Source organism: Pinus tabuliformis, chromosome 5_2, assembly GCF_031772625.1.
Source record: "Pinus tabuliformis cultivar Carrire ecotype Pingquan chromosome 5_2, CPIR1, whole genome shotgun sequence".
Lineage (NCBI taxonomy): Eukaryota > Viridiplantae > Streptophyta > Pinopsida > Pinales > Pinaceae > Pinus > Pinus tabuliformis.
The window spans coordinates 763,334,719-763,478,897 of record NC_142306.1 but is presented as its reverse complement, the minus strand read 5'-3'; the positions used below and the strand labels follow the sequence as shown (position 1 = coordinate 763,478,897).

Sequence of the window (144,179 nt, the reverse complement as noted above, 5' to 3'; positions counted from 1 at the left end):
CTCCACCACAATCTGGTATAGGTTAGGATCCGCCTCACGCTTGGAGAATCCAAGTCCGGTGAAATAACTTTCTATCCGTGTGTACCAAGCACGAGGAGCTTGTTTCAACCCATACAGTGCTCTCTTGATCCTGCACACATGCGACTCGCTGTTGAAGATCTCGAAACCTTCGGGCTGCTCTATGTACACCTCCTCCTCAATGACTCCATTGAGGAACATAGTCTTCACATGCATTTGATGGATGTGCCACCCCATCTGCGCTGAGAGAGCAAGAATCATCCGTATGGAAGAATACCTTGCGACAGGTGCAAAGGTCTCCTCATAATCGATCCCCTCTATCTGTGAGAAGCCTCGGGCAACAAATCTGTTATAGACATTTTTGTGCCTTACAGCCTCGAGCATGAAATGTCCATAATCTAAGGGATCCAAAGTCCCTAAACATGTTGTTCCTACCCCTAGAGGAACAAGGCCAACTAACCACAACAATTCACAGAAGTTCTCCACCTGAAAACACTAAAAAACAAGCCAATTCTGGATCATGTCAACTGCTCCACTGAGCATCTGCGCTGAATGTCAACTGCTCCACTGTCTACCTGCGTTGAATGTCAACTCCAACAAAGGCTACCTGCGTTGAGCGAGTTTGGACAAGTGGCAGAGTCATTCCTCAAGGTGTCAATGCCCAGGAAGCTTCCAAAATGACACTTGGATCAGGGAATTCGAGTGGTGATGAGTAAGAGGTTCCAAATCTCCAAGTGGAAGCAAGAACCTCCAAGTGGACTCAAGAACTAAGAGAGGGAGAGGACAGTAGTCAGATCTCAAGTTGACTCATCCTCTCTCCAAACATCTATATATGGATCTCTCCTCCATGGGATCTGGAGGCTGGAATTTTGTGATTGCAAAGAATTGTTGTTGGTTTGTGGTTGGAAACATTGGGTGCTTAATGTTTTGAAGGGAGCTGAAGAAGGAATTCCATTCTACTGGGAAGGAGATGCTGGATTGGAGCTGTTAGGATATTCCGACACATAGGATATAGTTAAGTTCAACTTGGTCTAGTGTAGAGTTAGGTATAGAGTTAGGTAAAGTGTGTTTCTTTACCGTTGTACATTTTGTAACTTACAATCCGACGGTCACGATATGTAGTGATCCGACGGTTCATTCTCTCCTCGGTATTACCAACACTTGATCCGTGGCTTGACACCCGATTGGTCCATGAGTTCTATTTAAAGCGCATGGAGGGTCATTGTTCGGGTAATCCGTGCATGAGAGAAGCTTATGTAAATTTTCATTCTTTGATTAATAAATTGCCTGTAGTACCCACGTTGGGACAGGTCGTGGACTGTTTCCCTCTTTGAGGGTTTTAACCACGTCAAAAATACTGGTGTATTGATCTGTGATCTGGTTGTGAGCGGTGTCCTTTTGGTATTCTTTCTCAGGAACTTACCCTGTAAATTCCTACATGGTATCAGAGCTATTTGAGGGCCGCGTCCGTTGGTGATCCAAATCTGAAGCCGGTAGAACTGCATGCGGCTGTCGTTTCCTAGATCTGCTGTTTCTGACTGCTTTCGGGCTGAGAGGACTGCTCTGTTGCGTTCGGAGCATCTGTTCCAGTGAGGAACCCCTTTCGTTTCACGCGAAAAGGTTTCCAGTAGCCCTAGCTGCATCATTTTTCAGATCGGAAGGTATACAGTGTTTTTTTGCAGTTTACTGTTATTTTCTCTCTGCTTATTTCGGTTTCGGTTTATTTAGCCTTTTTTTTAACCGGATCTATACCTTTCATTTCTGCGTATGCTCTTTGCCCTGCGACTCTGTGCGATCTGGGCAAATCAGAAACAGAAAGGAAGGATTTTTCTCATGTGTATGCTCTTTTCCCTGCACCTTAGTGTGATCTCGGAAAATCAGAAACATTGAGACAAATATTTAGTTTTTCGGCTAAAGCTAACTTTGAGATTTTTTTTAAAAATTTCTAGTTTTTTGGTTAAAGCTAACTTCGAGCCGCAAGGTTCGTTTTTCTTTTCATATTCGTGTTGGGTTTTGTGTTTTGTGTTTTGTAGGGAAAAAGAGCTTTCTCAAGGCAAGCACGCAAACCAAGGCCCCCCCCCCCCCCCTCTCTCTCTCTCTCTCTCTCTCTCTCAAATTTTTTGTATAGATCAATTGGTTCAAAGCTATTTTAAGAGAGTAGAGGTCTTGGGTTCAAGTCTCCATTTTGTGGGGGTGGATTTTTTTTTCATTCACGCACATTCGCGCACTTTGCCGGCAACGTCAACAATTTTTTTTCAAAAAGCCATAACTTCTTCATCCGGAAGCCTTTTTCAGAGCCGTTTTTTTTAAAACCGCCTATTTTTTTGAGATCTATCCATTGGAATACTTACTTTCAGCATCTTTAGCTTCATTTTTTTTTTAAATGGAAAGTCCATGCCAAGTCATTCTTGACAGCACTAACTACTTCCAATGGGTAGCCTACATGGAAGATTTACTTAGAAGTAAAGGTCTCTTCAGAATAGCCACAGACCAAGAGAAGAAACCAAAAGATGAAGACAAGGCTGCAAAATGGGAAAATAGACAAGATCAAGCACGTGGTTTGATAGGGATGTCTATTTCTCCTGATCTTAGATTCCACATTGCAAAACTTGAGACTCCTCATGAAGCAATAGAAAAACTCGCTAAAGTTTTTGGGATTAAAAATGAAATTAGAGCCCATCAACTTGAAAATGAGTTGCTTACTTTGGATCCTAATAATTTTTCTTGCATTGAAGATTTCTTGTCCAAATTCAAGACCCTTAGATATCTCTTGGAAGGTGTTAAAGTTAAGAAAGAAGATGGTAACCTTATTTATTCCATCCTTACTAAGTTGGGACCAGCCTACTCTGTATTTGTTTCCACTTTCCATTCTACAAGGGAAGCTTTCATTTGTCAAGGAAAAGACTACAAGGCCCCTTCCTTTGACTCCTTTTGTGATTCCTTAATAAGAGAACAAGAAAAACTCTTACACCTTGGTCTTCTTAATCTTGGAAACTCTTCCACGAAAGCATTAGCCGCCCAGCAGCAACCAAATTCAAAGAATCCTAAGAATTCATATCCTCAAAAGAATGGTCCTAAACCAACTCAGCCTCAAAATGAAAGATCATTTCGGCAAAATGATAAGACCAATAAAAACAAATGGAAGAAGACTGATAGACATTGTAACTTTTGTAATCGAGATGGCCACTTAGAATCTAAATGCTTTAAGAAGATGGAAGCCTTGGAAGCCGCAATCAAGAAACATAACATCCATGTGGAGCCTACTTCAACTTCAACTTCCGGAATGGCACTTTCTGCATGTCGTTGTCAATCATCTCAGTCTGGTTATGCATTAAATGTATCTTCTTCTTCTTCTCATTCTCATGAGTGGCTCATTGATTCTGGAGCCTCTTATCACATGGCCAAAAACCAAGCCATGTTTTCTTCTTTAAATGATTGTAACACCAAAAATATATATGTTGGTGATGATAGATCTCTTAATGTTGTAGGGACTGGAACTGTTCATCTAGACAATGGTCAGTTTAATGATGTATTATGTGTTCCAACCTTATCCTGCAACCTTCTATCTGTCTATCAGATAACTCATTCAGGTGAAGGTAAAATTGTTGAATTTTCACCTCATGATGTTGTAATCAAGGATCTAAAAGATCCTAAACAGATTCTAGCTACTGGTCTTGCTGATGATTCCACAAGGTTGTATAAGTTTCACAACTTTGGGTCATCAAATCTTCCCTCAATATTTGTTGCTCATAATGATGAAGTGAGCAAACTTTGGCATGAGCGATTTGGTCACTTAAACTATCGCTCCCTTCAGCATCTATGTAAAGAAAATATGGTGACAGGTCTTCCTATTGTATCTTGCAGAGATGGTGTTTGTTCCGGATGTGTACTCGGAAAACATCATCGGGACAGTTTTGACAAACGTGCCTCTTGGCACGCCTCAGCCCCTTTACAGCTTGTGCACAGTGATTTATGTGGTCCTCTTCCTGTTGCTTCATTCTCTGGCTGCAAGTACTTCTTAACTTTCATTGATGATTTCTCCAGACGCACTTGGGTATACTTCTTAAAACTCAAGAGAGAAGTATTTAACACATTTTTGGCCTTCAGAGCCTTTGTTGAAAAACAATCTGGACATCAAATTCTTAAGCTAAGAACTGATAATGGTGGAGAATATGTTAAAAACACATTCATCAACTTTTGCACCGAAAATGGAATTCAAATGCAACATACTGTTCCATACACTCCACAACAAAATGGTGTAGCTGAAAGGAAAAATCGCACCTTAAAGGAAATGGCTAATTGTATGCTGCAATCTAAAGGACTCAGTCTTAGTTTTTGGGCCGAAGCAATTAATTGTGCAAATTATATAATCAATCGCACTCCTACTAAGGTTCTAGAGAATCTCACTCCAGAAGAAGCTTGGAGTTCCATTAAACCAGATGTAAGTCACTTTCGTGTGTTTGGAAGTGAAGCATGGGCCCATATTCCAGATGAAAAGCATAAAGCTTTAGAACCTAAGAGTGAGAAATGTACTTTTGTTGGATATTCTGAAGATGTAAAAGCTTATAGACTTATTCCATTTAAGTCCAAAAATGTTATCATTAGAAGAGATGTAAAATTTGATGAAAATAAATCGGCCTGCGAGCCTAGTCCGGCGGATGTGCCACCTCTTCCTATCTCTTCTACTTTTGAAAACATTTCTTCTTCAGATGATGAAAGCGAGGATGATAATCCTCCCCCACCTTCTCAGGATCCTCAACTTCCAAGATGGGTCCGTGCTACTCGGGATGCAGCAGGTGATCTTGCCGGTGATCCTACAGATCAGCGACGTACACGTTCTCAGTTTGAAAGAGCCTCTTCTTTACTGGCTCAAGCTCCAGTAAATCATGATCCTGACACTTTTGCAGAAGCTTCAGGCCATCCACATTGGGAAGCAGCTATGAATGAAGAATATCATTCATTGATGACAAATGATACATGGGATCTTGTTCCTCTACCAAAGGGACGCAAACTTGTTAGATGTAAATGGGTTTACAGAACCAAGTATGGACCAGATGGGAAAGTTGATAAACATAAAGCTCATCTCGTTGCTAAGGGCTTTTCACAGGTTGAAGGAATTGACTACACTGAAACCTTCTCCCCTGTTGCCAAAATGAACTCTATCCGCCTTGTTCTTTCCCTTGCTGCCTCTTTAAAATGGGAAGTCCATCAGATGGATGTTAAATCTGCCTTCTTGCATGGGGACTTGCAGGAAGAAATCTATATGGAACAACCCATTGGCTTCATACAAACAGACTCCAGCCTTGTTTGTCGACTTAAGAAATCCCTTTATGGCCTCAAGCAAGCTCCTCGGGCTTGGTATGCCAAAATGGGTAGCTTTCTTTTAGAATCTGGCTTTTCTAGGTGTCATTCTGACAATACTGTCTACACCAAGAAAGTGGGCAACTCTCTTATCATCCTTGTTCTTTATGTTGATGATCATATTCTTACTGGTAGTGATCCCAACCTTATAAACCATGTGAAGTCCAGCCTTAAAAAGAAATTTGAAATGACAGACTTAGGACACTTACACTATTTTCTCGGTCTTCAAGTCTTGCAATCCAAGGAGGGTATTTTCCTTTCCCAGTCCAAGTATGCTTGTGATATTCTTTGTCATTTTCACATGGAAGACTGTAAGCCAGCCCCTTCTCCCTTTCAGTTTGGAGTCAAACTTTCAGTCTCTTGTACTTCTCCTGAAGTTGATGCTACCTTATACCGTCAACTTGTAGGAAAACTCTTATATTTAACCCATACTCGTCCTGATCTTTCCTTTGCTGTTGGCCTTGTTGCTCGTTTTATGCAAAACCCCCGTGAAAGTCATTGGAAAGCAGCTAAAAGAATACTTCGTTATGTTCGAGGTACAGTACAGTTTGGGATTCATTACAGTGCCAAAGCAGCTCCTCTGTTAGTTGGTTTCACTGATTCTGATTGGGCTGGTGACCCTGATGATCGGAAGTCTACTGCCGGTTATGTCTTCACTCTTGGTTCAGGACCTATTACATGGGCTTGTAAGAAACAGGTTGCCATTTCTCTTTCGTCAGCAGAAGCAGAGTATCGTGGTGCCGTGGAAGCTAGTAAGGAAGCCTTGTGGCTTCGTCAGATCCTATCAGAGTTTGGCTTTGAGCAGCAGCATCCAACCACACTTTGGTGTGATAATCAAAGTGCCATTCAGCTATGCAAAGATCCAGTCCAGCATCAGCACAACAAACACATTGAACTACACATGCACTTCATCAGAAAGCTCATTCATGACCATGTTCTTGAAGTGCAATATTGTCCAACAGATGATCAGGTTGCAGACATCTTCACAAAGGCTCTCACAGAGGCGAAGTTCACTAAACTTCGATATATGCTTGGAGTTCAGGAAGTTGTCACTAAGGGGGGATAGGCTCTAGTGCCTCCTTCCTTCTCCTATTGTGTCATATTTGTAAATCCTTCAATCCTATCCCAAGTTGTTCTTAAGGGGGGATGTTAGGATATTCCGACACATAGGATATAGTTAAGTTCAACTTGGTCTAGTGTAGAGTTAGGTATAGAGTTAGGTAAAGTGTGTTTCTTTACCGTTGTACATTTTGTAACTTACAATCCGACGGTCACGATATGTAGTGATCCGACGGTTCATTCTCTCCTCGGTATTACCGACACTTGATCCGTGGCTTGACACCTGATTGGTCCATGAGTTCTATTTAAAGCGCATGGAGGGTCATTGTTCGGGTAATCCGTGCATGAGAGAAGCTTATGTAAATTTTCATTCTTTGATTAATAAATTGCCTGTAGTACCCACGTTGGGACAGGCCGTGGACTGTTTCCCTCTTTGAGGGTTTTAACCACGTCAAAAATACTGGTGTATTGATCTGTGATCTGGTTGTGAGCGGTGTCCTTTTGGTATTCTTTCTGAGGAACTTACCCTGTAAATTCCTACAGGAGCCCTATGGGTTGTATCTCTTCCTGAACCCTGTTACTTATCAATAAAGCTATCTTGATTCTTTCCTATATGCTGGTGTATTTTGTATGATTGCATTAGTGTATTTGATTTACTTCTAATCCTGAATCATTTATGAATATGTATATTTGCCTTTGCATTGTGTTCTTCTCTTGTCGCAAGTAGTTGTTCTCTTGTCACAGGTAGCTGTTCTCTTGTGACCTCGTGGGATTCAAGTAGCTGTTCTCTTGAGCTAGCGAGGAGACGAGTAGCTGTGGACACACAAAGAGAAGAGGATCTAGATCGAGGGACAACCGGAAGACAATGGTAAGTCTGCCGATCTCCCCTCTTTCACATTTCATAAAGGAAGAAATCATAATAGTTGTATTCGTTTGTTGCTAAGGCGCTGTCACACCTTAGGTGGATAGGATCGTCCTGCATAGGCATTTTTCCCCACAACAAATTGGCGACTCCGCTGGGGAAGAACTTGTTTATTCATTTCATTTTTGTTTCCGTCATTTGTTTACTTCATAGACTTGACAGCAACTATTGAACTGCATCTTTCCCGGATGCAAAGTAGAAAGTTGCTGCTTTGATCCAGTTGTTGGACTTGTCTATGATCTAAACTAGATCCACAAATGATTTGATGATCCTTGTGATAGTCTTTAGTACCCTCTCAAAGCATCCCTCTGTTTATACCTTGCTTGTGTTTCTGATTTGGCCTGAAACAGTTGATTTTTGAGAATTTTATGACCCAGAACCCAAGGGAAACGAGAGTTTCTCTTTCAGCGCAACTGCTGTGAAGGCAGTCTGCATTTCAACGCAGGTCCCGAAGGGGCTACCTGCGCTGAATGTCAAGTCCTCAGTGTTGAGGTTGCGCTGAACCAGTTTGGCCTTGTGCAGCTGGGGTTCTTTGTCCTTTGTTGCCCTGTTTTGATCTCTGTTTTTTGCAGCCTTTAACCAGCATAGGTACCAGTCTGATGAGCCTTTTCTTTGCTTAGATTCCGCCTCTTTTTTGTACAAAAAGATTGTGAATGTTTTTATGTGTTTGTGGCGTCATTTACAGTCTTCCTTTGCATGAGTAAAGTAGTCATCCTATAGCCTTTGATTCAGATTTGATTATAATCTTAGAAGAGAGTTCGTGGGCTGTTTTCAGATTGATTATAGATTTACTTTTGCTTATTGGTCTGAATTTGTCTCTTTCAAAGTGTCAAAACAAGTCTTTATTTCGAAAATCGCAAAGTGATTGTAATCTCTTCTACCCTTGTTGATTTCGAAGAAAGTGAACTTGTTTGTATTGATCATTGTAAAAGCAAATTCAAAGTTGTGCAAAAAGCTTTCTTTGTAGGCATTTATACTAAGAAAGTGGAAAACAAACACCTGCATTGTGCATTTTGCATTTGATAGTTTGCATGTTGGATTTAGGGAAAGTGCATTAGAGTGTGCTGATTTCTCTTTGAGAAAAGATAGTGTTATTCTTTTCCCTTAGTAGCTAGGATTTTCAAAGTTGAAAGATAATAAAGCTTGCTTATCATCTTAGACTGCATTTAGGAATTTGTATCATACATCTCGTGGTGAACCTTGAAAGGCAAACTTTAAAAATATCAACCTAAAATAAACTGAATGAACCTAACAACGCTTTGTAACATAACGCACAACATAGAGGTCTAGGCTAGAGACGTGTTCCAGCGTCGTTAAGCCTAGTGACTGTCGATCTCGAAGAAGGTGGGTGATTCTTCCTGAGAGACGGTAGCGCCAGTACGGATTTGTGCTCCCACGTACCGTCGCGTATATATTGGGAGACCCCTATAGGCATATATCTTTTATCCTTAGGAAGCCATGTCGGCCGCCCTACTGATCGCAATGCAGTGAACACAGCATTCACGAAGATCGACCACCCGTACCGTAAAAAGTATTCTGTGGTTTTGCGAAAAGTTTGGCACACCCTCTGCCTAGATCTCCAGAGCAGTTTCTTTTGGCCTTTTTCAGACTCTATAACAGAAAAAATCCATCCGAGCATTTGTCACTTCGGGCTCGTTAAAACATCGAAGGAGACTAGAGTCATCTTTAGCTTTTTCTCGACTCTTTAAAACTGAAAAAGCAAGTTGTGTCTAAAGCGTCGTTAACAATTTATTTTAAACGGAACAATCACCCTTTAATCCTGCGTTGATCTTTAGGTTGAAAAGATGGAGCACACCAACCAAGGAGTTCACTTGGGTGGAAATCCTAGTCCCTTCTCCTCTTGGGGAGATGTTGGTGCGCCCCACATGGCCACATTGTCGCTTCCAGGACTGACAATTGGCCTACCAGTTTGGCTCTTTTCAACCAATGTCGTTCAGAATACCACCATTCCTGAACAGTCGAGTCAACAGTTAGATCAGACAAGAGTTGCCTCCTAGCCTTCAACTTCATCTTCCTCCCCTCCTTCCTCTTCGCTTGACGGAACTAGTCGAATTAAAAACCAGGTTCCTAAGGAGAAGAAGGAGAAGAAGAAGAAAGAGAAGAAGAAGAAGGAGCCTAAGGCGACTGGGGGCAAACAAGTGTCATCTAACAAAAATCCACACACCGCAATCGTAAGGCCTAAATCGCCATGCGTCATATGCCAGGGAGACCACTTCCATAGAGATTGTCCCTGTATTCCCCGGATACTAAGGGGCTGGTCCCCCCGTTTGCACAATTCGGTAGCATCGACCTCTGATAGCCATGTTGACTGCTCACCGTCAACTAGTGGGAGTGAAGCTCCAGGACAGAGCGAGATAGCTAAATTTCCCTGCAGACTGTGTGAAGGCGATCACGCCATCCACCGTTGTCCCTTCTTAGACGAGGCAAAAAGAGTTCTGGAAGATCGCCCGATTTTACGAGCGCATCTCCCTCCTGGATATCAAAGACTCCTGCCAAGTCCCTCACTAGTTGAGAACCCGGCTGACCCGCCCAGGTGGTCAGCCGAAGCACCTGTCATTGAAGATGAACCGTCTGGATCCATGCCTGATGAAAGTCAAAAGGTTGATACGGCAGTTGACCCGGTTTTTCCTTCAGAGGCTCCATCTTCGAATGACACCATCACAGAGGAGAATCAAGACAACACCGTCCAGATTCTCTTCATCAGCACTGACTCTGATGATCAAGGGGGCAATGCCACCATTCCTTTATCGCAGAAAGGAAGTTCATCAGAGCGCTATCCGGCCGTATATTCGGTCCCACCACCAAGCAACTTGGTTGTGTCCTTTGATTGGAACCAACTAGGCAGACCCCAATTGCCAGCCAGTATACCATTCAGAATTATTTGTCAAATATACAGAATGGTAATGGCTGGCACTATCATTGATGAGGGGGCATCTGTGAGTATCCTTTCCTCTATTGCTTGGAGAGTGCTTGGTTCGCCAGCACTCTTACCTGAGATGAGAAATCTATCAGGTTTTGATAAAGGAACCAGTCGACCTTTAGGGATCCTCCCCAATGTGCCTGTAACATTGAAAGGGAAGACCGTTCAAATGAACGTGATGGTCGTCCAAGGACCCTTGGATTATAACCTACTCCTTGGACGAGACTATATATATTGCATGGGAGCTGTAGTCTCCTCACTCTTTAGAGTAATGTGTTTTCCGCATGAAGGAAGAATGGTCAAGCTCGTAGACCAACTTTCGTTTCCCGGATCACACATTGCAAATAGTCATGTACCATCCCTAAATGGTCTATACACGCAAGAAGTGTCTCAACCCATGGTCCGTCCTCCTGATGAGCGCGAGTAATCCGGGAGGATATGACCGGAACCCAGGGGGCATGCGTCCTGGCCTGCTTCGGCAGGAAAACTTTGGGTATAGAGTAGGTTTCCGCGAGAGAATATGACTAGTCCGTACCCCGTCCGTGGATGGAAGAGGGGTTGTTCTAGAATAAGATTCTTTTGTCAAAGTTACGTGTTTGACAACAGTCATTCACCCTTGTCTATTTCGGTAGACATTGCCGAGGAAGTGTTTTGTTTGAAAGATTAACGAGACAATCTTTGGGTAACCTGAAAGAGGTAAGCCTCTCTCGATTAAAACAAATGTTTTGGCGGAGGGTAAGTAGAGGTAACCTTGAAACTCTGTTTTATACCTGGGGGCATGCAAACCTTTTGGAGTGCAAGCAAGGGGCGACTATTTATTTTTTAAATTTTTAGGTCCTCCCTTTAAACCTGTAGGTCTAACCCTTTAAACTCGTAGGATTAGCCGTTTCCGAACTTGCATAAAGAAAGGAGAGGGAGCATAGCTTTGGTAAGGCGCAAGCTCTATAAAAAATGGGATCTTTCATGAGACACTCTTATCTTATGACTGGGTAATCGAGCAGTTTTAGCATAAAGTTCATGCTCGTTAAAAAATAAACGCAAGATCCGATCAGTTTTAACGCGGTCTTCATGCTCGTTAAAAAATAAATATAAGCAGTGAGCAGAGTTTCCTCCAGTGTTTAAGCTCATTTTTAACTAAAAAATGAACCTATCCCGGTAAATAACCACTGTGATCGTAAATTTATCAGCCGTTAAAGCCTTGGTCGTGTTTGCACCTGCCACCTCCACTTTTCATTTGGCCAATCGTTCACCTCCATATGATTGTTTACCCATTTTGAGGAACAGTCGCGAAGAGTGATTTCACCTAGCCATCCTTGTGACACTGCCGTGATTGGAAAATTCCAACCTGTACCTGGAATCTGCTGCTAACCCTGTTCATCACTCGTTCCTCAGAAGACGAGTCTTCTTTAAGCTCTTTTCAATTGACTCGTAAAATATGAAAAGATTGCCGAGTTTTGGCCTTCCAGCTCGTTAAAGGACAGGAAGAGATATCCCTCCTCTAGATTTTAATCTTTTTGGACCTGAGGGATTATTGCACAAAAAGATCGAGCGCTTGTTTTATTCGGCTCGTTAAAATTATCGAAAACTCATCCCTTCTGTATTGTTTTATACTTTTTCGGACTTAAGGGAGTAGATGACGAAAAAGGAATTTTGGAGTTAACTTTATGTACCTTTTCAGACTCTCTAAAAATGAAAAGAACCGAGTTATCCTTGTCGTTAGATTCGTTAAAATTATTAAATAGCGACAAACTTGTCTTTAGACGAGAACGAGTTTCACTATCGCTAAGCTCGTTAAAACATAGCGATGGGCTTGCCCGAAGGGCAGGTTATAGAACAAGCATATGTTATCCTCCTCAAGCTTGACAAAAATAAAGAGGTACTGGTCAGCAATGACTGGGGAAAAAATGGGAAAAATCAAGAAAACTTTGATGGTAGCAGGTCGCTCTTGAACATGACACTTTTCCTCCGTACCACATTCGGGTTGGGTTGTTTCATTCACCGGTCACATCACCATGGTCTCGCCATACCATCCATATTTGGGGTAATGCTACCAATCCATCGCATCAGTGTCACCATATGTTCAAGAGAAGTCGTTCAGAAAGAGTCAACCGGGTCCCATCCACTGCCATACATTATCCTTCATCCATTCATGACCGCCACCATGAATCATATGTCACAGATCGTTTTCACCTCCATTAAAATCATTAGCTCCGTTCCGTGTCACTGATGTGGGATTCATTAAGGCCCTCCTGTGACGGATCCCTTCTTGTCGACATCAGCTCATTATCCAAGAAGTTGATCTAGGAACAACCCCTTCAGTACTTTGAAGCTTGCATGCCTCAATGGCAAGTTTCTCACTTCCGGCGACAGGTATACATCAATGACCTTCAACCAGAAGATTTTGCGTGGTGTTCGACGCCAAGTCCTTTATTCACGCCACGTGAATTGTACTGCAGTACCTTGAGGGTCATTATCATTATCGGTGATTCCTCTCGCGCTTGTTAACGGTTTACATCATCGACCGGTAATCAAGCGATGTCTTTCCATGTTCGACTTCAGCGCAATTCTCACATGGATCGACTTGTACTTAGAGTGAAGATCGAACGAGTTTGAAGACCCCGGATCTAGTTTCATCCATCCGGGTTGCGATATATATTCAGGAAAGATAAAGACATTTGACATGTACATCATTGCAGCAGATGATCATCCTACTCAAAGGATGATAATTTAGCCAAAATTATCAGTCTACCATCAGACGATCGTCTGTTCTATGTACAAAAATGAATTTATAAAGCTGAGCATGGGAATGCCCGCCTCAGCTAGATCATGAAAGCAGTATGAATCATAATGTATTGTATTGTATTTTATTATAGGTCTCCTCCCAGCAGATGGATGAACTTTGGACCCTCCTGGATAAAGCATTTCACCCGATAAACGGCCTCATACTTTAGGGGGCAACTGTTATAGACATTTTTGTGCCTTACAGCCTCGAGCATGAAATGTCCATAATCTAAGGGATCCAAAGTCCCTAAACATGTTGTTCCTACCCCTAGAGGAACAAGGCCAACTAACCACAGCAATTCACAGAAGTTCTCCACCTAAAAACACTCAAAAACAAGCCAATTCTGGATCATGTCAACTGCTCCACTGAGCATCTGCGCTGAATGTCAACTGCTCCACTGTCTACCTACGTTGAATGTCAACTCCAACAAAGGCTACCTGCGCTGAGCGAGTTTGGACAAGTGGCAGAGTCATTCCTCAAGGTGTCAATGCCCAGGAAGCTTCCAAAATGACACTTGGATCAGGGAATTCGACTGGTGATGAGTAAGAGGTTCCAAATCTCCAAGTGGAAGCAAGAACCTCCAAGTGGACTCAAGAACTAAGAGAGGGAGAGGACACTAGTCAGATCTCAAGCTGACTCATCCTCTCTCCAAACATCTATATATGGATCTCTCCTCCATGGGATCTGGAGGCTGGAATTTTGTGATTGCAAAGAATTGCTGTTGGTTTGTGGCTGGAAACATTGGGTGCTTAATGCTTTGAAGGGAGCTGAAGAAGGAATTCCATTCTGCTGGGAAGGAGATGCTGGATTGGAGCCCTATGGGTTGTATCTCTTCCTGAACCCTGTTACTTATCAATAAAGCTATCTTGATTCTTTCCTATATGCTGGTGTATTTTGTATGATTGCATTAGTGTATTTGATTTACTTCTAATCCTGAATCATTTATGAATATGTATATTTGCCTTTGCATTGTGTTCTTCTCTTGTCGCAAGTAGCTGTTCTCTTGTCACAGGTAGCTGTTCTCTTGTGACCTCGTGGGATTCAAGTAGCTGTTCTCTTGAGCAAGCGAGGAGACGAGTAGCTGTGGACACACAAAGAGAAGAGGATCTAGATCGAGGGACAACCGGAAGACAACGGTAAGTCTGCCGATCTCCCCTCTTTCACATTTCATAAAGGAAGAAATCATAATAGCTGTATTCGTTTGTTGCTAAGGCGCTCTCACACCTTAGGTGGATAGGATCGTCCTGCATAGGCATTTTTCCCCACAAAAAATTCTTGCCTTGTACTTCTCCACACTCTCGTCAGCTGCCTGCTTCACTTTGTAGATCCATCTCAAACCCAGCACTGATTTCCCCTCTGGTCTTGGGACAATCTCCCATGCACTGGTTTTGACAATCGAATCATACTCTTCCACCATGGCATCTACCCATGCGGGATCCTCCATAGCTTCCTCAAAAGAGGATGGATCAGTCACGACACATTTGCTCACAAGAGCCATGTATCCAGTGTACTGATGAGGTGACTGTCTCTGTCTGCGCTGCACTGTAGGTGGTCCTACAACCTTCTCTGCATCTTGAGCTAGTTACTCAGCTTCTGTAGTGCGCTTTCACCCTCTGATGGTTGGCACTGCATGAGTGGTCTCTTCCACTCCATGAACTTCATCTTGTGGCTGATCCATGTCCTGAAGCTCATCCTTAGGAACTAATAGCTCCTCATCTGCATGCAAGTGTGGCTCCCTCTCAAGCGAACACTTCATGGCTTTCTCCTCCTGAAATTTGATATGTCGTCGCACAACAGTCTTGCGACTGTTTGGAAAATACACATGATAGTTGTGGGGTGTATCAGTGTACCCCACAAATATCCCAACCTCTGCGGTCGGTTCAGCTTCTTCCTTGCATCCTTCGTCACATGCATGTAAACAGGACAACAAAAAATCCTCAAATGGGAAATATCAGGCCTCTTACCAGAATAAGCCTCCTCGGGTGTACTCATGCCAAGTATCTTGTGAGGACAACGATTCTGCACATATACTGCAGTATTGCATGCCTCTGCCCACAAGTGAAGGGGTAAGCCCTGATCATGCAACATCGCCCATGCAGCACCCACGATTGTTCTGTTCTTTCGCTCAGCAACCCCGTTATGTTGTGGGTTATGGGGAGCTATGAGCTCTCTTCGAATCCCTTCTGCGCTGTAGAAGTCCTTGAACTCGCCAGAGATGAATTCACCACCATTGTCGCTCCTAAGAGCCTTCACCTTCTTCCCCGATTCCTTCTCGACCAGTGCTCTGAATTCACAGAACTTTGAGTATGTCTCGCTCTTCTTCTGCATGAAGAAGATCCAACACTTTCGAGAGAAATCATCAACAAAGATCACATAGTACTTGTGCTTTGTTGTCAAAGCTACTGAGAAAGGTCCACACACGTCTGTGTGAATTCTTTCAAGGATCATCGTGATGCGACTATCCTTCTCGTGAAAGGTGGCTTTCACAAATTTTCCCAAAGTACACCCCTTGCACTGATCTAACTGTGCAAGAGTGTCTTTAGGAAGCCCAGTAGAAATCTGTTGCAGTATCTTCAAGGCTCCATGGTGAAGGTGGCCCAATCTCCGGTGCCACAGCTCGCCATCATCCTGGCTCACCAATCCTTTTGCCTTGCATGCCATTGTTGCAGAGCCATCTACATGCAATTGATAAATGTTCTTGATTCGAACCCCTATCTTCTGGGTTTCTCCAGTTGTCTTACTGCGCAGGAAAGCCTTTCCCTCGCTGAAGACAACATCATATCCCTTGTCTTCTAACATCGCCACAGAGATAAGATTCTTCTTCAATCCTGGAACATGCATCACTTCCTTCAATACGAAGGGTTTACCAGACTCCCTCTCAAAGGAAATGGTACCGATACTGGTCGCATTGTATCTACCATCATCGCCTATCTCAATGTGCACTCCAAGATCTTTCTCATCCAGATCAAAAAACAAATCTTGATCTCCTGTCATGTGAAAAGGTGCACCACTGTCCAAGAACCATACCGATCCCATCACCCTTGATACCAAGCATGCGATCAACAAAAAATCCAGCTCAAACTGCGAGGCTAAGGCCTCTCCCGCTGCAGATCCAGCAGCTTGCTTATTTTTCTTCTTCTGCGGACAATTTGTGGCATAATGTCTGTGTTGGTGACAGTGAAAGCACTTCACCTTGGACATGTCTTGCTTCTTGCCTTTTGCACTGAAATGAGAATCTTTCTTGTTCTTCCCCTTCTTTGCTTTGGCAGCCAAAGCGCAATTTTCTTCATCAGGTTCCTTTGATGAAGATCCATCCCTGGTATTCCGCCTGATCTCCTCTTGCACAAGATCTAACCAAAGTCTCTCCCATCCAGGCAATTTCTTCTGACCATTGATAGAGTCCTGATAGGAATGCCAACTCTTCAGAAGACCAAGGAGAGCCAAGCTCACTAAGTCCTCATCATCGACAGTCACCCCCACACTTCCCAGCTCATCCCGGCATTGGGTGAACTTCGTGAGATACTTGGGCATAATTTCTCCATTCTCACACTTAATGTTTTTGAGTTTATCCTTGAGCGCCAACTTCCTCTGGTCGCTCTTGCTTTGGAATAAATCTGTCAACGCTTTCCACATCAAGTATGGAGAAGCCTTTCCATGCAGGTTGGATACAATGTGATCCTTCACGCCCTCCAACAGAATCCTTCGACACTTTGTTGTCTTGTTTTGCCAAGCCTCAACATGAGCAGCATCAGTAGGCATTGGGACCTCAGCCTCTATGAACTCCTTCAACCCATTGTCATCTAACACCGCCTCCATCCTGTCTTTCCATGCAATATAATTCGATCTACCTTCAAGGGCATACTCCAATCGCAATCCATTGAAAGACATTTCAACTTCGACACCAAGAAAACACTGCTGCAAATTCGAATTCCACTAGCTCAAAACTCAACCGCTTCTGATCTAAAATTCGTGAGAACAAAGTATTTCTCATACCGAGATTGACTGTACGGGCTTTTACCGGATATCTCACCTTCCAAAAGAAGGATGAATCCAAAGGCTACCTGGCCCGATTACAGACTCTGCCTGAAGAAACAAAATGTAATCACTTTCTGAATAATAGATCTGATGATCAACTTCACTCCAATACCATGTAGAAACTTTTTCTACAAATCAGCTAGCTCTAATACCATGTAGAAATTTTGAATAATATACACTTATTCACAGAGATTATCCTGATTATACACTATTTGCGTAATGCATGCATAATACATAACCTCCTCTAGGTTGATCATCAATTTGCGGAATTAAAAACAATTGCATGCGCAAATTGGAACATCAAGCACACATATCAACACAGTATGTACTGGGGAAGAATACAGCTGAAAACCCCAACTATCTATATATTATAATGATAGAGAACATGTAACAATACATAGTACAATACTCCTCACAAGTACTTAGTACTATCTCCACTTGCTACACACAAACTAGCTCAGATCTGAATCAAGTCATAGGTTCAAATCTCCTCCACTATTTTCCTACCTCTACTGTGCAATCAAAGATGAGAATAGATCTAATCCAAGCTCGTTTTCTCTTGGCTTGTACTGCACAATCCTCATTGGCAATCTCAATCAATTGTGCAAATCTCATGCACAGTTATAGTCACAACTGATAGTAGACTCCACCTCTAACACTTGTCTCCACTGAACTGTCCATGCACTGAGTTAACTGATGTATTCTTTAGTTGATTTATGAGTTAATAATTAGTGAATTAATTAATAATTAATTCACATCACTCATCACTAGTGTATTTGGCAGCTATACTAAATACAACTAGTTCAACTAAGTCAAACTGAACACAACTCCAACAACTCCTCAATCAACTCCACCAAACTCAATCACTTGAGTTCTAACTGAATTCCATCATGCAATAGCTCAACTAACCCATAGGAAAAGCGTATTTCCTTCTGGCAGTTGCATGTGCCACATCCGTAGCTCGAACTGAAGTGCTGCAAGAGGATAAGATAATGTTTATAGTCCAAATATTATTAAGAGCTAATAATATTCGATTGTTCTATTTTTAGACTGGCAGTCTAAAAATAGACTCCGCCCATATGTCTAAAAATAGAGGTCCATCTATTTTCACCAACATGACCAATCATCCATAAACAGCATCCTGCAACTCATAGACCATGATCCATATGTCTAAAAATAGACATAGTCTAAAAATAGACTTTGCGCCAAAAATAGCCTACGGGCCCACTTAGTGAAGGCGACTCCTTTCCACTAAGCTCCATCATCTTGTTGCATTTTCAACATGGAAATCATCTTATAATTCAAATGCTAGAGCTGCACAACATTATAATATTGTTGAGGATTTAGCTCAAGCACCTTTGGTGATGTCTGCTTTGGAGGTTCTCCAAACCTGTCCAACATAGCAGAAATCATCATTGTCTTCTATAGGCACTATCGATCCTGTTGATTCGAGTTTAATTAGCTTTGATCTTAAAAACCACATTCCTTTTCTTCCTCATCAAATTGCTTTTTTGATACAGGTTCTCATTAAAGGAAAGACAGTTCATTGGACTGTTATTGATGAAGGTGCTTCCACCTGCATCATGTATGTTTCGTGTTGGAAGGCCATTGGCTCTCCTTCTCTTAACCAATCCTCAAACACTTTGGAGGCCTTTTATGGCAGAGGCTCCCGCTCATACGGTATTCTCACAAACTTTTCGATCACATTGGAAGGAAAGACCATTGATCTAGAAGTGGAAGTTGTAGATGCGAATCTCAGCTACAAATTTCTTCTCGGGCGAAGCTGGACCCACGTTATGTTTTGTGTGGTTTATTCTTTGTTCTGGGTGCTTCTTTTTCCTCACGAAGGAAAATTTTCACCATCGACCAACTATATTTTTTCTCTTTCGTTCATCGAACGACAATGTCCCTTATATGGGGAATACTAAGATTCCTTATGAGAGTGTGGGGGCAGGTCTTTTAAAAGACTTTGTTTTAATGGGCAATTTTACTCTCCCACCTCTAAATGTTACCTTGATCAATATGATCATGGTTTTCATGGATCCTTGGATTATTCCTACTCCATACCAAATTGATTCATTTGGTGATTCTATGCCTTTAAGTCCATTAGAGCAAAATTATCAGGAAATTGTCTTGGCTTCGATGGCCGCTTCAGAAAGTCATTCTATTTTCAGTATGAACCTGGATACTTATGTGCCATCTCCTTGGCATGGTTCTTGGGATCCTCTGAATGCTTTGAACGAGAAATTCCCTACCGGTGAGAATATCGTTGAGGTTATGTATCTAGACGACAATCCTTGGAACGATTTTCATCATCGTTCTTCATTTCTTCCCAGACTCGGTAAGATGCCTTCGTGTCTTGAAGTGTTTGTTTCTCATTTCCCAACACATCCACTTCAATCACGTATCTTGGTGCACAAATTCTTGTCTGAGGGTCATATAGGAAATATTATTGCAACCTTGCCTTTTGAAATTTCAGTCCAAACTAAAATCGTCAAAATATTTCAACTAGGGGCACCTTTTCCTCGTCATGAGATTAAGTTTTTCTTGCCTCCTCTCGTGATATTTTTTCACCGAGTCTATACCGTTTTCCCATTATCACAATGGAGTTTTCATCTTATGAATCGTAACCCTCACTCGCCTAGGGGGCATGAGGGCATATCCTTTTATGAGTTCTACTCTATTCTTTGGCCGAGTCAATACTTACATGTCATGTCAATGGTGAAACTTTGGTTTTATGTTTTGTTGATTGATTACCCGAGTTTGGAAATGGACTCCATCTGAACTTTTTATGTGAGGTCATTCATGTAATTTCTTTTTGTACATTAGTTTGTGAATTCATTAGTGTGCGTTTATTTATTTATTTTTGGTGTGTTTATTTGCTTTGCAGACATGTGTTTTTCTTCTTAGCTTGTGTTCCACTCAGTTTGCAGATGTCGTTAAGTCATTAGGTTGGTTTTGTTGATGGTGGTTGTCGTAGCACACGACATTTTTCATCCGCATATTGGGCACTCTTTGCCCTTGATGGCGAGTTGGTTGACTTACAAGGTATATGCCTCGTTCGGAAAACTAACAATATTGTTGAATACAGTGCAGCCATTTAACTATTGTCAGAAGTAGTTGCTCTTCGCATTAGAGATTTAGTTGTCAAGTTAGATTCTCAGCTTGTTGTGTTACAGTTAAGCAATCATTATTCAATGAGAAATCCATTAATATTGCGTATGTATATACGTGTTTGATTACTGGAAAGAAATTTTGATTTTCTCACATATCAACACATTCCACGCAATTTGAATTCATTAACACATGCATTAGCCAATTATTTCTTGATTGACCTTTCCATCATCTATAAAACTGATCATATTCTGGACACATAAGTAGGAAATAAAACATATATATATATATATATATATATATATATATATATATATATATATATATATAGAGAGAGAGAGAGAGAGAGAGAGAGAGAGAGAGAGAGAGAGAGAGAAAGAGAGAGAGAGAGATATATCGAGTCTGTCGAGGTTTTTACATCAAAATCTCAAAAAATAAAGTGTTCTAGGACACTTGGCTTTCAAAGCCTACAAAATGTGTAAAAGAGCTAGAAAGGCTATCATCTTGCATGGTGCTCATGGTAGCATGAGACTGTCCTAATCACTCAGCCTAACAGTCAACACAGTCTTGTAGATACTCCCACTATGTGTCTCTGCCAACATAGTGGCACCTCGTCTATAGTAGCATACTCTGGAACTCCTCGAGTAATCACTTCTAGGTTTTGCTCCATCTAAGTTAATGGGTGCACACCTTCCTCATAGTCAGCACCCACTATCTGATGAGAAGCCCGTCGTGCTATTGGTGACATGCCAGGCATTCTTTTTAGTCCCACATCTGCACATTCATAAGTCGAATCTTAGTTTACACTTTTACTGGTTGAACCTTCGCAAGAACGGCCTTGTTGAACTCGATGAACTCCCATGTCAGAAGAGATGAAATACGAGGGAGTAGGAGATCCTTTCAAAATATTTCTCGAAGAATCCCTTGAGTGACAAAGGAATGTGATGATAGAAAACTTTGCCCATATCCTTCGGTGGATGACACAAGCGATGCATCTTCATCTGATGGCCACTCTGAAGGCACCGCTCCCTTTAAGATACACATCAACTTTGAAATCCCCATATTTGAAGGCCATATTTGAGGTACCAAAGGATGGATGATGATGAGATAACACTTCATCATAACCATCAGACTCAGTCCAAACCTTCACTTTAATTTTCAGTAAGTCGGGTGGGAAAGATGGTGGTAGATCAATGGGTGACTTTTCAACTTCTCCCACCTAAACCTGCGGAACTAAATTTGTTTGATGAGAGAATGACAGAGGACCACTTGGAACAAAAACCTCATACATTGTAGATTTAGAAGTTTTAACACCGAGGTATGTTGGGAGAGGTTCAAAAATTATAATATGTGCGGATTTTCTAAAATGTGAACAAGATATTGAAATATTCCTGTCAAGAACTTCCAATCAGCTTCATCTTTTAGAAATTGAAAACACAAATGCATGAAATGATTTTGAAAATGATGCAGTGATTCATCAAATAATTTTCTCAATTTTAAAATTTTATTGTACAAACAATTACAATCATGCATACCAAAAGCGTGACATAGTTCGGTGACAAGATGTTCGAAAAAGTGTATGGAGGCTTCGGTCAATTTATGACACCATTGCCTTATGCACCTTTCGAATGTGAGGATGAAAAACCCACAAGAAACATCCTCACAATGGATGTTGTGTTCTATGTAGAAATCATGAAAATGAGTAGCATGCTCAGGTAAGGTTGTCTCACCCTTGCCATTGAATTTGAGAGTTGACAAGTCATCTACAATTCTTGTCAACACTTGTAGACTTACGTTTCTGGAAAAAATGTTGGGGTTATGATTGTGGAAGAAGTCATTGAATGAGAGCAAAAATTCAAAACAGACTTCAAGGGCCCAACTTGTCATCTGGCCCTCCTTCTAGCACCAGAAATGTTTACGGTGTTGGACCCACCAACATTCATGGGAACTCCTCAATATGAAATCCCAACTAGACCTCACACCATTTGGGGTAGGAGTCGCAACAATGGGTGGTAATGTTATGCCTTGACTACAAAAATTCACAGAGTGAAGTATGATAACTTTGGGTAAGAGCAAGTGTGTGACCCTACAGAGGGTCAAGTGTGATGCATGAAGGTTCCAACACATGAAGGGAAAAGGAAGTGCACCCCTTGGAAGCTTGTAACAGTATGCATCATGAAAGTAACATATGATCATAATGACATCACAAGCTAAGATGTGGAATAGTCCACAAGTTAAAGTGATGAATTAATACAACAACATGCATTCAACAAGATTCATACAAATGCAAATGAAATAGTTCATAAGAATAAGCATAAGTTAAATAACATACATTGCAAATACAACAAGAATAGTCCTACTATATTCACAACATATGCATGAAAGCGTGTTGGCTCTGATTTTATTATTATAAGTGAAAGTTCCATTCATACATACACCATTGACGACCACTAGCCCCAATAGTGGAACATTAAAGTCAAGAACACCTGCTCCTCCAAAGAAGTATACTCATTCTATGCTACATAGAGGCCAAGGCTCTTCACAATACTCCCAAGCTCCTTCTAAGCCTAAGCCTATCCAAAATCCTTGCTCCCAATATCCCTTTACATGAGTTATGAGGTTCTATTTATAACAAGAGGGGGTGACTCTTCAACTCCCCTTTGTGAACTTTGGATTACCCTCATGACTCTTCAACTTCTTTACAAAAATGACTCTTTAAATTACATAATGACTCTTCATATTCCAATATTGACACTTGGAATTTCACTTACAACATAATTACAAATAATTTTACATTTTACAGCTGTACCCATATAAGAAAAAATAGGGTAGAAACAACTTGAAAACCTAACAAGACATAACACTATGATGCTTGAGTTTGGGAGAAGTCTAGCTCAAAAACCTCCACTTGCTGCTTCTCTATCCCATATTGATGCCAGGCTTGGTAATGTGTGATGATGTACCCAAACTGCGTGATGGTTTCTTGCTAGAATTAGACTCTGGCCTCCATGGCATCTGAGTACAATGTCTTGGAACTAGTTTCAAGTTCATTTTAAAGCACGAGCAACATTGTTATGACTTGGATAGGAACATCGATGTACTTCTACATGTTCTATTTGTTCAGGTCTAAATCCTCCTTGGTGGAAATCTCTCTGAGCTTCTCTGAGTACTCTTCGATCTCTTGCCAAAATTGGTTCCTAAATTTGATTTTGGTGAGTGAGCTGACTGAAGGGATCTGGTGTGTTCTCACCAAGACATCTAAACTATTGAATAATCGTACATATGAGGCCTGAATGTTTCCAATGAATGAAGTGAGTTGTTTGTTGTTCTGAATCAACTTCCAAACTTTTGTTTTCTTTACCTCTACCTGTCACTTCATTTTCTTTACTAAGTCAAGCAGTGCCCCTTTGTATCTCATTGTCCACTCGTGCACATAGGCAATGGAAGCTTGTATGTTGTTTATAGTTTTAACAAACTATTTTCTTTGTTGTTGTAAGCCATGCAAATCAACAACATCTTTATGTATGATGATAAACCCCTCATAGAGCTTCTGCATGGTTTCTCTGAGTGTTGATAATTCAACAAGTATTGTTCCTCTAATCTCCTCTAAGTAAACCTATGCAGAAACTGCATGTTGTGCTATTGCATGGAGTTGTTTTGCCTCTTTCCTAGTAGTCTACAAGTTTTGTGCCAATTCCTCATTCTCAGCCGTCAAATACTGAATGTTTGATCTTGTTTCTCCTACATAGGCCAAGTTGGCTTCGGTAATGGCATTTGGATGCTTCCTGATGTCTGAAACTATCACCCTTTCTCTAATGAATGCAGGTGATGTGTGATCATATGGAAAGTGATTTCTCCATGCTTGGACAGTCCTCCTTTGGAAATCATCGAATGACAAATTGTACACATCCATTACCAAAACATCATCAAAGGGAACAACTCCCCCTTCCTCGCTCAGGGTTGGCTTTGCTAATAGAGGTGATGGAGACTGAGGGATGGCCTATGGTGCACTCAGCATCAAATCAAAATCTTCATTTTGTGACTCATATTCCATCTCCATGTTTGTCACTTCAATCAAGTGCTCAATTTGTTAAGAAAGCTCCCGATCTCGCATCTGTTCACCTTCCTCCTCAACTGCTGGTTGGTTATGTTCTTGCTCTTCGACCTGTATCAATGTTGTTTCCTCTGTCTTTGTGCCTTTCCTTTTTCTTCGTCCTTCTTTCACTTCTCTTGTTGTTCTCTCCTCCTTAACCCCTGTTCTTCGTTCAACTTTTGTTCTGCCTCTTGCAACTTTAGTTATGCTTCTTACAACCTATGTTTTTCTCTCTTCCTCCACTATTCTCTCTATACCCTCTTCTTCCTCTTTTCTTCTACTACCAAAGCTGATTTCATCTTGCATCTTTGTTCTCCCTCTAGTCTGTCAACAATGTTCTTGTTTCCCTTTTCCTCCACGGGATTACTACCTTCTGCTATTGTTGCTTCCAAAGTTGCTTTTGTATGTGGAGTAGCCTGTGAAGTCTCTACTAAACTGAATGGCACATGAAGTCTAGAGGCATTGTAGCAATACCTCCATGGATCATTTTTGGGCAAATGGAATGCCCCACCGATCCATGGAAAGTAAGCTCTCGCATAATGGTGTTTACAAATACCATAGGGATCATACGTATTAAAGTCTTGAGTATCAAATTCAAACCTCACTATCTCCTTTCCCTCAACATCTGCAACTTTCAAGTTATTTATCTCATATAATCCAATTTACAAAGAAATAGTGGGCCATGGTGCTTTCTTCTTCCTATGCAATGTTGTTGAGAACCATGTGGCGAGATGGTATGATACTTCTTGCATGAAAATCTTGTCGGTGGCATACCTTGGTAAAACATGTGGAGGCTTATGTCCACCAAACACTCTAATAAAGGTACCACCTGGTGAGGCATACCAATTTTTGATGTCTAATATCACCTCCATTTCTTCTCATGACATGGAAGGTGGATTTTCTTCAAAGATAATCTTGTAAAGCGGGATGATGAAGTGGTCAGTTAGTTGTGCCATTACTCCTCAATAACTACAATCTGAAAGAAACTTGCAATAGATGTGCACAACAATTTATCATGGTATCCATGTCCAGTTCATGCTAGGGAACTGTTATTGTGCACAAATTGCATCAAGTAAATATGCAGACATGTAGAACTTTGCTTGCTCACCCTCGGGAGGATTCCAAGCATGTGCTACATGGTCCTTTAACTTTTGAGCTAACAGATATGACCAGTTGAATGACTTTCCCTCGTTCACAACCTTGTCCAATAAGATTTCCCAACCTTCAAGAAATGTTTATGTGTTTTGTTGACCATGGACGCTACAAGCAAAGATAACCAAGAGTTGGTAGGCCTCCTGAAGGGACTTTGTCTTGTATACATGGGTGGGTGTCTTTCGAAACTTTGATGGCTCTTTAACCTAGCCTTTGACAATGTCTCTTGTGTTCAAATAGATCTGGGTGGCATAGAAAAGTGAGTCTATGTGCTGATATTCCTCTGCTCGGAAGGTGGCAAGCTTTTTTCCGCTGTCACTACTTAATGTTATTTTCTTCTCATTAATGTGTGATACAATCCAACTGATGAAATCTACACACAGGAAGGTTGGATACCTATATGCAACCTTGTATAATCCTGACTTATGGATGCTAAGATACACATTTCAGTCCTCTAAGTCTTCCTCAAAGTATTTTGCAAAACCATCTTTAACCTACTTCCATGTCAGTGATGATCCCTTTTCTATAAACAAATAAGTATCTGCAATCACTAGAAAATCTGCTGACACTTTCTCAACTGATTCCCTAGTACTAATTTCAGTGGTTTCTTTTGAAGTATCTCTATTAGGTGCCATGGTAACAGTGACTATTGGAGAGGTTCTCAATAACGGTTGTACCTGTGGAACAAAAAACACACTCATGGAAATAAAATATTAGTCTTAAGAAAATCTACCTACAAGGCATGATCAAGCAGCACATCGTGCATTTGATGGGGAGGATTGTGCAATTCTCATTGGTAAGAGGAATTGGCTACTTGTGGGAACTGTACACTACGTAGTCCTAACAACCAAGATTGAAGCTTGTGGCTTGAAACTACAAAATCTGCAGTTCAGCCTGGGCAAAGGTACGAGAAAGGTTGCGCAATGTGAAATCTCAGTGACCAAGACGATACGCTGGATCCTAGAACTACAGAGTGTGTAGTTAGAGCCAGCTTGGAATGCACACTACGTAATTCTAGAGGCCAATCTTGTGACTTGAGCCTTAGGATTACCCAGTGCCTAGTTGGGCAAATTGAAAACCGACCAAGGAAAGCACAAACCTTCCCAAGGGAAGTGTGGAAAATGAGCAGATCTAAGAGATAGTGTGAGCTTGACTGCATATCTGACTAAGTATGAGAAAAACCATGTAAATAAAGTGCAACAATTAATCGAACAAAAGGAAAATGAAGTATGTGAGGGAGTCACCGCAACAAAAACCATTCGTGCAAAAATAGGAAAACCAATGTGACACTTGGGAAAATAAATATAAAACCTAAAACAACACTTCTACAATTTCAAACAAGTTGAAACGACAACAAATCTAAAGAGAAATAAGTGAAACATCACTCACAAAAGAGAAATGACAAAATGCGATGGAAAAAATGACAAAAGATGACAAAAGTGAAACTCACATGTAAAAGCGATGATGATTGCACCGAAGGTTCCTTGATATCCTTTGGAATGATAGAGATCCAAGATTGAATGTGCAAATGATCTCTCAAAGCCTCGATTAAATATATTTGGGTGAATTAGGGTTTATGACGTGCATGCCTAAAATCAAGGAAAAAACAACATTTGGTGAAAGTTTCTATATTAGCGAAAGTGCCTCCTTTAGGATACTAAAAATAGATCCCTATTTTTTAGGGATAATTTTTTTATTTTTAGCTGTTTTTATTTTTCTGGGGAAACTATCCATGCACACTGCTAGGAAATACTATGCAGTTCTGGGGAACTAGGACCCTTTCCGGCTTAGTGCACTGCGCAGTTTCTGAGCTTAGTGAGGGTTGCACAATTTCTGGGCTCAATGTTGGGGTGCCTTCCATGACTATGGATTTTCTAAGCTCAAGGCTAACTACTAGTTAGGACTCTACAATTCCTCTCATCAAGGTTGCTTGCCCTTAAGGATTGCATAGTTTTTGGGGGCAGGCCTAGAACTATTGTGAGACCAAGTTAGGAGAAGCTCTAGAAGCATCTTATTTTATTATTATTTTTTATTCTAGAAGCTCCTCCACTAAATTATCTTAATTGACTTTTAATTTAATTTTATTTCACTTAAGTAACTTTTGGCATTTTTCCTCCAATTAATTATTTTTCCCCTTTTTAATAAAATGACTATTTAAAGTTATTTTTAAGTTGGGAAAATGGTAAATTGCCCACCATAATCACTCTCGCCACTAGAAATCACTTCCTATTATCCCATCCTATGGATCTTCTTGTTTGGTTCCAACGAGCTATTACACTAAGGCGTTCTGTCAAATATTTCTCTCAGAATGTCACCTTGCATGTAACTAATTAAGTTATGCCCCATAATAACCATGTTTATGAAATTTTTCGGAATTCCATTGAACAAAATGAAAATTAGGTGTATGATTGAATATGTCAAGAGAATTCCCTCGAGTCCCATTAAAAATTCTCAAAACTCCCCTAAGACCCTTGATGACATAAAGCTACTCCCATGACTTGGCCATCCTGTGCCATGGAAATCCACCATGGTTGTACTATAGAGGAAAATAAAAATGGGGACATGAAAAATTCTCATGCCATGATATTTCTTTCCCTCAACCAATCTGTATCTTTCCACTGCTGAGGCATTTTTAAATTGATACAGGCATCCCAAATGAACCGTTGTACCATGCCATACATCCAAACTAACCAAACATGAATGGGTCCCTCAATACTTGGATCCCAAATAAACCACTGACTCGATATGCCATTCAAGGATCCACCTATATCCCAAAACCATCATAACCAATCATTATCATCCATACCAAAAGGCTCGGGTTGTGCTTTGTCTCTAGCTATAGATGTTGCTACAGTAGTAGGGTACCAACTCATCACCTCTCGCCAGTCCAATCTCTAGCATAAACCAAGGTCAATCCCACTATGATACTATTGTGCTGGAATGTTTATGAGTTGATGGACTACATCCCACTCCCAACTGAGACATGCAGTATCCCTCACACCTAAGGGGCCCTGCTACACTATGTCCTGGACTAAAAATATCACTCCATCAATAGGATACCAACTCATGATCTCCAACCAATCTATATGTGGAGAGAATTAAATACATGGACACCTATGTATGAAACAAGTCTATTATGATGTTTTTGGTCCATGCTCCAATCATGTTATTTTGTCTAGTCCATCAATAATATATGTCCAAGAAATCCTACCCCTTTCTCTATAATGTGAAAAAGTGGGCAGGTTGTGTTACAAGTCTTGTCTATGTACTCTTGGAGAGGGTTAGTGCCCAAAAATGTTGCATCTTTGTTGGCTACCACTACATCTATTTTCACCTCATCAATGGGTAGATCAAAAGATGGTTGCACCACCATCGCCCTTGTTTGACAGAGAACTCCATGCTTTCCCAGTGTACTAACCTCCTCCAAACATTAGGGGAATTTTAATGTATAAAATGGACCTCCTAAGGAAATTATAAAATAATAGTGGAAATAATAAAATAAGATTAGATTACATCATCAAATTTTAGAGGGAAAAAAGGAAAAACTATTTTTTCAACCATATTTTCAACTTATATCCTTATGGGTTTACTCAAATTTCGAGTGGCAACACTCTTTGGATGTAGAAATTGACTCCTCATCTAAGGAGTATCCATGTTTCATACTTTCGATGGACCTTGCTACATGAAAAATGAGAAATACATGAAAAATGTGATTGCAATCATGTTTTTCTCATTTTTCGTGTAGCAGGGTTCATCGAAAGTACGCAAAATGGGTACTCCTTGGATGAGGAATTAAATTTTGAATCCAACGAGTACTCCCACTTGAAATTTGAGTAATACCTTAAGGAGATCATTTGCAAATATGAGTTGAAAACGTAATTTTATTATTTTATTATTTTTTAATATTTTTACCTTTTTACTCAAAAAATGGTGAATCATCCCCCATGGTTGATATCATCATCTTGAATCTTATTGGTTCTTATAAAGTTTATTTTGGTTGTACATTTTTCTTAGGAGGCCCATTTTAGACCTCAAAAATCCCTTAATGATTATGTTGTCAGGTTGTAGCATCTCCTGAAGACAAGTGTCTGCAAATACTTCCACCTTGTTGGATGTATGTACATCTGTCTACTCCTCATCAATGGTTTTGCCCAAGGATGGTTGCTCGTCCTCCTCCATCATGGGATCAACATGATCCACTAGCGGACTCTCTAAAGATGGCCCATCACACACATTATGCTCCACTATGTGTTGCTCATGTTGAATGGAAACCGTATGTTTCTCATCATTTTCCTCTAGCAAACATACAAGCATCTCTAAGTTGTTGTCGACAATTCCCTATGATTGCTAATGCTCCTCAGAGGTATCCTCATAAAATACATGGACTCAACCATAGAAGAAGAATCCTAATCTTGAATGTTAGAAGGAATCTCCTCTTAATCTACCCCTATCATCGCCTCGGTGTCACTCAAATATGAGTGGTTAGGTCCCCAAGGTTCCTTGCAAATGAAGCAAAGACCCTTCCTCCTCAGCTCATTATTGTTGCATGGTTGGTCACCACCAATCCTCCATAACTCCTCCTCGGTCAATCGTATCCTAAACAGATCAATTTTTTTCTCAACCAACCTTTTAGCTACTTCATAAGTAGCAAGTGCCCCTCCAAATGGCCAAAAATCTAGACTGTACCTCCCTGCAAAGGGCACCACAACCTCCCATACATGAAGAAAAATGGACTAGATATGTGTTTTGACCGAGTCAGAATGATGTTTCCTAATTTTGAAGAAGCATTGGAACATTTGGAGAATCAAGTCATTGCACTCTAAGTCAAACATGAGGTCATAAGATCTAACCAAATTCTTGACTTTAAGACTCTCAAGATTCTTCCCAAAGGTAGGACCCTCACTTTAATCCAAATCTTGAAAGTCTTCTACTATCACTTTGAAGACTCTCCTGATTATGTCATCATTGTAAGGAGGCATAGTTGTGGTTAACATCATGATACTTCTAAGACAAGAGGAAACTGGAAGTTTGACCCCTACACAAGGGTCCTCCAAATACTTGAGTTTTACTAAGGCAAGCATGGCTAGTTTTAGAGCTCAAATCAATCTCTTCCCATCTAATTGATACACCTTGGAGATGAGTTAAGCGAGTTCTTCCAATTTGAGAAGGGCTTTTACTTAAAACCCCATGAATCTCAAATATGTCCCAAGTGCATATATTTTGTATCCCAACTCATACTCTTTTTGTGGGTTCTCTCTCTGTAGCAAAGTAAGTATCCCCTTGGAAATATATCTATTGATTGTTGACGCTAGTTTATGAAGGGAGTTTAGGAAGGTTTGATCCATGTTTTTTTTAAATGATGGCAAACACCTCAAGCTATTTGATGCATGAATTTAACTGATAGACTTGTCAACATAATTCAAAACTTGGCAATCTTATACAAGGTTGTCTCACTCCTTGAGATTATGACAATACTTTGAATTTTGAGGAATTAGTCATAAATATATGCTAGATGAACAAAAACAATATAAAGCAACTTTATAACAATATCTATAAACTCATTGTTCTAGCACAATCAAAAGCACTTTCCCTTATATTCGGTTGAACTAGATATTCACACCATAAACTAACATACAAGTGAAACACATAAATAGATCTATGAAAACCATATTGTTGTCTCAACAATACTTTAGTGCACAAATAAAATCTCATATTTAAGAAATACTAAGTGGTAGTGGAACCTGAAACTTGCCTTCATTAACAAATTTACCATTGGAAGAAGTATTTTATCAAATAGTTAGTTGAGAGTCGAATATTGAATCTTCAGAGAAGGTATAAATGAAATTACATGAACTTGGTTACAAAGTATAGTTGGTCCGTTCTCCAACGAACCACTACAAGTGTCTTGATTTTGGCTTCAATATAAAGACAACTACAAGTATAAGTCCATTCGTCCCTCCCAAATGACAAGTTATAGTCTCACTAGTGATTTCATCCTTCATGAATTGATCTGCTATGAATGTGAGATGATTATCATGTCTTCTCCCATAAAAGCTACCAATTTGATTCTTCTAGAATCTGGAGTAGTCAGCTATAGGACACAATTTATTCTTCAGAAATGAATACACTGTCCCTTGGCTAGTAGAATCTTGGCTTCACTAACATGACCTTCACAACCCACAATAATATTGCATTTAATTTATCTGCAACTTGTATCATGAGTTAAGGAGATGTCTAGAGTGTTAAAAGAACTTGCGGCCTCCATGGAAAATTTTAGGGACTAATATTTGCAAGTGGGCTAATTTTCCATCATTTTTCTAAAAAAAAGATTTGCTAATATCCATTTTTCCTAAAAATGATTCATCCAAATTTTATGGTATAAAACTATTTTACCTTAAAAATCGCCAAAATTTTATATAGAGACTATATAAAATTATTAGGCAATTAATTTTTTTTACAAAAATATAATTGAAAACATTTTACACATTTCATATTATTGACTAGTGAGATTCGCTAAAGTTTCTAAACTTTAAAATAAATGTCCATGCTTAAAAATTTCCCTCATAGCCTCCCCCTTTGAAAGGGAAATTTAATCCTTTGGATTTCAACTCTAATGGATCAAAGGTATCAAACCCCTACCCTCAATCACATTTATCCTTAATGAAAGAATTCCTAGGAAAATAAAGGCAATGGTATTGAACCCTGGTCAAATAACAAGCTTGATATGCCCATGTTATTCGAACTCCATAAAAACAATCGGTTCCCGAAGATAGTGTGAAGCTCAGTTTCTTGGAGATTGGCAATATAATGTCTTGTTGTTAGTTATCTTTAGGAAATACTACCCAAAAATATCGGTCCCGATGTATCAGTCATGTCCGTCAACCTTCCTCCTTAGAAATACAACCTAGTCGTAAAGAATTTGTGTTATTAACCTCTGGGTGTCACCGGCTAGGGAGTATGTACAAATATGCAGTTCAAGACATGATTTTATACATTGAATACACCCAACAACAAATGACGGTTCGGCCCACAAGAGAAGTATGGCGCTTTGGTACCAGAGATTCGAACCTCCTCACAATAGAAGTTATAAACTTGGCTTTTCGACCAACGATAAAATGACTCCAAGGCACCATGAACCCAGTGTTCTTCATTCAACATAAACCAGTCCCTTTGTTTGCAATAAAACTCAGACTTTCAACCACGGTGAACTTGGCTTATCAGAATGAGAAACACATCCCTTCGAATATACAGTAGTTCGATTTTCCTATGGTCAAACTCGCTTAGTGGCAGGAATGAGGGATTTGATTTCAAATCGTTGTAGACTTGTTCCTGGCACTGTCACAAGAAGAATTTAATCTGGAAGTTTATGGTCCAGTGGTATAGGAATTGATTTCTAGTCCCCATTGTTAAAAATTTATGCCCTCTTGCTTAGAAGGAAACTCGTGCAGCAGATTCACCTTGCCATCACAAATTCTTCAAATAATTTGTAGCTCGTACCTTGTATGGAGAAAATTCTACCTTCAATAAAATTGGGCGGTTTTCCCCTTTCGATTTTGTTAAAAAATTGCTCACCAACAACATAAATTTGGCCTTCGCAATTTGATTTTCAAAGCAGGCCCTAACATAAAAACAATTGATTCATCCCTTCACATAAAAAAAATAAGCATTGGTTTTATAAAAATAAATAATTCATGGCCCTTTAGAACCTTTGGAAAAATCATTCAACCATTTGAAATAGAAATGGTTGGATACTTAATAAATTTGCAACGATTTCACGTAGCTTGCATGAAAAATATCTTTAATAAATTCACCCTTAAGTGGTAGGAACATTAGCTCTTATACCACTATAATGTTCCAAATAAAATTTTTGCAAATAATTGCTTCAACAAATTATGCCGTTAATTTTATAAACACAATTCTCAATCAAACCATAAAAATTAATCGACAAAACAAGGAAATATTAACTAGAACTGAAGAATATAAAATATAGTCATGCAAAAGACTCATCCTTATTTTGTTGTATAAGGTATGTTGATACAAAAAATGGAAATGACCGAGGTGATGGCCTCCAAAGATATGCAATAACATTGCAACTGGCCTCTAAAGATAGACTAAACTACTACAACCCTGTGAATTCTAAATGAATTCATCAAGGGGAGAGATGGATTCTCGCCCACTCTCACTCAATCCCCTGAGGGTTTATGTCCTAGGGCTACTACAACAGCCGGGAACTCCCAATTCTTCAAACCTCTCCCCAAGAAGAAAATATTCAACTCAAGTATGTCCCAAATGATCTTCTCATTCTCTTTTTAAAGACCCTATAGATAGACGTCAGAGCCTTTAGAAGCATCTTATTATTATTATTCTAGGAGCTCCTGCATGAATTAATCTTAAGTGACTTTTTAATTTTATTTTATCTCACTTGTCACTTTTTCCCTTTTTCCTCCGATTAATTATTTTTTCCCTTTTTAATAAAATGACTAATTGAAGTTATTTTTAAGCTCAAAAAATGGTAAATTACTCACCATACTATCTCCAACTACTGGAAAACACTTCGCAGTATCTTATCCTATAGATTTTGTGGCTTTGATTCCAATAAGCTATTACACTAAGGTGTTCCATCAAATATTCCTATGAGAATACCATCTTGAGTGTAACTAATTAAGTTATGCTCCATAATAACCCTCTTTATGAAAATTGTCAGAATGAAACAAAACAAAAGGTAAATTAGGCAGATAATAAAATATACCAAATGAATTCCATCTGATCCCATAAAAACACCTCAAAACTCCCTAAAAACCCTTGATGATACAAATATACTCCTATAATCTAGTCATCCGATGCCTTAGAAATCCAACCTAATTATACTATAGAGGAAAAAGCCTTAGAAATCCAACCTAATTATACTTAGAAATCCAACCTAATTATACTATAGAGGAAAAAGCCTTAGAAATCCAACCTAATTATACTATAGAGGGAAATAAAAAGAAAGACATGAAATGCGGCCAAACACCAAGGCTGCAGAGCCCAATGATGGGGTGCATTTAATGTCATGTGCAGGGTGATCACTGCGTAGGGTATCGTCCTCGAGTACTATGGCGTTTTCTTGCGATGGCATGAGAACAAACGGGTCTGGGATCAGGGTCAACCTCTGCATCTGATGGCCAATGTCGCCTAGACTATTGCCAGTCGTTTTCTTCTGTAAGATTTAGAATTATTTGAGGCCCAAATTCTCATTCGAGAGACACATGTAGGCTCTAGTTTTTGATAGGATAAATAAGCAACATAAAAACAGTTGTCAGATAAAATTATTAGTGAAATCTGTGACAAATGAAAAAAACAATGACGGTGGGAAGAGGAACCGAAAAGAAATAATTTTTCTTTCAAACTTATAATCATATCTTCATGAGCATTCAACGCAAACCAAACTGAAATAATTTGCTCTTAGTCTTGTTTTTACAAAAGTTGGGCCCTAGAGATTTATTTATTATTTTTTTGTTTGTGTATTGAATTTCAACAACATTTATAAAGTAATCGTTATGTGCATGCAAGCAGTGATCAAATTTGAAGGGCAGGTCTTAATTTCGTTTAGAAGGGCACACATCTAGGTCGCACTTCTATAATGAAAAGCATAAAAAAAAACAGCAATTCAATTGACAATAGTAAATTATTTTCAAATTTCTTTTTATTTTTTCACAAACAAAAAGATACCACTACGTCAAACGCTGCATTAGTAAATGAATTACTCTTACACATGTGATTGGGAAATGTAACCACATAAGATCATATTGCCCAGGCCTTGAACTCAGCCACAATTGAACCAACTATAGGGACAAAATCATAGTTGGGAAACTATGAGTAAAAAAATAAACATATAGGCATAATTATATCTGAATGAAATTGAAATAAAAATAAAAATAAGAAGAAACAAAAACACTTATATTAAAAGTATATGGAAGGTCTCATTTATAAAATTAAAAATAAATTCTAGCTTATAGAGGAAGTATTAGTGTAATTCTAGCTTATAAACTTCAAATTTGACCAACTCACTATTCTATTGTCTATTAAAACTCTTTTGGAACGCTGAGACTTCCAATATTTGCACATCTCAAATTATTGGAACTACAGTCCCTATACTTGGCTGCAAAATTGATACTCCTCATTAGTCTCCCTTCTACATGCAGAAAAAGGAGACCTATCTATGTAGCAAGAAGAGGATCATTATACGCTAGGAAGAGGAGGCCTTAACCAGCCCTAGACACAGTCAAAGAGGAGTCTATATAAGATGCCCTAGCTACAGTCCTCAAGGTTTATGTAATCCGCAATTAAGGGTGACACTTACACGCTATCAAAGGAGCCCTAACGAAGCCTACTAATCTATTGTTTGATGATGCCCTAATCCGCAGTTATGATGAAGCCCTATTCGCAACGAAGGAGAGTTGATGAGTAGTGAACCCATACACTGTAATAAGGACCCTAAATATGCATTTTAGAAGGGCTTCTATTTGTTGTCATCTAGCCACAGCAAAGTAGCCATCATACAGAATGAAACTGGAATAAGATAAGGGACGGTTTGAGCCTCCCTCTTGCAACTGTGTGAGGATGGTTCCTTCTTGTAAGGACGCTGAGTTAAAAGAAGCAGTGGATCAACCTGTTGGGATATCATTGGAAGATCAAGAGTAAAGTTTATGCTGCTATAGGAAAACTATCTGTTAGGCTAGGCTATAGGCCATAACACCACACTCAAATATTTCTTATGGGTATTTGAGGGTTCAGATCATTAGCTTAATCTAACAAGGTGTTGTGTATAATGCTACTGAGATCTAAGGCTAATTTTGATGACTATATGATGTTGCCTAGAGGAAATAGACTAATTGCTAGATGCGGGGTAATAAAAACCACTAGTATTTCACATCTCATGTTTGTGCATGACTTGTTGTTTTCTAGAAAAATAAGTTAAGCAAACTACAAGCAATCTGTAACATACTTTCTAGATTTGGGGTGGCATCTAGAATTATTAAGAACAAAGATAAATCTGTTCTCTGATTACTAGTATCTTGCCTCCAAGTCACTAGCACATTTACTAACACTGATACAAGTAACTCATTCAGAAATTGGGAATATGAAAACATACCACGAATTGGGAATCCGCAAACAAATAAAATCCAGTATGTTAGGAAGCTTGTGGAATGCGCTCCTCTCCAAGCATAAATTGTGCTTAAACCTTGCTTGATAGGTGTTTGCTGAATCATGAATCAATGCTCCTCTCCAGCTTAAATCGTTGTCAAACCTTGCTTTGGGCAGCCTTCAAGCACAACCCAATAAAATTACAGACCTAATACATGACCCATATTGACATCTAATGGCTCTCAATTGAAACTACCAAATGAAATGGTATCAAAGGGTAATTGTGAAATAATAATTAATAAGAACTTGGATCATATGCACAATTAGAAAAAACAACTCAAAAAGAAACTGTTGTTTTTTAAATGAGAGAAACTTAGAAACTGCCAAATGTAATGGTATGAAAAGGTAATTTTGACATAATAAGTAATAAGAACTTGCATCATATGCACAATTAGAAAAAACAACCCAAAAAGAAATTGTTGTTTTTGAAATGAGAGTTTCTCAAATGGAATTTAAGTTTTAACATGAAAGGAAATTCACAAATTCAACATTCTTAAAATTTTAATTTCAGAAAAAATGAAATTTAAAAAAATGTTGAAAATTTAACAGCCCTTCTTAAAAAATTTTAAGATATTATTCCATTTTTTTTTTTAAATGACAAAAATCATATTTTAAATTTCTTTTGATGCGTAAAAATTTCTCCTTACTTCTCTGACGTGCCAGAGGCCCTTTGAAGGGCTCTGACGTGTTCAATTTTGAACGCTGCATGCAAGTATTAAATATGAAATGAGAAGAGAATATTTGCTTTGCGTATTATTTTTGAACACTCTTCAAACCTTGCAGGTGACTTATTTGATCAACTTGAAAGCAAAGAGAAGTAATATATATATATATATATATATCAATGTTTATTCTTTCCACATAATATGTTGGCTGGCATGTGATGAATAATGCAATTATTACTTAATACCTCTGAGGTTGCCCGGCAAAGTATAATTAATAATTTTTATTTAATATAAAAAAATGTTTAAAAATATCAAAGATTTAATTAAAGTTAGGTAATGGATAATTTTTTGGTCATCTTATTTTTTAAAACGAGGTTTCTACTTTGAATTATTATTAATTTTTTAAAATAATTTTAAGAATATTTTTAATAAAAAATAATGAAAAAATAATAAGAAATTTATTACCATGAGTAATATCATTTTTTATATAAAAGCTAGTAATATCAATTTTTATATTGCTATCCAACAAATCAATTAATATAATAATGTATATTTTCAAAACGATAAGACTATATTTCTTAAAAAAAAATATTAATATTAATAGAGAGTTTTCTACATATAGTACGTAGAGCATTACCTAAAAAAAGCTAGTAATATCAATTTTTATATTTCTCTCAAACAAATCAATTAACATAATAATGTATATTTTCAAAACAATAAGACTATATTTCTAAAACAAAGATATTAATAGAGAGTTCTCTACATAGAGCATTACCTCGAAAATGGTTCAAATTATATACATTCATTTTTATTTGAACTTTTAAAATCAAATAAAAAATTCAAAATAACTTAATAAATCAAGTGATATTTTTTAGCCATGCTTAACACTTTCAAATAAGAATTCTTTTTTTGCTAAAGCAAGAGACGTGCCTTCTCATCATTAAATCAAACAAAAGTCACAATATGTACATACTCCATCACTCTATATGGTCACAGGCAAAAAGGAAAATGCTCATCTAAATCCTATCCCTCTGTTTCCCAAAAATTATCCAACCAACCCTTTTTGATAACAACCACGTTAAATCATCGGGCATCTGAGGTTCTATGAGCCCTCCCCACGTGTAACCACATGTACAAACCCTTCCTATCTTTCAATTGATGCCGTTCGATCTTTTCTTTGATCTAACGGCCGAGATATCCCTCACACCATGAAGAGGTAAGAAGATTAACTCTCAGGCCCCACCAAACTGCTCGCTCGATCCGGAGCGTTGATTTGCCTAGCTCCATCGGATGGCTGAGCCGAATATCGCGTGCCCGAAGCCGTCGAACTTTAGAGAGCGATGAGTGTGGTTTTTGGACCGGGCCCTCCTCCACGTGTCATGCTCAGTATGGCATTGCTGCCAAATATCTGATACCACCTTTGTCATGAAAGCGGTGTGATTGCTCCAAAACCACTCCGGTAGCGGTTTCGACTTCTGCCACTGAAAAATTGGGTGATGCTGTTGCTTAAACTGCTGCCTTTGCTTGTTACCTATGACATTCCTTTGGTCTGAGAAACTCTCTCGCCCTTCACTGAGAATATTCCGGATTGTGGTCAGCTTGACTGCTAAGGCCAACCCAGGCTCACCTTCCATCATAAACCTCTCTGTCCAAAATTGTGAAACCCTCTGACTTCTGTCCATTACGAGTTGGATTCTTTCGTTTTGCTCCTATACACTTCTTTGTCCTCCTCTGCCTGGTTATGACATAGTTTTCTCAGGTTGCTCTGCGCCATTGCGTTCCACCCCATTAAAATTGTGCTATTGTTGCAGTTGACACCTTGGTTGGCTAGAATGTCTGCCAATTTATTGGCTTTTCTCCGCACATGAATGAATCTGAGAGTACGTAGTTCTTGTAGATGTACCTGAATTTTATGGAGAACCCGAGTTAACCTCCAGTGTTTTGTAACCTTTTCCGGCCCTGTTCCATTACTGATTCGCTTGGTTGCATTGATGACTAACTCTGAATCCGCTTCTATTATGACATTTTGGCAATTGTTCTGTATCAGAAATTCTAAGCATTGTTCCAACGCCATTAGTTCTGCCATGTTGTTGGTGGCTTTTCCTAAGTGTCCATGGAAGAGGGAGATTATGCTACCTGTATCATCCCTAAGAACTCCCCCAAAGCCAGCCTCCCCCGGGTTGCCTTTAGAAGCTCCATCGATGTTGTACTTTAAAAAACCTTCAGGGGGAGGATACCAGAACTCCTCCACCTTTTCTCTCATGCTTATTTTCCTGTCTAGACCTTGTGGAATAAGCCCCTGCATGCCTAACTGCTGGAGAATTCTTAACTCTTCTACTGAGGGAGGATTTTTGGGGAGATCCCTTACTGTGGTACCAACTATCTCCTTAAGTTGTTTTAAGATCAGCTCCACCAGGCGAAGAGAGGAATTATTTACCTCTTTGAATATTCTTTTGTTTCTTTCTTTCCACACATTCCATATAATGAAACTTGGCAAGAGATCCCAGGCATAATTGAGAACTTCATAATCCGAAAAATTATTCCTCCAGCTGTTTAGAGCGTTAGTAATACTTTCTTTGTCTCTATCAAACTGATTGAAGATGTTGGTAAAAAAATCCCATATCCTGGCGGTGAAAATGCAGCGGTTGAGAAGATGTTCCATAGTCTCCTCTTGTGCCTCACAGAGCTAGCATCTGGAGGGTCCCAGCATACCCCTTCTTTTAAGGTTGTCCCAAGTTAAAATTTTCCTGTGGTGAACTAACCACATGAAGAGTTTGATTTTCATCCAGCCTTTGTGCCTCCATAGCTTCTGCCAAGTTTTATTTGGAGCTTGAGGTTCCAGATCAAGGAGAATACCTTTAGCTTCCTTGATATTGAAGTTGCCCTCTTTGTTGTTACCCCATCTCAGTTGGTCTTGCCCTTTAGTTACTAAAATCATCCTCTGATCCAGCATCCTCTTAAGGGACTCTGCTTTACTGTCGAGGGTTCTATCCTCTCTACCGTCTATTTTTTTCCATGTTCTCCACTTTCTTGCATTATGTGAATTCTCCCAAAAGTCTTTCACCTTTACTAATCCTTGTTTGTCTGTCTCATGCTTGAGGCCCAAAAATTCTTCCTTCAGTAGATTAGGTTCTTGTTGCCATTTGTCCTCCTAGAAAAGTGCCAGATCTCCCTCTCTGATTTCCCAGAAACTATTTTTTTGAACCACTCCTCTGTTCTCCCAGGCCTTGTTCCATATGGGAGAGCATTTCACTATTCCTGTCATACGTATGATATCAGAAGCCAGCCAGACATTGGCATATTTTTCCTTCCAGATGCTTGCCCATTGAGCTTTAGGATCCTTAACCCACCTCCACCAAAGTTTGGCTCCTAGAGCCTTGTTGAGAATCTCTAGATTATCCAAACCTAGGCCTCCTTGGTTCTTGGGTTTACAGATCTTTTCCCATGAGACTAAAGCCCATTTTTTCCTTGTTTCCTCTTTGCCCCAAAGAAAATCTCGTTGAATATTCCTAAATTGCTGCAAGACTCCTATTGGAGCTGGGAGGGCTGATAGCATAAAGATTGGGATAGCTTGGAGTACTGCCTTAGTAAGAACTAGTCTACCAGCTAAATTTAAAGATCTGATTGTCCATTTCCTGACCTTGTCTTGCATTTTAGTTGTTAACGGATCCCATATGCTCTTGTGTCGGGGTTTAGCTGTAAGAGGTACTCCCAAATACTTAGAGGGAAGGGATTCTCTTTGAAAGCCTAAAATTCTGGAGACATTTCTCTGGATGGCAATATGAGTGTTAAAGAAAAAGATTTTTGATTTGGAAAGATTGACTTCCATACCTGTAGCCTTAGCGAAGTCATTCAAGATTTGTTTGTAAGCAAGTGCTTCCTTAACTATAGGAATTCCCTATAACATGGTATCATCTACAAACTATTGATGACTCAGAACTTGCCCATTCTCCAAAAGTTGGAGTCCTTGAATTCTTTCAATTACTCTTGCATGCTTGATGGACCGCCCCAGCCCTTCCATCATGAGGATGAAGAGAAAAGGAGAGAGCAGATCTCCCTGTCTAAGTCCCATAGAAGGGAGAAAATGTTCAGAAGGAGAGCCATTCACTAAAATTGAAAAGCTGGATGATGTTACCAGGGCCATGACCCATCTGGCCCAATTATGATCAAAACCAAACGCTGTGAGCACTTTTTTTATGTATATCCAATTCACTTTGTCATATGCTTTGGTTATGTCCAGTTGCATGATCATACTCGTTCTCTTGTTGCTTTTTAATGAGTTAACCACCTCGTGAGCTTGAATTATATTGTCCAGAATTTGTCTGCCTTCTACATACCCAGTTTTTTCCCCCGAGACTAGCGTGGGCAACAGGGGTTTGAGTCTGTTGGCCACAACCTTGGAAATTATCTTGTAGACTACGTTGCATAAGGCGATGGGCCTATATCTCTCTAGCGTTTGAGCATTATCCTGTTTTGGAATAAGGGCAATAAAGGAGGTATTGAGAGCTTTCAAAATGGTCTTGTTCCGCCTGAAATCTTCAACTATCTCTACAATATCCCTTTTAACAATATTCCAGCAGGGTTTGAAGAAATCCACATTGAATCCATCCAGACCTGGAGCCTTGCCATTTTGCATTTCCTTGGGGACCTCACTGACCTCCTTTTCAGTTACAGGGCTGTTGAGATTACAATTATCCTCTCTGGGTACCAGTTTAGGAATATGTTTAATTAAGTCCTCAATGAAAGTTTCTCTTCCTAAAAAGTTTTCCTTGGCAATGTCCCGAAAGTGCTTTACTAACACAGCATCTATGTCCTCATGGGATTGATGAATTTGGCCATCCTCGTCCTTGATCGAAGAGATTCTGTTGTGAGTTCTGTTTGCAATGGTAGATCTATGGAAAAATTTAGTATTACGTTCTCCTTCTTTTAGCCATAGAACCCTAGATTTTTGTTTCCAAAAAATTTCTTCTTGTTTACACAACATTTCCCATTCTTGGTGATATTTCTCTACTAGATCATTTTTGTCTTTATCAAAGCCATCCTTGATCAAAGGTTGCTTCAGCTCTAGGATTTTGTTTTCCACAATTTTCTTACTTGTGAAAATATTGCCAAATTCCTTCTTGTTCCAATCCTTTAGCTTCAGCTTGATGTGTTTTAATATTTTATGTAGCAGGAACATAGTTGATCCCTAAATCTACAGGTGTTCAGCCCACCATTTTTCAATGTTGCTAATGAATTCAGGGTGTGAAAGCCATGTATTTTCAAACCTGAATGGTTTGTTTCTTGGGGTGCCAATGCCCTTGATCTCCATTTCAATCAGCCAGTGATCTGAGCCTCCAAAAGGAAGAATACTTGCTATTATTTCCTTGTCTAGAAGCATGAGCTCCTCCGAGATCATGAATCTGTCTAGCTTGGAAGCTACCTGGGAATCCCCTCCTCTTTTTTTGTTCCATGTACATAGACCATTGTTTGTCTCAATGTCCACCAGCTTCATGTTTTCTGAAAAGATTTGGAAAGCTGAGGAATCTTTGTTTAGTGCTCTTGTACCCCCTTTTTTCTCCGAGAGAGATCTAATCATGTTGAAGTCTCCTCCTATAATCCACGGTAGCCCTGCATATCTATTCCGGAGGTCCACCAAGGAGTCAATAAACCTGATTTTTTCATCTAACCTTTGAGGGCCATAAACATTCGTTACTAGATAAGTGTTCCTATCTCCTACAAGCTGTATAACTATTGATAAATAATTCCTTGATGCCTCTACATCAATTATTCCTATTTTTTGGGGATTCTAGAGGGTGAGGATACCCCCTGCTGTATTTTCTGCTTTGACTTCTAGAAACTCATATCTGCTGAGCCACTTACTATGGATTTGCCTTAACTTTTGAATGGAGCATTTCGTTTCTTGGACAAAAATTATATTTTGAGCTGCCCGTTTCATTCTATTATTCAACATTCTCTATTTTCTCTTGCTACCTAGACCTCTGATGTTCCAATTTGTAAACTTCATAATTACAGATTGGTAAAGGAGTAACTGGTTAGATCTTTCATCTTACCTGAGTCTATCATGAGCTTGCCACATTCCATTAGTAACTCGTTCTACTTTTTTCTGCCTCTTTTTTTTCCTGGGTTTCTCGGTGCTAATCCTGGAGTTGTTTTTACTACTTTCACTCCTTGGTTGCCCTGCCTTTCAATGTTGTTTTCTTCTGCTAAGCCCTTTGCCTGAGTTTTCCATAGGAATAACTGCTTTATTCGATTGCATTCTTCTTGTGGTAGAGATTCTACCCCACCAGTTGTTCCCTTCCTCAAGAACCCTTCTAGATCTAGGTTTTCTCTGTCAAGAATCTCTTGTAGCTCATTGTCCTCGATTTCCATCTCACTCTGGGTCATTTCCTAATCCTTATCCGTCTCTGATTCACTCATCATGATCCCTTTCTGTTTTTCATTTACCTGTTCTTGATCATGTTCTTCTTCCTTCTCCTCACTATCATAACCATCCTTCGTTACTTGATCTTCAACTGCTATTTCTTCTTCCTCTTCAAGAACATGGAACTGATTCGGCCTCACCTTTTGACCTCCACTTAGGTGTTTCTTTGGCCCTTTTTTACCGCTTTTACCTTTATGAGCTACTTTGTGAAAGCTATATGTTTCTTTCATTGTGTTAAGTTTTCTTTTGTTCTCTGCTTTACTGAAAGGGCAGTCTCTTAGAAGGTGCTCGTGTTCATGACATTTACGACATCTAAATGGAATATGCTTGTAGTGAACTGTCTACACCCATTCCTCATCATAAACCTCCAATATGACCTTGTCCAAAAGTGCTCCAAATAGATCCATCTCTACACAAATCCTAGCAAAGGAGGTATATTTTCCCCTCCTTGTGGCTTCAAAAGTTTTGACATACCTTCCTAATTTATTGCCTATGGTTGTTAGTGATTCTATTTGCCAATAATCCAGAGGTAGAGAATAAAGTCTTACCCAAACTAGGACTGAGGTAAAGGTTTTCTGCTTTGGCACGAAGTTCATCATCCACATCCGCATATAGAGCCCTGTTGCTGCATAGAAGTAGGGCCCTCCTTCAAACACTCTGTCTGTGTCTTCAATATTTGCAAACACCACAATGAAGAATCCCTTGGATCCTAGATGAAGATCAATGCTTCCTTTAGGCTTCTAGTGGTATCTAATCCATGTTTGTAAAGCCTTTTCAGTGGGCCATAGTCCCATGAATTTGCATATGATTGCATAAGTCTGCATGTGCTCCCTGTGTGCCTGCAATGCTGGGTCATTTAAAACTACTCTGGGAGTGATTTCAGCTTTGGGCTTGCACGGTCCCTTTTGCTTCATGTCTTTTGTTCCCTATTTTTTGTCATTTTCCTCCTTGTCTTTTGTGCCATCATTCTCCTTCACTTTGTTACTTTCCGTTTCCTCTTCCATGTTTTCTCCTCCTTCCTTAGTGTTACCTTTGCCTGATTCTGGAGGTTTCTTGCCCTTGTTGGCTGCTGCCTCTTTGTAGGAGGGAGTGGAGCTCCCTCCTCTGCATCCGTCCATGGAGAAAATACTCTTCAGAAACCCTCAACCCTAGTTTTCCGCTCTTCCATTCTCCCGAACAGTTTCCCCAAATAAGCATTCATTTCCAAATAAAAGTAACATTTAAAATGAAGAAGTTGTAAAAAGATATGGATGAATAGATGATCATGACAAATATTCTATTATAATTATATTTTTTATTATTATAATATAATTATAATATATATAATTTTTTTAAAATATATAATTTTTTAATTAGAAAAAAAAAAAACAAAATATATTATTTTTTCAACAAAAATTATATGGTGGCAATGTCCAAAAAGCAAGGCAAGTGATATTTCCATCACATGGTTCATTTTATTTATATAGTTATGAATAATAAAAAAGAGTTGGCCTTTAACAATCTCTTGGGTTTATTAATCCCAATGGTTTATAATATCAATCTTTTAGGTTTTTAATATTAGTATTTTGATTTATAATATTAATCTCAAATGTTTAAAATAATAATATCTTGGGTTGTTAATATTGATCCCTTGGATTTATAATATTTATCCGTTGGGTTTATAATATTAATAATCCCTTGAGTTTAGCCCACGACATGTAGAATAAATGGTGATGGGGTATAATGTTAAGTCACTTCGTGATGTGAAGGTCACCAATTCAAAACTTCATGGGAAAAATATTAGTCATGTTAAGTTTGGTGTGGCTTAGGCTAGTGTGATCCTCAGGTGATTTTGGAGGCTTAAAACTCCTCGAGTCGTGGTTTCTCAAGCCAAAGGTTAAGCCTTTAGTCATCTTTGGAGGACACAGACAACTTGAAAAACAAAACATAATCTCTTGAGTTTATTAATCCCTTGCGTTATAATATTAATCCCTTGGGTTTATAATATTAATCCCAAGGGTTTATAATATAAATTTGTTAGGTTTTCAATATTAATCCCTTAGATTTATAATATTAATCCCTATGCTTTAATATATATATATATATATATAGAGAGAGAGAGAGAGAGAGAGAGAGAGAGAGAGAGAGAGAGAGAGAGAGAGTGTGTTTATAATATTAATCCTATAGTGGGTCATCATAGGTGAAAGCACAATGGAGGCTATGTTTTTCTTGTTCGTTGTCTCTTCTCCTACATCGCTGCATATCTCCTGGCTAATGATGCTCCCCAATCTCTACATCATTCGATCTCTTGGGACTGAGGGCTTCCCCGTAGTTGAAGATGAAGTTTCTTTGTTGTAAGTATTTACTAAGGAATATGCATTCTAAATACCTCCTCGGAGGTTATCTTCTTGTTACATAGTATTTTGTCACACCTCTTGCACTTCCCTATGACATACCCCAAAGTGTCCAAAACATGACCATCGTGCAGTGTACTCATTCAAATATGCAACTCATATCCTCCCTAAAACATTGATTGCAAAATTCCTTGAGCTTTCCCCTAAAGAAATAGCTCTAAAACCGAAATTTTGAGACTCATCGCTCTTATGAAGTTAAAATTTGGGATGGTCGCATGTTGTATCACGCTTGACCCGTGATGGCATCGCTCTATTCACTTCTGTACCCGCGATGATCCCCAAAAAGGAATTTTTCCCAAAGAGGATGAGAAGCTTCGTGATCTAGTAGCATCCAGAGCAGCGAGTTGGAAGTTTTTTGGCATAGATGAGGTCGAATTCTCCCAACTTGACCTCTTGGTCTTATCCCTATGAGCTACCTCCTTGAGATGAGGGTCTAATCCTATCTTTGGAGAGGTCCTAACTCCCTTTCCCTGCCTATATATTCATCCTCTCCCATTCCCAAATGGTTGGTCTATGCCTATTTGCACCCTTATGCTAAAATTGTGCCTATATGCTACTCATTTGGCTTGGAGAAGGAGTGCTTGGAGAGCTTATCTTGGAATTGGATATTCATTCAAGGAGAGCCTATTGGTTGTATGCTTCCCTTTATTTTCTATTAATATACAACTGTTGGTTCATTTTCCCTAAATGTGTATGCTCATGTATCATTTAGCTTAACATTACTTGATCAGTTAAGTAGGTCGTTTTTTAATATGCTATTTGTATTTGCATGCCTTGTTGTGTCTTGATCTCTTATGCAGATGCATAGATACTCAAAGTAGAAGGAACGAGCTCGTGACACAAGTGATTCAAGGTCTTCAACAAAGGAGATCGAGATAGCATCAGAACGAGGTAGGCCATCTTCTTCATCTCTCTTTTCAATTGCAACTTAGGAAAGTGTCTAGTAGATTGTCACTTCGGTTGCTAGACCCACTCATTGGGCTAGAGGGATCGTCTTTATCCACAGAGAGGATTTACCTAGACAAAAAATGGCAACTTCGTTGGGGAGCCTATGATCCTTTCCATCCAATCCTTCACCTTTTTTTTGTGATGAGTTTGACCAACCATCCAATCCCATACTTGTTTGCTTGTCTGTAACTATTTTCACTTTCTGGTAATTGCTTGAATGTTCTTTATTTGTGTTGCTCTTGAAGTTTTTGTTTTTTCTTTATCTTTCTCGACCATCATAGTTTTGTCCCTCATAGTCAAGATGACATTGCGGATATGTTGATTCCATTAGCAATGATCGCTACTTTTCTTTTAACAAGTGCGATGATAACTGAGGTTAAATAAAATTAGGGTTTGTCTTCTTGTTTTTAGTTTTTTCCTTCTGTCAATGGCTTACCAATGTGATTTTAGTGTCCTTGTCTTTCTTGACACGTTGGTCTGATTACAATTGCCTCTTACTTTGGTTTTAAGTGTGTTTGGAGCTTGATTTTCCTTCTAGGGTTTTAGATCTTCTAGGTCATCCTTCATTCACTCATTGGTCTTCTCTTCAGAGATCGATTACCTTTGTTAAAAGAGTCTTTTGTGTTTGGAAGTATTTTTCAAATCACTTTTGGTTCTTGGCTATTAAGTTGTTTTCATTGGTGTAGAATTGAGTAGATGATTTGAAAGTCACTTTAGTTCCATTTGGGAGGCAATAGATTACAAAATTTTTTGTTTTGATTAAACTGAAAGGAAGTATTTTCTTTGAATTTTGTGTTTCGAAAAGCAAAAACATAAGTGTTTATCTCTTAAGTAGTTTTCAAAGCATTTGTTGCATTAAAATCATTAATGTGTAAGAGATTTCCATCATTATTGAAGTTGTTCGCATTCTCTTTTTCTTTTTTCACTAGATTACATTGATTACATTAAAGTGAAAAAGAAATCATCATTATATCTTCAGGCAGTTCACTTTAGGGTTTTGTTTTGGCAATGCATTTGGTTATGATATGAAAGATTAGGTTTCATGTTTTGCATTTAGCATTGGAAAATTGTCATTGATGCATTGTTGTTTTTTTGATGCATGATTTGGGTGTTTCTCTTCCCTAAATAGGTGGCCTTCATTGAATGAAAGGATTTAAATTTCATCATTTAGCTACATTTTAGGAATAGGTGACATCGTTAAAGCCATGAAATTGAAACATAATTTCAATATCAACTTTAAAATATATCAATCAATCTAAGGAGCATTTGAAACATTAAAATTCATACTTAGTGGTCTAGGCTAGAGACGTGTTCTGACGTCTATAAAACTTAGCAGTTGTCGTTCGCTTTTGCATTAGACAGTGCTAGGATGGAATTTTGCTCCCCGTACCATCGATTATATAGAGGGAAACCCTTATAGGTTGCAAACCTTTATCCAATGTAGGAATATGAGTTTTTCGCCCTATAAATGTGATACACCGAACACAACATTTGGGCAGATTGCCTACACGTATGTCAAGTCCTTGGTAAACTTATTTGTTGAGGTGTATATTGCAGTTCATAGTTACTTGGTACTCCTTTTGCCTAGAGTTACATGAGTGGTCATTTCGATCTTTTCTGACTCCATAAATTTGAAAATATCATCGAGCACTTGTCCTTTCAAGCTCGCTAAACCAACGAAAGCTACTATAGTCACCTTTTAGTCATTTTCTCGACTCTTAAAAAATGAAAGGGCAAAGATTTTGTTTCTAAAAATAATTGCCCACGATATACATGTCAAACCCAAGCAGTTTCTTCTTGGACCAATATTCAGTAATTCCCTGTTTGTTAATAAGCCCTCAATGGATATCCTTTCCTTTTCTGCTCTTAAGAGGAAGTCATCATGGTTGAACCATTGAGTTCATCTCATAGTTCCCCTTCATTGTTTGATACTTAAGGGTCCTCCCAAGGAGTTCATCTGGAGCTTCCATAGTCACTTGAATATCAAGGTTTTGAACTTGGGATTATTCCAAGTATCCAACCCCTGTCTTATTGTCCACTTCCATCAGATTCCTAGTCACCTCAAGAATCTGATCTTGAGACCCCAAACAATCCTATACAGACCCATGAGAGTCCAAAAACCCCTGAGAGCCCTTTGTGATATCTACTCAACATCCTTACAGTCCTTACGATCATCCTGGTATTCCTTTGGAGTTATCTCCTCACACATCTCAGATTCCTCATCACCAGTTGTTTCCATCTATGGAGTTAGAAGGTGAAATCCCAACCTATTCTCTGGGTCATCCAAAAGTTTCCACTACTCATACTCTTCATGTCGATGATGAACAAGGGTATGAATTTCCTCTAGAAGGCTTTCCTTTTACAGGAATAGTCCCATCTCTCACACTTCCTGAAACTAGTGGACCCATGTTTTCACTTGGTTATACAACCTTAGCTTAGTTAGTTTCGAGTACTCCTAGTGCTTCGTATTTGTATCAAAAACCCATTTGGTCTTCAAATTCTATGCCTACATCTGGTCTGTTCATTCCAAACGTGACCTCTCAAACTTCTTTACAAACTGTTGTCATGTTAGTTTCCGTTCAACCTACGATTCCATCACAGCCTATATCATTGTTTCAACCAACCCTTCCAGTATAACTGACTGCTTCAGGTAAGGTTTCAGTTAGTTTTTCTACCCCTTCATTAAGCGGACATAATGTGTCACTGCATAGGGTGGAAAATACGAATATTCCTCTTGTGTCAGGTGAAACCAATGTGAGTGGATTACAAGATCACATGGTTGGAGTTAATCAACCTTATTCTGGTGGTATTCCTAACACTGTTGGTCCATCTGGGTCAGGTAACATCTAGTATCAACAGCCTTATCTGGCTCAGATTCCACTCCAACAGGCTTATGTCCCATATGGTTCGCAAGCCTTGGCCAATCCGTCTTACATTTCGCACACAGGAGCTTATGTCCAGCTTGGTCAATCCATTATTCCTAGTGGATACGGTCAGATTCAATTCAGAAATTACCAATACCCATAGGGTATATCCTAAGGAACTGTCCAACAACCCTTGCAGTTGCAAGGGCAACCCTTACAGCAGTATGGGCAACCCTTGTAGCAGCAAGGGAAACCATTGCATCGGTAAGGGCAACCATTGTAGCAGAAAGGAAAATTTTTGCAGCAGGAACGACAACTATTATAGTAGCAGGGGTAATCTTTGCGTAGTCTCAGCAAACTTTGCAGCAACAAACTCAGTTTGTTCAGCAACTTACTCAACCTTTGTCCTCGTAAGGCCAACCTTTGCAGCAGCAAGGTCAACCTCTACAGCAACAAGCTTCATATGCGTAACAAAAAGGTCAGCCCTTGCAAACACAAGGTCAACCCCTGCAAAAACAGGGCCAATCTCTTCAGGTTCAGGGTCAACAGGTTCAACAAACTTACAATATGTATGCCACATATAATTCTTATCAGCGGCCTATGGTAGGTCAATATCAAACCTACCCTAAATAAAATCCACCTTATGGTCAAGGTAATCCTCAGTGGGGGCAAAATCAAATCCCGTATTGACAAAATCCTTCACTATCGGGGAAAAATCCTTACCAACAAGGTTGGAACCCGCAGTTTGGGTCTTCTCAAAGGCCCTACATGTCATTTAATATGCAATTTCCTTTCTTAGCTACGTTGGAGCTGCCTGATGTCTCGCGGATCACAAATGATCCTATTTTTCATTCGCCTTATTGGCCTTTGGTTCCAACTAAATTTCCAAGTGATTGCCCTAAATTCGAAGGAAAGTTTAAAGAGAACTCAAAAGCCCATGTGATGACATATCACTTATGGTGCTCTTCAAATTCATATGTTGATGATTCTATTTGTCTTTGCTTCTTTCAGAGAACCTTAACAGGTGCTGTCGCAAAATGGTGTATCGAGTTGCCTCGAGCTACCTATGTTGAATTTAATTATCTAGCTATGGCCTTCCTCACCCACTTCCAATTTCCAGTTCGGTATGAAATTGGCACTCATTTTCTCACGTCCCTTAAGCAAGATATCGCGACCCACATTTCTGATCATATCCATGAATGGAGACGTCAGTGTCGCCTCATCAAATTCAAGATTTCTGATGAGTTATTGACTGAATGGTTCACAATATCATTAATTAACAAGATTTCTAAGGATATAGCTATGGGTGGATGTGTTACTGAAGAGCAAGATATTGCTTGTGCTTAGTATCTAGACTTAGTCTATTCGTAATCTGGCACGTTATATGAGATGTTTCCTGATGTTCCAAGACCATCTTCAGATTTGGCAGCCTCAAAGTCTCCTGATGTACCACCTGTTGATGGTGTAATTGTTTCTGTGTCTCAAACTTCCACGAAGGCTTCCTCGAAGCAGAAATATATTTCAAACACTGGTTCTAATAATTCTTCGCAAAAATCATCAAATCCTAGTAAACCTCCAAGGTACATGGTGTCCAGTCTACTGCAGTAGATAAGGCCTCAAAAGGTAAGAAAAAGGGGAAAGGTAAAGCCAAAACTGATACCTCGAAACAATATCTACCCAAATAATATGTTGATGATGCTTTTAAGAGAAAGTCATAATATCCTTGCCTCATCTAAGAGGAAGGTCATTACACCAAAGATTGTCCCTTACGTTATAAAGTTAACCTCTTGTTGAAAGGGACTCTGGCTATTTTGAAAGAATCTTTTCTGTCTCAGCAGACGCAGTTGGTAGACCAACCACAATCCTCTTGCTCCTCTGGTTCCCAATTTTTTTTGATGCAAATTTCATCACCTATTCCGATTCCTACTCAATCAAAGGACTCTCAAACCCCACATAAGTAGACAGTGGAGAAAGAAGTCACATATATACCTTCTACTTCCACTCCATCTAGTTTTGGTCTGCTCCATATTGAGCATCCTAACAGTGAGTCCATAATATGACCACCTCCCAAAGGTCTACTTCGGAAATCATCTTATAATTTGAATGCTAGAGCTGCACAACATTATAATATTGTTGAGGATTTAGCTCAAGAACCTTTAGTGATGTCTGCTTTTGAGGTCCTCTAAACTTGTCTAACGTAGCGGAAATCATTGTTGTCTTCTATAGGCACTATCAATCCTGTCAATTCGAGTTTAATTACCTTTGATCTTGAAAACCACGTTCCTCATCTTCCTCATCAGATTGCTTTTTTGATACAGGTTCTCATTAAAGGAAAGATGGTTCATTGAACTATTATTGATGAAGGTGCTTCCACCTGCATCATGTATGTTTTGTGTTGGAAGGCCATTGGCTCTCCTTCTCTTAACCAATCCTCGAACACTTTGGAGGCCTTTTATGGCAGAGGCTCCCATTCATACGGTATTCTCACAAACTTGTCGATCATATTGGAAGGAAAGACTGTTGATCTAGAAGTGGAGGTTGTAGATGAAAATCTCAACTACAACCTTCTTCTCGGGTGACGTTGGACCCACGTTATGTTTTGTGTGGTTTATTCTTTGTTCTGGGTGCTTCTTTTTCCTCACGAAGGAAAATTTTCACCATCGACCAACTATCTTTTTTCTCTTCCGGTTCATGGAACGACAATGTCCCTTATATGGGGAATACTGAGATTCCTTATGATAATGTGGGGGTAGGTCTTTTAAAAGACTTTGTTTTAATGGGCACTTTTACTCTCCCACCTCTAAATGTTACTTCGAATAATATGATCTTGGTTTCTATGGATCCTTCGATTATTCCTACTCCATATGAAATTGATTCATTTTCTGATTATATGCCTTTAAGTCCATTAGAGTAAAATTATCAAGAAATTGTCTTGGCTTCGATGGCCGCTTCAGAAAGTCATTATGTTTTCGGTATGAACCTAGACACTTATGTGCCATCTCCTTGGCTTGGTTCTTGGGATTCTCCAGATGCTTTGAACGATACATTCCCTACCGACGAGAGTATCATTGAGGTTATGTATCTAGACGAAAATCCTTGGAACGATCTTCATCATCATTCTTCATTTCTTCCCAGCCTCGGTAAGATGCCTTCATGTCTTGAAGTGTTTGTTTCTCATTTCCCAATGCATCCACTTCAACCACCTGTATTGATGCACAAAGTCCTGTCTGAGGTTCATATAGGAAACATTACTGCAACCCTGCCTTTTGACATTTCAGTCCAACCTAAAATCGTCAAAATATTTCAACTAGGGGCACCTTTTCCTCGTCATGAGATTAAGTTTTTCTTGCCTCCTCTTGTGATATTTTTTCACCGAGTATATACCGTTTTCCCGTTATCACATTGGAGTTTTCATCTTATGACTCGTAACCCTCACTCCCCCAGGGGGCATGAGGGCATATCCGTTTATGAGTTCTACTCTATTATTTGGCCGAGTCGATGCTTACATGTCATGTCAATGGTGAAACTTCGGTTTTATTCTCTGTTGATTGATTACCCGAGTCTGGAAATGGACTCCATATGAAATTTTTATGCGAGGTCATTCATGTAACTTCTTTTTGTACATTAGTTTATGAATTCATTAGTGTGCGTTTATTTATTTATTTTTGTTGTGTTTATTTGCTTTGCAGACATGTGTTTTTATTCTTAGCTTGTGTTCCACTCAGTTTGCAGTTGTCGTTAAGTCATTAGGTCAGTTTTGTTGATGGTAGTTATCGTAGCACATGACATTTGTCATCTGCATCTTGGGCACTCTTTGCCCCTGATGGCGAGTTGATTGACCTACAAGGTATATGCCTCAGTTGGACAACTAACAATATTGTTGAATACAGTGTATTCATTTAACTCTTGTTAGAAGCAGTTGCTCTTGGCATTAGAGATTTAGTTGTCAAGTTAGATTCTCAGCTCGTTGTGTTACAATTAAGCAATCATTACTCAATGAGAAATCCACTAATATTGTGTATGTATATATGTGTTCGATTACTGGAAAGAAATTTTGATTTTATCACATATCAACACATTCCACGCAATCTTAATTCATTAACAGAGGCATTAGCCAATTATGTTCTTGATTGAAATTTGCATCATCTATAAAACTGATCATATTTTGGACACATAATTAGGAAATAAAACATGTCTATATATATATATATATATATATATATATATATATATATATATTGAGCCTGTCGAAGTTTTTACATAAAAATCTCAAAATATAAAGTGTTTTGGGACACTTGGCTTTCAAAGCCTACAAAATGTGTAAAAGAGCTAGAAAGGCTATCAGCCCGCATGGTGCTCATGGTAGCATGAGACTGCCCTAATCACTCAGCCTAATAGTCAACGCAGTCTTGCAGATACTCCCACTATGTGTCTCTACCAGCATAGTGGCACCTCGTCATAGTAGCATACTCTGGAACTCCTCGAGTAATCACTACTAGGTTGCACTCCATCCCACTTAACGGGTGCACCCCTTCCTCATAGTCAACACCCACTATCTGATGAGAAGTCCATCATGCTATTAGTGACATGCCAAGTGGTCTTTTTAGTCCCACATCCACACATTCATAAGTTGAGTCTTAGTTTACACTTTTACAAGAAGAATAAAATTATAAGACTTGAAAAAATAAAAATAAAAACAAGTCTTTACCTGCATCAGTCCACTATTCTCCTGGTGGCAGAGGTAGGTATGGATCCCATCAGAAATCTGTGCTAGCATATGCATAGTCGTCCACCATGAGTAATTGGTGCTGCAGCCAACTAAAGAACTATGTAGGGTAGTGCATATGTTGACTCGTCCCTCCTCGAGGCATGATTTGACTCCACCTCACTAACCTCAGGTCTTGTGGGGTAGGATTTGGTACCTCTGCCCACTGATACTAGAATAGGGGCACCCGCTCTAGGAAGAAAATCACTAGTATCGAGCTGAACCCAAATTTTGTCAAGTTCCCTTGCTTCCCTTTGGTCAGTTGTCTTTTCATATTCCCCAGGAGGCCTCCACACAAGTTGAATATGGTGGGGGTCAGACATTCAACTCCATACTAGAATTGGAATTTTGAACTCTCATGTAGGGCTTGCATCCCAGATATGCGAGCTATGGCGAATAAGGTGGTTCGTAGAGGAAGGTTGTTGGTGATTGTGGCGATCTTCACCTTCCCACCTCTTGTCATCTTTGCACTTGGACAATGCCTCCTAATCAGAGCGCTAATACTCTCACCACATGGGAGAGACCCGAAGAGCTAGACTCTTTCTCCTCTTCAAGACAATCCCATGATAAAATCGATGTCTGATTCTTCTATTTCCAATTCCTGGCCTTTGATGATAAAGATCTCTCGATCCACATCCAAAATACTGATCAGATAGGGCAACAATTCCATCTTAGCCCTCAGTCATGTGGTCCTAAAGAACTTCAAAAAACCACAATCTCTCAAGGCATTGATGCATTCTGGATTTTGGGCTACTTGGTGATCTTCGGCCTCATGGCCTCTTTATTTCCATTCCAGAACCATGATCTCTTGCAAAACATCATTTAAAGTCAATTAGAACCTTTTTCATGGATTGAAATCAAGCAATTTTACTTTAAAAAGGGTTTTTTCTTCAAAAAAATCTGCCTCGGTGACATTGCACCTGTTTTTGTAAACAAAGTGATGTCATCATATGCGTATTTGATCTCAAGAGAAATTATCGTGGGTCTGATAACCAAACCCATGATGTTCTTCAACACTCAAAAAATTGCAAATCCTCCCTTTTAGCATACAAAATTCTATTCAAAATACATGAAAATGTAATGAGATGCGAGAGCAAGGACAGGCCTCTTACCTACTATAGATGGTTCGTGAAATGGCACCCTGAATCTCCCGCAATGGTCACTTGAAAATTGAGCAAATTAGGTCACAAATGCACTTTCGGAACTTACTATGGTGAAATGGTAAAAAATAATGTTACTTTTGGTTATTTATAAGTTTTGAAGTCATTTTTTGTCAATATTTTAATAATATTTTATTATTATTTCTCGATATCAGTGATGGGTGTGTTTCTTTGCATAGTTACAGGTTCTTTCGATGGACAATGATTATTTTGGACTGATTTTAACGAGTTTTTGTTTTATCTCTTTTTCGGACTCGATAAAATAAACGAAAAAGGAACCCCCTTCGAGTCATATTTAAATCCTTTTCTGACTCTTTAAAAATGAAAGGATCACCGAGTGCTTTTCATTTCAAACTCATTAAATTAAATGAATTGGTGTCATCTCAGTATACGCTTACCCCTTTTTCGGTCTAAGATTGACTATTTACGAAAAAGGTACATCTTAATCAACATGGTCAAGAGGTTCTCTCCGATATTGTTTTCTACCTTTTCGAGTTCGAGGGACAAATTACAAAAAGGGACATGATGGAGTTTTCTTTTTCGTCTCTTTTCCAAACTCTCTAAATATGAAAAAGATACCAAGTTATTCTTATGTCAGACTCATTAAAATTTTACGATGAAAGACTCGTCACGATGATGAGACTGAGTTTCTCCTTCCTAGGACTCATAAAACTTACTGGGATGGATTCATTCGAAGAATGAACTTACATGACAATCATATGCTATCCCCTTCAATATTGTGATAAAAATAATTGGGGTACTCGCTAGAAATAGTGGGGGAAAATGAAGATGAAACATTCTTTGTATAGGCAACATGTTACTCTTGAACATGACACTCATCTACTCTCGTGTCGGGTTTGGGATATCCTCATTCAGTCACTTGTCCTTCTAGGTTTGGGTGATCCATTATTGCCTCTCATTTGACTATTCCATTTTGTCATCATTACCTTTAGTCCTATGTTGAGTCAAATGCTGCCACACTTCAGAGTCATGTCGCCAATGTTCAAGAGAAGTCGTATCTACAGTTTTTTACCTATACATTGTCTGACCTATTTTTACAATCTTGGATCTTATTCATTTCATTCCAATTTATTCCTTGTTTCGTGTCGATTATGGGGGACTCATCATTGCCCTCCTTTGATGGGTTTCTTCATGTCGACTTTAGCTCATTATTCAGGAAGATGACCTAGAAACTCCCTTTCAGTACCTTAGAGCTTGCATGCCCTAAAAGGAAAGTTATTCGCATTCGACAACAGGTCTTCATCATTGGCCTTCGATTGGATGATTCCACGAGTGTTCGACTTCAGTTCATTATCACATTCACAGATTGTACTGTTGTACTAATGAGCACCAATATTGCAGCAAGAATGCCGCAAACCCTCGGCTACCATCTTTACTTTATCAACTAGGGGTTTGTACAAACTTAGAGGTGACATTGATGTATACACAAGTAAAAGTGATGGTTCTTCCTTTTCTCATTGTTTAGATGGCAAGAGACCACTAGGGTTTTCAAGCCAGAATTCTATGGATTTAGAAGAAGCTTGGTTCCTTGATGAAATAAATAGAAATCTAATCTAAGAGAGCATTGATCTACTGTAATAATGAAAAAGATTGAAATTCAATGCTAAGACACACCATTTCCTAATTAACTGCTAAGATCTATGCTTTGCAATAAGATTGAATTAGCATGAACAAAATGCTATTGTCCTAAGCATGGAATTTAAAACATCAAACATCACTTTTATGCATGTAAAGGACTATAATAAATATGTTTTATCTTTTTGTGCTTTTTATGAAAAATCAAGTGTGTAAGCTAATCTCTTTTGGTGATGTGGCAAGTGGTTTAGGAATGTTGGTGGATGGCTGGAAGGTTTAGGAGATGGTTATAAAGTTTGGGAGACCCTTGGGTGACCTTGGGTGGCTTCCTAGAGTTTTTCCCTCAATTCGGCCTCAAAATAGGCCACTATAGGAAAACATACAGGATGTACTAGAAACCTAAAGGATTCCCTGTATTTCTACAAGATACAGCCATGAGAAAAACGATGGATTTTAGAGGTGATGGAAGGCTTAGGGAAGGTGTTTGATGGGTGTAATGGAGTGAGAAAAGGCCTAGGATCACTCAGAACCCAAAACCAAGTTTAGGAGATGGTTGGCTTCGCCCAAAATGCTTGAGGAATTTTCTATGTAAAATGATGAAATTGGTGAAGGTTTTGATGAAAACAAGGAATGCCTATGGGTGGATGAAGCTGGAAGGTATTTTCATGCTATGAGATCTCTTTCTACTTCTTAAGCACCTGCTCTGCATCAAACATGTGTAATTTCCAAAAAGTCATGTAAACAAGAAGAATTCTCATGAGCTAGAAAAGAAGAATTTAATGAACTAACGGTCTACCTTATGCATGAGGACATTGCTAAACAAAATAGAATCATGGATGAGATATAGTTTAAGAATGAAGATAGAAGAGATGGCAATGAAATCCTACTTTGAAAAACTGATCAAATGCTAGTTTAAGTACAAAAAACTCTAAATCTTATGAAAGAAATGGAAATCTGTCTTTTTGGGGCTGCATAAGGGTCTTTTCCTCAAATCATGATCCCAGAAGGAAGAAGTAAGGCCAAGACACCTACTGACATATTTGTGGTGCCTCTTTTATCCCTTCTAACCTACTACTGAAGTAAGGCACAAATGGAAGCAAACTAATAAACAATTAATCAAATCTACATTACTTGCAATAAAATACTTCTAAAAACAGTTTAACCATGAACCTATGAAACTAAGCTAAGCATAAAGATAAAAGAAGAGGAGGCTTGGCTGCTAGGGTTAGGCCCTAACCCAAGAGATTTAGCCTCTAAGTTAACTTAGCACTGGATCAAGAAAAATCTCATTCTTATTACCAAGAACAAAAAATTACATCAAAGTCTTCCACAAGTCTGGAGCTCGAAAATTGATAGAGTTTTACAACAAAAATTCGAATCCTAATGAGGATCTAGACCTCTCTACTTATACAAATGAAGTCCCCAATGACTTCCTTAAGTTTAGGGAGGCTCAGATCCCAAACTCGTGATGAACTAACTCTTTGTCTATCATTTGCTCGACTGCCTTCTAATCTTCATGACTTGGTTGCTTTCACTATGAGCTGGTGGGATTAATGGAGGAATATTCAAATTGGGGAGGAGTAAATGAGGAGGATTTATCTCCTACAATCTCTCTCCCTTGTCCCATTCGAGTTTCAAACCTTAATCTTGCCAAAATTCCTTGATTTTCTCTTCCAAACCTGCATTAAATGCATATTAGTTCACTAGGCATAATATCTCACGTTAACTCATCTCATTAAACAAAAGATAATCAAAACTTGTAATAAGTTGTAAGAAGAGTTGGTTTTACTAAGCTAGGAGGTGAATTAAGGCCCATATAATTACCCAATGATGAGGCTCATCAACACCCCCCTACTGAAAGTGTTGTTCATCCTCTGAGCAGCTGAATCAATATCCATGTCTTTCATAGCTCTAGTGGCCTCCCTAACATCCCATGCCTCTGTTGTGGTTTCCTCTTCTTATGCATAGAAACTTGCCTTATTTTCTACCTCCTCCCACTGCCTCCTTTCTTCTTCTTCCTTCCTTCCTTCTAGCATGCCCAAGAGCAGTGGTGGACTGAGTCTCAAGCCAATCCAATTGACTTTGTGCCTTTGCATAGATTGCTTGTACATGGGTGTCCTGTTCTTTGAGGAGAGTGGTACTATTTTATCTTTAAACTGTATGGCAATGTGTTCCATCTCCTCAGGAATGTTTGCATGCTATCATCCCCTGACAACCTAAACATGTCCTCAAAATGTGTAACTTCTTGCTCTTGGGAAATAAGATACCTGGGTGCAAGCTGAGGATCATTTGTAATTAAATTATGTCTGCTGATGAGGGCCATTAGATTGGACTGCTCAACTTTGATCATAAGAGACTTCGTTTGTTCTCTTGCCAATATCTTCTTCATTTCTACAACCCTTGCTTCCTCATGGTTCATCCATGATGCCACAGCCATCAACTGTAACCTAGCTTGGCATTAGGGTCCCATACATTCATGTCTATTAAGGCCATGTTACGCAAATAAAACTCAAACATCTTGTCCCTATATTCCAATATACTTTTGTTATGAAACCAGCTCACAAAAAGATAGAAAAGATAGTTGAATGGATTAGAATTCAGCCTCTTCGGGGGGAAACCCCCTTTACATTATACAAATGAACAATTCTTGGATGATTCAAATGACAAAACCTCCTTTCTATATATAGGAGTCTAAGGGGTCACAATATAACCAAGCCGACCTAACAATAACAATATAAAGGCACAAAAATAACAATAGAGGGATTCTATGGGGCATAGTAATAACAATATGGGAATAGTAGGGGCACAACAATATTAATAAGGGATACAACTACAATATTAATGGGGGCATCACTAGTATTATAGGGACCTAACATGCCCCTCTCCTGCAAAAAAGTGTTGTCCTCAACGCTTGAGTAGTTTTAGTAGGGACCTAACACCCATTAACACCGACACTACATTGATCCATCACATTCACCCTATACAAATCCATATGGATGTAAGGGAGAGGAGCTTCACCTTCCAGTGTTTGACACACCAGCCATATCCTCAGCCTCCTCTCTGCCTTGGGATGGGAGCAAAGGAACCCCACTTTCAACACCACCTCCATTTTTCCTGTATCATATTCATTCCCCAGCTTGAGATCTGCCGCACCGAGTAGCTTTCCTTGTGCGTATAGCATCGAAACCCATTCCACCAAAACCAGTCGCTTGGCATCCATGGATGTGTCCACGGGCTTCCTCCTGCACACCACTTCTAATAGTAGAACGCCAAAGTTGAACATGTTCGACCTCAGTGTGGCCTTTCCCGTCCTTGTTAGGTCCGGCTATGTATCCCAGCATTCCCACCACATGATTCGTTCCATGATTCTCGTTGTGTTCATACAACTGGGCGAGGTCGACATACCCCAGCCGCGTGTTGAGCTCCGAATCCAGCAACACGTTGCTCGACTTGATGTCTTTGTGGATGACCCTTTTCTCCCATTCTTCGTGCAGATAAAGTAGACCTGCCACCACGCCCTTCAAGATCACGTATCGTCGAGTCCATGGCAGGATGGTCATCGGGTTCCTGAATATGAGTTTATCTAGGCTATCGTTGGGCATGTGGTCATAAACGAAGAACAACTGCTTCTTCATTCTACACCAACCCCGGAGAGGAACAAGGTTCCTGTGCTGTGTGTGCCCCAAGGTTGAGATTTCCACCACGAACCCCTTCATTCCCCGTGTGACCTCCTTCATTAGAGATTTCACCACAACTTCATGGTTGTTGCTCGAGAGAAGGCCCCTGTAAATCCTGCCGAAACCCTCCTCCCCTACAACGTTTTCATCCCAGAATCCATTCGTAGCGATGTTGAGCTCCCCGTAAGAGAATTTATGGGGCTAGAACTCATTCTCGCATTCTTCTACTATTTCTTTGTGCTTGGGTCTTCTGAAAAACACGACTGCAACCACCACAAACAAGAGAACCAGAGTGCCAACTGTAATGCCGACTGTCCATAGGTAGCTGGGATGCTTGGAATATATTTTAGTAAATGAAAGGAGACGTGAAATATCGAGTGCGGGCACCGTGCGTTCACTGTTGAAGCTCCACGCGAGAACGTAATGGTCTTCGATGAAAATTATGATAGCCGTTGAGAAGCCAACGAACATTTTCTCTTGCAGAACATTCTGCAGATATATTGTTTGTGATATGAGTGGCCTTTGCAGTCTCGGCAAGTTGGCCAACGTTATGGTAACATTGAGCTGGCTTTGCAGGTGGTCGTAATTGATCCAGGCCTGTATGTTGCGTCCGCTTTTCAGGTTGAATTCATGGAAATCCTTCCCTTTCCAATATCCAACGGGATCTGTCCTAAGTGACATAAGGTTGTTAATATCTATGCCAACGTGTTTGGTGTCTGGATCATCCCATTCCACATTCTGGACTGTATCGAATTCCACTGCGAACAAGTGATTGTATGGTTTCCCATTGCTAGTAATGTTAAGCAAACCGAGATACCCGGAAGCTAGACCGCTGATTATAGTTGTAGGGAGTGACCATGAAGGCCAGACTGTGCCCACCTTTGTCAGAGGGGGGATGCACCATGCTGAAAACGAAAGTAGTGCTAAAGGAGTAAAGTGTGTTGTTGCTTTTCATTTGCACAGGAGTTGAATCGAGAGGGAATGAGTGAAGCCGCATCCTCCAAGATTAAGTTGGTTCCATTAAACCCATAGAAGACAAAAGTATTAGAAAAAACTGGTATGACCAGGGAGAGGAAGGTTATAACAGTGAGGCAGTCCACATAGGGTCTTAAAAAAATAGGAGAGACACAATTCCTTCTCCATGATTCCATCTATTTTTTCCCTATGTTATAAACTCACTACTGTAGAAATATAGATGCTATGAATAAACAATCAACGCATAGTGATATCTATTATCAACCATGAAGCATCCTTAAGTAGATTGTTGAAATTGTAATTTCAACTGCCGTGCAACACTATTAAACAACGACCGTAAATTTTGAAAACTGTCGTCAGTTCCATTGCACTGCTTTTCACCGAGCAGTGGTTTTCCACCGGAGGGCAGCGATAACAATCCGCTGCAGACACGTGGACAGTGGTTTTGTCAGTTTTCCCTGGAGCATAAAGATCGGCAAGAAGGTCTGCGCGATATGGTTTCTCAGCCGTCCGATGAAATCAACGGTTGTGGCAGCAGGGCACATTTTTGTTGTTTTCAGAAAGACCTCCATATGACTGAACCGTATGCAAGGCTGACTGAATTAATTGACCGCCATGCTGAAATAATTAAAGAAATTAATTGAAATGTACTGGGGTTAGTAAATGTTGGTGAAGTTTTAATTCATGGGAGTAATTTCTTTTTCCAAAGTAATATGTAAAGTCGTTTTAGTTTTGTTGCAGTTGAATGTGTAATACGCATAGCAATGCGAACAAAAAAAGAAGAGGGCAATACACAGACCATGTAATATGTAACGTGCAGCAGAGCACGAATGTTTTAAGTTGAGAATGTGCAAGTGAAAATGCAGCAGCATGAGAGGAATGTTTTATGTTGTTCGTGGAGTAATGAAGTTGAAGCACGCAGTAGCACGCAGTAGCACGCATATGGAAAAAATTACACAGCAGTGAAATGTAATTTTCTCTTTGTAATGCACAGCAGTGCAAACAAGTTTTTTTTTGGTTGTTCATTTTTGAAATGTAAGGGAAAAGCTCGCCGCAGCGAATGTAAGAAGAAATTTCTTTTACAGTAGTGTGAATGCTATGTAGTGCAGTAGAGCGCGAATGTAAGTTTTTTTGTTGAGAGGATAAAACCTAATACGCGACAGCGCATGTAATGTTTTTTGTTGAACTTGTAGTGTCTGGAAAAACGCAGCGGCGTGAGTTTTTGTTGTTTTGTTGAGAAAACAAAAGGAAATACGCAGTAGCACATATGTGCTAAATGAATGTAATGTTTTGTTGAAAGACAGAGTCTGTAATGCACAGCAGTGCAGAGATATTACAGCCCGAGCGCCATTGTGAAGAGCAACGCGAGCAAAGTAAGAAATTTTATTTTACACAGCAGTGTGTCAATTTGTAAGCAGAGTCAAAGTTCTCTTGGAATGCACAACAGTGTAGAGATATTGTGGTGGTTAGTCGAGAAAACGAAATGAAATACGCAACAGTATAAATGTAAGAAATTTTACACACAGCAGTGTAAACATTTCAGGAAGACAGAGTAAATTTTTTTGTTTTGGAACTGAAGCATTCTTGGAGAATCCCTCTATGAGAGGAAGACCCATTTTGTAACTACAGATGTTTTTATTAATGAATACAAGTTTCTCTGTGTGTATGTGAATCTCTGTCTTCAGCAAACAAATTTTAGTTTGCTGGGTTAAGAAACAGAGCATTTTTCCTCTGTTCTTTTGTTTGGAATTACCAGAAATTCCCAACATGGTATCAGAGCTTGTCGAGGTTCTTTGAAGGTGTCAAAGAAGCTGAAGGAAGGATTTCTTGCTGTAGCAGCTTCTCCAGCAAAGTGAAGACTCAGTCAAGAAAAAATCCAAGGTATTTATCAAGTTAGTTTTTGTTGAGGACAACCAGTTATTTTAATACACAGTCAAGCATTTTGAAGCACAGTTAAGAGTGCAAGAATGGCGAGGTCAAGGAAGAAAGTCTCCAATCCTCCTAAGGATGTGTCTCCCTCTACTACTAAAATAGAAGTCAATCAATTTGATGAGGCTCCAAAGTTCAATGGGAACTTTAATATATGGGAAGTAAGAATGAGGACTTTCTTACAGTCTCAAGGGATTGAAATTTTGGAATCAGTGATTGATGATAGAAGGATGGATAGAGAATCCAAGGAGTACAATGCAAAAGCAGCAAAGACAATCTTGAATGGGCTACCTGATTCTGTAAAGAAGAATATAGGAAAAAATTCATCAGCAAAGGATATATGGGACAAACTTCATGACCTTCACTCAAAAGGAGCACTAACCATGACCATCAATCAAAAAGGAGATCCTGAACCCATCATAGAAGCTGAAAATGAGAATGATGACATCAAGGCTGAAGCAGACCTAGAAGATGAAAAGAATGAAAAGGACTTTGTAGAAGAACTCCTTGCTCAACTTATGACTGCCATGGAAGAGACTAACAATTTGAAAAAAGAAAATGAGGCACTTAAGAAGATAGCTCCAGTTGGTAACCAAGATCAAACAAGGAAGAAAGTTGACCTCATCAAGCTTCAAGTACAAGAAAGGGATGAAGAGCTTGCCAAACTTAAGAAGGAATTTCATCAAAGCAAAAGGAAGCATCATGAAGAAGTCATATCCATGACAAATCAATTGAATAAAGCAAAGAAGCAGGAAAATACCTTGTCAAGTCAACTTGAACAAAGGCACAAGAGCGTGAACAAACTTGAAGAAGAGATTGGTCAGTACAAGGTAGAGGTCTCCTCCCTTAAGTCTCAATTACAAGAAGCCAGGAAACAGGCACAAGAAGCTGAGAAGAAAATGGAGAGCAATCAAGCAAAGAATGAAGAAATCTTCAAAATGAAGTCAGATATCATCTCCCTTAAAATAGTAGCAGCTGAAGCTACTCGTAGCAAGGAAGAAACTGAGGAACAACTTGCAAAGAAGAATAATGAGTGTGAAATATTAGAAGAAGAGATTGTCCTCCTAAGAAAAAAGGTTGAAGGGATGAACAAAATCATTAAGAGCTCTCAAGCCTTGGATGACATGCTCAGCTATCACATATGTCCATCTGATAAATCAAGACTTGGGTATGCAGGTGAACCCTCAAACAAGAATAAAAATGCTTTAAGCAAAAGAGATGTGAAGAAGCCAGAAAGAAATTGTGATGCTCCTAGTTCCAGCAAAGGCAAGGAGAAAAATCAAGGTTACAATAGAAGAAATCCTATTCCAAGAAGAAATCTTGCTCCAAGTATAAAACTAGCTCCAAAAAGAAATGTAGATGATGTCAAAGAGGCAAGAGACAATGGTTATCATTAAAGGATCTCAAGGCAAAAAGGCTTTAGAAGTACATCAAGGAAACCTCCATCTCCCAGGTACCAAAGTTTATTTTTTGGTTATTCTTATTCTTATTCAAACTTTGGTCATATGGCAAAAGACTGTAAACCATCTCATAGAGATAGATGTTATAGTCTCCGACAACCTCCAAGAAACAATTTTACAGGAAGAAATCATGAAAGCTTATTCATGAACAGTGTAGAATGCTTCAAGTGTCATAACATTGGTCATATGGCACGTGATTGTAACTTAACATGGGCTCTTACACAAGCTAGAACCATGCAAAAGAATAAAGTTACACAAGTATGGAGAAGGAAGGAAATACAGTCTGGAAGTCCCTTGAGCTCCCCAGCCAATCTAAGATTTTTTAAGAAGACTCTGCCAAAAGGAAACGATGCATACAGTTAGGGGGAGCCTATAATTCTTGATCATTATCGCTGAGAGCAAATGACCCACTGGTTTTCCCAGAAAGCACAAGTGCAGATCATGCCCCAATGGATATAGCCAGCTGCAAAGATAGTACTTTGATTCTCCATAACAGTAATCGGGCACAGTTTTGTGGCTCAAGATTGATTGGAGTGCCTGAGCACAGTAGTGAAAGTGATGAAAGGAAAGCTGATACGAATAGGAAAAAAAAAGTTTTGAATTTTTGAGGAAATGTCTGGGTATGACTGATAACCCAGCAGTTGAAATTAAAGGGGAGTGTTGAAATTGTAATTTCAACTGTTGTGTAGCACTATTAAATAACGACCATAAATTTTGAAAACTGTCGTCTGTTCCATCACACCGCTTTTCACCGAGCGGTGGTTTTCCTCTGGAGGGCAGTGATAACAATCAGCTGCAGACACGTGGACAGTGGTTTTGTCAGAGCAGTTTTCCCCGGAGCATAAAGATCAGCAAGAAGGTCAGCGCGATATGGTTTCTCAGCCATCCAATGAAATCAACGGTTGTGGCAGCAGGGCACATTTTTGTTGTTTTCGGAAAGACCTCCGTATGACTGAACCATATGCAAGGCTGACTGAATTAATTGACCGCCATGCTGAAATAATTAAAGAAATTAATTGAAATGTACTGGGGTCAGTAAATGTTGGTAAAGTTTTAATTCACAGGAGTAATTTCTTTTTCCAAAGTAATATGTAATGTCGTTTTAGTTTTGTTGCAGTGGAATGTGTAATACGCACAACAGTGTGAACAAAAAAAAAGAGGGCAATAAGCAGACCATGTAATATGTAACGTGCAACAGAGCGCGAATGTTTTGAGTTGAGAATGTGCAAGTGAAAATGCAGCAGCGTTAGGGGAATGTTTTATGTTGTTCGTGGAGTAATGAAGTTGAAGCACGCAGCAGCGCGCATATGGAAAAAATTACACAGCAGTGAAATGTAATTTTCTCTTTGTAATGCACAGTAGTGTAGAGAAGCTTTTTTTTGGTTGTTCATTTTTGAAATGTAAGGGAAAAACTCGCCGCAGCGAATGTAAGAAGAAATTTCTTTTACAGTAGTGTGAATGCTATGTAGTGCAGCAGAGCGCGAATGTAAGTTCTTTTGTTGAGAGGGTAAAACCCAATACGCAACAGCGTATGTAATGTTTTTTGTTGAACTTGTAGTGTGTGGAAAAACGGAACAACATGAGTTTTTGTTGTTTTGTTGAGAAAACAAAAGGAAATACGCAACAACGCGTATGTGCTAAATGAATGTAATGTTTTGTTGAAAGACAGAGTCTATAATGCACAACAGTGCAGAGATATTACAGCCTGAGCGCCATTTTGAAGAGAAGCGCGAGCAAAGTAAGAAATTTTATTTTACACAGCAGTGTGTCAATTTGTAAGCAGAGACAGAGTTCTCTTGGTAATGCACAGCAGTGCAGAGATATTGTGGTGGTTCATTGAGAAAACGAAATGAAATACGCAGTAGTATAAATGTAAGAAATTTTACACACAACCGTGTAAAATTTTCAGGAAGACAGAGTAATTTTTATTGTTTTGGAACTGAAGCGTTCTTGGAGAATCCCTCTGTGAGAGGAAGACCCATTTTGTAACTGCAGTTGTTTTTATTAATGAATACAAGTTTCTCTTTGTGTATGTGAATCTCTGTCTTCAGCAAACAAATTTTTAGTTTCCTGGGTTAAGAAACAGAGCATTTTTCCTCTGTTCTTTTGTTTGGAATTACCAGAAATTCCCAACATAGATTGGGCGATTCCGAAATATTCTGGAAATCCGTAATCGACAAGTCAACAACGTACTTGAAAATCAACCACAGATTTTTCTCACGTTATCCACTGAACCGGGGACACGACCGGCCAGCTATTCACTCGAAGAAATCTCTACGAACTAAGATTCATAACCATCTTCAAAGGTTGAAGAGACTTGATAACGGTTCAATGGTGGTACCGACCAATGATCAAATTTGAAGGGCTATTCTTAATTTTATTTGGAAGGGCATATATTTATCTAATCCTTCAAAGATGAAAAGTTATACAAAAAATTATACTTTTATTAACAAGTGTATATTAAAGGTGAAACACCATGGATGGAAAGGTTCTGCCATCTGCGTGAGAATACGAACATCAAGGATGAAAATCACTTCCTCTTAGAGTTCCCCACATACAACCACATTAGATCTCAGTTTCAAAATCTTTATTACAATACTAACCTTCCTAGCCTTTTAAGTTGTCGAAATTGTAGTGAGCTCGGGAGGCTTCTTTCCAAGCTTTTTGAGCATAGGAATAAAATATTAAATCAAACTAAATAATTCATTTCTTTAGGTTCGGTAGACCAAAGTTTGGTCTCAGTGGACATTAGCCATCATCATCATCATCATAAAAAAAATGCCAAATGAAATGGTGTCCTAAATCTTTAAAATTTAAAAAGTGGCTACATTAAAATCTTAATAGAATTTAGTAAATAGGCAAACATTTTTCTCAAATTCTATTGGAAAAAGGTAACCATATGTTTCTTCTATTCATTAGATAATCTTCAAAAATATTTGAATTTACATCATTGAAAATATAAATCTATTTGCACAATGGAAAAAGTTTTTTTAGTTTCATTTGTTTCTAATTTATACCATCTGTTTTGTTTAGCGTCAAACAATTTAAAGCAAACCAAAAAAATATATATATACCTTCAACAACCAAGGGAATTGAACTTTTCTCTTAACATTGCTCAATCAAAGAACACTATCAATAGACTTTCATCTCCATTAAAAACTTCAAGCTTTATAGATTCAAAAAATTATGTAATTAAAAGGAAAGTTTTCCACATCTAATAGGGAAATATTGTAATATGTAATACACATCTACAGTGTTGTTGTTGTATGGCTTGGTTGGTCATTTTTGTCGTTGTTTAAGAATGGTTTTCAAATTTTGTCCTTACAATGAATTCAAGTTTTGTTGATATCTTTATCTAATAATGTGATTTCTTTTCGTGGATGTCTTTCTCTAATAATATGGTATATTTTCATAACAATGTCATTTAATTTTTCTATGATTTCAACATCAACTTAAAAACCCTTCATAACAACAGCTACATGGACACCGACACACAACTTATTTCCTAGATGTTGAATGGAGAAAATGAAGCGGGAGACACAATAGTAGTTGTATGGATAACTATTGGCATTCTATATCTTTTGGGAAGACGAACCAGAAAAAGAAAATTAAGTTATAGCTATGTAGGCACACCAATATTATGTTGTGTGGTTATTAAATAGCCCTCAAATTTCAATTTAACATTTCTCCTTGGTTCAAAAACCTACATAATTTTATGGGAAGCACACTTATTGTTTCTCAAATTTTTTTTATAGCATTAATTTCTATGTTTCAAAAACTAGAGAGTTAGTAAAGAAAAAAGCTTTTTAAGATAAGAGAAGAAAAACACGGTTTTAAATGAAGTTTGATTTTACAAATGCTAGGCTTAATAGTATGCTTGATTACTGTAAGTTTAAATGGAAGAAATGATAGGCTTTTGTAAGCATTATGGTTGTCAGTCACAGAATCATCTAAAAATAGAAAAGAGATGGTAGTAGTTATTTACAAGAATATAAAAAAATGTTTGAATCACTAAGTGTAGTTACCACCATCTAATGGGGTAACTTCAAAATTGAGCAATCTTGTTTGAATGGTTTTCAAAATTGAACAATCTTGTCTTAATGGTTGCTTGACATGAAAGAAAGAAAATGTTGCAAATTAAGAAAGAAAATGAAGATACAACAAAAAATGTGCTTATGATGTAAATCTTTAACTAATTTATTTCATTAATTACTATAAAATGAAAAATTATTCATTTATTACTATAAAATGAGAATATATTCATTTATTACTATAAAATAAGAACTCAAATTAATAAAGAGATTACTTTGTCTATACACCAATTTTCGCTAAAAAAAAACCCTAAATAAAGAACCCTATCGGCCTTATTATGCTATCTCAAGATTTCCATGTCGAACATCAGAGTTTCAAAGTAATGATGTCTTCATGGAAAATGTAAGGAACCCTATTTGCCTTATTATACTATGTCAAGATATCTATGTGGAACATCAAAGTATTGTCATGAATATGTCCTCATAAAGGTAGGATGGAAGTTGTTTTCATAGTGGTAGGATGGTCAGTACTCGAATATATTCAGCATGATCAGTTTTCGAATATATTCGACATTCTCGAAGATGTAGTAGATGGTAGTAGTTATTTACAAGATGAAAAAAAATGTGAATCAGTAAGTCTAATGAGGTAATCTCATAATTGAACAATCTTGTGTTAATGGTGAGTTGACAAGAAAGAATAAAATTTTACAAATTAAAGAAAATGGAGATACCACAGAAAATGTAGTATGTGGTTATGATGTAAAAATTCGATATTGTCACTTTAATCTATTTTTAAGCGCTCGAAAAGTATGAAAAATATCATTTCAAATGTTGAACTGCATACCTGTTGAAGGCCATTGGTTGGGACCGTGAAATCGCTTGCCTTTATCGATGCTTCAAAAGCTTCATAACTCCCCTTCCAATCCCTGAAAAATGAATATATGAAAAAATATGAAGTGAAATTCTTCAATGGATTGATTTTTCAGAGTTGAGCAGAGCAAGATGTAATTACAAGCCGAAGTAAATATAAGGAGACAGAAATCCACATCAAACCTTTGAGTTGAATGAAAAGATTATGATATTTTGTTTGATACGAAGTATAACCTTGACGGTTCTCATTCCACAACAATTTCATCTTTTCCTCCTCAAGAAGGGAAAAAATCCATCGAATTTGCTCAAAGACTTAGTCCAAAAAATCTTCATCAATGACATGATGGACGATTTAAAAAAAAAATAGAGTCTACACATGACTATATAAAGATTAATCAACCATTCCATACATAATAATTTTAGTTGGTTCTGCCTAAATCAATGAATTGAATGAAAGGCCAGGGAAATGAAAGTTTAAAATTAAACCTGAGAGTTAAAATACCTTGCGAACTTGTTCTACGCATGACTATATAAATATCAATCAATGATTCCATACATAATAATTTTAATCGGTTCTGCCTAAATCAATGAATTGAATGAAAGGCTAGGGAAATGAAAGTTGAAAATTATAACTGAGAGTTAAAATACCTTGCGAACTTGTGTTGCACCCGCTGTAAGGTTGGGATTAGAAAAATGAATGCACGTAAGATTCATAGGCTCAAAATAATCTACCTCAGTCATCGTTAATTCTGTCTTTTGTCATTTGTTTATTTTAAATCACCGATGCCTTCAAAATATGCATGTTCACGGATACCAATACATAGCTACTTCTCCTATGCTATCAATGAATGTAAAAAGAAACCTCTGTTATCAACGAATGTGAACATAAACCTCATATCATCACTGCTAACTCTATCAGTGTTGCCATTATGACTATGGCCTGGGAATGGATGAAGAACCTCCATTATTTCCCATTGCACTTTCTTGAGTGTTGTCAGAACCTCCTATAGACTTTAGAGTGTTACATTAGAGAACTGGAATTTTTTGAAATGTCCTACGGATAGGCAACCCTTCATTGGGCATTTTATAATATTATTTTTTTTTAAACTTGTAAAAATCAAAATTTAAATTTCTTTTGACTGGTAAATTTCGCTGAGCACATTTCTAATGTGCTAAAGAGCTTCAGAAGGGCTGTGATGTGTTCAAATTTGAACATTGGTCGCCCGTTGTATTTTGTGTATTTTGTTTAAATTTAATAAAAAGAAAAGGTTGGACAACCTCAATAGGATTATAGACTGAGCAACTGTAAGTGTAAAATTAAGTTTTTCTTAAATTAACAATTAGCATGGATTTGAAGGTGAAAAATTAAGCTATATGTTCTTATAAAGTAAAGATATTGAAATTTTTACATTTAAACTCTGTGGAGATTGGAATGATGTAGAAGCTCATAAGTTCAATGTTTACTAATTTCAAATTTCTTTAGGCTAATTTTAGTTTTTACTTGGGTTTGTTTGTGTTGTTTTCTTTTATAAGAATAAAAATATTTTGGAACAAATAAAATTGATAAATTATTAACATATGAATGCCTAAGAAGACAAAGAATATAAGTTAAATAAATAATATTATTAAATTATTAGTAATATGATAATATTATTATTAATGTTTATTACTTTCAAATTTATTTATGCTAATTTTAGTTTTTCCTTGGGTTTGTTTGTGTTGTTTTCTTTTATAAGAATAAAAGATTCTGGAACAGATAAAATTGATAAATTATTAACATATGAATGCCTAATAAGACGAAGAATATAAGTTAAATAAATAATATGATTAAATTATTAGTAATATGATAATATTATTATTAGTATTATTTATTTATGGTTTTATTAAGTATTAATTTTTTAATAATTTATTAATTATAATATTTTTTTATTTTTTTTAAATTTCAATAATTTTTTTCTATTTTATTTTCAAAAATAGGTAGATAATACATAACATTATTCATGACTAGATGGTCTCAACCTAGTTATTGAGAAGCTAGGTCTATTGGCCATTTGACAACATTATAGGCCGGTGAAAATTTGAAAAGTCTGAGAATATGCTGCATAGCTAGATAAACATAAACATCTTTAAGTCTTATATTTACTATATGTTTATAACGCAAAAACATAAGCTTCATACCAATCATATCTACATATCAAAATTAAATATCCAAATAGTACTAAGAGAACTCCTAATCATCAAAACACTTTATTGGCGTCGAGTCTTTGGCTCTTTGGCACTGGAACCCAACAATTCAGTTTGAGTAAGGCAAGGAATATGCTTCTCAATGCAGCTTAGACGAACATTTTGTTGTTGTATATGGCGTTGAATCAGCTGCAATTCACTATGGTTTTCCTATATTTTAGCTGCTGACCCCATGATTCTTGTAAGGGTATTCGCCAACGCTTTTACCAAGAGATTTTTCATCATCCAGTATAGAAAGAGGGTCTGCTGGAATTGGGTATATAAACCTCTCGGGTGGCCCGAATCTGGGATGAGATCTTCCCATTCATCAAATTCCAATTCCCTTGCCTCTTAATTCTCCTTTAGTTCACCCCCCCTCTCCGAAATTATCTGACGAGCTTGGGGGTGAGTATTCGTCTTGTAGGAGCAAGCAACTTCCAAGATTAAGTCCCCAGTATTTCTTCAACCTTGATTAATAGTGGGCCGAGACTGGGCTTAGCTAAGTCTATGATGACAACCCTGACCTTGCCTGCAGCCACAACCCCTCGTTATAGCCCCCCCCCCCCCCCCCCAACCCTAGTTCGAAGCCGACCAAGCCATCTAATGGCGTTGTAGTATGAAAAGATTAAATTGATATTTGTTCTTAGACACCAAGATTTCCACCTTCAAAGACCTCGTCTGGGTTGCAAACTAGCACATTGGAAAATGGCCCACGGATGGTGCCACTTAGCCCAGTCAATATCTGGGCCCACAAGTGCTAAAGAAACACATGCAATCAAACAAGTAACATTAGAACAATGAAACTAGGCTTTCCCTTCCCTCAAGACATGGGTTTGATCAAACACTTGCTTCCACCCAACAGGAACTATAAATCCCTAAATAGAAGAAAAGACGAAAGCCCGGGAATACCCTCTCAAAACCTCCTCATTTCAAACCAGGTAGAGGGTTCTTCTGAGAAAAAAAAGGAAGGATAGATACCACAGAAAAATGGATTAACAACATAATTAAAACCAGACTCCAAAATTGCATGCAAACCATAGATGATGGTTGACTAGAACAAACAACAAACTTCCTAATTAAGGGTCATAAAGTCCCATGCAGACCGAAAAAGGGGTCAGTATTTGTTCCCCATATATAACTAAAAGATTCTATTCTAAACCAAAAGAACGCACCAGGAATATCCATCAACTAATTAGAGAAACACCAACAAAGCGTAGGGGACAAGGCACTCATCGAAATTATATTCTTAACATGCTCGTTTCTACAACAACTAAGAAGGAGGATTCTGCCAACCATAGTTGAGTTTCAATCCTGAGAAATATTCTATGCTACCACCCAAATGATTATGTTATGTCTGATGCTTCCTTTAGAGCTGGTGTTAGAGCAAGCCAGTCTAGGTATCCCACCATAAAACCAACATTCTTACCTATGAAGCATTTCCAATGTCGAGACATACGATCATTAAACTAAATCACCACGTTGCGGATGGGAAGGTATGTGTGGAAGTGGTCATCTAACCACCCGCCAATCCCCTTCATTATTAACCCGACCATGGCAGGGATCACACCACAACCTCTCACCTAGCTCTCACCTTGATCGGGGTTTATTAATTATAATATTAATAATTAATAGTTTCATATGATATATTGTTCAACTTATATCCTAATTATGGCCTTATTTTAATAATCAAAATTACTTTCAATAATAAAAATCAAAATAATAAAATAAATTATATATTTTTAATAAATTCTAACTCTAATTCTCAACATCAACACCATTGCTTTTTAAAAAATATTTTCTCTCTTTTTCTTATCTTTATTCTTCTTCATCTTTATTCTTACTCTAAGTCCCTACTAATAAATAAACAATTCCCTCAAAGCCTCAAACATTTTAAAGATTTTTAACACAATTTCTCCCTAAACTTATTATTCAATTTGCCATGGAAATAAGAATGAAAATGAACGTCGGATGAATAAATACAATGCGACAACACTCATCTTTTATAGAATTAAAAAGATTACAAAATAACCTTCTCTGAATAGTTTTTTTTATTGTGCAAGTGCAACATTAATTTTTAATATAAGTTTAGGAATATAAATTTTGAAAAATTAATTGGAGATAAGGATTAAACTAGAGTAATTTTTGTGAGTAATTAGTCTAATGTAACTTCAAATGAAGTGGTGGAGCTATCCACAATTGTGGGGCTATTACACCTTAACGAAAAGTGAATTATGGACATTGTATCCTTTGTGCCATCTTAACTAATCGTTGCTCAACGCTTCTTTTGATGATTATTGTTTTTATGTTTGGTTTAATAGTTCTTTTCTTTAAATGGGATTTGCTTGACTTTTTCTTTGGGTTTGTTTGCATTTTAAAATAAAATAAATATATGTATTTATTTTAATTAAAAATATGATTAGGATTTTATTTGTATTTATCTTTATATTATTAAAAAAACGCTTAGAATTTTTTTGATCACCATGAATCTTTTTCAAAAATTCACAACACGAAAATTAAAAAAAATGCTTAAATGTCTTAGTAGTGGGTGGATGCAAGCTCCTTAGGGTGAATCATGACGCTTTAGTAGCCAGATAAACATGGGAAAATAATGGAAAAATAACAAGATGTTAAATTGGAGCTATGGTGAAAGGATGAAACATGGGAAAAGGAAAATGGGTTCGCTTTTAGAATATATAATTTTTATGTAAAGAAATTGTTTAATTATGTGTATTTTAAGTTTTCTTAACATTGATGTGCTATTTTCATATAAAATATAATGTATATGTTTAGTGAGTGTAAATATCATGGATTTAACAAGAATCAAGAGGGATCAAATCACTTAAGGTTCAAATGGTTTTTTTATAGGGTAAAACTTAAACAATTACATCTCTCTCAATATATATACATTTTTTAAATTGCATTATTGAATGAATAAATGGGTTCAATCCCTTGAAAATCCCTTGAATACATGGAATAAAATAGCTTAAACATGAAATTCCAACAAACATATTCTCCATTCAAAATTAATCCTTAATAAAATGTTCAAATTGTAAAATAATGATACTTGAAATGCTATAACGATAAGAATTTATTTTTTCAATTACGTTATATAATATATACACATTTTATTATTCTAAACCTTGTAAATTGTTGACATTGAAATAATCTAGTTATGAGACATTTTATTTATGGATGATGTTGTTCATATTTTTTTTTTGTTTTTTTCTATTAATATATTCTTAAATACATTTCAATGTTACATAATTTTATATATTGAAATATTTTATTTATGATGCATATTGATTTTTTTAATTATTATTAATATTTTTAAATGTCAAATATTAATTTTATATTAAGAATTGAAATAATTAGACATCTTCCTCTTACTACTCTTATAAGGAAGGAATTCATTGTTTTTACTTTCAATTAGTTTTTCTCTTTGCACATTGAAATACTTTATATATAAAAGTTGACATTAAATTAAATTAGTTAACATATATATTAAAATAAATTATTTAACATCTATATTAAAATAGTTTATTTATGTATCTAGTTGAAATATGAAAATATAAATAATATAAATTTTATTTGTTTTTTATTTTGATTATAGCCAACATTAATTCATAATTTAAAAGGGACCTGTGTCAAATCAACGTTGAACAAAGACAAAATTACACCTCACTCTCATATTGGTTTGTAGAATGAACCTCAAAATTACACATGACTCTCATATTGGTTTGTACAATGAGCCTCTCGGCTCAATGATGGAATCTTGCTATAAAATTTTGTAGAGTTGTGGAGAGCAATTATAATTTATGAAAGTCATTATATCTTTGAAATTATAAGGTCTTCCATTAATGCAATCTCAAAGGGTCTTAAAATTTTGATATATGGTAAGAGAAAAATGTATTAAAAATAGTAAGGGATGTTAATTTTTATTCTTTTAATTATATATTTAGAATTTATATAGTCAAATATATATGTATATATAGTTTCATGGATAACGGATTTCTCTAGCTTATAAAAAAATATTGTCAAAGATATGTGTGTGTGTGTGCGTGTGTGTGTGTGTATTCTCAAAAATTGTTTTTTTTCATGTATTTGCATCCCAAAACAACTAGTTTTTGATCCTGAACCTATATCAAAAGAAACTGAGTCACCTTGCATGTAGGATTCTGATCAAGAAATAAATATATTCAAAAAAGAATTTGTGTATTCCTTGCACATCCACATTTTTAGTATCAACAATATTACACATCCTAGTGCCAAAACCATGTGTGCATTTCTAGTTCTAAGAACACATATATGTTCTTGCAATGAGTGACTTTAACACATGGGAAATGGTTGAGGTAGGCTTAGGGGGATGGGTAGGGTGAGAGAGGGAGGTATAGAGGGGTCAAGGGATATAAGAGAAAAAGAAAGAGAGGGTTAGAGAGACATTGGGGAGTGGGGAAGAATGAGTTGGTGGGAAATGGTTGAGGTTAGTTTGGGGTGGTGGGGAGAGTGAGAGAGGGAGGGGACAGAGGGGCCAAGGGATATATCTATCTAGATATATATATATATACATATATATATATATATATATATATATATATATATATATATATATATATATAGAGAGAGAGAGAGAGAGAGAGAGAGAGAGAGAGAGAGAGAGAGATGATGTGAATGGGAGGAAGAGAATGATAGAGGGGGAGGGAGGCACAGAGAAGGATGAAGCGAGGGAGAGGCGGGGGGGAGATAGAAACAATGCTATAGGGGAGAGAGTGAGCAAGAGAGAGGGTGGGAGGGGTGATTTTTGTGAAGCACAAATTGAGTGAGGGATATAGATATAGAGGAAGGGGGAGAGAGAGGAAGAGTTAGTAACAAAGAGAGACATGGAGAGAGATGGGCGGGGGGGGGGGGGGGGGGGGGTGAAGGAGAGAGTGGGGAGATAGAAACTAAGATAGAGAGGAGAGAGAGACAGATAGAGAGAGTGATGATGGAGAAACTGAAGGAGAGGAGAGAGAGTGGGAGAGAAGGGGGGATGAGGGAGGGAGGGAGGGAGAGAAGGGGGTGGTGGGGAAAGATGGGGGAGAGAGAGTCATATAGTGATAAAAAGAGGAATGGCAAGAGGGACAAGTAGATATGGAGAGAGAGAGAGAGAGGTGGCGAGACAAGGAGACAAATAAGAAGACAAGGAGGGACAAATATAGAGCTAGATGGGGGAGGGAGAGGGAGGAGGAGAGAGGTAGAAAGAGAGAGTGTGATCCAAAATGGATTTTGGATAGACTCCTAAGTCTATGTGTTCCTCAATGAGGAAAATGAAATTCCAAGGAAGTTCCTGGAACTAGCCCATTGTAGAGATCGTCTCATTCTCAATCTACTGCAACTTGAATGGGCAAAAATGGACTTAGGATGCAGAAGTTATCGCAAAAAGAAGATGCCCTTTGTTCTTTGGAAAAAGAGGCAAAATCGTTTAAAAATGGCCAAAAACCCTTATAAAGGGAAATCGCATTGGAGGAGGGTCCAAGAGCGGACTTAAGTGGAAAGGGGCAAGACCCCCAATCTCCGATCTCCGATATATCAGGTCGGAGATAGGTCTGTGTTCGATGGTGGGACCCCGGGCCGAGTGATATTGCGATCGCCGATATCGGCGGATCGACGTCGGCATATGCAATGAATACAAGAAAGGACCCCCAGGCCATTATACATGTGATTTGCGATAGCAAACTCGACCAAGTGATCTCAGTCGTTGGATCGGGAAGTGAGATTGATGCCCAGGATTAAATCAGCGGTCGGGAGATCGTTGATCCTCGACACACAAGGCTGATGCGATAGCGATATGCGATGTGATCTGGACCGTCAGATCGTGGGATTAGATCAATGGCTAGGATTAAATCAACGATCAACGATTGGCGATCCCCAGTACCGATAAAAAGGCCGTACCTAATGAGATTTGAAAGCCCGATTATATAAAATTTGAAATCCAAAAATTCAAAATTTCAATGTATTTCCCGTGTAAATGGGTTTTTGGCCAATACGCCATGCAATAGCGATTTGCAATAAAAAAGGTGGATCCAATAGGTTTATAGGGCCGATTTCATAATGTTTCAAGTCTGGGAATTCATATTTTAACATACTAGCCGTGTACTTGGGATTTTACCCAAAACACTAATGTGATGCGATAAAATGCCTAATGGCAGACCCGATAGGGATTTGGGGGCGATTGAATGGAATTTCACGTTTGGATTTCACGTCCAACAATGTATTTCCAAAATTCTTTGTGTAATGGGATTTTCTCAGTTTTCGGGTTTTTTCCTATGAAACGGCTTTGATTCCTTCTATAACTACCCCTGATCATCATGCCACACTGAAGCACGCGTTTTTACAAGCAATGATGCATTTTGCAGCCACGGAGCTGCAGAGCGAGATGGCCAGTCTAACTGACAGGAAGCAGAGAAGTCGCAGAGCCACAGAGGGGTAATGAATCGCAGAGAAATGGCCAGGGAAGCCAAAAAGCCAGGAAAATGCCTCAAAGAGATCCAGAGAGCACAATTGAGAAAAGGAGGAGGCATCTAGTGAAAGCAGGCAGCACAAAAGGAAAAAGAGCCAGAGAGAGCGAAAAGCTAATGCGCAGAGCAGCTGAGGGAGTCTTTGGAGTCATTTGGAGGTCAAGTGAAAAGCCAAAGAGCTGAAAGTTGTAGAAAGGCAAAGAAGCCAGAGCCGAAGAGCCAGAGCCAAAGCCAGAGCTGAAGAGCCAAAGCCAGAGCCAAGAGCTAGAGCCAAGAGCCAGAGCTAAGAGCCAGAGCTAGAGCCAAGAGCTAGAGCTAGAGTCAAGAGCAAGAAAGCTGAGAGCTTCAAGAGCCAGGGATAAAATGGAGTCTAAACCTATTATTTCTATGTAAAACAGTGGAGTTGAGGCAAGAGCTTTTGAAAAGGATGTTTGCATAATCCCAGAGAGCCTAGTTGAGTTGACTAGATCTCACGGAGACATAGCCCAAGAGTTTTGGGTGAACTCCTGAGTCCTAATTAATATTGTTGTTATGTGTGATTGCTTGCTATTGCATTGTATCTACTGCTTTATTTACTGTTATATGTATTTATATATCAGTTTGAGCACATTAAGTTAAAACACATAAACAGTTTTAATAACAAACACCAACATACACCTTATTTTCAAGCATATTATCAATTCCGCATTGGTTAATCATAAAGACTTGGGAAAATTTAAGCTTTGGAAGTGGGAGAGGTTCTTGTAAGTTAGACAAGAAGCCTAAGTGCCCCATTTTTAGATCAAAGTGAATGCAGAGTGGAAGAAAGAGGAAGTGAGAGAGAAATAAATGGATATGGAAGGAATGCGAGAGGTAGAGTGAGGGGAGAAAGAGAGAGAAGAAGAGATGCAGAAAGAGAGAGTGAATGGAAAGTGGAAGAAGTAGGAAGTGGGAGAGAAATAAATGGATATGGAGGGAATGAGAGAGATAGAGTGAGGGGGAAAGAGAGAGAAGGAGAGAGGGTGGAGATAGAAAAAATACTGGAGCAGAGGGAGTGAAGAAGAGAAAGGGAGGGACGGATAGATAGTGAGGGATAAAGGGAGGGAGATATAAATAAAGATATAGGGTATAGAGAGAGAGAGAGAGAGTTGGAGGGGTTTTTTTTGTGAAGCATGGACTAATTGAGGTAGGGAGGGATAGGAAAATAATGGAAGAGAGAGAAAGAAAGAGAGAGAGAGAGAGAGAGAAGGAGAGGGGGGAGATATGAACATAACTGGAGGGGGGAGATAGAGTGATAGGGAGGGAATAAGAGAGAAATAGATAGGGAAGAAGAGACAAAGAGAGGGTGTGTGTGTGTGTGTGTGTGTAAGAGAGAGAGAGAGAGAGAGAGAGAGAGAGGTAGTGATACAAAGAGAAAGATAAGAAGCAAGGGAGGGACACAAGTAGAGCTAGATGTGGGAGAGAGAGGGAGGATGAGATACACAGAGAAGGAGATATGGAAAGGAAAATAGAGAGAGTGTGTGATGGAGAGAGAGCAATAGAGGTAGTGAGGGAGAAAGAGGATGCATAGAGAGGGAAGCAGAGAGAGAAATATAGAGAGCAAGAGGTAGAGATAGAGATGGGGAAGAGAGGGAGAGAGATAATGAGGGAATGAAGGAGAGAAAGAGAGAGGGAGGAAAATAGAGATCAAGTGGGAAGAAGAGATAGAGACATATAAACAAATATGTAAATGGAAATAGAGATATAGAGAGTGGGGGACAAAAATAGTGTGTGAGAGGCACAGGTAGAGAGAGAGAGAGAGAGAGAGAGAGAATATGTAAATGGAAATAGAGAGATATTGAGTGGCGGGAGAGAAAGAGAGAGAAGCAAGGAGAGAGGGAGGAAACAAGGGAGATTGAGAGAGAGAGAGAGAGGGAGTGGAAGGAGAGAGATATATAGGAGGTAGTGAAAGAGAAGAGGAGATGGAGAGTGAGAGATAAGGAGATGGAGGGATGGAGAAAGTGGAGGGGGAGGAGATAGGAATACTAAGAAAGTGGAGGGGGAAGATAAAGAGAGAGAAAAAGAGTAAGCGAGGAGAGAGAAGAGATAGGGAGAGGAGAATGAGGAGAGAGAGATGGGGAAGTAGATAGAGAGATAAGGAGAGATGGGGGGGTATAAAGGGAATAGGAGATAGAGAGGGAAGAAGATAAAGGCTAAGAGAGAGTGATTTGTAGAGAGAGAGTGATGGGAGGGAGAGAGAGAGAGATAAACAAGGAGATAGATAGAGAGGTTGGAAGAGAAGCAGAGTCACAAAAAAATATGTAAATGGAAACAAAAATATAGAGAGTGATAGGGATAAAAAGAGTGAGAGGGGGAAGTGGTTCAAAGAGAATAGTGAGAGGGAGATTGAGATAGAGGGGAGAGAGAGAGAGGGAGGGAGAATAGAAGAAGAGAGAGATAGAAAGGCAAGAAGAGATAGAGAGGTGGAGATATAGAGTGAGTGAGAAGGAGAAAGGGAAGGATGGAGAGAGTGGAGAGGGAATAAGAGAGAGAAATTTTTATATCCCTCGGCACAATTCTTGTAATAAACTCTAGTAGAGGTCGAATTCTATATTATTTATCCCTAGTAACCTGTAATCTGAAAAATTGCCCCCTTATTATAGGAAACTATGGTAGGTTGCAATTCATGTCTAGATGCATCCTAATATGAAATGAATATCCACAACAATATATGAATTATAGTAACAAAAAAACAAAAAAAAACAAAAAAACAAACAAACACATACAAAATTTATAATACTTATGTTTATGTTGACTAGTTGAAGACCTTTGATGTTCCAACTAGTTATAGATCAGTATACTCATTTCCTCTCAATAACGAGTCACCCTCGAACTGGGGCTTTGAATTCATGGGAATCAAATTTTGTGAATATCACTACATGGTCAGTACCATCAACTAACCAAGGTACTTAACCCAACAACCTCCAACCAATAGACTCACATCCTCCATCGGCCCTTATATCATCCACTCAAAGATGTTATAGAGTCATACGCCTCTAAGAGTTCCACTTATCTTATAATCCTTTTAGGTACCTCCTTAGCCCTCACAATACTAAGGTACCAAACCCAACAAACTCCAACTAGCAGGATCACATTCCCCATCAACATATACCCAAGTGGTGCACACCCTTCTCAGCACTTGCATCACCTCAAGTTGTTCCAGGACCTTCTAGGGAACCTTAAAATGCCAAATATGAATGTTCTAGAGTCTTATAGATTCTAATAGTTCCACTGCCCCCATGAGTCTTCTAGGTACTCTTACATGCTCTCATTACACAATTTTTTCCATATTTCCATGACTAACTAAATCCATGCCTATCTGCAAGAATGAATGTGTTGTCACTCACTGCTTTTTCAGTCACCAATGAATTTAGAAGCCAAATAGTAGTGATTTTTGATGCCAACGTTTGAGCCACAAAAGCTATCAAAACTAGATGTGATCCTTTCCAGTGTGTAGTGCTAGGTAGAGCTTTTCGGTGGTATATAGAAGTCCAAAAAAGGGTTCCTGGATCAGAAGTTAGGGCATGTTGAAGAATCCCTTTAAAAAGCTTAGAAAACCCAAAAATTGCTAAGTGTTGAAGGAAAATTGCAATCAAGACTTGGGACAGTTCATCGTAATCACATATCGGTATTAATGGGGACAGGAGGCAAAAAAGATCGGAGATTACAGAAACTGTGATCCGTGGATCACCGATATCATATATCGGCGTCCATGGGTCCAGAAGCCACGTTTATCAGCCAATCGATGAGATTTAAGTCCTGAAGACTGCACGAGGGGGTTGATTGCGATACAGTGTAATATCGCCTAGGGCCAAGAAATTCATTAACAAAGAAAAGCATGGAAAAACCAAGGTCTCGCCGACCCTTTTATCTCTCCTCCATGGGGCCACATGGTGGCTTCTGATTGGTCCTCAAAGCTAATGTGGTAGATGATGTCAGTGATGCCGTGGCACGTACAGATGATGATGTGGCAGGGGGACATGTGTCACTCATTTTTGTCATTTTTAGGGGTCCTATAGGGTTGTTTCTGAGTGCCACATAGCACCACTCAGAGGGTGACACATGGCAGTGATGATGTCAGTAGGTTATCGATGATTGACGATCGATGACATTGGGTCTCGGGTTTATTGATGATTGTAATGCGATGAGGAAGAGTCCCGAATGTGATGTATTATAAACGAAGACCTATAAAATTTTTGGGTCTAGGAAATTGGCCGATACAGGACTTATTGTGATATAAAGAAAAAGGCCCACCACACATTTATTGAAGGCCTTAAGCACTTTAAGGAAAAGCCCCCGGTCTTCACCTGTGTTCCTATGGGGAAATTCATAAAAGTAGCTCAAACAAAGAGGGCCTAAGACTCAGTTGAAAGTGCCCACCGATTCACCTTTTTGAATGATTTAACAACCCACTTGTTCACTTTTTGAAATGGTTAAAAGCTTGCGATATTCCGATAACACTGCACATAGCCTTTGAAAGATGGATGAGTTGGAGATTGGGTGTTTTACAAGGATTATGGGTGCATTTAAAGAAAAACAGCCTACAACATGCCTCTATGAGTCGGTCCCGAAGGTGGCTTTAGAAGTAAATCATGGGGTACGGAGCATTCAAACTAGGTATGGATGCGTTCAAGGAAGGATCAACTTGCGATATGCCTCGAAAGTTGGCACTAAAAACATTTAAAGTAGAATAGAAATCGAACCACTTCAGCGACAGAGTTTAGTGCTTCACGACATGGACCTGGCTCAAACAGAGACCTCCACAAGAACAATAGAGGGACACATCCTCCTTCCTCTTTCAAATCTCTATATTTTTCCATTAATTTCTGCATATTCTAAAGAGAGGAATGAAATCCTTATTGTAATCATAGTATGGGCAACAACGCTTCAACCTGGCCAAGACAACTAACTGATCTAACAACTGAGACTCAGTCCAGGGGTATTTTCTACTATGTCATGATTGTAGAACCCTCCCCCTCTTCTTAGAAATAAAGAGATGCAAGACTATAATAAAGGGGTTGGGGGTTGGTTGTTGGTTAGTGGGTTAGTTAGTTGGGTAGGCTAGCTAGTTCCAGAACTTCTCACCCTTTGGGTCTAAGTTCCGAGTCTACCACTTAGTTCTACTTGATGTATTCATGGAGGGGACTGAACTCATGTTGGGATTAATGGATGGACTAGTTTTATGGACCCTTTGGATTAATGAAACTCCCTTTTGATTCCAAACATGATGGATCGGCATAAATGTTTTTCTTGGTAATTTCATTCCACTTGGATATTTCTTTCCTTGAAATAGTGTTAATGGAGTTGTTGGTTTCTTGTTGGTTCATGGATTTATCTTAGTTGTTCAATAGTAAAAAAATACCTATGCATATCATAGATCTACCCAGTTACTCATTAGGATGTAGTACATGTAACCATTACATATTTACTTGTGTTTGTGATTAGCTTACAGTATCTATGGTGGCTCAGATTTACTTTAGCTATTAAGAAGAGAATTACAACGATATTAATATGTAGCTTGAAACCTTAATCAGTGATCAATTATTTCTGCCATTTCACTTTCCTTTCTCTTCCATATCTTTGCTGGAACATAGTTGCGGAGGATTCTGTTTATTACAACCCTCTGCACATAATTCCCTCCTTCTCCTCCTCATCTCGACCACTACTCCAATTGCAGTTTAAAAGTTGTTTCATTGTTTTTTGTTGGCCACCAGGTGAAGACATTTCTCTTTAAAGGCTTTCCCGATATACCCCCTCATTTGAATCCTTGCATTGGCTTGAGTCTTCCTTATTGAAGGCCTACCAAGCCAAGCCTTCCTTATACCTTTTTACATGACAATTGGAGTGTTGAAATACCTGTTACATATAACCTTACAAGCACTCCTCTATTTAAGATGTCCTAGGCATTGGTCTACAATCAACCCAAAGCCTATCTCTGGGGAGCCTTCTTCGTCTCCTGCTACACTTGTGCTGCAGGTGCAAGAAATAGCGACAACATAATGAATATCCCCTTCATAGTTACAACATGCTTCTTTTTATATGCATGCCCATTTTTTACCACTTGGAATTCACCAAGTCCAATTAATGGACCTTGGGTTATATGCATGTACTCTCTTTCTAATTATTAATGGAAGTAATAATGAAAATGGACATGCTTGATGAATAAATATAATTCAACATCACTATTCGTGTATTGAATTAAAGAAGGTTGCAATATAACTCTTTTAGAATATTTTATTTTTATTGTGCAAGTGCAAAATTAATTTATAATATAAGTTTAGGAATATAAATTTTGAAAACAATAATTAGGGATAAGGATTAAATTAATTATGTTGATAGGCATGGTCAATATTGGAATTGGGGTGTATGAATTTTGTTTTTTTTATTGAATGGATGGAGGAGGTTTGATCTTAAAGGAATATTCTTAGTCATATACACCATCTAATAAATAACATGAAAAGTTTTTGAATTTCTTTTTAGTTTCAAACTCAATAATAAAAAATTAAATTAAATTATTATTTCTTTTTCTATCTTTAATCATTTTGTTTCTACCTTAAATCATTTCAATCGATAACTAGTGAATTATTTTGGAGATCAAGTTATCATAGTAATCATTTTAGAGAATGGGCCATAAAATAATATGAAAAGTTTGAAAAAATGAATCATGTGACATCCAAGGTTCCATTTAATATTGAAGAAAGAGTCATTGATTGGGTTAAGGAAGCAAAGGTTTTGAAGTTTTTGTAAGATGATTTAGTATCCATGACTGTGAAACCTCTGGTTGGATAGAAGGAATTAACCAATGTGAGAACTAGTGTCTTTGTAGTGAATATTGATGATAATAGTAATTAGAAATCCCTTAAAGATGAAATAGAACTAGAAATGTCAGTTTTACATGTTAGCCCAAAAAATAATTTGAAATATGAAGGAATGAGCTTAGGATTCAAGTTCATTTGTATAAGTCAGTAAAACTAACCAATAATAATTAATATAACCATTGATAAAATTACCATCTAGTGCACAAAGTATTATTAAATAAAATACTGCAAACTAGCTAACTCATAAACCCCACATAAAATAATACTCATAAATAAAATTTGCAGAAATGAAGAAGTGCATAAAAGATTTGATACAAAAGGAGTCTTAAGCACCTAGGGTTGGACCTAACCCAAGGAAGCTCAGATCCCTGAATTAAAAATAGTATAAGGACCAAAAATGTCTTTCATTAATCAGAAAATTGCTTGTACATGAAAAGTTACAGAACTGAAAAACTCCTAAGATCTTGCTTCCTCTAACTCGACTACTCCTAGCTTCTTCTCTGACTCCTAATGGGCTACTTGAGCACTCTAATTATACAAGATGAGCGAGGGGAAGCCTCCGTTAAAGGTGGATTACTTTCCCTCCAAAACTCGTAAGAAAGGAGTTCATGCTTCCTGAGTGACCTTGCAACTATAGGGAGGAGTAATTAGTGCTTCAAGCCATCTGAATTTAATCTTCTTGTAGTGGGGAACAGGTCCCATAAATATCTTTGACTAGATATCCTTGTGATTTGTGAAAAATATTCTTAATATCCCATATGATAAGCAAATTATGCACATAAAGCATGATAAATATTTATAACCTTCCTAAGAACTTATTTAAGCTAATAAAATGTTATTAAGTGGCAACGAAAATGTCTAATAGAGCCTTTATGTTCCTAGGGAAGGTTAGATAGGCCTTACGTTTTTCCTAATTAGGATACCAATCACATATTACCTGAATCAATCAATATTGTTACAATCTTTTGTTTGATATATCCTTCTATCTTAAGGGTTTGTGGAGTACTCATGTCAACTAATGAATAGCAAGAGATTGTTGGACTAATCTTTTCTAGCTCTAGACCTTGTGAAGTTTCCACTTAGTGATCTTCTTCATCTTCATAGTCTATGTAGAATAATTTATTCTCACGGCATTTATTCCCTTTACTATACTTGCTATCATAGTTGAAACATATTCCCTTTCCTTTCCTTTCATCCATTTGATGAGTCAACCTTGTTGGTTTATGAAAGGGGTATGATTTTCTCTATAGCTATTAGTTACCAATTTTCTAGTGCCGATATTTTTACTTTCAACTTTCCATGCTATATTGAAAGCATGCTATAGAGATTTAGGTTCAAAGAGATACACCTCATGTAAGACCATTTTCTTTAAAGTTCCCATAAATAGGTCTAACAAGTTATCCTCTGAAATAGTCTTTACTCTGAGATTCAACTTTTGGAATTGTTGAATATGCTCTATAAATGGACCTTTTTGTGAAATATTTATCAATTGACTAAAGAATGTGTTTCTCTTAATATCCACATATTATGCTATCAATTCCTTTATAAAAATGGACCAATATACAACATATTTTTTTTTCTTTCCCAAATGCATTGATACCATACATGTTGGTCTTGTTCTAAAATCATGGATGCAATATTTATCTTTTCTAAGGATGCCACCTCGTGTGAATCGAAGCATTTCTCCATTTGAAATATCCATGTTGTATGATCATTACCATCAAATTTCCTCAAATCAACCTTTGAAATGTAGTAGTTCCTTGGTGCTAATTTGAAGCCCTGATGATGTGAATCCTAGATTGAAAATCCATGATTATTGTTTTACAATTAAAAATATGGGCTCTCCAATTGTGATATCACACTCCTCATATGAGATTGATTCTCAACAACAAGCTTCTCCTTATGTTCATGATTTCCTTGGATCTCCACATCCCTTTTATGGAGCTTCTCCAAGAGAACATTTTGCATGGAAATCATGGATTTTCGTATATTTTCCTTATTTTCATTCATCTTATTTTTTGTTTCTCTTTTAATATTTTCTTGAGAACTTGAGAAATCCACCTTTTTGAGCATACTATGATCCATTTCATTAACTTCCTTCTCTAATTGAAATAACCTAAATTCTAAGTGTTCACCTTCTTCATGAGTCTAGGATGGGCCTTCATTAGATTTTCTTGGTGTATTAACTTTCCTTGGAGGCATGTTGGAAAATAATAATATCCCACTTCTTTATTACAATCCAAAAAAAGGGGAGATATTTTAATGAATAGTTAGGTCACTAGCAAGTTACGTACCTTACTTTGGAGAATATCAAAACTATTGAAGCTTCATTAATATATCTCTAATATTTGAGGCATCCTAAATCTGAAAATTTATCTTTTAATATTCTAATATGTAGTTTTTAAAATTCAACAAGTGTGGACTAAGTCTAATGTGCCTACTAAAAATTATAGTTACTTTCCAAAAACTTTGTTGATTTTTTTTCCTCTTCCCACAAACAAACTTGTATAGCGTGTCATGTGTCCAATTCTTGAAATACAATTCTGAAGCATGTACTTGAGGTACTTATTTATATCTCTTGAAATTCCTGAAGATTTCATACTTTGAAAATTTCCAGAAAAGAAGATATAGAAAAACTACTAAGCTGACATGTTTGAAATGTATTTCATGATTGTTCACAAATCCTAACTTTCATAGAATATAAATCCAAAAAAATAGTGAACCAAATTCTAAAAATGGAATTATATATTCTATATGATCTCTCCTTAATATGGTCTAAGTTTCGCTTTATGAAGCTCTATAGAAAAGAATTATAGCACAAATGCCAAACCAACCTATTTGAGACTGATTTTTGGAGCATATAGAAACCCTAACATCCTTGGATCATATCACCAAAAATATAGCAAAATAAAATGTGTAACCTCATATAGATATTCACCACAATTTCATCTCAACATGGTCCAAGTTTCACAGTTTGAAACATCATGGATAAAATGTTATAACGGAAGTTCTGAACTAACATGTTTGATGCATAATGTAGGAGAATTTAGAAACCCTAAGTTTCTTGGACCATATTTGTGAAAATATAGTGAATTATGGTCTCAAACTTTAACCGGATATTTCTTGAGATGTCTTCGAAATCTTCTCCATTTTTCACCATCTAAAACCTTGGAGAAAAAAATGTTATAGCAAAAATTCCATGATGACTTGTATGAAGCAACAAAACCCTAGGATTAGGAGCTTTGATACCAAATGCTTTGATCCTTATACCATAAAAATATCATGAGGCCAATAATTACAATCCACTTCTAGGGGGAACCTCCTCTTATAATAAATACAATGAACATGACAATATTTGATGATCTGAAGACTAGGTCTCCTTAGTATATATATAGGAGACAAATGGTACAATTATAAGAAAATGGTACTATGAAGGGTTCTAGCCAAAACAATATAACAATAGAAATGAAATCACTCAATATTTAAAGGCTTAATAACGGGGTTTTGGGTTAACACAAGGATTATATAGGGCTTAATAGTACATATATACAGGTACTTGGCTTCACAAGGAGAAAACAGAGCATTGTGTGTATTTTAAATTAGTTGGTGACCATCTTATTTATTTGGTCTTTTATGTAGATGATATGTTGTTGATTGGAAATTACAGGAAAATCATCTAGGAAGCGAAAACTTAGTTTTCCTCTATATTTGACATGAAGGACCTTGGTGCTATACAATTTATCCTGGGAATGGAAATGAAAAGAGATTGGGCAAAGATAAAACTTTAGTTAAATTAGAGAAAGCATGTCAAGACAACCTTGCAGAGATTCAATATTGATGTCGCATTCTAGGGGTCATGCCATAATAAAACACACACAAAACACTAAAAAAATATACAAAAAAATAGAATTCACAATTGATGAATAATTCATTAATAAATAAAATATTTATAAGAGAATTTTTGGCCTAGTCATTGGCCTCTCATTCCTCACTCTCCCACCTTACATGCCTCATGGGCTCGCCTAGATTTATACAAGTTGATCAGAACCCAAAGTAGGTTCTATATCCTAAACAAACTCCCACAATATATATGATCCGGATTTAAATAGGAACGTAATAAAATATAGAGATAACCATAAAGACAGATATGCAGCGGAAATAATACTTCATTTCATTATAGTAAAATACTGAAATATGCTTATAAACAGAATTGGATAAACCCAGCTAGGGCGATGGTAGCTTATCTCTGAGAAGAGATGTGGCGGCTACATGCCTCTGCACTGTTCTCAACTGTGTTACAATGAGGCTCGAAGGCCTATTTATTGTCGAGAAACAATGGAAAACCCTTCACATTCCAAAACCTAACCCTAGAAGATGAAACGCCAAATTGTGGGCCCCGTTTTTGGGTAAGTTGGTACATCAACTTCCCGGGGTCGCGAATTGGTCGTATTATCTCCGTTTGACGTGCATGATAGCCCGTTGGAAAGATCTCTCCGAGGACTACGACGGAAAAGATGATTTTTTTCTAGAAAAATCATTAGCAGGTAGATTTCCAAAAAAACGTCATTTAGGGCCTCAAAATGGCTCCGGAAGTCTAGGACCCGAAAAACTACTAAAAATAGTAAACTGCGCTATAATTAAGGAAACTAAAAAACTAAAAGGGACAATTGTGGGGGTCTACATGGGATAGGTGGGTGGCCACCAACATCCACCTGGATCATTCCTCCCCCCTTAGGAAGCAATGGTCCCCATTGGGTTGAGTTCCTCCCTGAGATGAGGAAGCTTCTGCTGAGTTGGGTCTCTGGTGAGCTGTTCTGCAATCTCTGATGTGTCCAAAAATGGTGGGAAGCATGGTCGACAATGGTCCACATTGAACACTCGGTGCAAGTGAAGGAATGGAGGAATGTTGTGCTTCCAAGCATTCTTTCCCGTAGCCTTGGTACTAGTGTAAGAACCATGTCGGAGTGGTCTGAGTTTCTGATGGGTTCTGGTAAGGCGTTCTTTCTGCAGATGTAACCAAACTTTGTTGCCCACCTGAAACTTGTGTGGTACCCCTATGGGTGAGGAGAAGTTGTTCCTGTGTTCTGTCATGACCGTATCCCTTTGCTGCTGCCGCTGTGTGGAGGAATCATTTGCGGGGGTCATGGATGTAGCAACGATCTTCCCTTTACTTTGGGAGCGAACCAGACAGAAAATGAATTTCCTAGTCTGGGAGATGAGCTTGCTCCCTTTCTTGGCAGTGTTCAAAGAGGTGGCGGTAGGTGGGGCTACCTCCGGTATCCTGTATAATGAATTATCCAAAGAAATAATGACAGCGCGAGGCCTTGACTCATACACAGCATGTCACCTCCATAAGTATGGCTGGCCTAATAGTACATCGCAAACATCCAGAGGTGTAACATCACACAATACCTCGTCTGTGAAGGGCTTGATGCTGTAGGGAAGGAGGCACTGCTGGCGAACTTTGAGATCTCGTCCTTCATGAAGCCACCCGATATTGTACAGTTGTGGGTGTGGTGTAGTTGGTAGGCCCAACCGCTTCATGACCTCTACTGAAATAAGGTTCTTTTGGCTGCCACTGTCGACAATGAATTGCAGTAGCGAACCCTTCACCCACATCTATGAATGGAAAAGACGCTCCCCCTCCTCTGGGTCTTCGAGCTCATTCTTCTGGATCTTGGCAATGGCAACAGTGGCACTGGGATCCACATCAATGATTTGCTTCCCTTTGCCATTCCCCTTGTCAGGTTTTGGCTCAGGGTCGGAACATGCATCTGATTCGAAAGCCTTCAACTCGGCCACCAGCGACTGCTTGGTCCGAAACTCACTTGTGTTATGAGTGGGACTCTTGTGGAACTCACACCACTTTCCTGTGTCCTTCTTCGGCTTCGTGGTGGTGTTATTTTCTTGCGGCTTCGAGGGGTTGTCTTGGGTCACCTTGCCTTGGCTTTGTCCTTTGGAATTCGGATTTGCAGATCCAAAGTCTCGCTTCTTCTGTTTGAACTTTTGCTCGATTTTGACAGCGTATCGGTATGTTGTGCCGAGTGAGGAGATGTTCAAGAACTCCATCTCTTCCTGGATGTATCTGTGTAGGCAGCCGTGGTATTTGAGTACCAGATGTAGCTCAGAATCTTTGATACCCAACTGTGTGCGAAGGGTATGAAAAATGTTTGTGAACTCTGGCACATCTTGGTCTCGTCCCTGCCGCAGTGTGGTCCATTTGATGTATTTGTCCTCATAGCTTTTGACAGGGTAGTACTGCTCCTTGATGGCATCCCGAAAGTCATTCCAAGTTGGTGCGGTTGAAAATAGTGAGCTTGTACTTTCATCCTTCTGCGCGCAGTAGGTTTCCCACCAATCCTTGATGTGGGGGGTTGCTTTGAGAAGAGTGAAAAAAATCTTTTCCCGACTTGAAAATTCATGAACAAAAAAACACCCATCTAGCAGATTTAACCATTTATCTATGGCATCTGCGTCTATTTTACCCTCAAAGATGGGGATTTCAAAATTAACTTGTACCTTAAAGGGTGTGGCATTTCCAGAGTAGCTGTTGGAAGCCGATGCATCGCCTCTGGGTAGCCGCTGAAGGATCTGGGCAAAGTTGTCCATCATCGCGTTCCTTTGTCGCTCGAGGGCTTCTTCGAGCAAGATTTTGATAGGATCTCCTGCCCCCTCGTTTTTCTTCTCATCCACCATGGGAGGTCGTCGAGATTTGCGAGGATGGTCTTGCAAAGGTTCGACTAGTTCAAGCCCTAACTCCTTATATCCTGACCTCGTTGGGGACATGCAAAGAAAAAACAGAGAAAAAGCAGACCGCTTTGATACCACTGATCCGGATTTAAACAGGAACGCAATAAAATACAGAGATAACCATAAAGACAGATATGCAACAGAAATAATACTTCATTTCATTACTGTAAAATACTGAAATATGCTTACAAACAGAATTGGATAAACCCAGCTAGGGTGATGGTAGCTTATCTCTGAGAAGAGATGTGGCGGCTACATGCCTCTGAACTGTTCCCAATTGTGTTACAATGAGGATCGAAGGCCTATTTATTGTTGAGAAACAATGGAAAACCCTTCACATTCCAAAACCTAACCCTCGAAGATGAAATGCCAAATTGTGGGCCCCGTTTTTGGGTAAGTTGGTACATCAACTTCCCGGGGTCGCGAATTGGTCGTATTATCTCTGTTTGACGTGCATGATAGCCCGTTGGAAATATCTCTCCAAGGACTACGACGGAAAAGATGATTTTCTGACAGAAAAAACGATGGCGGTAGATTTCCCAAAAAACGTCGTTTAGGGCCTCAAAACGGCTCCGAAAGTTTAGGACCCGAAAAACTGCTAAAAATAGTAAACTGCGCTATAATTAAGGAAAATGAAAAACTGAAAGGGATAGTTGTGGGGGTCCAGATGGGATAGGTGGGTGGCCACCAACATCCACCTGGATCAATATCTCATGATCCATAAAAACTCTCACCTAATCCCTTATCTCTAGATGAGATCTAACTAACCCGCAAATCTCTCAAATCTTCCAAACTACTCTCGAACTTTCTCCTAATTACAATAATTCTCATTTTCTCATAAAACGACAGGAAAAATACATTAAATAATTAAATCCTAACTTATGAATCCAAATCCATTGGTAAAAACGTTACCCTAGGTTAGATGCTCCTGCATCAGACTCCCCGGGTAAAATAAAATCATGGTCTCCTGTATCTTCATAAGTTGATAAAGTTCCTTCTAGATCTCAAATGTTAATATGTCATTGATCATCCATTCTTTGTTGTTTGGCATTAGTTGTTGTTACTTTTAATTTGTCGGGTTTCCAAATTTTATGCTGCAATTATTCTCCTTCTTTGTTGATATATACCCGAGCAGTGATGTTGTCATCTTTCTACCACATCTTGAAATATCTGGTCTTATGCACCTTTTCCATCATTTTTATTAATTCTTCAATCTCATCATCCAATTTAGTTTATGATTGATTTTTATTGTTACTAGTTTCGAAAATCAATTCATTATCTTTAACATTAAATTGAAAATTACATTTTATCTCGAAATCCACATTTTTACTTCTTGAACATTTCTCTTCTTTATCCACAACTTGCTTAGATTAAGGTTCCATTAACATATTCTCTAGCAATTGTATTTCTTCTTCACAATTCATAAGCATTTTACAGTCACTTTTAGAAATCATTTCAATAGACTAGTCTTCATCCCTGAATGAAATGGAATTAGTGTCTTGTCCATCATCTGCAACACATCCTACGTCCACACACCAATTGTCAGATTTAAAAACATAAGGCTTTATAGTCTCAACAGATGATTCTGTCCTCAAGTCTTTATGTTGATATTCTAAATAGTTTATGATGCCATCTGTGGGAATCGAACCCATGTTCATATCAACGGATTTCATTTTAGCATCGTCATTGTCATCATCAAGCATCGGTCCTTATTCTAGTTCAAAAATGCATACATTCATCTTGGTTATCTGGGGTTTTTCTGCTTCTCTTAACAAAACTTTCAACTTGTGCTTTTGTCTTCTTGCAATCAATTGCTTAATAGGCCATCTATTTTTCTTCTTCATTATTCATCCATGTTTCTAGTTTTGTATCAGTTCCATGCTTTCAACTCAACAATATCTTTCTCAAATTCTTCATCAATTACACCAACTACTATGGCATTGCTGTGGTTTTTCCCTGGATTTTGCAAATGATTATCCATAGTAATATTCATCTCCTTTTCCCCTTGCAAATGCTCCTTTGTATTATGCTTTCTTTTGATGCAAACAACTATAATATCCTTTGTCCTTATAATGCATTGACCAGACTTTTGGTGTTGGGCTCTAGTGATCATGCACCCAATCACAACCAACTTTTGACTTTGGATGACTTCTATTGACTTTGAATCAGATTCTTACAAAAAAATTCAATTTCAAACTAGCCTTGACTTTGACATTAATCGTGATTTAGACTTTAATACATTTGACATTGTCACTCCCTTAAAATTGCAAATCTATTTAATACATCTGACATTGTAACTCACTTAACATTGCAAATCTATCATAATTGATTTAACTCTTTATACCAAAATCTTATGACTCGTGTGATTAAAAAAATAGTTCCACTATATCTCTCTCATGCTCCATTCTCTTATAATATTAAATAGTTCCACTATATCTCTCTCATGCTCCATTCTCTTATTCTAATATTATAGGGCACTAATTCTCTCTCCTTAATTCTTCCACTCACGTTTAACCATTAATTTTTTGTGTTTCATAAGGTGCATGTCTTCATTCATTACTAATATATTGACTTCAATTTAACTCTTCAGCTTTACTGAGTCCTCATGTGATTTTATCACCATATGACTCTATATAACAAACAAAATCGATTATATCATATATAACACAATTAATCTTTTTCATGTTCAATTCAAGCACTTATTCCACGCACTCTCCTCTAATTCTATGGCATAAAATAAAACCCATCATAACCTTTTACAATTTACAATAAATAAATGATGCAGGCTAATTTTTCTTCTCGCACTATTAATGCCACTAACATCTCTTCCATGCCCACACCAGTTTCTTTTAATCTCTCGGTAACAAGAAATAAATGTAACTTCAACTACTAAAAACAATTTTCAATCCAAACATATTATTAGACTTTTACTTTAAAGTCCTACCTCCTCTACTTCAGCCTACAAATAAAATAGACCACTAAAACATTATTGTGCTACAAGAATTCACACATCTCTGGATTCTTTGTACTAATTGCAAATCCATAAATTGAATTTGCACTCCCATTTGCTAACACTTTGTCTTGATTCCTGAAAGTTCTACCCTGCTCACAAAAGGAGTCTCCATTGATTTGGCACACTACATTCACGACTTGTCAAGGTATGACAATGTTCCAGGAAACATTTTCCGTTCTCATCACTTATTTTCTTAACATTTCAACACTCCATAACTGTTAAATCTCTTAATGGAGGCCTACATTCTAGACTTGCATTACGAAAATGTACACAGATGCATTCAATGTTTGATTTCTCCTAGAGATCAATTTGGCTTTGGAACAAATCGTATTCACCAGGAAATTGAGCCTAATGTAGTTCAACTCTTTTTTTGGAAAATTACCAGTGTCGGGTGTTGTTCATTTGCAACAACGATCCATCCTCTGCTCATCAATTAAGAATCATTTGTCTAGGTTCTCTTTCTATCAGTTCCAGAAATTGATCAACACTCCTACAACTTGCCTTCACACACAAGTCCTCAACGCATATCCTAAGCCGAACACTTCATAAATATTTAAAATTTAATTATCATTGATGAAACCTCCAACACTGTAGTAAAAGATACAGGCTTTCAAAAATTGCATTCTTTACAAAATAATAGATACAAATAGGAAGAGGGCTCAAACCATAATTTTAGCATCGAAACATCCAGAATCTCACCATGATTCGAGTGGTCAAGAATAAGGCCCAATAAGAAACCGACCTTCACCTCTCATATGATCTGGTAATCGTGCAACACCTTTCTATCCAACATGTGTAAGTTTCACAATTTTCTCAAAACCTCAATGCATAAATATGCCACTTCTCTTATGTCTTCTTCAACTGCTCTCATACAGTATTCTAATACGACAACATTCTTTAAGAACACAATAGCCCCACATTCTCAGACAACTATTTATTCACACACAATTTATCTACCATCCAACTCATTGCACCATCAAAATTATAATTCCTTTCCTTTGTATGAGTAGGTTTTCAGATTTCTCATGGAAGTTGTACAAAGTGCAGAACCAACGTAAACTTAACCAAATTATTTGACAATGTAGTATTCTAAGCCTTCAGACACGTTCAAAATCAAGGTGCTATTAAATTCACGCTTGAAGAAATCCTCACGCTGCAAAGATCCATTCATTGCAAAGTTCCATTCACTACTACTGAAAAATGATTATCGACTCTCCTTGATGAGTTAATCCTTCATGGAGGCTCTTTCCTCTGCTTATTGCAATTATTTCTTGGAACAACACCTCAAAACTCCCCCAAATTTGTCTTTAAATGGATGCTCCATGCACAAGGCTTCAACACCGGTTTACAAACTTTGGCTTTACTTCACACTCATTACTCAAATCCAGTTTAATGCAGATATGTAGGTGAGGGTCAGTTCCAAGTTGTCTCTTCACGGGTTCCACATATGCTGCATAGGCTACAATTTCACGTTGCCATGGTTTCACACTACCAACAACTAGTGACAGGAATGTAGCTAACACAACTAGATAGCAATACGACAGTGTAGGCTCCAGGTTCTTTCACGCTCACGGTTCGAATCTTAAAATTTGGCATACATAGGGAAACACGAGTTTCCATCCATAGGGAAACACTCAACCATCTCTGATACCATAATGATGTCGCAGGCTAGGAGGTCTGCCATAATAAAACACACAAAACATTAATAAAATATACACAGAAATAGACTTCACAATTGATGAATAATTCATTAATAAATAAAATATTTACAAGAGAATTCTTGGCCTAGTCATTGGAATCTCATTGCTCACTCTCCTTCCTTACATGCCTCATGGGCTCACCTATATTTATACAAGTGGACCAGAACCCAAAGTAGGTTCTAGATCTTAAATAAACTCCAACAATATCTCTCATGATCCATAAAAACTCAGACCTAATCCCTTATCTTTAGATGAGATATGACTAACCCTAAAATCTCTCAACTCTTTCAAAATACTGTTGAACTTTCTCCTAATTATAATAATTCTCATTTTCTCATAAAACTATAAGAAAAAAACATTAAATAATTAAATCCTAACTTATGAATCCAACTTTGTTGGTAAACATGTTACCTTATGTTAGATGCTCCTACATCAAATATGTAGAAAGGTAAATTGATGAAGGAAATTATTCTTGTAGGTGTAATTTTTTCTACAATTCCTTGTCCCAAGACATAAGAAGAGGAAGAGGAAACATTGCATGTTCCATGTGCTAGTGCAACCAGAAGTTTGATGTATGCAATGATTTGTACTAGATTGGACATTGCACATAATGGGAGTATTCAATCGGTAGGGAACATTGAGTAAAACTGAAGAGAGTTTTTAGGCATTTACATGGCACTACTGGATATGGATTGCGCTATCAATAAAATCTAGGATTGGATAGAGTATTGAAAATTAATGGCTTTGTTGATGCAGATTGGGTTGGAGATCTAGAATGTGGAAGATATAAAAGTTGGTATGTCTTCAACCAATTTGGAGAAGAAATAAATTAATGCACAAGGGATAATCTATAGTGGCACTTTCAACTATAGGATTTGAATACATGGAAGCCACTCATGTAAGAAAGGAATCAATTTGGTTACAAAAGTTGTGTTTAGGTATGGGGTTGGTATAGCAAGAAATAAGGATAGATTATGATAACCAAAATCCAATTTTCTTGGGGAAGATCCATAATTATCATTCAAAGACAAATCATATCGATGCCGAGTATTACTTTGTGAGAGATATAATTGAATATGAGAAGGCATTACTGGAGCTAGAAATTTTGAAGAATGTTGCCTATGGATTAACAAAGTATGTGAGCACTAAAAGGTTCTCTTATTGTAGCGAAAAAATGGCTATCACTACCTTGAATTATTGATTATGTATATCTATGTCCCACCTATATGCAAATAAAACAAAAATAGGGAGAATGTTGGGTATGTGTTATATTCGTTTCACAACATATATGCACGAAGAACAAAGGGGGGTCCCAATTAAAAAAAAATGGTTATCTTTTGTGTTTGTTTTTGGTGGTTTTTGACACCTGTCCTTTCTAAAAGTGATTTTGTGGTGCATGGTTTTTCAATTTGATGATTGAACTACGATTTGATCAATGGTTCATATGTTGTGGGATGTATACTGTATTTTTTTTCCCGAAGGAAAAATCGTAATTTTATTCAGAAAGAGAAAAATTTCATGTTGTAGATGCTAATGAGCATATTCAGTAATAGCAGGTCCTAATTGTTATCACTCAGATTTTCCTTAGAAGTTATTAAAAGAAGAAAAGGATCCAAAGTAACTGCAAACCAACTTTTAGACTCGGGTGCTAGCCCACCTAAGTCTAGAGAGGGCTCTCTCTTTATGATTTAACCATTGAAAAGATTTTAGGCTAGTATTAATGTTCAGTGAGGTTGTTTTGTTTGAGAGTGGTGGAGTTCTAAAACAAATGGGCGAACTAGGCTTTTATGCCATTGGGATATGGAGTGAATCAGGGAGAATTCACTGGATCAAGTCAAATTGCTGAGGTATGAGTTCAACAGGCATGATAGCAGAATAAAAACAAACTTTGGGGCTTGAATGGATGATAGCTCTGCTCAAAACTAGAGGGCAATCAAGAATCCTCAAGTTAGGATTAGAAAGAGGAAAGGAAGATAGGTCAACTAGCAGAGGGTAATTAAGAATCCTATACCGGGGACTTATTAGAGAAAAGTTATAGGGATAGAGGAGCAATTAAGAATTCCTTTATCGAGATAGTTTAGAAGAAAACATAGAAATGGTAGACTGTTGATAGCAGAGAGCAATAAAGCTAATTCCGATATACTTTGACTATTTTACCATTTAGATTTAAGATGCATGAAACATTGAAACATATATAAAGCACATAAAATCACAAGGATACAATACTTATTTGTAATTATACTACACGGGAATCTGATGAAATGTCCTCAACTTTCATTCCTTTTCCAACAAAAATCCAAATTTGATTACAAAAGATTTCTCAGCTTGATAACATAGATTTATAGAGATGTTATAGAATCCACCCACAATACTTCGAATGGAGAAGTATTTATACAAAATTTACATCAAAAATATCTCATAACCACATGAGATTTATTATAGGGAATACAAAATATCTTTTACAAAAAGATAGAGAGAGATGGAAAACTGATTACTGTTGTCCCTTTATTTGTGAATGAGTTGAAAGTTGAAACTCGAATTTGCCTCTTGTTTTTGCTTTAGTAATTGTGTGCTGGATCTTTGCTTACTTTTCCCTACTGATACTCTTTACCTATTCACCAGACTTTACCTCAGTAAATATTTTCTATTTACCTCAGAGTTACCATAGTAAATTATAGGATATCGGTCATATTGGTCTACCATTCTTCATTTGGTATCTTTGTCCTGATCAAATTTCAGTATATTTCGTCAGCTTCAGTGTACTTAGCAAAATTGGGCTGGACGGTAAACAGGTGTTTCACTTCATGCTCAATATAGAAAAGATTTTCCAAACCATCATACAACACTTTGCCTGTGGGTAGTTCTTTCACTATGGAAGAGCTAGCTTGATTTCTAGCTTGTTTGTGTAGTTTCTCAATGTAGTCATCATGATTCATCAGCTTATCATTTATGATCAGTGGGCTTGGAAGTCCTTTATCTCTTAGAATGTCATATTTTACCATAAAATCATCTATGTCTTCTTGAATACTTTGACATATTTTTTCCAGGATAAGCATTAAGTTCTTTTTAGTAAGAACTTTCTTAATTTCAAGGACAGTACCAGTTCGATCCTCGATATCCCATTGTTCCTACTGGTGCTTGCTTTTGCTATTCAAGAAGTTGATCAATTGGGTTGCCTCTTTAGGTTTCTCTCCCAATTCTTCCTTGGTCTTCTGTATAGCCTCTGTAGCTAGTTTAACTAACTCAGTCTGTTCAAAAATGATCTGGATAGAAGACCAAATATCATTGATGGAATCAATGATATTGATCCATAAAATCTCTCTAATATCTCTCAAGGCTTTTCCAATGTTAAGTCCTTCTCTAATATCTTGATTCTTTCAGTCATCCTTCTATTTTTTTTCTCTTCTTCAGTGTAATTATTCTATGATAACTTATACTTTTTTTCCAAGCTGGTAACCATTTCTTTTAGTTTCTTTATTTCAATTGCTTGGATTTTCATTTCCTCCATGGACTTTATTAAGTCCTCTGTTTTCTTTATTGAAGTTACTGCTACATCTGATGTACTTTCTATTGTCGTTACTGGCAGAGTTTTTGCGAGGGGAATGTTGGGTGCCAAAGATGTTGCAATAGTAGATGGCACCACTATAGAAATTATGGGTATTATAGTCTAAGGAATGGTGTTCGGCTCGCCCTGTTTGGACTGCAAAGCTTTTTCCATTTCTTGCTCTGTTTCTTTCAGCTGTTCATTCAACTTAAGGACCAAGTCCATAAGTTCTTCCTCATTTTGTTTCTCAATTACTTCTACAGTTTGTGGATGTATGAGGGGAGGGAGTTTGAGTTGTTTCCTGAGTGCAGCAATGTCATCATTCTTTTTCTTTATCAATCTTTCAGCTGCTTTAACATCTTTTGGATCATGTCCCAACTCAATCACCAAGTCTTCTAATGATTTTATCCTGGAGTCCTTAGCCTGAGAAGAGGCTTTTTCCAACTGTAACTGTGTTGTAGTATTACTCAGAGAATTCTCCAACTGATGTGTAGTGATGGCTTTACTGGTCAATGTGGAATAGACCATCTCACCCATTTTCTTATGGAGCTCGATCTGATCAATTGGGTGGATGTCTCTGGCAAGAACTTCAAAATTTGTTTTTAAATAATCATCCATGGAGATTGGCTATTGTACTGTTGGCTTCAAAAAGCTCATCTGCATCTTTCCCTCTTTGATGTCAAAGTCTGACATCAACCTTGTTTGATTTGAAGGAGCCATTTTCAGATATTTGGCATAGGTTTGAGCTTTGAGCTTCTCATTCCTAGCCTTAAACTCTTTGTACTTTTATTTCAAATCCTGGCTCTACTCTGAAGGTGTCCTTAGTGATGACACTTCTACACTTTGCTGCCTGCTTAGTGCCTGTGTTTGGGAGGTAGATGGTGTCTCCCTTTCTAGTGTTGTCTGCACTGTGTCACTTCTTGTCTCTTCATATTCTTGTTCGGACAGAGGATTCAACCTCTGCCTCTTTACATATACCTGGTCCAATGGCACTATAGAGGGGCTAATCTCATTTTGACTTCTTGTTTGAATTCGCTCCTCATTAGGAGGGGTTTGCAATACTAGAGGGTTGCCCATGTTTGTATCAATCTGGGTCAACTCCTCAGAAATTCTTTGTGACCCTGAATCTTTTCCTTGACCTGAAGTCTCTGGTTGTCCTGATGTTTGTGCACTATGCTCCTATGTTGGTCTCTGTGAAGATTCTCCAAGCACCTGTACAAAGGAATCCAAGTCAAGTCTTCTTTCCAAATCTTTCATAACATTTTCTACTTCAACTTGTGTACTATATTGTTCTATAAGTGTTCCCTCCCCCCATTCATTTTGATTTGCATACTGTTCTATCTCTGGAATTCTATGATGGATGTAGGGGGATAGTTTATGCTTCCGCCTTCTGTCACAAATGAAGCTATGAGGATCATAAGGACAATGAAACTCTTTTTCAATCTAAATCTCTCAAGGATTTACTCTGCCTCTTTCCTTGCTTTTCTGTTGTTGCAAATAAATGGGCCTAGGTGATCCTTTATCCTTAGCTGAGCTTTCTTCTTAGTCTTCAAAAAGTGGATCTCATCAAAATTGATCATTTGCCTGTAGTACTCCAAGGAAAATAATCACATGGGGAGGTATTTGGGCAATTTAAAGGGAGGTAGCTCACACCCATAAATTCTGATCTCGGTATGGTTCTAGTATAAGTACTAGTCCCCAACCTTGTATTGCTTGGATAATTGAAGAATTCTCTTAATATCATCACTGATTCTGGGAGGGGGACTTCCTCTCAACATGGTAGTTACTGGATGCACAAATTGATCAATAAAATCTGTATAAGAATGGGGAGAAGAATGCGAATAGTGAAAAATGGAAGTCCAGAAGATGACTGACCTAGGGTTCCCTTTGGTGTCAAGCTTTTGTATAGAGAAAGGGAATTTATCAGTTTGGTAATAGAGGAAAAGATGATACAGGACTGAAGAATATTTAAATACTCCCTCGTTCTCTAATCTCATGAATTGGTCATGCATCTTATCCGCAATGAATGCAGCATAGTCAAATTTGGCTGCAAGAGGTTGGCCAGGGGTGAAAATAGACATGTAGGAAAAGGTCATTTCATCTACATACTCGCTGGTGGTAAAACCCATAATGAAAGCAAACATGGTGACAATATCCCTGCCTAGACCAGTAAAGGTGCATGACATGTAAGGAGGGGGGTCTTTTGATCTGTATTTTTCTTCAATGAAAGTCCGACTGACCTGGTTAATTTTGGAACTGGACAGCCTTGAAGATTTTTCAAGTAAATTGGCAATGGAAAGGGGAGTGAGGTCCTAGCCAGGCTGTAATTGCAACATTTCATTTATAGACTTAGTTGTAATGGTGAAAAGGACTTTCTAGTCAAGGGACATTACAACTCTCATATTGGGGTTGTAGTTTGCATGGCATTGGTGGACAATATCTGGGAAAATATGGACAGTGGGGAATTGATATTTAGGTAGGTTTGATTCCCAAAGACCTATTTTATCAACATTGTTCAGATAATTGTCTCGATACTTGCAGTATAGGTTCAAGGGGGTTTAATCAAAAGTAAGGTCCTTGATTTGAAAATCTTTATCAGTTAAGGGAAGGTGGTCCAAATCCATGTGGGGAGTAGTGATTGGCATGACATTTAGGGTGACAGGAGCTTTCATCCTTGGTTCTTGTGTATTCAAGGAAGAAAGTTGGGGATTTCAATAGTTTTAGATAAAAAAGATGCTTTGAGAAGCCTTGGGGATAAGAAATAGCTTAGTTGTACTGGATTACTTGAGTTTAGAGTAATTTGGTGGATATTTCAGTACGAAAACAGGGTTTTTGAGAAGGAAATGCGGTAAATACCTGGTTATGGTTGACTAAAAGGACAAATGGCTGTGGTGAATGCTTCGCTGGGTGTGAACAGTAGTCTGCAATGGCTTGGAGTTCAATGACTGATGGTGGTTGGAGGTTAGGAGTAAGTTGTTGGTCTGGATGTACTCTGTGCGTGCATGGAAGGCACACGCTTCTTTTCTCAGTAAAAGGGAAAACAATGAGTATTTTTGTTTTTATGCACAAAGTCAATGACTTTTGGCGGGTGAATGGGAAAACGACAGTAGGAGTTAACTAACCGATGGGACACTTTGTCGTTTAGTGGAGGTGGTAAGCAGGATATATCACATCGCTTTTGGGAGGTTGATGGTTATGGCAGGGGGTCGTGCGATGCCACAAATTGGATGACACGTAGCATTGGCGAAAAGTCAAAATAGCTTGTATCGCGTGGTTAACGTTTGACCAAAAGGCCCGTGTGATATGAGCAAGATTCGTTGGATGAGGGAAGGCAGATCGTGCAGTAGTCGGCAACAGAAAGTGTTAGGGAGTTAATGGAGGGGGCCCGATGGCATAATCAACATAATTAAATTGACTTTAATTATATCGGGGATGATATGGTTGGAAGAGTAAAGGATTAATAACTTTAATGATATCGGGGGTGAATGCATTGGCGGAGAGGCTATTAATTAATCCAGGTGATTAATTAATTCCTTTTTAACATGTCGGGGGGTTTTGGCTCTTAATTAATCGCGGTTCGATTAATTAATCCAACTTAATTAACTTTATTTATGGTTTATTTTCCAAACCATCAGGACGGGATATTTATTTATTTTGCGATTTTTATTAATAATACGGGAAAGGGTAATTTGTTTCGGTAGTTAAATAGATAATAAGAATTAAGAGTTAATATGACCATGGAAAAGAAAATGTGCTAAGTAAATGTTTCCGAAAATACATTCATCATCCAACATTATGACTTAGGCTAAAATGTGTTTGGGGAGGCTTTTATAAAGAACCATTTATTTTTCCTTAGTAAAAAAGTGATTTTACTTTGGGAAACAGATTTGAAGGGAATGAATGAATTATGAAGGGGGTTAATTTTGATGAAGGGGCTTTAGCACTTAGACCTTACAAGTTATTGGGCTGAGGGTCTGGTCCCTCCAAAATTCAGAGAAATGCTCTAAGCCACTTTATCTTTCAAGTTATTGGTGCCTTTAGTACTTATGGGAAATTAGCAAAATTTAGGGAAAAATGAATGAGGAGGTTAATTAGTTTGACTTTTGTTTATGATGTAAATGTCTTCATTGTCATCCATACCTTTAAGTTCTTTTGATGATGAAAGTATATGACTTGATATCTGAATAATCATTCATCATACATAATTTTGCAACCAATCATCTACTTACCCACCTACACATCCCACCATTTTTTCTTCTTTTATTAGGGTGCACTTAAACTGGCAAACCCTTATTAAACTTTTCTTTTCTTTTACAATGAAAATCCATCTAAGTCTATCCTTATTACATCCAAGGGCTCAGATTAAATTGTTGAACTCCTTTTATTCACTCTACCTATCTACATATCTTCCAAGATTAAATAGTTTGGTCAGATTTTATTCTCTATCTCTAAGCATGAAATTCAAAACATGGAATAACTAAGATTAAACTATTTGGTTACCATGGATTGTGGTATAAGTAACAAGCTGCACACAATCATTTATACAAAAAGTGAAATAGTAGTGGCATTTTGACTTGCACACTTTCATGGTCTTTTCATTTTTCTTTGGGGTTCATTTTCTTTTATTTTTTGACCTTTTCTTTATTGTTTTTGTCTTTTGATTTTTTTTTAGGACATACCCTCTTTACATTTTTTTTTTTTACAAATATGGAAAACATTTGCAAAAAGAAAAGGTATGTACATATTTCATAGATAAACTAAGTCAATCATAAATTATGACACCTATTGGTATAGGAACATAACACTAATAATTGGCTATGAGGGGCCTGATTTAGATGTTTATAGTTTTGCTTAATCTATCAGTAAAAATGTATATTTCAATTTACTAGCCGTATATATAAGATAGCTAACAGTACTCCCTACGAGGAGTTTTTTTACCTCTTTAAAAAACACAGTGGACACGTTTCTCCCTGCGCGGAAAATCAAAGATATTTTTTGATACATTCTATTTTTGATAGGCAGACAGCCTCTCCATATAGCATATGCAACTGCATCTATAATATGTAATTTTCTTATATCAATGAAAACTACGATTTTTCTGAGGGGAAAAAGAATAGCAAGTTCTAATTTCACAGAATCCATAAAAGGCTAATCTATTCTTTCCTACCTTTCTTCTTTTTCACTTTTCTCCAACCACTAGTGTGGGGAGTGGAAGTTACAATAGAAATTTGATTCTCATTGGTATTAGTTAAATATTCTTTGTCAGAATCATATCCCTCTAATCCATGAACTCGTTTTGTGCCACTTCTTTTCCTGATGTGTGCTACTCATACTACTGCGAAGGGTTTTTGGGCCTCTGAGTTAATGTGGGGTTGTGATGTATCTTTTCCTTTTGTGGGTTGGTTTGTATAATCTATACATTATTTCTTGCATTGTTTTCTGTTGTCTCATCTTCTTATGTTGTTTCTTCTCAGGGCTCAGTGCGTTGCCAACCTTTTGGTTTTTGAGATTGTTTTTTTATTTCTTTTGTGGTCTTTTTTAGCTTGTGGGCACGCATTGTGAAGGTGGCCTGTTTGTTGACAACCATGACAACATAATGTCATATTTTCATAATCTAGTGGTTGAGTCCACTGTATATTTTTATGTGCCAGTATAATGTTGTCAGGTAACCCTTGACTAAGATCTACTTCAACATATATTCTGGAAAAGTTAAATATGCCTCTTGAAACTTTCTCCGCATCAATCTTGAAAAAAATTTCCAGCGAATTCCCTATTCCTTCTAATAATTTGTGATGCCAGAAATGTAGTGGAAGATTGTGTATCTTGACCCATGCAGACATTTTAGAAACCACCATAGTAGTGGAATCAAAACCTAGGAACCAGGGGATCATGAAAAGTCATACATTGCCCCAGAATCGTGGTCTCTCATTGAGGGCATATTCCTTATCCTTGATTGTGTTGAATTTGACAATAAAAAACCCCTTGGAACATAGATGAATATCACAATTCGTTGTCCATGTAGAAAAAATCCAATGGTGTAACGCATCTCATTTAGGCCAAAAACCATTAAATCTACATATGAAAGATTTAGTATGGAAGTGTGCATAAAGCTCATTTACCTCGGGCAGAGAGACTATCAAGGCTGGTATCTGGAATTTTTTCTCCATGATTAGGGTCCAGGTAGTTCTAGAGGTGGTGCTGGTTTGGTTTGGGCTTCATCCTCCCCTTTGACCACATCTTTAAAAGAGCCTGTGCCCTTTGAGATGGTTTCAGAGCATCCACCCCGCAGTCGCAGATTGAGGATGATGGTTGAATCTGAGGCAATTCCATAGTGTTGTAGTGTGTGATTATCTGACATAATTTGTCCTGCATATATCAATCTTTGCATACTTACTAATATTCCTAAATGCGTTTGGATTTCATACATTAATTCTTGTATCATCCTTCCCTTCTAGATCTGCTTGTAGAGAGTCCTACCTTGGAGATTTATGATAAAACATTGTATCAGATCTGGAGCTTTGGTGAGTGGATTTGTCCTTAACAAAGGTAAATCTATTGTAAGATGTGCTGGAACTGATAGATCTAGGTGATATTGATCCCCATTCATTGCTTGAATTATCCAATCTCGACCAGCATAGCCTTTATTCCTGGGATCACGAAAATACTTTGTTTCCTTTGTGTTTTCTGCCTAGAGGGTAGACAATATGGATTTCTCACCGTCCGATCTAGAGAGACCATCATCAAAACTAGTCACAATTCTTTCTGCTATTATTTTGTGTGTCCACTTATTTCTAGCTTGGTGGGGGTGTGGAGACAGTTTCCTATCACCAGGTCTAGATTGGGTCTTGTGAATACCAATCACATAGACTTGTGGGATTTGGAACCGATTCATAAAACTCGCAGGTAACCCATTGGAAACTAAGACAATGGGGGTAGGTTTCTCCTCAAAGAATCCATTTCCTTCTGTGTCTGATCTGTGCCAAATGATAAATCCAATGAAGGATGCATTTATGGGGTTCACTCCGGAGTAAGAGCCAAAAAGAAAGCATATCACCATACTAGCCGAATTAAGGGCATATCTGCTTTTTGTGAGAGAAGATCAGTTAAAACTTTGTCTGATTTGTATAGTAGCATGTGTTTCGGAGGGGAAATGATTTTTCCATATCCAAGAAGATACTGTATAGGAGCAATGATCTCCTACACCAGTTCATGAGTAAAGATCTCCATTAATAGTCCAACTGAGTGCACAATGCAGATGGCAGATTTGCTAAGTAATCTATTGGATCCTGAGATTTGTGCATCGATGTTGCCCAGTAGGCCAGATTGGGCAATCTTGTGGAAGACTCCTCCAAAAACCGTCTTTTCCGCCATCAAGATTTCTTCAGAGCCTATAATCCTTCTTCTTTCCTTGGGGAGGCTATTTTTATTTGACTCATGTATATTGTATTGTTATACCATAAAGAAAATATAATAAACAAACTTATTGGTTTTCTTGGGTTTGGGTTTCTGGGATAAAATCTTTACGTAAATTTATGCATGTGCCATTGTATTTTTTCTATTTTTTATTAACAATCTATTTGCAATGATTAATTGTAAAACGTTAAAACCTACACTTGTCCCAACATTCTTAAATTTTTGTGTGTTTTTCTTGATCATAAAGATTACTATCAAAAGTTTGTCCAAAACCATGGTAACTTTTTTTCTCCATGACTTATAAAAATTAATGGATTCATTTGGAATGAGGTGTTTGAAAATGATCTTTAGTATTTAAAATATGTTATGTTGATTCCACTACTCCTCACATTGCATAAATTCAAGAAGAAATTTGTTTTGAAATGTGTTTTCTTAGGTAAATGAATTAGGGCTATGTTAATGCTTGAGGTATTCCTATTCACTTTCAATAGTAAGAAATAATGTGATAGAAACTTTGGAAAATTCACCCTATGAGAAAGAAACATACATTATTCTTCCATTAGTCATATATGGCACCCTTACTTGATGAAGTGTCATTTCTAAATTAAAACATATCATCATAGCTTGAAATATTACCTATAATGGAGGTTATTCTATCAAAGTATCATAAGTGGGTAATATAAATGCTATGTCATGGATATGAGGCTATGTACAAGAAAGGCAAGGAAAATGTTGCAGTTAATGTCATCCATAGGAATTGTGATGAGGAAGGGTGCATATTATTTTTACATTTCCTAATGCCTTATTGGCTATAAGAAGTATGTTAAAAGTGGACATGCGATGCCAATATTATGCGCATGATACACCACCTACAACCTAGTGGATATGTCCACCTAGGTTATAATTGTTAGGTTGATGAGTTCCATTATAAAGTCCAAATTGTTTCAGTTCAAGATTCTCCATTGAAATACAAAGTGAAATTTGAATTGCAATGCTCTCCCACAATGGGTCATTCTAAGTTTTAGAAAACACATGAGAGCATTAAGGATTTATTATTTTAGGAATACATAAAGAAGGATAACTACAATTTTTGTGGATAAACATTATTATTGTGAATGGCGCAAAGAATCTTTACAACTCTTACTAATTTCTACAACTATGTGGCTTGATGCTTCTTTGGATCTCATTGTGGGATCAACAAAATTAGGAAACAAATAAGTGATAATGGTAGTCATTTATCACCTTTCCAAATATGTTCATATTTATTCATTACAACACCCATTCAAGCCTACTTTAGAATAGGTCTTTGTGGACAATATTTTCTAATTGTATGACAACCTAAATCCATTGTATTGCTCTTAATCCCAATTTCACTAGCAATTTTTAGTACTATTTGTTTCACCGTCATTGTACCCAATTAAATCTAACAATTTTATATCACCAACAAACCAATACCTAGACAAAAATTGTCAACAAGGGTTTGGAAACTTATTTTCATCTTTTTGTTTCAGATGGCAAGTCTAACGGGTCCAATGGTTACCGTGGTTGAATGTTGGTATCATACTACATATCATGGTGCTACCAAAATAAACCCTTTAGAGGTGTTTTATGGAAAAACACCCCAATGATCATCTCATTCTTGTTAGACCTCTCGAAGGTGCAAGAAGTGGAAAACACCTAATAGTGCATGATGACATTGTTTGTACCCTCAAAAATAATTTTGTGTTGACTTTAATTTTCATGAAGTGATAGGTTAATCAACATCACCCCAAACATGATCTTCATGAATATGATTAGGGTTTCTTACATTTACAAACTATTAAGGCTTCAACAATCCCTCTATGGAATTGTATACATTTAAGCTCTATGGAATTGTTATAGAAATTCATCTAATCTTATTACAATATTCATGCATCATTTGTTGGCTTAAATTTGTGTATAAGAACAAATTATCACTTTCACTAAGCATTGGGTATTAGGTGCTCTAGATCTCAGTTGGTTGCTTTGGTTGATGAACATATCTTCACTGCTTATAGAACATGTTAATTTCATCCAATGTCCTAAAAATTTATAGGATAAAGATATAAGATGAGTAATGAAACTCAAGTGAGAAAATCGACATTCCAATATGAGGTATTTGGATTTTTAATTTAATACAAATGTCTTTCAGTAGAATTTTAGATATTACCGAAATTAGTATATAAGGTCTTAGAGGAGGCTTCTACACTTACCTCAATAAAACTCTTAGAATCCAATTTTAAATATTGTTCTTAGATTCCAATATTGTCCTTAATTAGGTGTATTACTAATTGTTGCAAATCAAGTTATTGTATATATGTTTACCACTCAACAAAAAGTTATTTAAATTTGCTGCAGTATAGAATACTGAACATACATTTGTGTGATATTGATGATTGAGCCGTAGGTTATCATTGTTCTTTCTACTTTCTGCATTATAATACTTTGTTTTCCGTAAGCTATAATTGTAAATTCGGCTAGATTAATCATGTTAACCTTCCGTGTTTTGACAATCCAGATAAATTCTCACCTAGTGCATTGGTCTAAGGCTCAAATCACAGTGCAAGAATGGTTTCAGTGGATCTCTAGATGTTATCAGGCGTTGTGTGTGAAGCTTTTTCCAAATCCAATAAATAATCTCTGAAAAATGACGCACACAATGGAGTCCATTTGCTGGAAATTTTTCTGCACTTTTGAGTAGAGCAGTGCTCTGTTAATTAGACGTGGTGGGCTAAGTATTTTCCATTAACAAGTTAGATTATTTTTTATAAATTTATTTAAAAATAATATTTTTATGACCTTACGTGTGGTCTATATTAGAACTGGGGTTCGACCATTTTTATTTTTATTAAATGAATGGTTAAGATTTGTTTTAGTTGAAATATTTTATGGGAAATATCAAAAGTTTATCAATTTGTTTTTAATTTTTTACATTGGCTATCATCTTGATTTTGTTAATTTTGAAATTTAGAGGTGAAACAAGCTTGTATTAACTCTTTAATTTATCAAAAATGATTTGTAAAATGGTTTTCAATTATAAATAATTTTGTAAAATAAAAAATTACATTCAAAATTGTTTTTATATTTAGATTTTTCTTCAAATTCTTTCAAATTTTTTTTAGTATTTTTAGAGTTTTTTATTTAACTTTTCTTGTTAAGCAGAGAAGCTTATTCTACAGCCCAGTAGCCCAGTATGATGTGTAAAAATGTCTATCCATCATTAAAGTTTAAATTTTACTAACCCAAAATAAAAAATGAAAAAAATATATATAAAAAAAAATTGAATAATGTCTACTCATAAAAAAATTTGCATAATAAAAAAATTAAATCTCACTTTACTCAACCATATTTAAAATAAATCTATATTAATTTTTAAATTTTTACCAAACTTATCCGATCCCATCTCTATACAATTCTTTAATAATGAAGAAAAAATTTCTTATTTAATTTCCATTATGTTCATCCTGGGAAAAACAAAAGAAATAGATGAAATTATTATTTTCTTTGATATAATTAAAAGTAAAATTGTTTTTCTTAAAATATAATTTTAAATATAAATAAATTTAATTACATATCAATTATATTTTAAATATAAATAAATTTAATTACATATCAATTAATTTAAATATAAATAAATTTAATTACATATCAATTAATTTAAATTCAAGGTCTAAAAATTTCTATTTATTTGATTTAAAATTATGCATAAAAAATTTAATAAATAAGATTATTTAGTCCAATAAAATTAGTGTAGTTTAATTAATAAAAAGTAAATAAATAAATTTTATATTTAAGAAATAAGAAGTTAAAATTTATGAGTATTAAGTCCAAAATGGTTGTCTAGACTATTCCATTATTGAATAAAATGAACTCGAAAGTCAAGGCGTCGGTACCACGACTGCAGATAGTTGTCAAGACTCTTCAACCATTGCTTACGGTTGTGAATGTTAGTTCCTTGAGATTTCTCCGAGTGAACAGCTGGCCAGGCGTGTGGCGGATGATAAGAGAAATTTGTGGGTATTTTCACACCACGTTGTTATATCACTATGCGTTGATTGTTTGTCTATAGTATCTATATTTAGCTGAAGGCATCTTATTTCGACTTTAGGTGGATGAGGCAATGGTGACATTTTTTTATTTTTTTTAATGGATGACGTAGATTGATTTGTAAGGGAATATGTTTCGTCTTACCACCTTATCTACAATTGTGGTTGCAATTACTTGGACCACCTTATCTACAATTGTGGTTGCAATTACTTGGACAGTAAAGAGTTTGATGTTTATTTGAAAAGAAATGAAATTGAAATTTGGTTGTTGGCATGACGGTGTGGAGTCTAAGAGCCAAGAGTCCTAATTCGACGTTAGGCGGATAAGGCAATGTTGACTTTATTTTTTTTATTTTTTTAAGATGGCAAGGATAGTGAATTTTTTTAAGACAACATTTAATTTTTGTCTTTATCATCGCCTTTTTGAAAATAGGATTTTTATAGAGTTTGACCAGCATCAAAGGATTGTCCGTGTGATGCAAAGAGGATTTTTATAGAGTTTGACCAGCATCAAAGGATTGTCCGTGTGATGCAAAGGTCGACAAAATATTTAAATTAGATTTATTCAGGTTCATATAAATTAAAAATAATTATATCTAACAAATTAATTAACGAGTTCACTGTCTCTTGGATTAGTCAAATATCGTTGTTACCCTGTCCCTGTGGTTAATTATAGTTGTTTCTTGGTCAATAATAGTTGTTTTTCCCTAACTGTTTGAATGATCTCTCTCTATTTAAGCGATGTCTGGATCTCTTTCTTCATCTTGTCCTGATGATGAAGCACACTTGTTGGTTCGAAACATATCGACAAATGAGTTTTGATGTGATTATCACCGAAACCCTGTCTCAAAAATTTGATATGGATCACAGAAACATAAATTCAGAAATGTACTTGTCAGGAAATTAGAAATTGGAATGCATTTTTCATTAGTTTATTTTTTGAAAAAGTGAAGTAGTGAAAGGTCATTTTGCTTTCAGTTTCTTGGTTGTTTTCATTTGATTGTGTATTTTCTACCCTCTCTAGTGTAGGCAATTCATCAAATTGAAAGGGTCTTGTCTCATTTAATTGCATTTAATGTTTTTCAAGTCATATCGCTATGACCTGAAAAATGAGACATAATTCAAGATCAACTTTAAAATGAACTCAATTAACCTAAGGCGCATTTGACATCTAACGATCATATCTAGAAGGTCTAGGCTAGAGATGTGTTTCAGCGTCTTTAAACCTAGCAACTAGCATTAGCTTCGGCATTAGACAACGCTTGTAAAGATTTGTGCTCCTGGTACTATTGAGTATATAACGGGAGACCCCTTTATGCTACAATCCTTTATCCTTAGGAAGCCGACTCGGCCGCCTTGCAAGCGTGATACACCGAACACAACATTCGGGGAGATTTCCTGCTCGTATTTCTCGGTTTGTCGGGAGGTATTCTACAGTTCACGGTTGCCTGATAATCCTGTTTACCTAGATCATTGAGAACGGTCATTTGATCTTTTTGACTCATTAAACTTAAAAGATCATTCTAGAACTTTCGAGCTCGTTCCCAATCAAAAGTCATATAGTCATATTTGTTTCTTTCTCGACTCTTAAAAATGAAAGAGCACTAGTCTGTTTATGCATCTTAATAATTGATTGCCCACGATCTCATAATATATTGTTAGTCTTTTCTAGACCAAATCGTGAGTTTTCCCTAAAGAACATTTTAAAACCTTGAAGCTTGGTTTGTAGATTTCTGTGGAGTGGTTTTTGATAGCCTGAATTCAGATATTCCACAGTGTTCATCTTTTTGTTCGTCAACGTTTCGAGTCTAGACCAAGACTCATCATCAGCACTGATTTACAGAGAAGAGAAAGTGTGTGATAAATATGGTGTAGGAGGGTTGTTAAGTTGGTAAGCCGACCATTTGATTATTTTAATGTTATTTTAATATTATTTTAATTAATTCCTGTAATATTATCATATTATATTTATTGAACATATTACTATCTATGTGTTCTAATTTTTAATTTATTAATTTTTTAAGTAAATAATTTCTTAACTTATTTTAATCTTTGTTAATGTACATAGGTTATAGGATTTTATTATTATTAATATAATAAGTTTTTAATATTGTTAATACAACTATTAGTTAAAATTAAAAATGTGAGATTAGTTTTATATTGCTATATTTAATTAATTTAATTAATTTATAAGCTATATTTTAAACTAGATTCAAAGTTCTTAAGAGTTTAAGCTAAAGGATTAGGTTTGATTTTTATAATTAATTAATTTATTATTATTTTTTTATTTTTATGTACATAAGTTATAGGATTATGTTCCTTAATAAGGTTGTATTATTATTAATATAATGAGTTTTTAATATTGTCAATTTAACTATTAATTATAATTAAAAATGTGAGACTTTATCTAATTAATTTAATTAACTTATAGGCTAAATTTATTTTTATTTTTATTTTTATTTTTATTTTTATTTATTTATTTATTTTTTGGTTAAAACTGGATTCAAAGTTCTTAAGAGTATGAGTTAAAGGGAATATTGTTGATGTTTTTGAGTAGTTTTCTATTTATTTAAAGATAAGTCTAGATATATTAAGGTGCAAAGGCCATATCTCTTATAGTTTTAAAGGATGCTTTTGGTTAAGAGAGGGAACTGCTAAGATTGGGTAAGATGGGGGGAGGAAGGGGGTATTGAGGAAGGGAGGAATAACTTATTCATGGGGGGTAAGCAGAGAGTTCCAATTTTTACTAATATCCAAGCCTCCATCCCTATTAAGGTTACGTGGGTGTTTTATGATTTCAATAGCCTCAAGAACTTTGCGCTTGAAATGGTGTTTTTCATTAGCAATGACTTTAGTGTCCTCAAGGCATATATGATGGTTTTTTTTACCAGCATGCTCAGCTAAAGCTGAAGAGAGAGTTCTTTCTTTACGGATATCTGCACTATGCTCTTTGAGCCTAATCCTCACTGACCTACCTGTTTCCCCTATATATTGTTCTCCACAAGAGCAGTTGATGATATAAACACCTTTTTGTTGTAGTTGTTCTTGGCTGTCCTTTACCGATTTCATTCTTTGTTTGATAGTTGACAAGGGTTTGAATGAAGTTTTGATATTTTTCTTTCTGATAATTTTGGCTAGCTTGTCAGTGACACCTTGAATGTACGGAAGGTAGGCATTAGTAGTTATGGGGTTGTTTGATTTGTTTATATTGTTTCCAGACTTGGCCTTTTGAATGGCTTTGAATATGATTTTATTATTGTATCCTAAGCTGGCAAATGTTCTTTTTAAGTAAGTAATCTCTTCTTCAGTGTGGTTTTCATATGAAATTCTACAAGCTCTAGTGAAGAGGGTCTGCAGTACCCCCATCTTTTGAGCTGGGTGGTGATGTGAATCAACATGGAGGTAGTTATCGGTATGAACCTTCTTTCTGAATACTTTATGACTTATGGAACCATCCTTGTTTCTTATGAGGAGAATGTCTAGGAATGGTATGCAATTGTTCTCCTCCATCTCCATTGTAAACTTGATGCAATCAGATATGCTATTGAGATGGTTCAAAAAGTTTTTAAGTTCATTATCACCATGCGGCCAATTGACACTAGTGTCATCCACAAATCTAACCCAGAAGTTAGGTTTCAATGGGTATGTATCAAGAGCCTTCTTTTCATATTTTTCCATGAAGAGATTGGCAACAATTGGTGAAAGAGGTGATCCCATAGCAACACCTGAAGTTTGTTCAAAGATTTCACCTTGGAAGGAGAAGAAGGTGGAGCGTAGACAAATTTCAGCTAACTTAGCAGTTTGGGGGTCTGCCACTTCTTCAACCACTTGTATTGCTTCATCTAGGGGGATTTTGGTGAAGAGCTGGACTAGTCAAAACTGACAATTTTATCTCCTAGATCTAATTTTGTATTTTTAATGAATTTGACAAATTGATTGGAATCTTTTATGTAAGAGTTGGTTTTTCCAACTAGCGGTGCTAAAATGCTAGCTACATATTTTGCTAATTCATAAGTGGGTGATCCTATAGTGTTGACTATAGGTCTTAAGGGTACCTCTTTTTTATGCACTTTAGGGGCTCCATAAATACGAGGCGTGATTTCACTATCAGGAATAAGGCGCTTTTTTAGTTTTTCGTCTAAATTGGTTTCTTTAATGGCTTTCTTTACCAGTCTTGTAATTTTGGAGATGGGGTTTTTCTCTAGCTTTTTGTAGCTTCCACTATTATATAAGTGGTCTTTCATCTTGTTTACATAATCCTCATAATTCATTATAACAGTAGCGCCACCTTTGTCAGCTTTTAGAATGACAATGTCATTATTATTTCTCAGACTCCTTATGGCTTTAAGTTGTTCAGGGTTTAGGTTTCTTTTGGGTGGTTTAGCTTTCCTTAAGATGACGACGCATTCTTGCCTAACGAGTTCTTTGTCTTCATCGCTGAGAGTCTTGATTCCATCCTCTAAACTGCATATAATTTCTTCATTAGGGATTCTGTTAGGGGCTAAGGCGAAATTCATACCTTTGTCAAGGACCTCAGCTTCTTCCTTTTGGGTGGTTTAGCTTTCCTTAAGATGACGACACATTCTTGCCTAACGAGTTCTTTGTCTTCATCGATGAGAGTCTTGATTCCATCCTCTAAACTACATATAATTTCTTCATTAGGGATTCTATTAGGGGCTAAGGCGAAATTCAAACCTTTGTGAAGGACCTCAACTTCTTTCTGTTAACTAAGACAAGGTCATCGTGGTTGAATCGTCTAGTTCACCTAGTTCCTCTTCCTCTCCTCTGTCTCAAAGATTGTTTGAGGAACTATTTCTTGAGTTACTTGAGTCACTCGAGAAACAAGGCATTGAACTCGGAATTGTTCTCGGCATTCAACTTTTGTCATCTCGTCCTCCGCCGACTTTAGATACTAGGTCGTCTACTGATCTTGGCACGGAATCTACCGACAATCTCGTTCAAACTCCAGAGAGTTCGCTAACCACTGGCAGATAGCTTGGACTAGTTATCTATCCTTTGAATCCTTTATTTGACCATGTTGTGATATCACTGCAGATTCCTTACAGTCTGTATGATCATCTAAGTGTTCTTTTGGAATTATCCCATTGTACTTCTTTGATCGTTCGTCATCGTTTGTTCTTGGATATGGAACTCGAAGACAATGCTCCAGTCACCTCTCTAGAAGAGTAAGAAGTTTCTACTCCACACACTATCGAGGAGGAAGAACATATTTTTCCTCCCGAAGGTTTCCCCTATACAGGAAGAATTCTCGCCAATGTGCCACCTAATTATGTGTCTTTGGCACAGTTGGTTTCAGGTACACCTAGTGCCTCATCACTTCACCATAACCATGTTCGGGCATCAAGCACCATGCCTACTTCAGGTCTGTTCATTGTGAACTCGACCTCCCAATAGGCTGTTACCTCAATCCTAGTGCAATCCACCATTCTGAACCCTCTTGTATCATCAGTCCCAGTCACCCGTCTAGTTCAACCAGAGGTCTCAAGGAATGTCTCTATCAGTTCCTCCATCCCTTTAGTCAGTGGCCAAGCTGTGCCACTGCTTGGGGGGGAAAAACCTGAATTTTTCTATGGTGTCAGGTGCCACCAATGTGAGTGGCTCACAAGCTCACATGCTTGGTATGAACCAGCCTTCTTCTAGAATTATCCACAACCCTGCTGATCCTATTGGATCAAGCAATGTCTAGTACCAACAGGTTCAAAATCTTGTTGGTCCGTCTGGGTCGAGCAATGTCCAGTATCAGCAACCCTATGAGGCTCAGGTCTAATACCAAACTCCTTATGCTCCATATGGTTCTCAAGAAATGGTTAATCAACCTTACACCCTTCAGTCTAGGCAATACATTCAGTCTGGCTCATCCACTTTCCAGGGTGGCTATGGTCAGATTCAGTTCGGAAATTTTCCGGGCACTGTTCAAGTATTGTTGCAATAGCAAGGACAACCTCTATAATAACAAGGGCAACCTTTGTTACCGCAAGGGAAACCTTTGTTGCAGCAAGGGCTATTCGCGCAACAGTAAGGGAAAATGATCTTACAGAAAGGTCAACTGCAACAACCACAAGGGAAACCCTTGCAATAGTTGCAACAAATCATGCAGTATTAGATGCACTATGCTCCGCAAACCTCCCAGACCATGTCCTCGTAGGGCTAGCCTCTACAACCCCAGGGACAAATTTTGTAGCCGCAAGGCCAACCCTTGCAGCAACAAAACCAACCCAGGTAGCAACAACCCTTGTATACATATCAGCAGGCTCAACCCTTACAAGGGCAAGGCTTGGGCCAATTCCTACAGCAGCATGCCCAAAATCCTAATGTCCTAGGTCAACAGGTCCAGAATCCTTCTAGCCAAGGGCACCAAGTAAAAAACCATAATATCCTAGGTCAACAGGTACATAATCCTTTTGATCAAGGGCATCAGGTACAAAATCCCTATGTCCAAGGGCAACAAGTGTATCAACCCTATGCCCAAGCACACCAGGTCCAAAATCCTCTTGTTTAAGGACAACAGGTTCACCACCCGTATGTTCAAGGACAACAGGTACAATATCCATATGTCAACAACCCTTTAACCTATACGTTTCTTATCAACAACCTATGACTCGATAGTTCCAAGGTATTCAAGGTAAACATCCTCCCTATGGCCAAGGTAATCCACAATGGGGGCAACATCAAATGCCATATGGCCAAAATCCCCCACTCTTGGGCCAAAATCCTTACTAGCAGGGATGAGCTCCTCCACTCAGACCCACTTACCGACCTCCTATGCCTTTTAGTATTCAATTGCCATTCTTGGCTGCACTAGAGTTGCCAGATGTATCTCGCCTGAAAAATGATCCAATTCTTCATTCACCATATCGGCCTCTGGTGTCGTCCAAGATACCAAGCGATTGTCCAAATTTTGATGGGAAAGAAAAAGAAGATCCTCAAGCCCACGTGATGACATATCACCTCTGGTGCTCTTCAAACTCTGACATTGACGATTTCATTCATCTCTGTCTTTTCTAATGAACCCTCATAGGGTATTGCAGCCAAGTGGTACATCGAGCTTCCTTGAAGCACTTACCATGACTTTAACTCTTTAGCCATGGATTTCCTCACACATTTCCAGCTGTCAGTTCGCTATGAAACTAGCACCTATTTTCTCACATCGCTTAAGCAAGACACTACAACACACATCTCTGATCATATCCATCAATGGAGACGTAGATGTCACTTGATCAAATTCGAGATTTCTGATTAGTTTCTTACCGAATGGTTCACTAAATCATTTGTGGCCCCAATTGCTCGTGATATACCTATGGGTGGATACATTGCTAAAGAACAAGCCATTGCTTGTGCTCAGTACTTAGACCTAGTTTACTCTCAGGCTGGCACTTTGCATGAGTTATTACTTTATGCTCTGCGGCCATCATCTTATCCCACAACATCAAAGTCGCAAGTTGTACCTCATGTTGATGGATTTATTGGTTTAGTATCCCAGACCCCTGCTAAATATTTTTCCAAACAGAAGTTGGTCTCAAATTTTGTTCCCAATAGTTCTTCCCAGAATCCACCTGGCCCTAGTAAAACCTCAGAGGTCCACACTTTCTAGTCTACCGTAGTGGAAAAATCCTCGAAAGGTAATAAGAAAGGTAGAGGCAAGGGTAAAGCTGATGCCCCAAAACAAGGTCCTCCCAAATCGTCTACTGGTGAATCTTCATAATGGAAACCTAAATATCCCTACCTCAATTACGAGGAGGATCACTACACTAAGGATTGTCCCTGATGATCTGAAGTTAGTCTTCTGCTCAAAGGGACCCCCGTTGTTCTCAAAGAGCCATTTCCGTCTCAGCAGACCCAAATGGTAGACCGACCTCAGTCATCTGCTTCCTTAGGATCTCAAGTGTTCATGATGAGTATGCCTATTAATGTGGCTACTAGATCAAAATATTACCAAACTCCTGCTCCGGCAGCTGGGAAAGAGAAAGAAGCCACCCCTTCTTCTTCTGCCCTAAGTTTTGACCCTCTTCATATCAAGCACCCTAACCCTGATTCTGCTATAGGCCACCCTCTAGAGGTGTGATACAGAAATCCTTGTACAATCTTACTGCCTGAGCTGCTCAACATTATAATATTGTTGAGGATTTGTTTTAGGCGCTGCTAGCTATGTCAGCTCTCGAGGTGCTCCAAAGCTACCCATCATAGTGGAAATCTTTGTTGTCAGCTATCGGGGGTATCGATCCCACTGATTCCAATTTTATATATTTTCATCTAGAGAACCATGTTTTGCTTCGCCCTCATCAGATTTCCTTTCTCATTCCCATAATCATCAATGAGAAGACCATCCATAGTACTGTCATCAATGAAGGTGCTTCCACTTGCATTATGTCAATCACATGCTAGAAGACTATTGGTTCTCCTACTTTGAACCAATCCCCAAACAGTTTGGAAGCTTTTTATGGGCATGATTCATGACCCTTCGGTGTCTTGCCTAACCTTTCCATTACTCTGGAAGGAAAGAAAGTGCAAGTCGAGGTACAAATTGTTGACACCAATCTCAATTACAATCTTCTACTTAGCCGAAGCTGGACCCATGCTATGCATTCTCTAGCCTCCTCCCTATTTCGCATGATTTGTTTTCCCCATCAAGGGAAGATTATCACTTTTCATTGGCTGTCTTTCTTTTCCTCTTCCTCCTTGGATGGAAATGTTCCATATGTCAAGCACACTGGTGCTCCCTATGAGAGTGTGGGGGTAGGTCTTTTCAAAGATTCTTCCTTAATGGGAATTTTTTTCGCTCCCACCTCCTCATGTTGCCTCTGTAAACATGGTCTCGGTCAAGTTTGATCCCTGGGTCATACCTTCACCAGATTTTGTTGATACCTAGGGCGAGGTTATGCCGCTTAGTCCCGTTGAGACCTTACATGGAAATTGTTTCTGCTTCGAGTTCCACATCCTCTAATTCTTCTATTTCGAAGACCTCTCTCGATACCTATTCGTAATCCCCGTAGCTTGGTGCTTTGGCATCCATTAAGCCCTTAGCTGAGACCTTCCTTGCTGATGAAGGTATCATGGAAGCCATGTCTCTCGAGGAACCACCTTGGACTGATACTCATCATCATTCCTCATTCCTGCCTTGCCCGACGGTCACGTCTACCGCTCTTGCAGAGTTCTCTTCTCCACTTCCTTCCCTCCCGCTTCGGCCACCGATCATGACTCATGAAGAATGGTTGGAAGGAAATTTGGGTAATATTACCCAAACGATGCCGATTGATATTTCTATCAAGCTTGGTATCGTTGAACATGTCCATATCGGGGTATCATGTTCTCTAGATGAGATCAAGACTTATACTCATCCTTTTCAGGAATTCCATGATGTGTTTGCGTGGTCCAATGAAGAAATGCCTCACATTGATCCTAGCATTGTTGTGCACGAAATACCCACTTATCCACACACGAAGCCCATTTACCAATGGCTCCACCCGGTGCACCCTAAGAAGGTCACCGCTATCAAGGGTGAAGTTGAAAAACTTCTCAAAGATGGGTTCATCTATCCCATCCCTCTTACAGATTGGGTGTCCAATATTTTCCCGATGACAAAAAAACAAGGAACGATCCGCGTTTGCGTTGATTATCAAGATCTCAATCGTGCCTATCCTAAAGATAACTATCATACTCCTATCCTACTCCTTGCACTCTATATTTTTGTCTCCATAAATTATCCTTCTCCTGTTTTTGTCTGTATTCAATTTTGTTGATTAATTTATCATTTTCTAGGATTAATGCTTCTATTCTACCCTCTATGATAATTTGTTGTTGAACTAGTTGCATTCGAGCTTCCATTTCCAGTTTATCTAGTAATATATGCCCAAACTCCTTACTATTCCAATTTTTTATTTTCTTCTTAAATTCTTTTAGTTTGAGTTGGAAGTTATGAATATGATTTCTTCCCTATATATATATATATATATATATATATATATATATATATATATCTCCTCCCACCAAGTTTGAGCATTATATCTAAATTCTAGGTCCTTCAACCAAAAGCTCCCAAAGCAAAATGGGTGGTTTTTTAGGGAAATTTTAAATCTACTTCCAATATAATGGGCCAATGATTAGACTCTAAATAGGGTAAGAGTGCAACCTCCACAAAGATGTCTCTACCCATCAAAGCTTCTGAAACTAAGAAGCTATCGAGGAAACTCACTATTTGGTGTATGTCTCCTCTACAATTATTCCATGTAAAGATCTCATTGATTGTTTCCATATTAACCACCCATAGATCATGGATTAATTTTCTGAATAGATGAGCCTCTAGATCTAGTCTTCTGAGACCCCCTTTCTTTTCTTCCAATGATTTAATCAAGTTAAATTCACCTCATGTAATCCAGAGTTCATCAATTTGTAGTTGCATTATTTCCAAGAGGTTTGATAAGAAAGCCACCTTCTCTACTGATAGACGAGGTCAATAGTTTGTCATCAATACCACAAACTCCTTGGATCCAATATATCAAAATGTCCTAGAGAGAATCCTCGAATAATTGATCCCGTCCATAATGGATTTTTCTAAGGGATTCCATAGGATGGTTATGCCTCTAGTGCTTCCATTCACATCTAAATCTATAGCATCATATCCTTTTCCATAGGGACTTGCAATATCTCTTACCCTCTCACCACAGATTTTAGTGTCCTGCAAGATTATAATTTTTGGGTGTTCATTATTTATTTATTCCTTCAGAAACCTTTTCTTACTTCTATTGTTGAGGTCTCTTACATTCCATGTCATGATATTCATTTAAGAAAGTATTTTAAGGAGGGAGGAACCTCCAAAAGCATGATAACTTTCCTAGTATTTATGAGATTCTCATCAATTATTTGGATCAATTCTTAAATGGTATTCTTTCCACATTTCCTATTACTTTTTGTAACCTAGTTTTTTCCATGGTCTCGTTGGGACTGTGTACCTAAATCTACATGTCCCTGCCCTTGATCTCTACAACCTAAGCAACCTTGGCTTTACATTTTTTGAAAGATCTCTTGAAATTGACTCTTTTGTTTATCGGGGATAAATCTATAACCTAGGTATTGTCATTCTGCCAACATCTTAGTTAGTATCTATTCCTCATTACTGATATTTTCCTGTAATTAATCCATGTCCATATTTTCCTTCTCTCCTCGCAAAATTTCCTGCTAATCTGATTTTTCCAACGGGTCCTCTTGGACCTTTCTCTTGGGTGTGACTTTTGCCTACGGTGGGTCAACTTTTGGGTCTAGATTCATCATATCATTTGGGATTTTTGGCTCCTCCTCATCTGTGGAGAGCATTGCATAATGATTTCATGTTGGATTTGCCTTTGTCATAGCTTGAGCGAGTTGACATTTGGGTGATTTTTGCTTGTAATTGACTTTTTGAAAACCCTGTGCATCCTCCTTGTTGCTACATTTTGGGTTTTGACTTTATTTGGCATCTTCTATACCAGAACAACACATGTTCATAATCCAACGGTTGTCGCTAAACCTCATTGTGATATTCAAGTTCTATATATTCGGGTAAGGGTTGCATTATATTCATGTAAACACAAATCCTTGAGTATGAAGTATAACATCCATGCTTGGTTGTATTTGCAATTTTCCTAAAACTACTAACATAATTTCCAATTCCCTCTTAGATATTTAGATCCTAGAAATATGTGCGAAGAGAGAACAATATAACCCAAACCGGGATTGCCATAAACTTTTCTAGATCGGGGTTATAACACTCCTAACTCGTCGTGTAAAACCCTGCATTGGTGAAAAAAATAAAGGTCGTTTTCAAAAACTTGAGTTCTTTCCTCCATATTTGAAAATATTGCGTGAGGAAACGTCGAGCCCCCAATTTCACTTCAATGTCATCCTTTTGCTACCACTTGATTTGAATCCAATTGACCATATCCCACTCCATCGACCGAACCCCTACGAATTTATGAGTGCATGATTTTTCATGGCAGTATCCTTCCAATTTATTGTTGGGAATCACATGCTTTGGATTCGTTGTACCATTCAGTAAGCATCTTCCCTTGAGACGGGTCTGCCATTGCACCATAAGCAGGGGGTTTTGCTTGTGCCTTCTCCATTTGAATTTTGTTGTATATCCCAAGTTACTGCAGTGTTGAAGGAGGGGACCGCTCCACTCCTCTCCTCCCCGCTAGTCCACTCATGAATGGACTTAGTGCAGATGAAGTAGAAAATCACGTCCCTCTAATGAAAGAAAGAATTGTGAGTCTGAGAATTATGTCTGATTGCTCCAGTAGTTGGTTGATTAAACAGTTTTGTAAAGCAAAACCCTAACACGTACAACTATTTCCTATGTACTTAAAAATAATATTTTACATATTTAGGTAAAGCATATATTTAAACGTACAATTATTTCATATGAACTTAAAAATAATATTTTATTTATTTAGATAAAACATATATTTACACACAACTTATTAAAAAATGTAAAGATATAATATATTCATTTGACAAAGAAGATGAAGTAAGTTTTTCGTTTTGACAAAGAAGAAGTTAAAATTTATGACCAGAGAAAAATCTGTGGTTGATTTTCACAGCACGCTGTTGACTTGTCGATTACGGATTCCCGGAATATTCCGGAATCCCCCAATCTACTTAAGGATGCCAAATGGTTGATAATAGATATCACTATGCGTTGATTGTTTATGCATAGTATCTATATTTCTACAGTAGCGAGTTTATAACACAGGGAAAAAATAGATGGAATCATGGAGAAGGAATTGTGTCTCTCCTATTTTTTTAAGACCCTGTGTGGGCTGCCTCACTGTTATAGCCTTCCTCTCCCTGGTCATACCGGTTTTTTCTACTACTTTTGTCTTCGATGGATTTAATGGAACCAACTTGATCTTGGAGGCAGGTGCTTCACTCATTCCCTCCCTATCTGTGCTGGCCCTCACAAATCACACGCCTTTGGCGCTCGGCCGGGCGCTGTATTCAACTCCTGTGCAAATGAAAAGCAACAACACGCTTTCCTCCTTCAGCACTACTTTCGTTTTCTGCATGGTTCATTCCCCCTCTTACCTAGGCATGCACGGTCTGGCCTTCATAGTCACGCCCTACAAAACTATAATCGGCGGTCTGGCATCCGACTATCTGGGCCTGCTTAACAATACTAGCAACGGAAAACCATACAATCACTTGTTGGCAGTGGAATTCGATACATTCGAGAGTGTGGAATTCGATGATCCAGACGGCAACCACGTTGGCGTAGATATTAATAACCTCATCTCGCTCAAGACCGAGTCTGCAGGGTATTGGGATGGGAAGGCCTTCAATGGAATCAACCTCAAGAGCGGACAGAACATACAGGCCTGGATCGAATACGACAGTCTGGAAAGCCAGCTCAATGTTACCATAACGTTGGCCGGCTTACCGAGACCGCAGAGGCCGCTTATATCGCAGAAAGTAGATCTGCAGAACGTTCTGCAAGAGAAAATGTTCTTTGGCTTCTCAGCGGCTACCGGAAAATTGATCGGAGAACATTACGTTCTCGCGTGGAGCTTCAGCAATGAAGGCACGGCACCCGCACTCGATATCTCGCGTCTCCCTTCGTTTACTAAAATATATTCCAAGCGTCCCAGCTACCGATGGATAGCCGGCGTTACAGTGGGCACTCTGGTTCTCTTGTTTGTAGTGGTTACAGCCGTGTTTTTCAGAAGAGCCAAGCACAGAGAAATAGTAGAAGAATGGGAGAATGAGTTCTGGCCCCATAGATTCGCTTACAGGGAGCTCAACATCGCTACGAATCGATTCCGGGACGAAAACGTTGTCGGGAAGGGGGGTTTCGGCAGGGTTTACAGGGGCCTTCTCTCGAGCAACGGCCATGAAGTTGCGGTGAAATCTCTAACGAAGGAGGTCACAGAGGGAATGAAGGGGTTCGTGGCAGAGATCTCGACCTTGGGGCGCACACAGCACAGGAACCTTGTTCCTCTCCGGGGTTGGTGCAGAATGCAGAAGCAGTTGTTCATCGTTTACGACTACATGCCCAACGGCAGCCTGGATAAACTAATATTCGGGAACCCGATGACCATCCTGCCATGGACTCGGCGATACGCGATCTTGAAGGGTGTGGCGGCAGGTCTACTTTATCTGCACGAAGAATGGGAGAAGCGGGTCATCCACAGAGACATCAAGTCAAGCAACGTGCTGCTGGATTCGGAGCTCAACGCGCGGCTGGGGGACTTCGGCCTCGCCCGGCTGTATGAACACAGCGAGAATCCTGGAACGACTCAGGTGGTGGGAACGCTGGGATACATAGCGCCGGAGCTGACAAGGACGGGAAAGGCCACGCCGAGGTCGGACATGTTCAGCTTTGGCGTTCTACTGTTGGAAGTGGCGTGCGGGAGGAAGCCCGTGGACACATCCATGGATGCCGAGCGACTGGTTTTGGTGGAATGGCTTTCGGTGCTGTACGCACAAGGAAAGCTGTTCGATGCGGCAGATCCGAAGCTGGGGAATGAATACGATACAGGCGAAATGGAGGTGGTGTTGAAACTGGGGTTGCTTTGCTCCCATCCCGAGGCGGAGAGGAGGCTGAGGATACGGCTGGTGTGTCAAATACTGGAAGGTGAAGCTCCTCTCCCTGACATCCATATGGATTCGTATGGGGTGAATGGGATGGATCAGTGTAGTGTCGGTGGTAATGGGTGTTTTGCTACCGCTGATCCGGAGGCGAGGTTTCTCCGGGAAATTCGGGGCGGAAGCCGGTCAAATGGATGGCCCACTTCGACATCTTTAACCTCTGGACGGTGATCGACAGGATGGATATAGTAGGAATATTATTTACTGAATAAATAACTTTTTGTAGTAGGAATATTATTTACTGAATAAATAACTTTTTGTCTTGTATTTCACAGGCCATAGGCCGATTAATGCGGTCGCCCGCTGTATTTCGTGTATTTTGTTTAAATTTAATAGAAAGAAAAAGCTGGACACCATCAATAGGCTTATTGACTGAGCAACTGTAACTGTAAAATTAAGTTTTTCTTAAATTATTAATTAGCACGGATTTGAAGGCGAAGAAAGTAAGCTATATGTTCTTATAAAGTAAAGATATTGATATTCTTATAAAGTAAAGATATTGATATTTTTACATTTAAACTGTGGAGATTGAAATGACGTATAAGCTGATAAGTTAAATGTTTATTAATTTCAAATTTCTTTAGGCTAATTTTAGTTTTTTCTTGGGTTTGTTTGTGTTGTTTTCTTTTTATAAGAATAAACATATTTTGGAACAAATAAAATTGACAAATTATTAACATATGAATGCCTAATAAGACGAAGAATATAAGTTAAATAAATAATATTATTAAATTATTAATAATATGATAATATTATTATCCATGTTTATTAATTTCAAATTTCTTTATGCTAATTTTAGTTTTTTCTTCGGTTTGTTTGTGTTGTTTTCTTTTATAAGAATAAAAATATTTTGGAACAAATAAAATTGATAAATTATTAACATATGAATGTTTAATAAGACGAAGAATATAAGTTAAATAAATAATATTATTAAATTATTAGTAATAGGATAATATTATTATTAGTATTATTTATTTATGGTTTTATTAAGTATTAATTTTTTAATAATTTAATAATTATAATATTTTTTGTTTTTTTTTTTTAAGTTTAATAGGTTTTTTTTTGTTTTTTATTTTTTAAATATGTAGATAATACATAATATTATTCATGATCAGATGGTCTTAACCTAGTTATTAGGAAACTCGGTATGTTGGCCATCTCACAACATTATAGGCTAGCGAAATCAAAATTAAATATCCAAATAGTACTAAGAGAACTCCTAATCATCAAAAGATGTTATTGGCGTCGAGTCTTTGGCTCTTTGGCACTTGAACCCAACAGTTCAATTTGAGGAAGGCAAGGAATATGCTTCTCAATGCGGCTTAGATGAACATTTTGTTGTTGTATCTGGTGCTGAATCAACTGGAATTCACTATGGATTTCCTGTATTTTAGTTGCTGACCCCAAGATTCTTATAAGGGTGTTCGCCAACGCTTTTTCCAAGAGATTTTTCATCATCCACCTTGCACATGGGAAGGTATGTGTGGAAGTGGTCATCTAACCACCCGCTAATCCCCTTCATTATTAACCTGACCATGGCAAAGATCGCACCACAACCTCTCACCTAGCTCTCACCCCGATCAAGATTTATTAATTATAATATTAATAATTAATAATTTCATATGATATATGGACAAATAAATGGTAACTTCGAGTGGGGCGGCTCTGCAAGGCGACTAGGGTTTCTCTGCAACCCGTGACGGCGCTACCAGACAACGGAGCTCCCTGCAAACCTCGCCTAATCTAAGCTCTGAAAAAACAGAGCATCAGTACTGCGCCAGTCAGGCGCCATGGAAGCACCGCAGGGGGGGGCGACAGGGCCCTCCCCAATGCAGCAGGAGAAGGACAATGACCTCTTGTTCGGATCGATCAGTAGGGAGATCCTGAATAATGACGGCTCATCACAGCCAGAAAACAACAAATCGGAAGATCCGCAAGGCCAGGACAACGGATCAAAGAACAAAGGGAAAAAAGACAAGGAGGAGGCGCCAAAAGTCACCTCAGCCACCTGCAAACCTGTAGCGGCAGAAAGACCCAGAATCGAACTACAAGGTCACCTGATAAATGCCAGAATAGAGTTCATGAAGGAGCACGCCATCATAGGGAAATTTATAGGCCTCTGGCCTACAGAAAGAGCCCTCTATGGTTGGATAGCTGCCAAATGGAAACCAAAGGGGGATGTCTTGCTTCAACTAGGACCGAAAGGCTTCTTTACAGTTATCTTCTACTGCGTTGAAGACAAACTCAGAGTGCTGGGAACAGGCCCACACTTCTTCAATGCAGCGGGTCTGTACATGCGAGACTGGAAACCCAGATTCAACCCAGATAAGGAAGACCTAACCTGGGCACCAGTATGGATTCGACTGTATGGACTCCCAGATGAATACTGGGACGAAGACTCACTCAGAAGAATTGGTAATGGAGTGGGAGAATACATCAGGACGGCGGAAGAAACCAAAACACGCAGGTTCATATCATATGCTCGCATATGTGTCTTCATAAGGTTGAACGAAGCATTACCAGAGTCGATAACACTCTCCCACTGGGATGAAGAATGGATCCAGCCTTTGGATTATGAGCATGTGCCCTTCCGGTGCAGAAGATGCCACGCTCTTGGGCATTTATTCAGGGATTGTCCTCTAAATGTCCCAGATCTGTCTCAGAACCCCTCGGCCAAGTCGAATCAAGACGGGTTCACCAAAGTAACAAGCAGAAGGCGCTCGCACAGGAAAAATGCCAACGGGCATAAGTCTCAGCAGAATATCCACAAAGATCAAGCGTCCAAGAACAGTTTTGAGACCCTCAGCGACATACCGGAAGACCAGCCCCTGGAAAACCCCAGCAAAACCGATCTCCCTTCCTCCTCAAGCCGCCCCCCCCCTTCCAGCCCCCCTCTCAACTCGAAATCCCCTATCACAATTCCAACCATTCTAACCAGAACTCAGGAGGACTCGGATAACGCCCCCAAGAACATGGAGATAGATGGGAGATCGAAGCCTGCTCAGACCTCAGAAACCTCTCAGGAGGACACCAATGTTGTTGAAATAATGGAGGAAGAAGTTGACAATGTAGACCTTCATGGACTGGATATCAATGAGCTCGAGCTAGCATGCAGGAAAGAAGCCTATGAATCCATCGCTGAAACAGATCTAGAAAAGTTGGAAATGGTAATCTCCAAAGCCTACCAACAACATCAGCTAGGAATACAAGCGGGAAGCACTTGGGATGGGAGACTGCGCCCAAAGGATTTCAAAAAAAGAGGAAGGAAAACAGTTCTTCAAAGGACAATAGAGGTTGGCAAAGTCCTAGTGGATTCAGGCCACTATGCGAAGCTTACGAAATACTTCAGCCCCTCTCAAATCAGTTATCAATGAAGCTCATCTCCTGGAATCTTAGAGGGCTCAACGGCCCTGCAAAATACAGAATGTTAAAAAACATGATCAAGATGGAAAAACCGCACATATGTTTTTTCCAAGAAACTAAATGCAACAGCGACACTCTGGGACGAATACTCTCAAAGGCCTGGCCGGGCTGCCACTCAGTGGCTGTGGATGCTACTGGAGCTTCGGGAGGGCTAGCCATAGCCTGGAACACTCAAGCTATAGCACTCACTGATTTCCATGCTTCCCATCATCTCATACAAGCTGCCTTTCACATTGTGGGCACAAGGGTACATGGGAACCTAACCAATGTCTATTTCCCACAGGATGGGGGCAGCAAAAAAGTGCTCCTCGACACTATCGAGGCCCTGAGCATCAACAGACAGCACCCTCTCTGGATTGTGGCAGGGGACTTCAATATGATCACCAAGATCGAGGATAAAACAGGGGGAAGAACCAGATTGGAACCTGAGGTGGAACACTTCAAGGATTTCATCCAAAATGCCTCACTCATTGACATGCCCTTCTGCAATGGAATCTACACTTGGAGCAATCACAGAAAGGGGAAACATCAGATTGCCTCCAAGCTAGACCGATTCCTGATCTCAGACAATGCAGTGCATATCGGGGGTGACTTCAACGCTGAGATTCTGGCTCACTCGGGGTCGGATCACTGGCCAATAGCCCTGCAATGGCAAAGACCAGGAAACAGCACCAAAAAGCCATTTCGATTTGAAAGTTTTTGGTTAACCCACCCGGCATTCAAGGACTTCGTCAAAACTACTTGGGCCTCCTTTACTCCTCCAGAAGGCACCAAAATGTTCCAACTTCAACAGAAATTAAAGTACCTGAAAGGCCACCTCAAACAATGGAATAAGGAGACCTTTGGGAACATTTTTGAAGCCCAACAGCAACTCAATCAGGAGCTCAAATTACTACACCAGACAGTCATCAATACAGGGCACACAGAGGCAACCCTGGAAAAAGAAAAGCATATCTACAACCAGCTTGAAGAAAGAAGAAAGCAAGAAGAAATCTATTGGAGACAGAAATCGAGGATTAGATGGCTTAAAGAGGGGGAGCGCAACACCAAATTCTTTCATAACACTACAGTTCAACGAAGAATGCACAACAAGATCTCATTCATCCAAAATCAGGAGGGAGGAAAAGAGGAGGAGCATGAGAAAATAGAGGAAACCCTCCTCAATCACTTCAAACAAGTTCACCAAGAACAGACAATGGACCGGACGGCAGCTATCGAAAAAATCACAAGCAACATTCCCAGGATAATAACGGAGGAGCAAAACGATCTGCTTATGAGCCCGATTCTCAGCCAAGAGGTGGATGAAGCAATGGCGCAACTTAAAGAAGGTAAGGCTCCTGGCCCTGATGGCTTTACCACTGATTTCTTTCATGCTTTCTGGGATATGATTAAGGTTGAGATTTGGCAAATAGTAGAGGAATCTAGGGCCCTCCGCTGGATGCTACCCTCTCTTAACTCTACCTTCATCACACTCATCCCCAAAGAAGAGAACTCCATCACCCCTGACAAATTTAGACCCATTGCTCTATGCAATGTTCTCTACAAAGTCATCACCAAAGTCATAGCCAACAGACTCAAGCCCCTTCTTCCTCAGATCATCTCTCCCGAGCAATCTGGCTATGTGGAAGGCAGACAGATAATGGACGGTATAATACTTTCCCATGAGATCATTCACTCGCTCAAGATCTCCAAAAAAGCGGGCATGTTACTCAAGCTTGACTTATCCAAGGCATTCGACAAACTCAGCTGGGCCTATATTCAGAGCATGCTGAGAGCCTTTGGCTTCTGTGCCACTTGGGTAAGATGGATAATGAATCTCATCTCCTCCTCCCACTTCTCTATTCTAGTCAATGGGTTGCCCTCCCGCCCCTTCAAACCTTCAAGAGGCATTCGTCAAGGGGATCCCTTATCCCCTTTCTTATTTGTGATAATGGCGGAGGGCCTTGGGCGGCACATCAAGCAGGCACGGCAGACTAACCATCTCCGGGGCATCTCAGTCCACAACTCCCCTGCCTCCTCCCATCAGCAATTCGTAGATGACACCATGCTGTATGGCTATCCCTCTGCTCAGGAAGCATCTTGTTTAAAATCTCTGCTCAACGACTTCTCTAGAGCTTCAGGAACCCAGATCAATAATACCAAATCCCACATATTCTTCTTCCACACCCCTCCCACTGTAAAACGTGCTGTCACCCGCATACTGGGTTTTCAAACTGCTTCTCTCCCCTCCACTTACTTGGGAGCACCTCTCACAGCCTCTGCCATCAAGCAACCTGCTTGGAGAAGACTCATTGAGAAACTGGAATTCAAGCTTAACCTATGGACGCACCGCTCCCTCAATCTGGCAAGTAGAGCTGTGCTCCTTAAATCCGTCCTTCAAGCAATGCCCCTCTATCTATTTTCCATCCTAGCCGCTCCAAAATGGGTCTTGAGAAGACTGAGAAATCTGCAGCGCAATTTTCTGTGGGGTAGTTCAGCTACCAACCGCAAATGGGCGCTTGTAAAATGGGAAACCACATGCAAACCCAAGCATAAAGGTGGTATTGGTCTCCGTGACCCTGAGCACAGCAATATTATCATGACTGCAAAAATTTGGTGGCAATGGTTAACGAATCCGGATAAACCATGGGCCAAAATTTGGATAGACAAATATACCAACAACATGCCCCAAGAAGAGCTTATTAGATTCACGCCCACAAGCACAGGTTCACTTATTTGGAATGCTGCCAAACAGCATCACCAGTTGATTCAGAAACATAGCTTCTGGGAAATAAGGAACGGTCAACTTGCCAGATTTTGGCACGATGCATGGAACCAGCTACCTAAACTATCAACTGCTCTACCGATGGCCACTATCCCAGGCAGGCAAGAGCAGCAGCAAGCCAAAGTTCATCAATATTGGACTCCGGAAATGGAAGCGGGCTTCAGACAATGGCTACCTAGCAATCAAATATCCAACACCTACAGCACGCAGGAAGTAGCAGCCCTTGATATCGAACTGAAAAAAAGAAGCATAAGATACAACATCAATGAAGACATTCTCAGATGGGGCTATCTTCCCAAGGGCTCTTTCTCAACTTCAGAAGCTTACAATCTCTTAGAAGACCCCCCCATCATTCAGGATCCTCTCTGGGCCAGAATTTGGAGCTTCAAAACATGGCCCAAGATCACTCACTTTCTATGGATGGTTGGGCATAAAAAGATTCTCACATGGGACAAATTGCAGAAACGCAATTTCCATGGACCCTCGGTTTGCCACAACTGTTTTCAAAATGAGGAAACCTTACAGCATCTTCTGGACTCCTGTCAGCTAGCTACTCAACTGTGGGAGACGGTAGAATTCAGAAGTCAAAAGCGATGCAGAGAAATGGGAGACATAATAAACACCATACGGAAATGGCCAAAAAGCCCTTACAACAGTGGACTGCTCAACCACCTGTGGAACCTAATTCCAGGCATTCTTCTATGGAATATATGGAAGGAGAGGAATCGGCGCATTTTCAAAAACCTCAGCTCGACCAAGGAGGACGTATGGAACAGAATACATGCCAACATCCAGGAAACCATGCTACTAAAGAATTGGACACAACAAGATCTCCCCACGGCAGACAATGAGAAAAACATTCTAACAAACTGGGGACTGCAAATACCACAAGGGCCAACTACTCAGGAGGCAGCCAATCACGACGGGAAGGAAAATGGAAGCTGGGAAGCACCGCCTATACATTCATACAAGCTCAACTTTGACGGAGCATCTAAAGGCAATCCTGGCCCGGCAGGATTCGGAGGAATTATCAGAGATCATCAAGGAACTCTGCAACAGATATACTTTGGCAATTTAGGCTGGGATACCAACAACTCAGCAGAGCTGGAGGGTATGTGGCAAGGACTACTCATAGCAAAGAGACATAAGCTCCAACCATTGATTGTGGAAGGAGACTCCCAAATTCTCATAAACATGGCCATTCGAATTCAGAATGGATCGCATGCCAGGAAAATAACCAACAGTTGGAGACTTGAGGCCAGACTCAGTGACATGGCTGAGGAAATGCGCAACCACAATGCCATCTCTTTTCATCACACTAAAAGAGAAGGTAATAAGGTAGCTGATTTACTAGCCAATATAGGGGTAGACTCAGACCAGCCCTTCCTTGAGGGACACCTGAACATTATTCCAAACAATCAATGCAAACAGGAATGTGAGAGTCTCATCCATAGAGACAATGAGGCCCCGGATGCGGGTGGCGGAATGGAAAGGACAGGGAGCCACATGCCACGCATGGGCTACCCCGTGTCGGCACCTTGCCCACCTGAAGAAGGCCGGCAGATGATTAATGAAGCCTTGCTGAGTGAAGGCATTTAATGGCAAGAGGGCAGAGTAGATGGATTTGCAGAACGGAGTTAATGTCCGCCTGCATCGAGGAATTGAGGCAGTATTATACAGGCAAGATGGATTGGGCAAGAAATTATTGCCTGAAGAGAGGTGGAAGCCGCGGAAATACAGAGGGCCGTGGCTGTGGCAGTTACCATCACCCGGAGGCTCGGATACCTGGTGCGATTGCCACTCAGGTCATTGGTCAAGCAGACGCAGGCAATTGGCTCAAGTGCAACGCAAGTTATGGAAGAGGTTTAACCTGCAACCAAGGGGAGAATTGCAGAAAGAAGATTGGGTGCAAGAGAGAGTTCTGGAAAGCAACTGGTTCAGTTATCCATTCCAAACTCATTCACAAGTTTACAGAAGAAGAATTGGACTCACCATGGTCAAATTCCGAGAGTGACAGCCATGTAGGAGAGGTCCAGCAAGAGGTTCCTCCTCACGTGCCCCTGCAGCAGATGAGCATCATCACTGCTGCTGCTGCTATTGTCACAGGAGAGTCAGGGCCACCCCGCTCCCTATTAGGCAATTCTTGGAAGTGGGGAGTTCCAATGAAGGAAGACTGGAGCTTCCCTCCTTCGGCTCGGTGGTTTTCAACTTGCAAGGCTCTGAGAACTACCCAGGGCTCACTGCTCACATATCAGTCATGTTCACAGCAATTCCGGAAGGCCATGGGGAGGACACCCCTCAGAGCTTGTCGGAGAAGCAACCGGAAGGCAAGGGGAAGGAAATTGACAGAGGAGACAAAGAGGTGGCGGAACAAGGCTCAGCCATGGAGACTCCAGCGTCTGAAGCTGGGAGCAAGGAAGACAAAGACCCGCAAGACACCTTTCCTCCAGTGGGCCCACCCCCTCCAGGCGTCGACGAAGAGGTTTGGAGGAAGATATGGGAGGGACGACCAGAGGGTGATGGCTGGGCGTATATCGTTGAGGACAAAAGCCTTGCTGAAGAGGCAGAGGCCCAGCTCACGGCTCTCCTTCCTTCGACAACTCAACTCCAGGACTAGCGTGGACGCGGGTATCTATCTCCTGTTATCACTTACTGTTTGCTGGCAGAGGATGCTTACATCCTCGCCATATGTTATCTTGTTCAGTCTCTGGTCTAGTTTTAATTTCAAATGGTCTAAGTTAATAGCTGAGTTTCTGAGTCAGTCCATTTTGGTTGTAAGCCCCTGCGTGGGCAAGAATGCGTTGGGTCTTCATTCTGATGCTCCTCAGGGAGTCTGATCTTTTCTGGAACTGTCTTGAAAAGTTGGTCCGGTGCTGCCCCTGCGAGGGAGCCTATGATGTTTTGGTGAAGCTACCCCGTCAAGGGAGCTTTCTGAATCATGGTCAAAGATCCCAAGGTGCTACTACAGGCCCTGGAAGACATGCTCTACTGTCTGTAATTTTCACTTGTACATATAATATATGAATTAGCTAGTTTTTTGCCGAGAAAAAAAATAATAATTTCATATGATATATTCTTCAACTTATATCTTAATTATGGCCTTATTTTAATAATCAAAATTACTTTCAATAATAACAATCAAAATAATAAAATAATGAAATAAATTATATATTTTTATTAAATTCTAATTCTAATTCTTAACATCAACACCATTACTTTTTAAAAATATTTTATCTCTCTTTTCCTTCATCTTTATTCTTGCTTTAAGTCCCTACTAATAAATAAACCGTTCACTCAAAACTTCAAACATTTTAAAGATTTTTAACACAATTTCTCCATAAACTTATTATTCAATTTTCCATGGAAATAAGAATGAAAATGAACATGCCCGATGAATAAATACAATGTGACAACACTCATCTTTTATAGCGTTAAAAAGATTGCAATATAGCCTTCTTTGAATAGGTTTTTTCACTGTGCAAGTGCAACATTAATGTTTAATATAAGTTTAGGAATATAAATTTTGAAAAAGTAATTGGAGATAAGGATTAAATTAGTGTAATTTTTGTGAGTAATTAGTCTAATGTAACTTCGAATGAAGTTGTGGAGCTATCCACAATTGTGGGGCTATTACACCTTAACGAAAAGTGAATTATGGACATTGTATGTTTTTTTCTCAATCAAATCCTTTGTGTCATCTTAACTAATCGTTGCTCAACGCTACTTTTAATGATTATTGTTTTTATGTTTGGTTTATATTTATTTTCTTGACTTTTTCTTTGGGTTTGTTCGCATTTTAAAATACAATAACTAGCATTTGCACCTAATGTTGCAAAGGAAACGTTGTAAGGCATAGAGTGGGGAAGAATAGCGACATGTAAATGGAAATTATTGAAAGCAAGGGTGGATGATCAGAAACCAAGTGACCAGTGCATGTTTAACCAGAAGATTGGGTAAGTGTTCTTTGGATTGGTGATCATTAATAAAATTGCAAGGAGGAATATATATATATATATATATATATATATATATATATATATCAGTAAAAGCTCATTGTCGGGAGAACAATGAGTGCAGTTTGACTGCAATATCTTTTCCTTCTGGCACTTTTATTGCTATATCTTTTCCTTCTGCCATGCTCCTGCTCTCTAGAAAGTCCCAGAGAGCAGTTTCCCTTGACTATCTGTCATGCTCAATTGTGTAGATTTTGATTTCAATTGGAGCTAGAGAAAGCAATGTAAGAATGTCATTCTTGATCACAATAAAACAAGTCGTTGGGGGATATCAAAAACGCAGTGACTAATACATGTTTAATCAGAAGACGAGGCAAGTTCTCTATGAATTGGCGATCATTGGTAAAAGTGCAAGAAGGAGAAGATATAGCAGTGTAAGTTCACTGTTTGGAGAACATTGAGCACACTTTGACTGCTATATCTTTTCCTTCTGGAACTTCTACTGCTATATTTTTTCTTTCTGTCATGATCCTACTCTGATATACTATATTCACATTCCATTTTCATTAGCAAACACAGTACAACTATAGTCCTGGGCACACCTCTCTCTCCATGAAGTCCAGCTAATCTTATTCCTTCCGTGATGACAAGTTATGGATTTCATTCCAAAAAGGTGCATCTGTCTGACAAATTTGATATGCAAATCAAGTTTATATCTAGAAAGTCTATAGATACTCGGCAAAGTCACTTCCTACCATGGAATCGGTCACCTCCAGACTGCAATAGACCCGCATTTCTGATGGTGAAGACAAAAATAATAAGCAAACCTCCCCGCTGCTGCAACAGAAAAATCATGACAGGGTTACTGCTTGAAAGATGGAGGAAAGGAAAGAAGTTAAGTCTCAGAATCATGAGCTGAGGTATTACCGGGCTTGGTGACCATAGAAAACCATCCGGGAACCTGCATCTCAAATATACAACCTATATAATTTTGCCAAATTCAAAAACCCAGCAAAGCAAAATTTATTATGCCAATATCAAAGTGATGCAATTTCTGCTAATAATGTTCATCAAATATGGCATGGTATTAGGAAAACAAATAAAAAGTTACGAGAAATCTCACCTTCCATTGAAGAGTATAACATGGGCAAGTGTTGCAACAATCCTTGCAAAACCAAATCCAGTGGAGAAAGCAAAAATTGTGCTAAGAATTGCACCCACTAGGAATAACCATACCAAGTTTTTGTATGACCCAAGTGGGCTGAACAGGCGTTTCAGACCAACCAGGCCCCATGTGACTGATGCATCAAAGGCTACTCTGTCCTTTGGACACGTCCAAGGGTTGTCAGGAGGCAGAGAGTCCACATCACAAATATTCTCTATACCTGTCAGCATCCACCATGTAACGCAGAGATTGATTGTACCTGCAACTATTGTGCCCACAAGCTGTGTACATCCACAAGTTAGCCCCTGGACTCAAATATAGTTAATAAAAAACTGAACCCCATGAAAAATGATACTTATGGTTTATAAATTATTTTATAAGATTGAACACTATAGAAGAAGTGAAAACTGAAAACTATAAGAGCCACACCTGAGCAACATACATGCAACGCGGAGGAATCTTCATGTAGTCCCCAAGCTTCAAGTCTACAAGAAAAGAAGGAGCACGTACTATACTAATCCTTCCATAAGTCTTGAAAAGGATATTGGCAATTGGTTTTCCAGGCAATAAGTACCCAATAATAAATTCCACAACAACATTGTAACATGGTTGTTGTTTTCACAATAATAGCAAATAAATTTCAGCACGAGTCTAGTTCACTTCACAACCCAATGGGGCATCAAAAAAAGCATAAGCTCACACTTTCTTTACTGGCATGGGTAGGCATGGGAGAGGTTTTGATGTACTAATTTCCTTTTATGTACTCTTGGAAGGCAAGATAACTGCATCTTTTCCAGTATCAGTTTTGTTCAGAAACGAAAAAGGAAACAACATAAGCTCATTTTCTTTCAGTTTTAGAAAAATTTATTGATCTCTGGAAGTAGCATGGTTTTCTGGTGAGTACAAAATTCATTTTGTTGCCCCTATTCATAGGGATTTTCTGGGGAAATGGATAGTTCAATTGGGAGGAAGAAATAGTTAAATGGAAAAGTTTTGGACCTGATTAGTAGTTGCCTGAATCACTCCAATGGGAAGACTTAATATGCATGCAAGCTCACATGCCATAGCATTCCCCACCATGGAAGTTGAATATCATCCTTCCATATAATTGAAAGAATAAGTGACAGAGCCATGCTTCCTTCCAGTAGGATAAGAAACCACCACTGTGGTATGGTTACATTCAGTGGCAACCCTTATGTTCAATGAGATAGCTCTTTTTGTAAGTGGGAAAGCTCACTTCTTGACTTGTTTTCTTTTGTCCTTGTCTGGCAGGTAAACAAGCTTCATCAAGAGAAGTTACACCTTATTGCTGATAAAGATCTTCAGGGCAATTTTGATAGATTTCAGATAGAAGAGATGGTTCAGGTTTCTGTGTTATGCACGCAATTTCAGCCTGGACATCATCCCAAAATGTGTGATGTTTTGAGGTACAGGCTGTATATTACCCACGGAGTCTCTTGTGCATGTACTTCATCAAACCATTTTTCAGAAATAAGCAAATAATAGGTCAGAGAATTATATCACACAAACATCAGGCGTGCCAGGAAAATGTCACCTTGAAAAGCTAGAAAGGCAAGCATTTTTGGTAGCGGCTGATTATAAAATCTGTGTTTTTTGAGAGCAACAAGAATGGTCTGTTGCAATTGTCAATAAAATCGATGATGTATACAAGAATTTATAATAGACATTAGAATTTTGGCCACTAGGAAATGTAAACCCTGTACTGTTGAAGGGGCAATGCAAAATACCAAATTAGTCTGCTGCTAGTGTCAGTGCAGTTCAAAATGTTTCTTCCTGTATTTTCATTGTCAAATCGGTAGCAGTTTATGAATAATTGGGAGTTGATGTCTGGATCAGTTTCCTCATCTAATGGTGATGAGGTCTCAAATTTGTAAGGTTATGATGCAAATTTTAACTATGAAACGAGCTCAAATGTTGTTAGCTTTTTCCTTTGTTAACTCCGAGTTCCATTAGGTGTTCTTTTTGAAGACAAAAGCCATGTGCTACATTGGTATAAGAGAATGTTATATCTGCAAAGCTTGAAATAACTTCTTACAAAGTTCTTTTTGACTAGGGTTTACAGATCATGCAATTAACAGGCTTCGCCTGACTTCAAAGATGCTATCAAAATTGGGATATGATCCTCACGATGCCTTGTGCAAATTACCTTTGGCAATCATTAATTGTAAACACTGAGGACAGTCAATTTGATTTCTCTTCTAATCAAACAGAGTCAATTTAATTCGTCTTCTAAGTGAGAAGAAATGCAGTTGTTAATTTTTCAGATTTTATTATGCAGCCTACTGAATTACAGAGTATTAGCATATTGTTGTGGATATTTTTGTGACATTTGTACTATATCCTGTATCAACATTTTTTCTTCATGATACAGAAAATCCTGTCAGTGCTAAATGTACTCATCTTCAACTTCTTTGTATGGCTAGAACATTTACATTTACAATAACTTGCATTGATTCGTGCATCCTCTCTCGACATCCATGTATAATGTTGGTATCAAATTTGATTAGTCTTGTTTTTCTTGTAAGGGCTCATGTATCAGAAAATATTTGGTTTTCATCTCCTATAATATAATACATATCAAATTTTCTTAGTCCCCTGTGATAGGTTGAGGCAATGTATATAATGTGCATAATGTCACATTGCCCCAGTACCTTTTCAACAGGATAAACTTCAGAGAAAACTGTCGTATTTGGATTTGGGATATTACTGTTGGAACTCATTACAGATCAAAGGGCTTTAGATTTTGGTCAGGCTGTAAAGCAGAAAGTTGTAATGCTTGATTGGGTGAGTATATGCTCAGTTGGAAGAAGCTTGAATGGTTACATTCAGTGGCAACCTTGAAGTTCAATGAAAGAGCTCTTTTTGTAAGTGGAAAAGCTCACCTCTTGACTTGTTTTCTTGCGTCTTTGTTGGGCAGGTAAAAAAGCTTAATCAAAAGAAGTTGCACCTCATTGCTGATAAAGATCTCAAGGGAAATTTTGATAGATTTCAGTTAGAAGAGATGGTTCAGTTTTCTTTGCTATGCACTCAATTTCAGCCTGGACATTGTCCCAAAATGTGTGATGTTTCTGGTGCAATTGCTAGTTTAACTATCTTAATATTTGTTTATTTTTCACAGTAGGTTATCAGGTTTATATCGTGGGATGAAGATGAAGAGACATCATGAAACAAGGTGTCCACAGTTAACTGCTCCTCAAACCACTGTAGACCTCTCAATTGACTAAAATGATATAAAAAAAAAGTTGTAAAAAAGGAAGCCCATTTTATCTTCAGATGCATAGCCAATTACTTCAGAGGCTCAGCGTATATCTGTGGTTGTAAACATGGCCAGGTCAGTGGCTGACCTTAGAGAAGACAAGCATGCATTTGTAATCTTTGCTTAGGCAAAGGATTGATTACAACAATGAAGATCAAATCACAATTCTGAGTAGTCGGAGGCAAATTGCACATGTATCTCAAGTTGGTGAAAATACTCATTATAACTTCAGCACAAGGAATAAAAAAAAAACAATAGACTCATTTTCTCAGATTATATTGGTCAAATCTATACACTCCCCTCTTCTATTAGTGAATGTATTATCTCAAGTTGGTGAAAATGCTCATTATAACTTCAGCACAAGGAATAAAAAAAAATAGACTCATTTTCTCAGATTATATTGGTCAAATCTATACACTCCCCTCTTCTATTAGTGAATGTATATCTCCTGTATATACCCATTTTTTACAAAGGAATATGAAATTTAAGGTTTATAGTTATTGAAAAAAATAGACCTCAAGTTTAGAGAATTTAAGATAAAGAGGTTGTCTCATGTCAGGAATTTGTAATCCATGGATCTGCACAACTACCCTCTATTTTTCCAATTGAACTTCACATCCGATCAGTACTATAACAAGGTGATCATGAACACTTATTGAACGATTAATTTTTTGGTGTTGTTTATTGGGGAGGTTGACTAATAATCTGTCCACCAAGGTTCCATTCTTGGAATAACTACACCTCAGGCTAAGCACAGCCAAAGGTAGTTTGCTATTTGCAGTGCAACCCCTCTGGACATGATATGTCGTTAAAAGAACAAAAAATCATGTTCTATTCAAGACAGCTGCACATTTCATTTTAAAAACATGCTAAGAGACAAAAAATAATAATTTGACAACTTCATCAGAGTAGTTAACTTTCCAAAGAGTTCACTTAATTGAATTCTTAAATAAACATTGCTTAATATTTAGACCACTTTAGTATAATCACTATTTTGTTGCTGACAAATGAACAATTTCTCAATGTTAATAATCATCTATAGTTCCTATTATTTTTGACGTTGGAGGACAAAAATGCATGTGGATGTCTTAACAACTTGTTAAGTGACACTCATTCATGATTTTCTCTTAAACGTCACCCTTAAGAATGCCCTGGATCTTCCTTGAGGAGAATCGATTTTCTTAATGCTTCTTATTACATAATGGTATCCCAAAAGTATCATAAATCCAGTCCAATGGAGAGGTGTGACTATAGGGGCTAAATGTCAAAACATACATTTTGCATGCATGAGGCTTCACTGATGTTGTAAGGCTGCCTTTATGATTAGTTGCCAGAGTTCTGTGTTGTAATGTCCACACAGAGAAGACTATCAGTGAAATAACAAAAAATGTCATCTGCAACTGAGAATTAAGTATAACGGACACGCCATTGATAACCATCCTAAAATGTTTATGCACAACACTGGACATGTAGATGAAATTTACCTTCCATAAGTTCCTGACTTTGGCAGAAATAGAAGAGTGAAGTCCAATGTCTTTCCAATGTGCTGTGATCATTGCTCTTGATGAACTTCTATTCCATAAAACTATAACAATACAGTTGTTCGAAAGTGGACCAGCCCAAACCTGCATTGTCCTCCCAAGCTACAGTGAGAATGTGGGTGCTTAATAAACAGAGTTATATTTGATCCCAAACTTCGTCAGATCAAAATGAAAATCATTGAGCTTAAAGATTTAGGCACAAGTAAGATTTATATTGAGGAAAAATGAGTATTTGAATGGAACGGATGTGATTACCTCAAGATCACCATTTTGCCTCACTTCTCTCCCTTGTACTCCTAGTGGGTATGCACAGAGCAAGATAGTTCATGCTCAAATTTGAAGAAACTTATTGCAACAGACCGACAGAACAAGATAGTTCATGCTCAAATTTGAAGAAACTTATTGCAACAGACTGACAGAAAAGAATCTTCAATTATTTTGGATCTTTTCTTTAGAGTGTTCTGCAAATGGAAATGAAGCCACTTCTGCTTTCGTATAGATGCATTTTATTCCCTCAGAGATTTGAGAAAGGACACACCTTGATTGACTGCAATGACCGCTTTATTGCCAAGGATCTTCAACATTTTATCACTCAAAAATCTCACATCACAACCGATCAGCAGAGGTGCCTAAATCCCAAAACAGAAACGTAAAGAGATTCAATTAATCCACTCAGAAACCCATTTAATGAGAAGTCAGATTGGAACAATACATTGAAATTCCATGAAATGTACTGAAATCAGTTAGGTCCTTAAAAAAATTCTTCTGCTAGTAATGAGCAGAAATCTATAACATTAGTCTGGATGATTTCTAGAAGTTAGGAGCCTACGAGCAAAGAATCATCCCTGAGACATTGGCATGTCGAATACCTTCATAAGAGCCCACATGCTGAAATGTGAGCGATACTCATCTACAGTCATGTTGCAATTCCCAACCTCTAACATGTCCAAATCTGAAGATA

General features: G+C 38.3%; 1 protein-coding gene, 1 long non-coding RNA gene and 2 pseudogenes across 2 annotated transcripts; 1 reads left to right on the top strand and 3 right to left on the bottom strand.

Annotated features, from left to right (window-relative positions):
• Positions 1–60,604: 60,604 nt before the first annotated feature.
• LOC149161527 (L-type lectin-domain containing receptor kinase IV.2 pseudogene) lies at positions 60,605–61,195 on the bottom strand (annotated as a pseudogene).
• Positions 61,196–61,357: 162 nt separating this feature from the next.
• On the bottom strand, positions 61,358–119,030 carry LOC149161526 (L-type lectin-domain containing receptor kinase IV.1-like). The gene is made up of 2 exons (XM_089434905.1): positions 118,847–119,030; positions 61,358–61,914 (listed from the first exon to the last, which is right to left on the bottom strand). Exons 1-2 carry the CDS (start codon positions 119,028–119,030, stop codon positions 61,358–61,360), a joined length of 741 nt encoding a protein of 246 aa, XP_089291031.1.
• Positions 119,031–125,113: 6,083 nt separating this feature from the next.
• On the top strand, positions 125,114–127,313 carry LOC149161525 (L-type lectin-domain containing receptor kinase SIT2 pseudogene; annotated as a pseudogene).
• A 15,908-nt stretch (positions 127,314–143,221) lies between these two features.
• LOC149161524 (uncharacterized) lies at positions 143,222–143,859 on the bottom strand. Its single transcript, XR_016261503.1, has 2 exons — positions 143,474–143,859; positions 143,222–143,302 (listed from the first exon to the last, which is right to left on the bottom strand). It is a non-coding gene; the product is annotated as an uncharacterized LOC149161524 (long non-coding RNA).
• Positions 143,860–144,179: the final 320 nt, after the last annotated feature.

Coding starts and splice junctions, on each gene's coding strand:
- LOC149161526 (XM_089434905.1), bottom strand. CDS start 119,030: ATGGATATTGTACCTGTTGTCCTTGAACATACGGGTGGTGAACCTGTT. Junction 61,915..118,846: donor TGTTGACCTAGGATATTATG/GTTTTTTACTTG, acceptor ACTTGTTCGCAG/TGGAATTCGATACAGTCCAG.